The sequence below is a fragment of the Furipterus horrens genome, unplaced genomic scaffold, assembly GCF_987537825.1.
Source record: "Furipterus horrens unplaced genomic scaffold, mFurHor1.1.pri manual_scaffold_1, whole genome shotgun sequence".
In the NCBI taxonomy this organism is placed as follows: Eukaryota; Metazoa; Chordata; class Mammalia; order Chiroptera; family Furipteridae; genus Furipterus; species Furipterus horrens.
The window spans coordinates 213,347,166-213,487,348 of NW_028327171.1; the positions used below are offsets into that span (position 1 = coordinate 213,347,166).

The 140,183-nt window shown below is 49.1% G+C and overlaps 4 protein-coding genes, 1 long non-coding RNA gene, 1 other non-coding gene and 1 pseudogene across 14 annotated transcripts; 3 read left to right on the top strand and 4 right to left on the bottom strand.

Moving 5' to 3' along the window:
- Nucleotides 1–7,440: 7,440 nt before the first annotated feature.
- Nucleotides 7,441–12,129, top strand: PTMA (prothymosin alpha). Of its 2 annotated transcripts, none has more exons than XM_090284969.1 (5): nt 7,441–7,686; nt 10,286–10,357; nt 10,587–10,683; nt 11,122–11,195; nt 11,422–12,129. In XM_090284969.1, exons 1-5 carry the CDS (start codon nt 7,642–7,644, stop codon nt 11,467–11,469), a joined length of 336 nt encoding a protein of 111 aa, XP_090141095.1. In that variant the 5' UTR covers nt 7,441–7,641; the 3' UTR covers nt 11,470–12,129. The 2 variants fall into 2 exon arrangements, with proteins under 2 accessions (XP_090141095.1, XP_090141100.1); XM_090284974.1 differs by having other exon boundaries at nt 7,442–7,686; nt 10,590–10,683.
- An 8,477-nt stretch (nt 12,130–20,606) lies between these two features.
- On the bottom strand, nt 20,607–60,123 carry PDE6D (phosphodiesterase 6D). The gene is made up of 5 exons (XM_090284976.1): nt 59,892–60,123; nt 24,496–24,584; nt 23,792–23,917; nt 22,989–23,094; nt 20,607–21,202 (listed from the first exon to the last, which is right to left on the bottom strand). Exons 1-5 carry the CDS (start codon nt 59,939–59,941, stop codon nt 21,121–21,123), a joined length of 453 nt encoding a protein of 150 aa, XP_090141102.1. The 5' UTR covers nt 59,942–60,123; the 3' UTR covers nt 20,607–21,120.
- LOC150022789 (uncharacterized) lies at nt 24,593–33,520 on the bottom strand. Its single transcript, XR_016512491.1, has 3 exons — nt 33,167–33,520; nt 29,620–29,859; nt 24,593–25,013 (listed from the first exon to the last, which is right to left on the bottom strand). It is a non-coding gene; the product is annotated as an uncharacterized LOC150022789 (long non-coding RNA).
- Nucleotides 60,124–60,503: 380 nt separating the features above from the next.
- On the top strand, nt 60,504–89,502 carry COPS7B (COP9 signalosome subunit 7B). 6 transcript variants are annotated; one of them, XM_090284979.1, is made up of 7 exons: nt 60,506–60,670; nt 66,941–67,118; nt 71,874–71,949; nt 74,061–74,149; nt 76,056–76,258; nt 78,033–78,138; nt 87,831–89,502. In XM_090284979.1, the coding sequence occupies exons 2-7, from the start codon at nt 66,957–66,959 to the stop codon at nt 87,987–87,989; spliced, it is 795 nt and encodes a 264-aa protein (XP_090141105.1). In that variant the 5' UTR covers nt 60,506–60,670; nt 66,941–66,956; the 3' UTR covers nt 87,990–89,502. The 6 variants fall into 6 exon arrangements, with proteins under 6 accessions (XP_090141107.1, XP_090141105.1, XP_090141108.1 ...); XM_090284978.1 differs by having other exon boundaries at nt 60,652–60,715; XM_090284980.1 differs by lacking the exon at nt 60,506–60,670 and adding an exon at nt 63,661–63,685.
- On the bottom strand, nt 62,781–63,059 carry LOC150022791 (ATP synthase F(0) complex subunit f, mitochondrial pseudogene; annotated as a pseudogene).
- Nucleotides 89,503–91,292: 1,790 nt separating the features above from the next.
- Nucleotides 91,293–91,442, top strand: LOC150022792 (U12 minor spliceosomal RNA). The gene has a single exon (XR_016513902.1). It is a non-coding gene; the product is annotated as a U12 minor spliceosomal RNA (small nuclear RNA).
- A 37,972-nt stretch (nt 91,443–129,414) lies between these two features.
- On the bottom strand, nt 129,415–137,081 carry NPPC (natriuretic peptide C). Of its 3 annotated transcripts, none has more exons than XM_090284984.1 (3): nt 136,860–137,081; nt 136,114–136,418; nt 129,415–129,873 (listed from the first exon to the last, which is right to left on the bottom strand). In XM_090284984.1, the coding sequence occupies exons 1-2, from the start codon at nt 136,944–136,946 to the stop codon at nt 136,134–136,136; spliced, it is 372 nt and encodes a 123-aa protein (XP_090141110.1). In that variant the 5' UTR covers nt 136,947–137,081; the 3' UTR covers nt 129,415–129,873; nt 136,114–136,133. The 3 variants fall into 3 exon arrangements, with proteins under 3 accessions (XP_090141110.1, XP_090141111.1, XP_090141109.1); XM_090284985.1 differs by lacking the exon at nt 129,415–129,873 and adding an exon at nt 132,738–132,917; XM_090284983.1 differs by lacking the exon at nt 129,415–129,873 and adding an exon at nt 135,357–135,495.
- Nucleotides 137,082–140,183: the final 3,102 nt, after the last annotated feature.

The window sequence follows — 140,183 nt, forward strand, 5'->3', positions numbered from 1 at the left end:
CCCCAAGGTCCTGACCAGGACTTCCTGGGGAGCGGGCTGGGCAGAGGCAGCGGGCTGTCATTCTACTGCCATACGGTGTTCCTCCTGCCTGGGAAGCCTACTTTTCGGCTTAGAAGACCCCTACCCAAACTGCGCTGGGCTGCGGCTGTGGCACCAATGCCACCAACGGGCGGGCCTTCGGCGTTCTAGCCTGGGGCTGTGCACCCAGGTAGGAGGGCTCACTTGGAATGTCTCTGCATGATTGAGCAAGCCAGGCTTCAGAAGGGCGCCTCTTCCCTCTGACCCTCCTGCCTGCTCACACACACACCTGGCTTGCTCCCCTGCCAGAGCTGCCCAGGCTCTCATCCCGACTCTCGCCCTCACATCTCCCCCTGACTCTCAGCCCTTGCTGGGCCCTATTTGCTCCAGGAAGTGCCCCAACCTCTTTGGTGTGCTCCCGTCTGGCAAGCTGGGGTCTGCTAGGGCTCCAGTCATTCAGTGAGAGGGAGCGTGGGAGGCATGGAGCCGCCACGGCAGCCGGGGCCAAAGGGGCTCTATTCCTGGCCAGGGGCCAGTCTGCTGGCAAGTCAGGCTCCCATGTTGGGTCCCAGCATCTCCATCTGTGGAATAAGGCTCTTGCCTGTCCTCTCCATCTGCAGGGGGGAAGCCATAACCGTTTGAAGTGTGTTCAATTTTCCTCCGCGCCTCTGGCGTGGAGCAGGCGTCCGCACCCTGGGTAGGGGCTCAGTGGAATGTCAGGCCCCATTCCATCTGATTCAGAGCAACTGAACTGTCATTTGTACGAGGCACAGGGCCACGCCGAGTGGGGAGAGAGCCAGACCTGCCCCTGTCACCCCCTACTCACAGTGTCTGCAGGGAGGTGGGCGCTTACACAACTGTCCGTGCCCAGAAGCCCCTCGTTTCAGCCCAGATGACAGGAACAGAGTGGGGAAAGTGAAGGGACTTGCTTAGAATCAGTGCCGATCAAGCCTAGGACCGGAGTCTCTAGTCCTTCAAGTGCCCCCGTCCTGCTGGTGGCCCCATGGGGAAGAGAGAAAGCATGGAGAGCCCCTGTATGGCCAGGTGACAGCCTTCCACAAAACTGAAAGCTTAAAGTCTCCAGGGAAGCTGGGGTTCTCAGCTAAGGATGCTTCTTAGCGCTCGGCCCTCCCTGGTTTGAGAGCGGTTGCATGTCTGCGCACTTATTAACATTAATCATTCATTTCTCATTTCCCTTTTATCTGTTTCTGCAGGTATTCAGAACACATCTCTCTTTCCATCATGAATGCCCCTGAATCCAGACTCAACCTTATTTAATAGTAGTCTTGACTTCTGAAGAACATTCCGGAATGCATTTTGGTATTCTGACAATCTTTTTAAAAAACTTTTTAAAATTTATTGATTTGAGAGAGAGAGGAAGAGAGAAAAAATATATCAGTTTGTTGTTCTACTTACTTATGCATTTATTGGTAGACTCTTCTATGTGCCCTGACCACGAATTGAACCCTCAACCGTGGTGTATCGGGACGACACTCTAACCAGCTGAGCTACCTGGCCAGGGCTCCTGACAATCTTCATTGAGGAAACCTCCAGCATATCACATATGGCCCAAGAGGAGGTCTCCAATGTCATGTCTTGGCCAAGGGCTTTGCACCTCAGAGCGCTGTGGCCCTGCGAACAGCCCGGGACAGAACAGGGACAGCCCGGCTGTCCTCTCCCTGCGAGCGGAACCATAGCCTTCTCTCCTCGCCGGCAGCCAAGCGGACGGGGAGGCGTGTGGCCGACGCTCGGAGGTAGTGCTCTCAACGCGCTTAAGCGGCAAGAGGGAGCGCGGCCTGGAGAAGAAGCTGCCGAGAGCCCGTAACGGTCACCACTCAAGGCCTGGCTGGCCACAGGCAGCACCCGGGGACACCTGACATCCTCTAAGGCTTTCAATGCCCCTCCCCTCCCCAGGGGGTTTGAGTTCTGGGGTAATTACTATATCCCGTTTTGAGATTTTCCTATAAAATCACCCAAGTGGGAGCTTCACTACCCCCCCCCCCCGAGAGTCTCAGAAAACGTCTTGGAGAGAATATTTTTGAAAGGAGCCTGAGGGATCTCCCTCCCCAGTTCTAGAGACTTTTGGTTCCACGTGGATCTAGAAGCTAAGAGTCCGGGGCTCACACGGGCACTGGGCACCGCGCGTGGCAGCTGACAGCCCGCTGGGAGGGGGTGGAGCTGCGTGTCCCCGCACCTACCGCTGCAGCTCGCCCCGTGATTTCGCTGAGCCCTTCCCTCCTGCTCTGCATGCGCAGACTGAATGCTCCAGGCGTGAGCCTGGGTTCCCCGGGGCAAAGAGAAGCAGATTCCAAGTGAGAGGCTGTTTGGGGACCGAGGATCACAGGACCCTTCCTTGGCGGTGGTTATAGATTTCTTCAGAAGTGCCATTCTTACCAGCATGTGAACAAGGACTGGAGAGTGTGACCAAAGTGTCCCACTGTGTCTGGGAGTTACCTGGTTGTGGCCCTGGGAGCTCTGCACCCCAAAACAGTGTGGACAGTTGTCACCCTGTCTGTACTCCCCTTTGGTGTGAGAGAGTGAGCAAATCCTGGCTGGGTGTGTGTCCACTAGCCCTTACACCTTCTCCCCCAAACAAGACTGGGGGTGGCTTCTCTGCTGGGATGACGGGAAGGTAGAAAAGACCCGTTTGAGATGAACAGAGGAGAGGAACGAGGAAGCTTCGAGATGTCAAAGAACCTGCCTCACCTCAAATTCAAGCTTACCTGGGCACACAGACCCTCAGCTGGGGCCCCCTCGAGGCTCCTGTCTGCTGGGTTGCTCTGTACGGCCGGGCGGCAGGGAGTGACAGGTGTGGAGGTGCCCAGTTAAATGCCGCCTGACAGAGCAAACAGGTGTTTAACATTTCCCGGGGCACACCGCTCCCTCGGGCAAGGCGACTGGGCAGGTGCCTGACTGCACACAGGCTCCCCCAGCCGGCACCTTCCCGGTCGCTGAGCTGCTGGGCCCACGCACCCCCAATCGTTACCTGAGCTGAAGCAAAGCACCCACAGAGCTAGAGCTATGCAAATAGGTGCGCGCACACTGGGGTGGCTGCAGGGAATGGGGGGCCTGGAAGTGGCACAGGAGGCAGAAGATTCCTGGGGACACCGAAGGGGGCATGGGTGCAGGGAGTCCAGACTGGCACCCCTGCATGGGTGTCCTCAGGGGTGGCGGTGGCGGCATATATGCAGTACACACACCTCCCCCAGGCTCCTCAACTTGTCAACAATTAGGGCTCCAGTTTGGCACCAGTTTAGGGGCAGGCCCCGAATATCAGATGCTCCCCGCCCTCTCCCTGCCAGGCAGGAGCCTCTCGGGGCAGCCAGACCTGTGTGGGTACCAGGGCCTCTGGCACAGCTCTCCGGGAGAATGGGCAGGCCCGGGCGTGCTCACAGGGAGCAGGCGTGGGGGGGTGGGTTTGGCTCCGCCACAGCCGGGCCCAGCTCGGCAGGGTGGGAGAGTGGAAGGGCCCCTGGCAGCTCCCCAGGCCCTGTGCCCGGGCAAGGAAACCACAGCCTGAAACTCCTGGTTTCTGAAGAGCGGGAAGGCAGGATTTTGTGAGGCCTGCTCCATCCGGGCTGCCTCCCAGACTCTGTCGTTCCTCTGAGGCCAGAGGGGCTGCCAAGGGTGTCGGGCGCCGAATCACAGACTTCCAGAAACTCAGCTAGGCCGGTGTCCTCATTTCCCACCTAATATGGGAAGGATTTGCTGAAAACACATTGTTCCTTTGCCCAGGGTCCTACAGACGCTGGGAAACCGACCCACTTAGGTACAGGCAGCAGCTGGTAAGCAGGGTCCTAAGAACACTGATGGTTTTCCTGGAGGTGCCAGACACTATTTTAAGCACTTTCTGAATATTAACCCCTTCAGCCCCCCTCCCCCGAAAGCAGGAACTGTTACTGCCGTCTCCACGTTTTAAAGGTGAGGGAGTAACTCGCCCAAATTCATACAGCTAGCACGTGGCAAGGCTGGGATTTGAATCCAGGAAGCTTTTTGGTCATTTGGGAATCAAGCAGAATTGTGAGACAACCATTTATGAATAGGATGGAAAGGACTTGGGAGTAAGTGTTGTGAACTTGAGTGCCTATAGGGCCAGGCAGCTGAAATAAGTGTGTGACCCAGGTTGGGCGGGGAGAGGCCTGCGCTCCAACTGGAGAGCATGTAGGCAACCCATAGGTGCCCCTTTGAAAATCCCCTAAGAGCAAAACCTGCCTGAAGGCCATTTGGGAACCAGCTTAGAACAGCTGTAACCTAAGCTCAGTGCACCTGGGGCTGTAAGCAGACCCAGGCCAGGAAAATGCAGCTCTGCAGCCTCCCAGGGCATGCCGGCTTGTTCTGGGGAATGGTTTGAAAGGCCACAGAAGCAGCAAAGGGCAGAGATGGCTCAGGGAGCGAGTGGGGAGTTTGCCTGTCACTGGAGGGACACCGCTCATGAGAGCCTAAGTCAAATGCCATAGTCCTAGGGCCAGGAGGAGGAGGTCCAAGGAGGCCACTCCAGCTCCGGGGCTCATCTAACTATGTACTCCCATCCCTCCATTCTAGGATTTTAGCTCCAGCCTAGTTACTCCAAGTTCCTTGCTATGATCCCTCGGTCTGCTTTCCTGACTTGGAGAGTCATATCATATTAGAGGCCGAACCTATACATATGCTGATTTTCAATTGGTTTTGACCCCAAAGCCTCAATTTCATATGATTCAATCCTATAACTGTCCTACCTACTTCGTGAGGTGCAGAGAATAAACAAACATGCTTGAAGCCAAAGGCTCACTGCCATGTAAATAGCAGGCACTCAGTGAGTGCTTGGAGAATGTAAACACTGGTTCCACAACCCGGTGACCCTGAGCCTTCCTTACTCACTTCTAGCCAAAGCCAGCTGCATGGAGACAGGGTCAGGCAAAGCAGTTCTTTGAGGGAAATTCACATTCACCCAGATCCTCCTGGATGCACTGTCACCACCCCCATCCCCTCACACACACATAATGGCCAGAGTCCCGAACAGTCATGCCCAGTTTTTAGCTGTGGACACAGAGACGGCTGCCCAAGGCCACCGCCCAGACAGGGAAGATGATTCAATTGCTTAGATGTGGCACAGATCAAGCTCACGCTGCATCAGGTTTTGTGGACTTCATAGTCCGCCGAGTGTAACCAGAGCCTAACACGCGCCACAAGTAGAAGGCGCTCTCCCGCGCTGTTTGCAATGCGGAGAACGAGGCACAAAGGAGGAGGTGGCGGCGGCTGCGCCCACGCAGCCCTGTTCTTTTCTGAGGCGAAGGGCGGCCCTGGGCCCGCGCCTCAATAAAGACAGCTGGAGAGGGTAGGGAGTGGACCGAACAAAGAGTTGGGACGCGCGGTCCTCAGGGACACCATTGTGAGTCCCTTGGATTGGCGCGCGCCCCCTCCGGGGATAATCCCTCCTCCAGCCATCGGGGCTCCTTGGGGGGGGGGGGGCGGAGACCCTGCGGGCGCCCCCTCTGCCACCGCTTACACAGGCCGGGATGGCAACCGCCGGCCAGCCAGAGGTGGCGCGGAGCCCCGACCCTGTTCAGCACCTGCCCAAGTTTATATCGGCCAGAGGGCGTGTGGGCTTCGCTCCCCGCAAAAGGCGATTCTATCCGTAAAGCCCCACAGGCTTGCGAGCGCGCTGACAGATGTGACTGGGGATGCGGGACTGACGTGTGCGGGACAGGGATGGGTGGGGGCCCCGACCCGGCTGGCGCCCTGGTACTCCAAGCCTCTTCCCGTTCGGGCAGCGGAGGCGGAGGCCCGGGGAAGCAGCCGGGATGGTGAGTGGTAAGCTCAGTAAAGGGGGTCTCGCGGTTGGAATGGGTCCAGCTGGCCCCTGACCTAAGAAAACCAAGAAAGGGACACTGAGTCTCTCCTCTCGCCCCAGATTTCCAGTCCTACTGAACTTGGCAACCGTCCCTCCTCCATAATCCCAGACTCCGGGTTTTCTCCATTCCCATATCGGCGGCCCCAAGAGACAGACAACTAAACCTGCCAATGGCACGACGCAAAGCGTCAACTTTGTGTTCGCCCGCCACTCTCAGCCAGTGTGCGCTCGTTTCTCCGGAGTCCCGCCTTCCGTGTCGGGCGCCCCCTTCTGGCAGCACAGGGATGAACCCGATCTGTCGCCATGTTGTGTGTGGCACAGCTATTTTTCTGGAACATATTTACACCTCTTCTAATTCTTCCTTCTACACTGCTGGTCCCTTAATTCGACATCCAAGTGCAGTGGCAATAAGGAGGATGTAGCCTACGGTTTTCCGACCGTCTGCGTAGGTTGGAGGGACACGTCACGCCACACTCGCCGCGTCTAACGCCATCTTGAGTGTGGCGGCTTGATAGTTCCCTATCGGGGCTCCGCGTGGTCCCCTACATCGCGCCCCAAACGTCAAGGAGCCCCCAAGGACTAGCCCAACTGGTTGAAGGGACGATTAGTGCACCCCAGTAACCCTCGCAGTTCATGTGACCCTCGCAGCCCCTTAAGTGGGATGCGAGACGGGTAGAATAGATGGCCGGGCGCTGGAAAGTCTCCCTGAGGCTGCCGCGACGGCAGTGACCGCCCGGGGCAGGCGCTATCTAGAAGCCTGGAGTGCGGGGCCCGCGTGCTGTCCAGCTTGGGAGCAGTAGGTCCGCACCGGCCCTCGAGGCCCCTCGAGCTATTAATCACCTAGCGTGTGTGTGTGCTTGGCACCGAGCCTGCTCGTCGGCTGGCTTAGGGGACGCACGCAGGAGATCGTGGTCGGCAAAGGTGTGACACCTCCAAAGACTCGGGGTGCCCGAGCTGTGTAGAGGGGGTAAACATGTTAAGGAGACGGTGCAGCCCAGGGGCGCGGGACTCGGCCTCGCACCCTCACTGCTCGTCGTGGGGCCTACGCCCACTTGCGCTGGGGCAATTCTTTGTCGAAGGTGCCCAGGTACGGGGGCAGGCATCTCCGCGGGCACTAAGAAGGGCACCGCCCGGGGCAAGCGCAGCCCAGCACCCGGCCTTCCCCTCCCCCTCGCTGGCAGCCGTCGTGCGCACCGGCCTCCACCTCCTCTTCCCTCCTCCTCCTTCCGAGGAACCGCGGGGAGGGGTGAAGGGGAGGGTGCTGGGCAAGCAGCTTTGCCGCGCTTTGGATTTTTGCGTCAGCAGCCCCAGCAAAACAGCAGCGGGCGCGCGCGCCCTGGGTTCGCGCGCGCGCGCCCATCCCCCCCCTCGGCTTCGGAGCCGCTGAGACCCGGCAAACTCAGGCTCTGAATGACAGCGCGGCCCGCGACTGCGCAGCGCTGAACTCACCAAGGCGCTGCCGCTTTAAGCACGCTTGCCCATTGTTCAGATTGGAGCCAATGAACGAGCACCCGCTCCCACAGCTTAGCCAATAGGGTTTGGGTAAGAGATCTAGGGCACCGCCCACTAATCTATATTAAAGGTTCTGGCGCCGCGTGAGTTCCCCACTGGCTGCTCTGAAAAGCCATCTTTGCATTGTTCCTGTGTTTGCCTCGCCACTCGCTGCATCCACCTCCGCCGCGCGCCTCCTCCTCAGTCACTGCGGACTCCGGCAGCTTCTTCGCCAGAGTCCTCGAACTCCCGTTTTTTTTTTTTTTTAAAGTCCGCTGCATAGGATCACCGGCGTGCCCACCATGTCAGACGCGGCCGTGGATACCAGCTCCGAGATCACCACCAAGGTGAGTTGGACGCCACCCGCCCCTTCGGGGTCCGCGAGCTGTTGTCGCCGCAGTGGTGTTTGGCGCGCGGCGGCTGGACTTCCCTGAGCCCGCGGTTGGTCTCTCCCGCGGGGAGCCCGGCCTAGGATCTCCAGGCAGCCCACTCTTTGTGTATATGCGGGGGAGGGGGCGGGAAGCGCCGCCGGCAGACGTGATGCCCGTAGTGGAATGGGCCGGGCACCCTCGGAGGCCGGGGGGGAGGGCGGGTGCGGAGGCCGAGGGGCTCAGGGGAAGACTGTCCTCGGCTCCGGAAACTTGTTTGTGACTCGTCTGAGCTGCGGCGGGAGGAGAGGGGCCCGACTAGGGGGTCGTCGGCCCGCGGGGCGCACGGAAATAACTTTGAAACTCTAGCGCGTTTAGGGTCGGAAGTGTTGGGGGGGCGCGTATGCGGGCCGGCTGCGGTAAGTGGCAGCTCCGCGGCGAGCGCCAGCCGGCGGTGCTGCTCTTTGTTTGGCGCCGGGCTGCCCCGTTTCGCGCCTTGCACTGGGTTCGAGATTTATCTGCACGGAGAGCTGATAAGGTGGGAAGGGCGGCGGGCCGGCCGCGACGTCGATTGTCTCCGCGGAGGTGTGAAGGTCTCCTCCCTGGGTGCTTGGGGAGACTGGGGTGGCCGTCCTTCCGGGGGGACTACGCCGGGAGCAGCCCTGCTTAAGTAATTCACCAGCGCAGCGGGCTTGGCTGAGCAGAAAGCCCACGCGCCGGAGCGGAGGAAACAGAAAGTGAAGGAGCGGCGCGCCGGGGCGACGATGGGCGCCCCCCGCGGCTGCCCGGGAGCACAGTGCGCGCGGCCCCTCCGGAGGCGACGCAGGCGAACAAAAGCTGCGACCGCGGCTGGCCCGTTGTGGGGTCGTGCCCGGGAGCCGGCGGTGGTCGGGGTCCTGTGCTGGGACTCACTGCTGCCCTAGGTCTGGCGCAGCTCGGTTCTGCGCGTCGCGTCTGTCCCGCTGCCCGCCTAGGAGCATCTCCGCCCGCGGCGGGAGCTCGACACTTTAAATCGGACCTGGACCTGCTTTCTTACCCGAAGGCCCTCGTCTGCGTCTCTGACGGGCACGAGTCGCCGCGGTGTCTCCTTAATCCCAGTGCCCCCTGGCGTCACCTCTGGCTCTCTACCAGTGTCGACCCCCCCACCCCCGCGGACCGGAGCTTGTGACCCAGGTTTCCGAAGAGGCTGCCGTCGACTCCCACTCGGTCAGCCGGGGACTAGTTTGGGTGGGAAGATCAGCCCCCTCCCCGGTGCGGGCGTCCGCCTCCTTTTTCACCAAGGTGATTTTCCGCTAGGGGCAATAACTAGCCGCGTGGAGGGCTTCTCCGAGGGCCTCGGGTTACTACACCGAAAAAGCCCTGTGGAATTCGGGGCGGCCTCCCGCGGGACTTTGCCCGCCAAATCAGACGCAAAGCCCGCGCTTCTAGACCTGCGGGGTAATGGTGGGTTGCGGGCCCTTTCGCGGCGAGGAAAGACGGGTGCGCACCTCGCGTAATCGGCGTGGCCAACGCAGCCCGCGGGCTACGGTCTCCAGGGTCAGGGGCGCACTCGGCGGCCCCGGGCCACGTGCTCCGCGCGCGCGGTGCGTGCGGAGGCCCGCGCGCAAAGCTCGCCGGGCGGGGGCTGCGCGCCTGCGCGTTGAGACCTCCCCGCCCCCACCCGCTCCCTGGGGCTTCGGCCGCCAGGGGGCGGGAGCGGGCGGCGCCGGGGTCCGCGTTGGGCGGGTCGGTGCAAACCGGGTCGACAGGTGCCCGGAGGCTGCTTTCTGGACAGCGCCTGGGGCCCTCTCGTTGCTTGTCTGTTGGCGGCAGGCCCAGCCGCAGCAGGCGGACAAAGTTACCGGGCTTCGGGGCGCCCGCAGCGGCACTGCCCATGGAATGCCTGCCCCGTGCGGCGTGCGGGAGGGAGACGAGGCATTTCGGGCCGAGGCCCGCGTTACCTGAGCCCGCACCCATTCCCAGGCGGCGGTCTGCGGCGCCCTGGAGCAGTTGTCAGATTTGGGGAGATCGGGGGGAATCTGGGTTTTTTCCAAAGGCCCAAGTTCGCTAGATCCTAGGCTGCTGTTGGCTTGGGGCCGGCGCTCAGCTGCGAGGGCTCCGGCTGGTGAGCCGGCCTCCCCAGTTCTGCCTGCCGCCTCCCTCCTTTCCCCGCCGGCTGGCCCACCCACGGGAGTTCTCCCGCAGTTCAGCTCAGGGTCCTCCCTCCTCCGCCTCATTTATGGCACAGATGTGCCGCCTTCCCAGAAGGACTTGGGAGAGGCGGGGCTCCCTCCGCTGGAAACCAGTCTGATGGGCGTGTGCTGGAGCGGAGTGTTCCCGGGCTCGTCGGCCCAGTCGGACGGGTTTGGGGCCGAGGTGCCACATGGCCTTTTTCCCTAACGGCCGAGAAATCAAACGATAACCTGCCTACAGACACACAGCGTATCTGCGGGCTTTCCTTCCACCAGTTCCGCGGGGGACGTGCGGCGCTTTTCACTTTGGACATTCAGGGGCACTGCGTACATACCTGTAGTTCGGGGCCCCTTCGCCAGTCCTGGGTTGCTTAAGAGACTTACTGGTTCCTCCTTCCGTTTTGAAGGACTTAAAGGAGAAGAAGGAAGTTGTGGAGGAGGCAGAGAATGGAAGAGATGCACCTGCTAATGGCAACGCTGTGAGTGTCAACCTTGCTCATGAACCCCGGGCAGCTCCTGGCCAGGAAGTTCTCTTCCGGGGATGAAGTGGGGCTCGCTCAGGCCAGGGTGGGGGAGGAGGCTGGGCAGCTTCTGTGTCAAGGTCTTCTGGTGGAGCCTCTGGGGTCTGAGGCAGGGCTTGGGGCAAGGGGTGGGGGGCAGGAGTCACGCTCTGTCCTTGATAATAACCTGGCAATGCTTTCTGTCGAGGAGAATGAGGAAAATGGGGAGCAGGAGGCTGACAATGAGGTAGATGAAGAAGAGGAAGAAGGAGGGGAGGAGGAGGAGGAGGAGGAGGAAGGTGATGGTGAGTAGCCCTGTCTGTCGCCCCCTGGGAAGGGTGCCTTTCCCTGGCCTCCCACACAGAGGGAAGAGGTGGGGGCCCGCAGACCGCCTGCCGCTAACTGGGCTTGCACCTGCGGGGCCGCAGTCTCCCAAGTTCGGGGCTAGTGGTGGGGAGCTGTGCCACACACACTCCCGCCGATCCTTGGTCTGGCCTCCGGGTGTGGCTGCCTGGGCCCCTGGGTCCTCTTCTCCCATCTGAGGGCGGGTGCCCCAGTTGGCCTTCATCAGGCAGCAGAGGTAGACCCACTGACATTCCACCCCGGCAAGTCTTGTTGCTGGGGGATCTCTAAGGAACTGCAGCCCCAGTTTCCTTGTTACCCGCTCCTTCTCCCCCAAGTTCCAGCTGCCACCGGGTGGGCTGAGGATGGCAGGGTGGTTTACCTGGGGTCTGATCCTCCAGGTGAGGAAGAGGATGGAGATGAAGATGAGGAGGCTGAGGCAGCTACGGTCAAACGGGCAGCTGAAGACGATGAGGTGGGTTCTGGGTCTGGCTTGAGCGGGGGGCTTGGAGCCTGAGCGAGGCTCTGCTGCTGGAGGGGCTGACACAGGGCAGGGCGCGGCTGTGTTTGGCGTGCTGGGTATTTGGGTTGCTCTAGGGGCCTCTGGAGCTGCCGGGAAACTGCCAGCTGGGGCCGAGGCAGTGGGTGGGTGAGCCCCACGGGTCGGGGGAGGGCGTCTTGACAGTCTTTTCCCTGCCCAGGATGACGATGTTGACACCAAGAAGCAGAAGACAGATGAGGATGACTAGACAGCAAAAAAGGAAAAGTTAAACTTAAAAAAAGGCCGCCGTGACCTATTCACCCTCCACTTCCCGTCTCAGAATCTAAACATGGTCACCTTCGAGTAGAGAGTCCCGCCCGCCCGCCGCGATGACACGCGCTCTCCACCACCCACCCCAAACCACACGTGAATTTGCAACAGGGGAGGAAAAAAACCAAAACTTCCAAGGCCCTGCTTTTTTTCTTAAAAGTACTTTAAAAAGGAAAATTTGTTTGTATTTTTTATTTACATTTTATATTTTTGTACATATTGTTAGGGGTCAGCCATTTTTAATGATCTCGGGATGACCAAACCAGCCTTTGGAGCGTTCTCTGTCCTACTTCCGACTTTACTTGTGGTGTGACCATGTTCATTATAATCTCAAAGGAGAAAAAAAACCTTGTAAAAAAAGCAAAAACAACAACAAAAAACAATCTTATTCCGAGCATTCCAGTAACTTTCTGTGTATGTACTTAGCTGTACTATAAGTAGTTGGTTTGTATGAGATGGTTAAAAAGGCCAAAGATAAAAGGTTGCTTTTTTTTTCCTTTTTTTGTCTATGAAGTTGCTGTTTATTTTTTTTGGCCTGTTTGATGTATGTGTGAAACAATGTTGTTCCCACCAATAAACCGGAATTTTATTTTGCTGAGTTGTTCTAATGAAGCTGTCTCAAGCCTGTTTTTTTTTTTTTTTTTTTTTTTTTTCCCCCCTCGGTTTCTTGAAACTTGGGGAGGGGGCAGTGACATAGGGGATGGTCTTGAACTTAGCGCCAGCTCTTTCCTGGTCAGGAACCGGGTGGAAGACACCAGTTTGGGGGGAGATGGGTGAGCCCTCTGAGCAGCTAGATCAGGTTAGGGGCTGTCTGGGGAGCCAGCCACGAGCCAGGTTGGCCTTGATACTGTTGTATCAAAAAACCTTTTCCTGGGGTCACATCACTGAACGCCAAGTAAACCCGGGTGCCCTGGAAGGTAGGAGTCTGCAGCCTCCGGCACCGGAGCAACGGGTCAGGTGTGGCTCCGTTCTGGATGCAGCCTGCCGGTGGGACTTTCCCCGCACGGGTCTCCGTGGATTAGCTCGGCTGTGGAGTGGCTCCCCCTGGTGGTGGAAGGAGGCACCTCGCCCCTTAGGAGTTATATTCCGGGGCGGTGATGCAGCCTTTTCCCGGGTCTCCGGCCTCCTGGAGAAGCCAGTACCTTGGTTAGCCTGGCAGGGGTCCCTGCCCCTTGAGCATAGTTAGCGGCGATGGGCGGGCCGTTTGGACCAAGTGGAGGAAGTGTGACCTCAAGCTCCAGCCCTCAAGGAGGGGTGATGGTTAGAGCCCACTAAGAACTTTGGGGTCTCCCCTGGCTGGGGTGGTCTGGGGCCTGAAAGGTTTGCTGGTTTGACTCCAGTCCGGGCACGTGGCCTGGTTGCAGGCCAGGTCCCCAGTTGAGGGCATGAGAGGCAACAGATTGATGTCTGTCTTCTTCCTTCCCCCTCTTAAAAACAACACAACTTTAGGGTTTTTCCTAGGCTGGAGTCCACTGTAGCCATCCATGGGGAAGGGAAACAGCCCAGCTGGAGGTTTGGGGAGTGGGCTGGCTTCAAGGTGGAGAGTTGACAGGGCCTACTGCTGGAGAGGAGGGTCCAGCTCCCACCTGGTGTCACCCCCTGGGTGACCCTGGCCTTCCCTTGTGTCCTGAATAGTCAGATAACATCTCTGGTGTCCTGGGGTCCAAGTGATATACATGGATGGAAGGAAAGGGGGTTGAGAGGACTCAGACACTCATCCTGGAACGCTGGCTTTGTAGGGTTGGTTGTGGGCAAAGAAGTGGGTAAAAAGCCATGCACCCTTCCTACCATCCTGCCCCCAACACTGGCCATGGCGGGGTCCTTTTTCTCACCTTGGAGCTGAGTGCAGTGGGGCACATGGCTTTATTACAAAGAGCCCCTGGGACCCCAGCCCTTCTTGAGAGGAGACATTGTGGGGGATCTCATCCCCATCTCAACCCTCTGGGGCAATGTTACCAATGGGAGGCATCCGTCTGCAGCTCATTAGGGACAATACTATCTTGGACCACTGACCGGGGAGACTGACAGCAGGAAAGGCTTCCCTGGGGATCCGGCATTGAGGCCGAGTCTGGAAGGGCTGGGAGGATGAAAGGAGGTGGGAGGGGCTGTGGGGGGGAGCCGGAGTGGGCAGGGTGGCTGTGGGAGGGAGCAGAGGGCTCCCAGGGCACGTGGGCAAAGGCAGTGGATGGGGACAGGCACAGTTGTAGGCCAGTCACCATGGTAGGATTAGGGGAAGCCAGGGAAACAGTTTTAATCAGGAAAACTCCCTGGGAAGCACTACAGTGACATCTGCAGAGGCCAGGATGCTGGGAGGGAGAGAGGCAGGCACATTTAAGACACTACAAAGGGTAGCACTTCCTGGTGGATTGAGTGCCGGCCTGTGAACCCAAAGATCGCCAGTTCGATTCCCGGTCAGGGCACATGCCTGCATTGCAGGCCCGGTCCCCAGTTGGGGGTGTGTGAGAGGCAACTGATCCACGTTTCTCTCACACACCAATCTCCCTCCCTTCCCTCTCTCTGAATATAAATAAAATCCTACCAAAAAAAAAAGACACTGCATAGGGTAAAGTATGGAGACTCAGGGATGGACTGGGGTGTTGGAGGCAGTTCCCATGGAGGATCCCCAGGCTCTGGCCTGAGCCCTTGGGCACGAGAAGGAGCCGTTCACTACATGGATGGGACTGAAGATGAAGGTCTGGAGCCACATGGCGGCCTTGCTGCGTTTGCGGTGAACTATAAAAGGCTGTTGGGTGCCCAGGCCTGGAGGGCAGGAGAGAGCCTCTGCTGCACCAGAGTAACTGAGGCCGCAGCGTGGATAAGGGGGGCCAGGGCGAGGGCGAAGCTGGGCAGGTGCCTCCCAGGAAATGGAAGCTCTGAGACCAGAGCCCCTTCTCACTCTGCCTACCCTGTGCCTTGCCTCCCTCCCTCACCCGCCACATTGGCCTCCTTGCGTCCACGGCAAGCGTGGTCCTCCCTCAGGGCCTTTGCACTTGCTGTTTCTGCCACAGGAATGTCTGACCCTTAGACTTCGCACGGCTCGCTCCACGTTAGGTCTCAGTGCCAACATTACCTTCCCAGACGCCTTCCCTGGGACACCAGTCTAAGAAGGCCCTCCCTGTGCTCACCCTGGGCCAAGAACAATTCTCACAGTGTGAGCTTACATATATATTCACCTGCTTGTGTGTTTTTTGGCTGTCCCCCTACTGAGGTCAGGGGCCACTTATTCACCACGTTTCCCTGCACATGCTAAGTATTCTGTTCGTTTCATTCACAGGTTCATGTATGTACTGAATGCTCTTTCTATGTCAGATGCTGTTATAGGCTCCAGAGATACAGAAAAGAGCCAGACAGACAAGGTCCCTTGTCCTGACATGGCTGGTGGGACACCATGCACGGCCCGTTCCACACCTGTCTGCACCAAATTTGTGATTTCCGCCGGATGCCGGCATTCTGGGAAGGCCTCGCCCTTCACACAGACTAAAGCCTAGCTGTTCTCAGTGGGCTGCTCAGGCCCCAGGATGCCTGTCCCCGAGTGAGCTGTCCCCAAACTGCTGCCAGGGTCAGGCTTAGATCAAGGCTTTGGTAGGAGGTCCCCTCTGACCCCGTGTGCCCACCTTACACCTCTGCATAGAAGCAGCCCCATCCAGACACAGACATGGCAGTTAATATGGGGCAAGTAACTATACCTCGCTGAGCCTCAGTTTCTTCCTCTGCACAGTAAGAACAATAGCATGAGGCAAGGGTCAGGGCTGGGGCTACCTCTCTTGGGGTCCCACATCTGCACTGAGCTCCCTGCACCCTTCGTCCCAGCTACACCCCTGTCATTCCACCAAAAGTTTGGCCTGAAACAGCCCTTGCTGACTTCAGCAGAACCTACTTTCCTCTAGTCCTGAGCCTGGCGCACAATTAACCACTGCCCGGGGGCCTGTCCTCAAGTTCTAGGGTCACCTCCATCCTATCTACTCCCAAAGTCCCCACCAAGTGCAAGGACAGCACCCAAGAAGCCCAAGTTGGGAAATTCATGAGAGATGGGCGCCCTCTGGTGGCCATAGAGGAGCTGCGGGGGGCTCTCCTGGGTTCTGCTCAGTCCAGGAAAGAGCCGTTCAGTGGGCCCCCTGCCCAGGGGGCGCCTCGGCCACCGCCACTCCCCACAGCAAGACCTTCCTCTCTGTTGCTGGAACCTCAGTCAGACACGACAATCAGTGGTCATTTCCCACGCCTTCCCTCTTGAGAAGCTGATGGCCCAATCCAGGGACCTGGTCCTTCTTTCCTCGGGAGAGTCGAGGCCTCCCCAGAGCTGAGGCCAGGGTGGGCTCCTCCAAGGTCACGGGCCATCCCTGGGTCTTGCCCCCCAGGCTCCTCTTGCTCGGCTCCATTCAGTTGCCTGGTGAGCACTGCGTCCTCCTTGGGCAGGCCCACCTCTTCGTCATCTCTGGGCCCTGTCCTGGGACTCCTCACAGTGGCTGCTGCCCCGGGTACAGCCCCAGGCTTCTTGGACTTGGGGCCTGGGGGGTCACAGGCACCCAGCTGTGTCCCTGACACTCTGAGCTGCCTGCTGGCTACCACAAGCCTGAGAGCCGGGATCTGGTGCTGCCCCTCCTCTGCCGTCAGGGTGGTACAGGATACAAGGGCCTCCTAGATCCCACGCCCCCCAGGGCCCTGATGCCCAGCCTGCTCTGCCAGGCATCCGCTGTGGCCTCCTCGCGTCCTGGATGCAGGCCAGCCCTACCTGTCTCACGCCCCTGGCCACACTGCATGATCCCTTCCTTGTGCACGCTGCTTAATGGGGATGGAAACCTTGGTCCCAGCTGTCCTTGTGGTAGCCCAGTTTTGCAGGGTGTAAATGGGTACAAATCTTTCTGAAACGACCCTTATATCAAGATCCAAAAAATACGCACATACTTTTTTTGACCTAGAAATTCATCTGTAACTCCGTTCTAGGAAAGCGTCTACCCTTCCCACAGAATTATCCTCTGGGTCCTTTTCTCCAGTCTCCCCAAAAGATCCCGAGTCTGACTCCTGTGGGTTCCACTGGGGCCCAGGGCCATTGCCTGCTGGGCAGTGATGCTGGGTGGTCCTCTAGTCTTGAAGATGCTGGGGAAGGAGGGGTTCCAGTCCCTTGGCGGAGGTGACAGTGGGTTCTACAATTCTGATCCTTTCGTCAGCATTGTCCCTGTGGCCCCTCTACCAGTCAGCCTCTCAGTGCTTCTCTCCCGTGAGCCACTCATTCCTTTCCCTGGAGATGATATGACCTCAATCAACCCATTTCATAAAGAGGACATTTCCTGACCTTGTCATCAAATGGGTCCCCGTAGAAGGTGGATGGGTTTTTTATTAATTTTCATTTCTGCTTTGGGGCCTACCAAAATCACAAACATGGGTGTTTTTTTGGGGGGGGGGGTTTGATTTTAAATTTTTAAAGATTTTATTTACTTTGGGGTGGTGGAGAAGGGAGGGAGAGGGAGAGAAACATCAATGTGTGAGAGATACATGGATCAGTGGCTTCTTGGTCATCCCCAACTTGGGGAGCATGTGCCCTGACTGGGAATAGAACCGGCAACCTCTTGGTTTGCGGGCCAGTGCTCAATCCACTGAGCCACACCGCCAGGGCAAACATGGGCATTTTTTAGATATGGCATTCCCAGTGGCTACTTGCCTCCCAGAAAGGCCAAGGAGGTGCCTGTGGGCTGAGGCAAGGTCTTCCTCAGCACGTGATTGTTCACCTCCTCCCAAATCCACAACTGAGGTCCCAGAATTCTGTGCCACAGCGATACCATTTGGGCCTGGGAAGGTTTGAGTGTCACTGTGGTCATGACGCCATTTCAATATCATAAGATGTCTACTTTTAAGTGAATGTGAAGCCTCCAAGAAAAACTGGCTGTGATCTTAGCCCAATCGTACCAAATCAATTGTAGCTTGTGGCGGAATATGAGCCAATTAAAAACTGGCAGACATCTGCAGGAAGAGACGATTTGCATTCCAGTCCTTACCCAGGGCTGGACCCTGAGTGAACGGTATGTATAGCCAACACTGTACCGTGAAAGGAAAGGAATGATATCACCCACCTCTGTAATAACACAAAACAGTAGAATAAAACCCCACGTTCTCTGCGGTGTGAGAACCGATTGATCATGTAACAGCAACATCATATAGGGCTGCCCTGTGCACCGTAAGATACTCAGATAGCACACTGTTCAGCTCAAAGGCATCCACGTTAGCCCAAAATGAAAGTAATAATTATGATACGAATTGGAAATTCAAGTGACCATGATTTTGCTTATTGTTTTATGATTGAGAAGAGCTACTTGGGAGATGATTTGAATAAATCAAGTCACTTAAAAAGTCATTCAAAGAAATCTGAGTCGATGTCTTTTTCCTTTGAATGTATTTCCTTTAATAAGTACAGGAATTCAGAAGTATTCCGTGGAGCCAACAGCTGCTGAGTTCAGAAGTGGGAGTTCGCTATGGCCAGAGGTGGTGGATGTTTCTAACCCCCTGAAAGGCGTACTTTAAACTAAGGGCTTCCTGGAGGGCCCTAAACATTCCCTGTTCACCACATTCTTCGTGTCTCAGTCACGTTTTCAGTTGCTCATTATTTAGGCCAAAATAACTAATAATTCCCTCTATTAACTAATTAGGCCCGAGTGACTTACTAAGTACTTATATCCTAACAGACGCAGTCATGTTATTTTTTGGGAGAAAAAAACCCGATATAAATTGAGAGAAAATATTTTTATTTCACTTATAATTACAGTGACCTCCTACTGGGGTGTGTGCCTGTTGGGCGCAACACAGCTTCTCAAACCTTGGGATCAGACTGAACACCACCCTCGTTTCCTGTTCACACTGATTTTTGAAGGGTACTTGCTTCTTATCACCAAGACCATCAGAAACCTGGTTTCCCAAAGATACGTCACCAAAAAGAATGCAGTGCACTCTACTGCTGAAATTGAACTATCCTGAGCTAACAGTCCGGAAGTGTGTGACAGCTGTCCTGAGCCACAGTATTTCCTTTGAAAACTAAAAGACCCCGCAGCACCCTTGTGAGTTTGCTGCTGAGCCTTAGGGTGCCTTGGCATACAGTTTGGGAACCAGATGAACTCACCAGATCTCTGCTTCTCCCTCCACTCCATTCCACTCTTCAGTTTATTCAAAGCTAGAGTCACAGCTGCTCAGAGTCAGACCAGGTAAAAGCACCAAAAAGAACCAAGCCAGATAATGTCTTCACTCTGAGGACCCCTATTTAATGGGGCATTGTGAAAGCCACAGAACAATTACCAGGTCACTAAGCCAGAAGTTCTGAAAATAAACTTGAGCCCTGGCTGGTGTGGCTCAGTGAATTGAGTGCCAGCCTGCGAACCAAAAGGTTGCCAAGTTGCTGGTTCAATTCCCAGTCAGGGCACATGCCTAGGCTGCAGGCCAGGTCCCCAGTTGGGGGCAACAGAGGCAACCACACATTGGTGTTTCTCTCCCTCTTTCTCCCTCCTTCCCCTCTAAAAATAAACTTGATAATACAGAGGTCTTGGCCATCGAATATGCACCTCAGGGCTCTGTCCGGTTGTGAAGGACAAATTGGAAGCGGAGGAGCTGCGGAGGGGGCAGTGGGATGGAGGGCAATGGGGGAGGTGTTTACAAAGCAAAGTCAATACTAAGTCAGTACTGCATTGTGGGGCCCATCCTTCTCCCCTTTCTGAAGTTCTCATCTTTCCTCCACACCTGGGCAGGTGTTTCTATCCACCCCTCCCACCCAAGGCTGAGGGGTGAAGAACAGCAAGGACCTCACCTCTTTGTCCTGGTTCCTTCTCCCCATTTCTCCTCTCCATCCACCAGGCAGGAAGGGGCAGGCTTCCCTTCCTCCCGCAAGGCAGGTTCCTATCATACCCTGAGTTCTCTGTGGAAAACTAGACAGTCAAATGTACGCACCTGGTCCTTGCTTTTTTTGAATTATTTTATTTATTGATTTGAGGGTTTGGGGGGAGAGAGAGAGAGAGGGAGGGAGGGAGACAGAGAGATCTGTTGTTCCACTTACTTCTGTGTTCATCAGTTGATTCTTGTGTGTGTCCTGACAGAAGATCGAACCTGCAACTTTGGTGGATCGGGACAACGGTCCAACCAACTGAGCTACTGGGCCAGAGCCTGGTTCTTGATTTCTTGATGATAGTTTAAAAGATTTAAAACATCTTTTCTTTCTAGCAGAGCCTGATTTCTAGGCTGTTGGCTTGCGGGGCACTGGTCAACCCGGTTTTGAGGGCCAACAGCTGAGCGCTGACATCTCTCTGTACCTTCACCCGCTCACGCCAGGCGGATGCTCCCACTGCCCTGCCCTGTTTTCTTCAGAGCGCTGTTTTCTGTCTCCTCTCATTAGAATCTAATGGTAGGGACTTCACTCTAATGGTATGTCCTTTCCTCTGGCCTCAGGCCTTACTACTGTGGGAACCCCAAAACTTTTAAATGTTGGTATTTTATAAAGGACAGTGAAGGCTACTTGTAGCTCAGAGGCAAGTTCCTAAAAAAAGAACCCTTTAAAAGTTTCTCTCTTACATCAGACTTGAAAGCACTGCAGATATAATAATTGCTTCTCTCCCAAACTGGCTTCCACTGGTCGTGGTTTCTAAAGCCTCCCAGCATCCCACCCCCTCCCAGGCACTTTCCCAGGTTCTCCAGTCAACTTCTGGGAGATCTCTTCTTCATTTTTGAATTTATTCTCTTAGGAATATGAGTCTCTACCAATTTAGAATGTCTACAATTTCTGGGAACTTCTTAAACAAATGAACATTATATAGGAATGGAAAAAGTTAAAAGCAACAATAAACCAACAAATAAAGGATGTGTGTATGTTGTGAAAGAGACCATTAAGTATCATGTCTGAAAGACGAGTGTTAAGGTCATTGGTTTGTTCAGGTGCATTGTATGTTCTTGGAAAGCAGGAACGGAAGCGCTCAGGAACCCCGAGATCTACCGGCTGACCTCTGGAGTAAAACAGAGTTGTGGGCCTTCGGTCTGATAAATGTGTTTTTCTCATCATGGAGCCAGGTTCGTGGTCCAGAGAAAGGAGGGAGGAAAGCAGTGCCAAGCTAAAGACTGTAGGAATATTTTAATTCATATGTTTCAATTCATTACATAATAATATCACAGTCTATTTTACAAGTTAAATGTATGAGAGTGTATGAAATAGAAACGGGAGGGAAAAGACTAAACATGGGTCAAGAACATGAGTTTCCCAGAGCCAGGGGCCACAGGAAGCCGTGTCTCCTGCAGGACCCGAGGAGGCGGCGGGGCGGGTGGCAGGAACAGTGTCGCCCCCGGTGTGTGTTCGCAGGGGTTACCCTGGGAAGGAGCCAAGGCCCCGCCCTCTGCCCTGGCCCGAGGTGGGGAGTTAGGTCTGGTCAGCGGAAGATGGCGGCTCGAGGGAAGGAAGCCGTCTGGTTACCTACACAGAGCTGGTCCCCTGGTGGCCGCGGGTAGGTTTTGTCGTAGAGGAAATTGGGGGTGGAAGTGTCAAAATTAAACGTGTGGAGGAAAAACGTAAACAGTTTCCTCCTTCCCCCCGAAAAAACCCAAATTCTTGAAATGCACATACATTCTTCTCTCAGATGTAGAAAAGTCTCACTCTGGATGTGCTTACAAGAAGATCGTCGTCAAAAAACTTTGTCTCTATGATAACATTCCCACTATAAGTAAGAAGAGAAGGCAAAAGAGCGATGCATTAGGTGACAGAGTTCATTTCCATCCAGTGCTTTCCATCTGGGTCTGCCGGGCCCAGGGACACACCCACCCACCTAGAACCTTGGCTTAGGGACGTTAAAATCTGTGTCTATGTGGTTAGAAGCCTACTATGGCACTTAGCTTATGTGACTAGGTTTGTCTTCCTTGAGTCCAGCAATCTGTCTTAAGCCTTGGTACATTTAAGGCCCTTGCTAGAGTGTTCTGCACACAGGGGTGCTCATAAATATGACCGACCTTCTGACACACATGAAAACCTACAGACCGCAGGGGTGGTCTTTCCCCCACAACACCGCTGTTCTCCTCACTTTGGGTAATAGCACTCTGCTCTTCTTTTGGGGGAATCACCCATCTCCAGTCCATGGGTCAATCAAGTGGCCCTTACCTCACCTGGCGAAGGGGCGGACAGAGGATGTAATCGGGGCCAATCAGACTCTCCTCCCTAAGCAGGACCCTTCCCTATGGCTGCTCCGTGAGGAAACCATCCACAGATTCCTGCCAACTGCATCTTTCAAGCTGCCCAGAGCTCAGCCCTTTCAACTCGGTCATGTTGGCCAGGGTCAGTTTCTGTGGCATGTATTGGGCAGAGTAGAATTTCGTTTTGCTTCGTAGATACCTCAGTGTTTCAAAACCAAACCACTTTGACTGGTCAAGTTAAGGGCACCAGAGATACTGTTTTGGGGTTCTAAAAAGTAATATATGACTTCAATAACCTAAATTATGTTATCATAGACTTACTGGTTTTAATACCTAAAAGAAATCAGGCCTGGCTAAGAAGTCAAATTAAGCTTAATAAAATATAAAAAATGCCTTCTACATATTAAACCGAACTTTCCCAGGCTAATTAATAGCCAGCAGATACATTTTTGCTGGTAATTAATTTAAAAATAGGTAAATAAGGAATTCAAGATCTGAATGGTTTACAGAATATAAAACACCTACTATTGTAATTAAAAATCAACTAAAAATTTATAATCTCTATTTAGAAATTCAATGTGGCTTTCATAAAGGAACTGTTTAGAGAGATGACCCAACATTACACAATTATCTTTGTGAATAAGTCATTACTGGGCATTATTACTAAAACCTCTGAAAGACTAGTATCTTCTCCTGAGAGAAAATGGTGGATAGGCAGCTATTGACAGTGGTTTTGGACAAACGACAAACTAATAATTCTTTGAGCTGGAAGCACTGCGTTAAAATGGTAGGCTAACCTCTGAAAAATTATAACCAGACATTATCCTCTCAAACAGAATTAGGACTTTGCCAGATTCTGTGAAAGGCCATGTAAACAAAGTAGAGTCCCAGCAGGTTGGCGACTGGGAAAGGAAGTCAGCAGGGATTTAGTATCACATGTACTGTATAGCAGTTTCCTTCATGCCGCCTCACTTCACCCTCACTACACCTCTGTGAAAGAATGACTGATTCTATGTTTAGAGAGAAGAATAAGGCCCAGAGAGGTAAAGTAGATTATCTGAGATTACACAGCTAGTCAGGGTTAATCAGGAATTTATTCTAAAGGCCTAATCTAAAGTTGTCTATCCTTTCCATTCTATCACACTGTCTTTTTCATATGACAAAAACCAGTCCCCTATAAACTTGGATGCCCCTGGATATTCTTTTACCCTCATTTTCAACATAGGCTGCCCGCTCGCTGAACAGGACCACAAGCCCCGTTGCCCGGAATGCCTGCTTCTAGACACAGCCCACAACTCCTGCGGCCTGCTCACTCACGTTAGCACGCTGGCGGGCATCATCTGGGACTCGGGCGCTGCCTCTATCAGGGACTGCCAGGTGTTTGTGGAATTGGGGATCACAAAGCCAAACTCGAAGAACCATTCTGAGGGGAGAAGGGAAAGCAGGTCAGTGGGCATCCCAGACAGTGTCTCAAGGCTCCTCCTCCCCCTCCTTTAAAGCGAGCCTCTTTTTACCCCGAGAACCACCAATGAGCCATCAGAAACCTCCCAGGGCAGAGGCATGCACGAGGACCCCAGGGGCTTGTCCTCTGAGCCACACCGGAGGCCTGTTCCCTAAGCCCTGGGGTCTAACGGACTAAGGCTGGCGGGCTAGCACAGTGTAAGCAGTTTGCTTAGAAGTAGGCTGGGTGTAAATTATAAACAGAAATCCAGAATAGGACTTTTCACTTGGAATTTCAGCCCTAAGACACATATGTGCACGCTTACACTTCATGGCAAAAACTCAGTGTGGAGTGGCCTTGCCAGTCAAACCAGTATGAGACTACGGAGAGCACTGTGCCAGGCCCTGGTCAGCAGCTCCCTTGTGACCATGTTACAATACCAAGCCAGTGACAAAGCAGGCACCAGCCCCAGGCCCAGTGTCAGAAACCCTTTTGTTGGGCTCAAAGCCCCTTGTAGTGACAACTTTGTTCTCACTGGGGGTCCCTGATCTTGCAGGGTAGAGGAATCTTGTCACAAACTGAGCTGCAAAATGAATGTTATCAAAGAAGTGCTTTATAGTTCACTGGGTCTGGCCTTTTGTCCCTGTCACCCTAAACCTGCATTTCAGGCATGGAATACCTTCTAGGCATTGCCCTTTGAAGTAAACTTTCTGTTCCAGGCGGAATTTTTCCATTTGCTCTGCTGAAGAGAAGTTCAATTCTCGAGATACTGCCTTGCACTTGAGAATTTTCTTGGGAACACGGGCTGGTAAAGAAAAAGAAATATTGAAGCCAGTCTAAATGAAAAACGTCACATGACTATGGTGTTTTAGGTTTCTGGGAGCTGATTTAGGGAGCCCATTATTTATGTGAAACTTTAGCGAATGCCTTAGTAACAGAATTACACGTTTTAATTGGTCAAGTACATGTGACTGAAAGATCTTCACGACACCTGAGAGGCAGTGCATTTAAGGGCCTTACTCAGCTGCTCTCAACAGGAGAGGGGCACCTTCCCTCTGCTCTGTTCTGTTGGTTTCAACCTCTTAGTTTTTCTTTTAGTTCAGGGAGACAAAAATGCGACTTTTATTTTGGAAAAAGGAAAATTGAGATTTTAGTTTATATCTTTGGGTATATTCTAATGCTACCATTTCAAGACAAAGTGCGTTTTGGGAAGTGGGAGACAGAACCCTAATAAGGAAACTAGAAATCTCAGTCACATGCGAATTAATGTGCTGTGCCGCCAGGGCTCACCCTCTTGGTAGGTCTGCATTAACCTTCTTCCCTGTTGCTTAGGCCCTGTCCCCAGTCATCACAGCCCTGGACAGACACAGGGTTGGAGAGTACCTTCATGTTCCACTCCAGGGACGGACAGGTCTTCTGTTCCTTGCCAGAGTATCTTCCCTGTCTCAGCATCCCGAAGGTTCATCCAATTTCTGATCAGATATGTTGAGGAAAGGAAGACACTAAAAGGGACTCCTACTTTGTCCTTGACCTAATGGCTAAGAGCCACGTAAGCAAGTAGAAATGTAGGAGAGTCCACATGACATCGAAAGAAAGGTGCATACAACCCAGAGGAGATGTTTTTATCTACAACTTAAGAACCCAAGGACTGTACACATCTAGAAAGAGGTAGAAAATGGACAGTGCAGATTTAAATTTTCCAATGGAATCTGACCGGCCAAGATAAAAGACCTAAAGCGACAGGCATGAGAAGCCCCAGAAAATGACTCGGGCTGATCTCTGTACAGTGCAGACCACACTGTAAGTTCCACTCCCAAGTCCAGGGCTCTCAAGCAGCTTTGCAGTGTGGCCTGCTCTTGGGGAGATGGCCAAGGATCACCAGAAACGCAAGAAAGCATTTACTATGAAAGACAGGCCCAAAACAAAGAGAAAAAAACAACGCAAAGGGAAAAAGAGACAGAGGAAGATACAAATGTTTAAAAAGGAGCATTAAAAACAAACAAAACAACAGACAACATAACCCTTATAGACACTAAAAATTATATACAGTTGAATTTTGTTTATTTTAGGTGATGTTCTCTGACTCAAGATACAAGTTTTGAGGCTGGTCAACTGATAATTTCTTTCAGTCAGAAAACACCTTCTAACAGAAGTAATTATATTTTCTAGCTTATGTATTGTTCATTATACAATAAATGAGTCAATAATATCAATTAAAAAGAAAGAACACCCAGGGAACAAAAAAGACGACTAGAAAGTATACCTTTGATAGCAGACCCAAACAACTCAAGGCAAAGGCTGGAAAACAAAGTCCAAGAACTCTTTCAGAAGGAAAGGCCAGCAAGGATAGGAAGCAGGAGATTAAAGATCCAAAAACTGGACATCAGTCCAGGAGGCTGACATCTCACTAACAGAAGTTTGAGAAGGAACAGAAAAAAACCAAAGAAGTCATCAATGAATTAATTCAAGAAAATCCCCCAGATTAAAAGGGTTGAGCAAGTGCCCAAGTCACACTGTTGTGAACTTGCAGAATGTCAAGGTTAAAGAGCAGCTTCCAGAGAGTAAACAAATGGTCACATAAACAGTCAAAATCAGAATGGGGAAAAAAAAATTTTCAACAGGAACTCTGGAGGACAGAAAAAAATGGGGCAATGCCTTTGAAATTCTCGGGGAAATGATTCCCAAAACTAAAACTAAAAAAAAGAAAATAAAATAAAATATACTTTCTCAAGAAACCAACGATAATATGCTCCTTCAAAATGACAGGGAACACCAAGGAAGGGATGACACCGGATCCAGAAAACAAGGGACCTAAAACCAGAGACAGGTGACAGTGTCTTCAGAGTGACGGTGACGAAGACCCCAGAGTAATAGCTCTTTAGCAGGCCTGGACGGTGACTGGGGACCCAGACACAAGCAGGTCAGAATGATCAAGGAGAGATTTTCTTTTCAGAAGATGAAATTCATAGACTGTGTTTATATGGAAAGTAGAATTATACAATTAGGGGAGATGTGAGGATTAAATCAGTGAGAAGTACAGAAAACCTAAGCAAATGAATAAAAACGCAAGACAACTATTAACATCAGGGGAAAATATCAAAGGTGGTGCTGGAAGCAAGCAGTGGTCACAGCAGGCTGCATGGCCTCCCTGCAAAGGGCGCGCACAGAGTCGTCACAACGAAACCCGGACTCCGCGCCACCGCCCCGGGAGCCCGGGGAAGAAGAGTGTGCGCGCGTGCTCAGGTGTACGGCGTTGAGAAGAAACAGAACTGTTTTCCACAGTGGCAGGTCAATAAATGACGCCTAAAACAAAAAACATGAAGACAGGGTCACAGTGTGCTATTTAGAAATATCAAGATAAATACCAAGTAAATCAGCTGGAAAGAACTGAAAATAACCTTCTCTGGGGAGGAGAAAACAGCAGTGGGAGGACATGCTCTTCATCAGAAACTGGGTAGACAATGTACACATCCAACTTTGATAAAAATGAAGACTGAATTGAAAATGACCCAAGATTTTTTTGGCTTATTTTTAAAGAAACAATGGATAAAGCATTAAAGGGAAATTAATATTAACTCTGCGTGGAGGCTTAGCGCGAGAAAGACGGTTAATACCTGTGAAGAGACTGAGCTGCAGAGAGCTGATACAGCCACGTCTTTTCTTTTCCTACCTAGCAAACAAACCCTCTTTCCAACGGCACTCTGCGGCCTCCCTTCCCCAACGGGAGGCAGTGACTACTTTGACTATAGCAGCAAAAGATCCAGAACCTTCTTTCCCGGTCCTGGGGCAGTGGAGGCAGGCACGCGCCCTGGGCTCGGACACCGGGGCCCCTAGCTGTGGACCCTGAAGCTGTAGTCAGACCACGGCGCTCCAGTGCCGGGCGGGAGCTCGCGCGTCCCTGGCCTCTCCCGCAGTGCGGCCCCCGCTGCAGGCCCCGGTGCCCCGCTGCAGGTCGGCCTTCACCGCCCCGGAGAGCCTTCAGCCTTGCCCACTGTCTGGGCAGCGTGCAGTGCAGAGCCCCAAACGACAGCTTTTTATAACACAGGCGCTCTGTATGCAACGGCCCTGCACCCAACCCTCTGGGGAGAGGCCTTCTGCATTTTGCTGCTAGATAGGAAAAGCCACGGCAGACAATCCAAGGCGACCCAGGAGAAGGCCGTGAACGTGACGGGCGCCCCAGCTCCCCGTGCCCCCGGCCTGCCCGCGTGCCCCTGCACGAACCCGCCCCCGCCCCTCTCGGCCCGGTGTGCGCCGTCCTAACAAACCTCCCTCTGTGCTCGGAGACCGCCAGGGGCCGCTGCTCTTCGGCCCCTCCGCGGTTTTCTCTCCTCGGCTTCATATTTCTAAACTCCACTTTTTTTTTTTTTTTAACAACTAATTTCCAAAGCAAGTCAAAAGTATACATACTTGCTTAGGTCATACCTCACAGCTCTGATCACTGCAAGTGTGCGTGCCCGCCCTGGGGTCTCCGTGTTAAGGGAAACCTTCCCCACCTGGAGAACTGAAACACCAGACACCACCGCTCTGGCAAGTCTGTCTACTCTGGGCTTGGATCTAAACGGAACAGCCTCAGACACTTAAGCCCAGGCTTTTCAGAAGACACAATTCTCATTCAGCCTCCTCTGTCCATGCCTTCCGTGCTCTCTACAGGTGTCTCTAATGTACGAATACAGCCACAGTGGACGCCAGACTTTCTTAAACAAAAAAACTAAACAAACCTGAAACTACTTCTGGAGTTCCAGGCTCACATTCCAGTGAGGCATTCTAGCAACACCTCCGCGACAAAAGCCTTGAAGGAGCTCCCTCCCAAAGCAACAGCAGGGTCAGACCCAGCAGCTTCTAGAAGAGCATCACTGCCACTAGCCCAAGGCCGAAAGAGAAGCCTCGATAAATAATTCAGAGTCACAGAACTGAAAACACAGCTCCAGCCAACGAGGGTGGGACAGAGGCTACTGAGAATCCGTCCAAGCTCTGTAATTTTAGGGGTGAAAAGAAAAGCTCTTAGCTCGTGGTAGAAATGCAGCCATTTGGGAACAGCTTTATAAATCACAAAAATACAAATCCGTGATAGCTTATGAGGAAAAAGAAATAAACATTATTGAAGTAGGTGTCTTAAAATAGAAAAGCTCATTCTCTAAAGAGGAAGCAAATTTGGCTAAAAATGTTGGAAACAAATGGTAAGCTTTGATGGCTGGTAATCATCTGGCTGAAAACATTTTTGTTTTAACAGCTTTTTGCCAACCAGATTTTTCAGAGGAAAAGAGCCTGAGTTTTGAGACTCAAAGGTCAAGTCCCTTCCAATCTTGAGAGAGGAGAGGATTAGGTGGACAAGCTTTAAGGAGGGGGTGCTGGAGGACTATTTATAAATACCACCTTCTGGGTCAGCCAGGTCTTACAGGACCAGAATACCTGGCATCCATCCTCCAGACCACCTGACATTCAATTGATCAGCATACCGGTCAAAAGCAGAACTGATTAGCCTCGAGGATATGACTTCAGGGTAAGAGCTCACAACTCCTTCCTTCTTAGAACACGTCTGGATTTTTGCCTATTTGTGTTTCCAAACTCTAAGACCCCTGAATAAACCTGTCATTTATTTCCTAAACAACAACCACAACAAAACCTCCGTGTAATTTATGCACAGGACAAGCACAAAGGAACGCTCCTTTACCAAGGGAAGCCTTGGCTCAGCGGAGAGCTGTCCTTGGTAGCCTCTTATTGGCAGCCGGGCAGACAAAAGAAGCACTTTCCTATGTAAAAGTAAGAGCATCTTAAAAATAAGCTTCCGATCTGAAACCATAAACTTCAGAGCAAAATCAGTAGTCTGTAAGTGTCAAGCCTCAGGAAAGATTAAGAGAGGAAAGTAAGTGTAGGTAAACATGGAAGAAGGAGAGACACTGGGCTCACCACGGAAGGTTACATAAGTCCTCTTGTTTTAAAGAATACACGTGGTCTGGCATGATTTAGGTTCCGCGCAAGGCAGGAGCTAGGGACAGGCCTGAGGAGGAGGAGGCACGTGTGGAGGGGAGGGAAGGCGTGGGTTTGGAAGAAACCAGTTAGGTGAATGGGGCATTAGGTAAATTTCCTCAAGAGATGTGAATGCAGGAACTGAGATAAAGGATTTACAATATTTTGTAACAACCATCTAGAAGCATTTTGGAGTGAGTACACTGGCTCTTGGAGTCTTAATTCGTTTTAAATGGAGACGGTCACCATCCATATTTATATATTAGACAGAACAGCTCCACTGCACATGCCAGTACCTCACTGGCTAGGGAGGAGGAGGGAGATTAGGGGCGGGGAAGAGAGTAGGAAGAGGGAAGAGGGAGGACAAAGATGGGGCAGAGGAAAGAAACAGAACACATGCAAATAGAGGGAGAGGAAGACCCAGGGAGGGAGTAAAAGAAGAAAAGGTACCAGAAAAAGAGACAGAACCCAGAGCCAGAGCCGAAGGGAACACAAAGGCAGAGCTCAGGAAGTTCAGGGGTGAGAGTCCCGGTTTCCTACTTCATTCAGCACTGGGTTACAGGAGCTGTGCTGATCCCCGGCTTCCACGGAATGGGCCGGAACTGATGGGCGGAGGGGAAGGCTGCGCTGGACTGTTCAGCTCCTCTGGACGTGGTAACTGGCTGATGCATCGTTCCCTGTCACGTGTCATCCAAACGGCGGTGCTTGGGAGAGTGAGAGGGTGCTACCTGGACTGCACACTTAAACGCGCTGCTTCCTGCGAAGTGTCTAGATCAGTGGCTGGGTATTGAGTAAGCGGTGTGTTAATTATTATTATTATTATTAATTCTTTATCATCTTTCTATCAGCCTCCTGATGGATTTCCTTGCTTCTATTCTTGCCTCCTCCTCCCCATTCTCCTCATAGAAGGAAGTGGTTTCTTAAAACTGTAAATTAACTGTCAATCCGTTTTCCTTTGTACTTAAATAACAACACACTCACAGGCCCCCCACTCAAAAGGCCCTGGCCACCACGGACTCCTCTCTGTTTCTCCAGCCCACTATCATCTCTCCTGCCTGAGAACCCGCCCAAGTGCTCTTGCTCCCCGCACCCTCCGCCCTGGCTTGTGGCACCTTCTCAGAGACTCTTGGGACCACTTCGTCTGCAGTGGTCTCTGAATCCAGATCTGCCTGACTCCTAAGAAAATCACTAGAAAACAACAGCTTTTCCCCCTACTATTGGCACTTGCTGTTAAGCTATATCTCCTAAGGTATTTTCTCTTTTTTATATTGTTGATGTAATAGTCTCCCAATTAATTTCTCTCCTTCAATCTCTAGTCCATTGTTTCACAAAGTGTGGTTTGATGATCTTGTTAAAGATGTTTCTAAGGCCTCGGTTCAGACCTACTTAATCAGAATCTCTCCAGGGGCCCAGGAATGCTCATTTCGAAAAGCAATTCTTTTTTATTTTTAATCCTCACCTGAGGATATGCTTATTGATTTTAGAGAAAGGGGAAGAGACGGAGAGAAACATCGACCGGTTGCCTGCCATACATGCCCCGAACAGGGACTAAACCTGTAACCCAGGCATGTGCCCTGACTTGGACTTGAACCTCTGACCTTTTGGTTTACAGGATGATGCTCCAACCAACTGAGCCACACCAGCCAGGGCCTGAGCAGCTTTGTGAAACACAGGGGCAGAATTACCAGGCCACATATTTGTACCTCCTGGCTAAAACAGACTTTATAACCCTACCTCCCTAAACTAATCAACATTTAAAAATCAGCTTCCACTTGCCAGACGGCCTCTCCCCAATCCCTACTTCCTGTCTGATTTTCTAATACTGCTCTCCATAACATTTCCCTTTATTCTGAACTCTCGCAGTGCTTTGAGCAGGCATTTTGTGTATTAGTTACTGACTTCCTAATTGGATTCTGGGAGTCTTGAGGGCAGAGGTGTTTCCTCTCATTAAATTGACTGCAAAAGCTGGGAAATCTTTGGCTGAGAGATCCTGGCATTTGGTCACTTCCATCAGTAACTTTTCCATTGTACTGAAGGTACTAAGCAAAGATTTTTCTTTTTCTTTTGGGTTATATGACTAAGAAGAATGAACAATTATTAGAAATTACTAGGTTTAGGGTACTCTATATAAAGAGAGCCAATATTAATTTTTTATAGGGTATATTTTCTTAGGAAGAATTTTCATTTAGAACTGTTTGAATTAAGGCAAAAAAGGACTAATATTTTAAAAATCTTTTTTATTTTTACTTTTAAAATATTTTACTTACTTATTTTTAGAGAGAGGGGAAGGGGAGGGAAATATCGATCTGTTGCATCTCTCATGCCCCCAACCAGGGGCACCTGGCCTGTAGCCCAGGCATGTGCCCTGACTGGGAATCGAACCGATGATCTTTCAGTTTGCAGGCCAGCACCCAAGCCACTGAGCCACACCAGTCAGGGCATGAAAAGGACTAATTTTTAAAATCAGTGTTTTATTTTTATTCTACATTGTAAAGTTCAAACTAATTTATCTCTTTTTCATGGCACTTATAACAGGTATTAGAGCAGTGATTTTCAACCCGTATACTACAAGAATTTTTAAAACATGCAGTACCTGACTATTTAGTCTGGGGCAGTGACCTCTTCTCCTTTAGGTTGTCAAATAATAAAAAGACAACAGCTAACACAGCAATAGCCATGAATCAAAATTATACCTTTTTTCTTGGTGTGTCAGATTGGCAAAAAATAGTTTTTTGGTGTGTTCCAGAATTGAGTAATTAGTTTATGTGTTCTATGAGATGAAAAAGGTTGAAAATTGCTGTCTTAAGAGTTACAGTACAGTTCTTATTTATCTAGCTCTTGAATCTTATTTTTAATCTACTTAAAAAAATAATCGGATTCTAGAAATAATCCTTTCCTGCCATTTTAAGAACAGTTTAGAATTATAAACTTTGCAAAATGGATATCACTTAAAGATGCTACAAATTCAAAATGGGGGCACATTCCTAAAGCTGTGCCAAAGAAGCAAAGATCATTAGCTTTATCATCATGAAACTTGACCAAATGCCAAGAAATAATTTTTAAGTGGGATATTATTAGAAAGAGATAGCACAGCCAGTCTCCTTTATATTTTCATACTACTTTTTAGAGCCTTCCTAGCTTTTAAAAATAAATGAGTATATCTGTTTGCTGGTTATCTGAATGCACACATTTAGCTGGAAGAAGGTAACACATCTAAGTTTCTGTGACATGCCTTAATATAAGAGCTCAGAGAGAATTTTTTATTTTTTTAATGCAGGTGAACTTAGTTTTTGCAATTTAAAACAGTCATGTTAAAATAAAGATTTTTTTTTGGTAAATTAAGTGATTTACGAAGCTCTGTAGCAATTTACTGTTTTAAAGGTACCAAATGAGTTATCTTATAAACGAGTAACTTTTCTCTAATATTAATACTTAAAGCTCTAATTTGAGTTGTATGTGAATTTCTGTTACTGTGCTTTCTTAAGGCAGGACACAGCCATGGTAAGTCTTCAATGTGATAGGGAAGAATTCCAGTCATGCAGATGACACCAGCTTCTAAAGATTATACACCATTTAGACGTACTCACATTTCAGATACTGAACCCCCTAAAAAGCCAGAATCCGTCATGTCACTGTAATATATCTTTCCCTACTGCACAAGACCTCTCTCTTAAAAGAATTCCTTTGATGTCTTCATAAAGTTACCTTTTTTCCTTTTTTAAAGCAGAAGACCCTGAAATGCATCACTGTCATATCAATGGCACCTTATAATAAGTATACACTTTTAATATTGCCTCAAGCAAGGTCCGACATCAAACTATGGGAAACAACTTCTAAGGCAGCACTAGCTTGGTCTGACAAAGAGAACCTCAAGTTCTATGCTATATTAGTAACTGTTGGCAGAAATGGCTGCTGTCAGTTTGCTCCTTCACATTATTTCCTTTGTCCCAGTCAGAAGCCACAGGGGAGGGTGACAGGGTTTGCTTCTGACTTGTAACAACAGCAGAGGCTATGGATTCCCTCCCCTGCCTGACTTGACTCCTGGCTCCTCCCCTGGAAACAGGGTAAAACTGGAGACAGAACATACCAAACAGGACAAGCGATCCGCTATTCCGTGAAACTTCCAGTTGGCTACTTGGGGACCATGGAAATATCTGTCAGAAGGAACAAAAGGACATTTTGTAGAGCTGGCTTTGACGAGAGAGTTCACTAGTTTCCTTGTTACCCTTTGTTCTTTGCTCAACATCTCATTGCTCTTAACACACATTGACGGAATCAGACTGTAAATAAAATAACTGAAAAGCAGCTGGCTGACCGTAAACAAGACAGCTGAAAAGCAGCTGGTGGCTTACATGGCTGTTTTGCATGGTTATTCCCTAAATTAACCCTCAGGGCAATTCTAGAACATTATCCAGGTGAAACAGTAGTTAATGGTGTTGTAATCTACGTCCACTTCTGATTTTGATAATATACTATGGCTATGTAATGTTATCACTGAGGAACACTGGATGAAGAATACATAGGAGCTCACTGTACCATTTTATAGTTTTTTATGGGTGACAGTTATTTCAAAATGAAGTTTAAAAATAGAGAAACAGACAAAAATACCCATAGGTACATCTACACTACTAGTTTCTAAGACAACATTTAAGATATAAAGTTCTGCTTTTTATGGCCTTCGGTATCCCACTGTTGTTTTACTTATGTTTCTATTTTATCCATGAGGTTTTTTTTCTTAGTCATATCAGAGTAGCCCTGGCCGGGTAGTTAAGTAGGTTGGCGCATCGTCATCCAATACAGCAAGGTTGCAGGTTCAACTGCAGGTCAGGGCACATACAAGAATCAACCAATGGAACAACAAATTGATGTTTTTCTCTTTCTCCTTTCCTCTCTCTAAAATCAATAAATAAAAATTAAAAAAAATTAAAAATCGGAGTAAATGATATTCCAGTAACATAAAAATTTCAACAGGGAAATAAGGAAAAGAGTGGGCAAGAGGTTTCTTGTCCTCCTTTGACTGGGAGTTTACTTCTCACCCTGAGAACTACAGGTTTCAAGATGGGGAGAAGATACAAAAGAGTTAATAGTTGTGGAGAGAGCTGCTGTGTTATAAATAACTGGTGGTGGTTTTGAACCAGAGGAACTAGAAGAATAATGATACCTTATAGACATTAAGGAATTTAAGAGAGAAAATTTATTTTAGAGAGAAGAGAAAAAGAGTTGGTAGTAGTCTGGTGAAGGAGGATGCTTACTGAGAGGCCCTTGAACTTCAAGGATGAAATGGAAAAAAAAAAGTTAATATAGAACATGTCTGTGGCAGAGGTGGTAAATACACTAAAGTATATTTCCGGCCACAATAATTCGTGTGGTGTCAGCACAAAAACTGGCAGATTGATATACTAGAAAACCTAGCTGTGGCTCCAGCATGTCAGGCCTGTCCAGAAGGTATCCAGCTATGTAATATAAAAAATAAGAGACATTTATTGAAGAAGAGATACAAGAAACATTGTACATAGGACAATGAGACCTCAGTTCCCTTAAAGGTAGGCACTTGGGACCTCACACAGTTCTTCCAATCGCTATCAGCTGTCCCATTGTATTTTCCTAAATCCCACTGATGGTCTGAAATCTCTTCCCTTTCAAAAGTGATTTTAGTTTTGGGAAAAGCCAGAAGTCGCAGGGTGCCAAATCTGGGCTGTAGAGGGGCTGAGTCACCTGGGTTATTTGATGTTTTGCCAATATACTCTGCACAAGATGTGATGAATGAGCTGGCGCATTGTTGTCATGAAGATGCCAGTCACCAGGTGCCCATAGCTGCGGCCTTCTGAGTCATCTGAATAATTTCTGCAGAGGAGTGTTCAAGCTTAACACAAAATTTGATGCAGATGCATTGCTCTACTCGGTCAGTCATTTTGAATGAAATGGCCAGAGTACACGTGATCACTCAACAGTGTCTACCGCCCCCACTGACTAGTACAGTGAAGTCATCATTGTTCACACATGCGCATTCCAGTCCACTTTCCTTGGCTGCCACGTGACATCAATGTCATGCAAACTGTTATATTAACAATGGCTGGACTTTTTCTCGACAGACCTTGTATATTAAGACTAGAAAATGGTTACTTATCTCACATTTCTTACTCTCATATACTCCAATTGGCCTCAAGATTTAGAATATAAAGAAAATATAGGTGAATAATTATATGACCTAAGGATGAGGAAGGTCTCTAAGCAGAAAAGAAAAGGCGAACTCATAAAAAGACTAAAGCAGATATAATTCCACAGAAGAAGTTCAGAACCTGAGTGGTTTCAGCAGGAGAGGGAGGACATTAGGGTTGGGAAAAGAGACCAAGAGACTAGTTCAGGCCCTGGCCAGTGTGGCTAGTTGGTAGGAGTGTCGTCCCATACATCGAAAGGTTGAGGGTTTAATTCCCAGTGAGGGCACATGCTTGGGTTGTGGGTTTGGCCCCCCGCTGGGTGTGTATGACAGGCAATGCTTCTCTCCCTCTCTGTCCCTCCCTTCCCCTCTCTCTCAACATGAGCTTGGGGGAGATTAACAGAAAGGGACGAGTTTATTCAAATTGTTTTAAATTTTTACAAGAAGACCATTTTTGTGTATTACCTGATTTACATTTAACTTTAAAAAATTTTCAGAAATTAAAAATAAAGAACATTTTCTATATTTCAAAGTTGTCATCAAGTTAAGCAAATGAAAAACTAGAAAATTACTTATAATACTACAAGCAAAGGGATGAGGTCTTTACTATATAAGCAGCACTTATACGAGGGGTGACCCCCAAAAACCAGATCTATCTTCTGCAGGGCGGGCCCCTTGCAGTCCAGACACCCCCCGCTGGGTGAGCTCTAGGAACCCTCTGGATCAGGGCCCGGCTGGCGGTGTGAGAGGCTGCGTTGGCTCCAGTGAATCTTTTTTGATTCACTTTCAACACCTTCACCCATCTCATGACGGGTGACTTACGAGGGCGCCTGCCCACACGGTGCTGAGTGTTCAGCAGCTTTTGACCAAAAACAGCACGAACTCCCTACCCCACCCTCCCTACTCACCAGATCTCCCCAGAGCAACGTTTTTTGTTTCCCTGATGAAAAAGGTCCTCAAAGGGACACGTGTTGCCCACGTGGAAGAGGTGAAGCAAAACACGGCAGAAAGCACTGAAAGGCATCAAAATTGACGAGATCAAAACTGTCCTGAGCAGTGGGTAAAATCTCTCTGTAGGTGTATGGCATCCAATGGAGAGCACTTTGAGGGGACTGCAGTTCAAACATGTAAGAATACACAAATTTTTATAGATCTGGGTCGCCCCAGTATAAGAGAAAGATAAACTGGCTCGAAAGAACACCAGGAAAAACACAGGGGAAATGCAACCTTTCACCTGTCATGCTGGCCCCCTGAGCCTGGAGCTTAGAGAGAGAAAGACCTGCTCTCCTCGGGGTTCCTAGGGAGCCCGCCCCCTTGGGGGCAGATCAGGCGCCAGAGAGGGAGGCAGGGGGAGGGCGGCTCAGGGAGAGCCCAGGGGGAGGGGCTTCCTGGCAGGCGGGGCCGGGAGGACCTGGGTGAGTGTAAAGCAAGGGGGGGAGACCACCAGAAAGGACCGGCGCCCGGAGGAGGTGCTGGAAGTTTACAGCAGTGAGAGTCACGGAGTCATTTACAGCCTGTTCTCAGGGTTTCCAGCTCTGACACAATTATCTTCGTGCCAAAATTGCTGGAGGGCTTTGTCTCTTTGGGCGTTGGTCTTCAGGACTGCCAAGCCCCTCCTGCCCAGTCGGTCACCAAGCCCTGCTATTTCTTCCACTGAAAGGCATTTTTATGTTTTTTTCCCTCAATCCAATCTGCACGCTACTGCCAGACTATTGTTTCTAAAATATCACTGGGATCTTGTCATCTTCTTGCTCAAAAACCTCACAGGTCTTTCTACTGTCACAGGGTCAAGTGCAGACACATGCCATTGTCTGGCACCCTTCCTTAACCATGAGGTGCCTCCAATTTACCTCAAACACCATCCGCTCCAGCCCACGTGGTTCAGTCACTGAACTGTCCCTCCTTGACACCTTGTCTCATGCTTTTCCCAAGCCCGACTGCCCACCTGAAACCCCCTTTGCTTTTCACTTCGCCACATTCTAGCAGTCTTTCACATTCAGTTTCAGTCCCTCTCCTCCTACTGGTCTGCAACGCGGCGAACGCACAGGCCTGGGCTCTGCCATTTAATAGTTCCGCAACCTTGGTCTTGGTTTAAGGCTTAGCTTGCCACTCCAAAACGTGATAAATGCTCAATGATCTTTGTGAAGACTCCACAAGAATTAATGCATGTGAAACCATACAGAACCTGGAACATAGGAAGTACGTACTAGATTAGTATTAATATTATTGTCAAAAGCACTCTTACCTCTGAGTATAAAGTCTTCCTTGTTTGCACTGTTATTTTGTCTCTTAACACTGAAACTTTTTATAGTTACGTCTTGTTTCTTTATACTTCATATACTCCATCCCATCAGCACTCGGCGTGCGAAAGCCTTGTATAAGGTGTTTTATGGACACAAAACCCTGCAAGTTAGCAATTGTGACCTCTATTATGTCACTTTCTGGGTGGGAAAATTAAGTTTTAAAGATACTGAAAACTTTACCTAATGTTAAACAGCTAGTAAACAGTGGGCTGAAGATGCAGGTGATTTTCTGACTGACTGACAGCTCTCAGGCTGAAACCTGCCTCGCATGTCTATGAAAGATCACTGAGCAGTCGCCAGGAGCCAGCTCTCACACTCTCCTGCACCTGGGGGGCTCCCTCAGGGAGAACTGTCGCTGTCACCAGATCTGGCTTAAACAGCTAGAGCCTGCGCCTACTCCAGGGACTGCCGGGGCCCTCTGACTCTCGGACAGAGAGCGCACTCGAAGCCCCACGTTCTGTTATACGAGAGAAGAGCCTTTCCAGAGTGAGGGACCATGCCATCGGGCATCAGAACAAAAATCATGTTTCCCTCTGCAAAAAGCATTCTTTATCTCCCTTTCACTTTCTGAGGGAAAGGAAGAGAGGCTCTTTCTTCACAGAAGGAGCCAAGCCTTCTGAGCTCAAAAGGGGCCAACCTTTCCCAAAGGTAACATTTAAAAGAGGGCGAGGACAAAACCCTAAAAGGGCATGGGAAGGACAGACCCCACAACCACTTCTTCTTTTCTCTTGTCTATCACGTGAGAATACTACAACTACATACAACTAAATTAGTTTTTGGAAACTTGAACCCCAAATTAAGCTATTATTAAATTAACTGCTATTGCAATGTGTTTGTTTACAAATGGATTTCCAGTGGAATCACCACACATTAGGCCTCTTTAGGAGCCTACAGTTTACAGACTGAAAAATCATGGCCTCTGAGCTAAACCTGCACATTTTATTTTGCTAACTCTCAAACTGTTTTGGCAGATAAAAGTTTAAAGAACTCCTCCCAAACAGCCAAACAAAAGAAGCCAACAGCCATAAAACAAAACAACAACAAAAAGCAAACTTCTCAGGTCCAGGAAAGTTAGAGGCCCACAGGGTAAAAAGGCAACAAGTTCATCCGCTTAGGAAATAAACCCCCTGCTCTATTGTCTCTGACCACCTAGGACACTTCAGAGGTCAGGAGCGGAACACCCATCCCATCAGGAGGGGATAGACAGCCCCTCAGTCGGCTCAGTATACGGAACTCCCTAAGTTGGGAGGCTGGAATTGATGGATAACTAACAGGCAATCTGAGATTTTCCTTTTATTCATCCACTTGTCAAATTCTCCCCAGAGCCTCTTTACTTGTGGAAGGAGGGCAAAAAACTTAAAAATTTTATTTATTTACTTATTTATTTTTTATGGAAAGAGAGGGAGGGAGGGAGGGAGTTGGGGGCAGAGAGAGAAAGAGAGAGAGAAACATTGATTTGTTGGTCCACCGATTTATGCTCTCATTGGTTGCTCCCGTCTGTGCCCTGACTGGGGATGGAACCTGCAACCCTGGTGCTCTGGGATGGAGCTCTAACCAAATGAGCTACCCAGTCAGGGCGAGGGCAAAGAACTTTTTTCTTTATAATGCTTTTTGTTATTTTCTCCTACAGGTCAAAAAAGGATTATATGAATCGGACTAGTTAATATTGTTTAGATGGCAATACTTCCCAAATTAATCTACAGATTCTACTTAATCCTTATCAAAATCCCAGCTGGCTTTTTTGCAGAAATTGACCAACTGATCGTAAAATTCGTATGGAAATTAAGGGTCTCAGAATAGCCAATGCTAAGAGAACAAAGTTGGATGACACCTACATTCTGCTTTCAAAACTTACTACTGTACAAAGCTATGGTAATCAAGATAGTGGTCCCTCTCTATATCGTGGTTCACTTATCATGGCCTCACTGTATCTCAGGATTTTAAAAAATATTACATTTAATTATTTATCGCGGACTTTTCGCTATATTGCGGGATTTTGCGGTACTGTATACGTATGCTGTTAAAGTTACATAGGTTTAAGTGTAGAATATGTTTAAGAACATAAGTAGTGTTTATAATAAAGTGTGGAAAAGGTTAATAAGGGAGTAGGAAAGGTTAATAAGGGACTGGGAATGGTTTATAAGTGTGTGGGAAGGGTTTATAAAGCCTTAAATATATACAAATACTAAAATAAATGTAAGGTTCCTACTCCACAGATTTTCACCTATCGCAGGGGGGGTCTAGAACGTGATACCCGCGATAAGTGAGGGAATACTGTAGTGTGGTACTGGCATAAGGACAGACAGATAAGTCTATGGAATAGAACTGAGAGCCCATAAATAAACCTCACATTTACGGTCAATTGATTTTTTTTTTTTTAAATCCTCACCCGAGGACATCTTTTCATGGCTTTTAGAGAGAAAGGATGGGGGAGAGAGAAAAACACTGATGTGAGAGAGAAACATTGATTGGTTGTCTCCTGCACATGCCCAAACCAGGGATCATACGCACCTGGACCTGGGACTGAACCCTCAACCTTTTGGTTATGGGACAATGCTCCAACCACCAAGCCACACCAGCCAGGGCTATGGTCAATTAATTTTTGACAAGGGTACCAAGACAATTCAACAGGAGAAAGAATAGTCTTTTTTGAACAAATGATGCTGGAACAACTGATATCTACATGCAAAAAAATATAATTGGATGCCCAACTCTCACACCATACACAAAAATTAACTCAAATTGGATCATAAATACAAATGTAGTAGCAACAATTATAAAACTCTTAGGAAAAAATAGGAGTAACTGCGAGTTATGCAAAGACCTCATAGATATGACAGACAACGGAAACAGAGATGGCAAAAGAAAAAATAAATTGGACTTCATCAAAATTAAAAACTTTTTATGCTTCAAAGGACACCATCAAGAAAGTGGAAAGGCAACCCACAGAATGGAGATATTCTGTAAGTCATAGACCTGATATGGGAATTGTGTGCAGACTGTACAAAGAACTTACAACTCAATAATAAGACAACCCAATTAAAAAAACGGGCAAGAATCTGAACAGACATTTCTCCAAAGATATACAAATGGCCAATAAGCACATGAAAAGAGGCTCAAATCACTGATCACCAGGGAAGTGCAAAACCAGAAGAAGACACCACTTTACACCCTCTGGAATGGCTGTTACATAAAAGACAGTAAAACGTGTGGATGAAGATGTAGAGAAACTGGAGCCCGCATACACTGCCGGTGGAGAGGTAAAGTGGTGCAGCCACTTGGGAGGACGTCCTCAAAAGGTTAAACACAGAGTGACCATATGGCCCCGCTATTTCGCTCCAGGTATACGTCCAAGAGAAATGAAAACATATGTTCCCACAAAAACTTGTACATAAATGTACATGTCAGCATTACTCATAATAGCCCTGAAAAGTGGAAACAACCCAAATGCTCATTAACTGATGAATGAATAAATATGGTATATCCACACTATTATTTGGAATTAAAAAGGAATTAGGTACGGAGACATGCTACAACATAGATAAACCTTGAAAATACTATCTTAAGTGTAAGGAGCCAGGCACAAAAGGCCATGTAGTCTATGATTCCATTTGTATGAAATCTCCAGAAAGACAAATCTACAGAGACAGAAAGTAGATGAACGGCTTCCCAGGGCTGGGGTGGGTACAGGGTTTATTGTGCGCTGATGAAATGTTCTAAAAGACTGTGTTGATGCTAGCACAACACTGTGAATACATTGAAAACCACTGAAGTGTATGTTTTAAATGGGTGAACTGTATGGTACGGTGGTTTATATCTCAATAAAACTGTTATATATATTTAAAAAATTATAGAAATCTCAAGAAAAGGTCTTCAAAATTAATTAAAGGGTCACAAAATATTTCAAAAGGCAAAAATATAGTAAGGAACCAGAGGGACACTTACTAAGCATGTAAAAAAGGAGTATGTGGGCCCTGGCTGATGTGGCTCAGTGGACTGAATGTCGGCCTGCGAACCAAAAGGTCACAGGTTCGATTCCCAGCCAGGGCACAAGCCTGGGTTGCGGGCCAGGTCCCCAGTTGGGGGCATACCAGTGGCAACCAATCGATGTATCTCTCACACAACAATGTTTCTCTCCCTCTTCCTCTCTCTTAAAAAATTAAGTAATTAATTTTAAAAAGAACTACATTTATTATTAAAAAAAAAAAAAAGAAACTTTGCAAACCATTTTTGGCATGTTTGATTATTCACAGCATCTTCTCCATACACTGCACAAATCCTTTTTTTGTGTTTTGTGTTTCAGTTGTGTTTTTACTGTTTTTGAAATAATAAAGCATAATATGCCAGAAATGTTGCATATTTTGTTCCATCTTCAATATTAAAATGGCAACGCAAAAATTCACCAATTTTGAATTTTTTTTAACGCATGCTGATAAGACAGCTGTCACAATACAGCTAACAAAATTGTTTCAAATGAAGCTAAAGACAACTAAGCGCTACTACAGCCATCTTATGGAAAAAACCAAATGAACTTTTTGGCCAATCCAGTAATTATTTCTCATGCCCAAATACACCTTCCATTCTAATGTTTTCTAAACCACTGCTTTAATAATATTTTTTAAAAATACAGAATTAGGCTATTAAACTTACCAAAACTATCAGTGAAATTCATCATACATTTGCACAGCACCTTAGAGTTTATAAATCACCTTTACACATATTATCTCAGCTGACCCTTTTGAAGCAGATATCATTCCCCCTTTTAAAAATGAAGAAACACCCTCAGAGGTATTAACAGACTTATTTAAAACCTCATAGCTAGTGAGAGGTAGAGACAGATTAGAATCCAGGTCTTGCTCCACTAAGCCACTTTGTAACTTTATGAAGAAATCACTTGTTTTTCTAGAATATTCCTTTATTTTACTATAATTTTTTCTTGGTGAATTTTCTTTTACAAATATTTTCTGAAACTAACTTTATATAGTAATTTGGTATATACTGAAACATAGTTTAATATACAGCATAACATATTATACACTAATCTCAGTCATATATATATTTTTAAAATAAAAAAACCGTTACTCAGGATAAACAAGCTCTAGACTGCTTACAAGGAGTTTCTGAGTAATAGTTAAGAAGTCAAAATAATGCTTTAGGGCTATTCTGGGCATCCAAAACTCAAACATGTGTCTCGTCTATTTAATTTACTTAGTATATCAGTGGTCAGAGAAATATTCTTTCTTAATTGTATTTTCATATCTTATTTAAGAGTTAAGACACTGTGATGTTTTCACTATTGTCTAAAACATAATATCACTGTGAACATAAATAAATGTGCTCTAAAAATTCAATCTCCAAATTTTGATGTAATTTTAAATAGTCTTCATAATTATGTTCCCTCTAGAATGTGCAGAATAGTCGTCTACTTTATAATTGTTAAACACTGGTGTTTAGTAGTGATCAATTTTCAACTGGTTAAAAAAAAGAAAAAAGAAAGAAAAACAATCAAGTTAACCTAGATTTGAATATGACCAAAGAGTTTTGGATTATAACGAGGCTGAATTAAACATTTCATTTGTCCAATATTTACTGAACATTTAGGAGGGTTAGGCTTAGGGCTAGGATACACTATAATTAATAAGACATGATCTCTATGCATGTTCCCTGGAGTTCTCCTCCAGGTAGAGAAAACCACCAGGTAAAAGAATAATTACAATGCAACGTGAGAAGGACTATCTATAACGGAGTCTTGTACAAAGTAGCATCTTTGGCTTGCTTGTGATCTGGTCTTGTGAGATAAGATAAGTATCAGTGTCTAAAACATGCCTCTAAAGCTGAATATACACTCAAGAACCTGTATCACCTTTCAATACTGTGCCATACCCAGGTGTCTGGTCTCTTCCTGATTTGCATATCCTGACAAGATAGCCAAGGGCGATAGCACTACCTTCTCAAGTTAAGGCACAAACTCCGATCAAACACTACTCCGAGGGAACACAGTTCCAGCCAACACTGCAGGTTTTTAGGTTGTGAAGTGCCCTGGGATCTTTCTCCTCAGAAGAAATGATAAGTGTAAAAGCTCTGTTGGTCAGAACTACAATCCTCTGAATGAAGTATTAAGCCTATTTCTCTGAAACTAAAGACTGCATATTTCTGAACCTTTTATATACAGATTCTGGTAGAGAAAACGTTAAATGAGGCAAAAAGGTGACAAACAGAACTTTTCTCCTGCAGAGTAAGCTACTATACATATTTAAAAAGGTTCTCCAACTGCAGAATGTATCTCCTTTCATCTGATTTTAAAGAGATCATCAGGAAAATTATTCTCTTCCCATAGAATGCAACTTAACTGGGTTAAGGACAGAAGAGTTTTATAGGCAGATGTTCTTTTTTTTTTTTTTTTTTTTTTCTTTTTTAAATTGTAGGTCTGGTATTTATTCCCAAGGTTTGAGAAAGAGGATTACTTAACTTTCTTTGATTACCACATAGCTTGGCCAACTACATACCATGGAAGTTCTCTAAGGATTTTCCAGCTTTCCGCATCATAATGTGCATATTAACGCAGAGGAAACCGTAAGAGATACTTACTGGGTGTCGTGAAACACAATTCCAACTAAACCAAAAAGGATTTGAAGGGAAGTTTAGAAACATAATCTCCCCCACAGGACACACAGGTTGTAATCTAAACATCATCAGAACTCCTTGTGGTGCAGCACCTTCTGGGATGATGACGTGAAGGTCTGTGTTGGGCTGAAGAGCTCCAACAGATGCTGGTACTCAGCTTGGCCTCAGGGAAGGTCTGGCCTGACCTCACTGCAGTTTTGACCTCTCCCTCTAAGGACAAGGAAAACTTCCAAACACGGAAGGCTTCCAAGCGTTAGTCAGTCAGTCTCCTGAAGACCTCAGCCAGTATGTAAACATACTTTTTAAGGTAAAAATCCAGTCATCCGGGGTCAGGGTTCACTTTAAGCAATATAAAAGCCTATGTAATGACATTCAATGGTATGAAAAAACATTTGTAATAAGCTTATATGTGAAAAGTATAAAAATGTAAAAAAACTAAAAAGCAGTTCACAAAACACATAGAATGTGATTACATTTGCTTAAAAGTATATACACACATATGAAGATTCATAACCAGAAGAATTCATGGCTATCATAGAAAGTGTGGAAAATAGAAGACAAAAAACAATAGCTGTAATCCTATTACCTGGATTACCATATATACACCCTCCCAATAAGTGTCAATGTAAAAATAGTTTTTTCATCATTAGTCTTGCATTGATTGATACATAGTAATATTCTAAGAAACTAGGGCAAATTATAAATTTATGCACACGAGTGGTTCTCAGCCTTGGCTGCACATTAGAATGACCTGGGGAACGTGTAACTCCCAGTGCCTGGCCCGCCCCCCAGACCAATTAAATGCAGAGTCTCTGGAAGGTCCCCAGATGATTACGCTGAACAGCCAGAGTTGAGACCCACTACTTGACATAGTTTCCCCTCCATTGAGCAAACTGTGATTTACGGCAGAGCTTTAAAAAAAGTTATTGATTTGAGAGAGAGTGGAAGGGAGGGGGAGTAGAGAGACATCGATTTGTTGTCCTACTTATTTACGCACCCATTGGTTGCCTCTTGTATGTGCCTGACCGGAGACTGTACCCGCCACCTTGGCATTTGGGGACATTCCCTAACCAACTGAGCCACCCACCAGGGAGGGCTGCTGCAGTGCCCTCTCAAACCTTTATGTGCATACAAATCAAATTTGGATCTTGTTAAAATATAGATTCCGGGTCAGTGGGGCTGGGGTGGAACCTGAGACTCTGCATTTCTAATCAGCTCTCAGGTGAGGCTCATGCTACTGGTCCAGGGACCTGACTTTGAGTAGCTTTAGGGTTCTGGGAAAGAAACCCCTTTAAAGAATGGAAAGAGAATATTACAGACAATGACGTGCATATTCTATACTACCAGACAGGAGGGGTAGTCTACAGTGGATAAACAAAGACTTGATACTGGGAGTTAAAAGGTTTCTAGAAAATAAGATTTTATAAAACAAAGAAAGTTTCAAATAACAACACATTTTTGGGGGGGGAAACAAGTCATTGGATCTAAAATATTTTCTGTGCACAAAGGAGGACAGGCAAGCATGGGGGAGAAGAGAGGTGGGCAGAGGGAGAAAAAGATCAAATGTCTAAAAAATTGTGGAAAAATAAAATAACACTTGGCTACAGTGCTGAAAAGGGATAGAGAAACTCTATAAAGGGACCTGTAGAATTTCTCTGTCAAAAACATGTTTGGGTATAGTACAGCTAATAAACTGAAGTTGGTCCAGATTAATAATCACCTTTCATCAACTCCCTCCTGGGGACATCTGAGACCCCAGGAGTATACGTCTCTCCTGGCAGCGCTTTAGGAACCAACAACAAACAATGGACTGTTTGCCCACATGCTTCTCTCTGCGTGCAGAAAGAACAAGCAGCAGCTAAAAAATGGGGTCTCTTTGCAGTTTCTTGGCAATACCATTCTCCAAATTTCTAAACTTCACTAGAGATATAACCAAAAAGAAAAAAAAAAAAAGAGGAAAAGATGTACTTTCCCTGAGGGCTTTCCCACGGAAACTGAAAATGTTTAGCATATTTTTAGACTGACATAGTAAATATTTAAAAATATTCATAAGTCCTCACCAGATCATTATTCCTCCAAAATAATTTCTAAAAACAATAAAATAGGAAAACTTTCATATAAAATTACCTGGAGCAATTATATGAATCAGATATTCCTCATCAAAGTAAATTTCTGTGTAAACAAACAAAAGAAATTAAAGGGGAAGGCTTTACTAAGAAATGGAAAGAATTCTGTTGTCAGATGATTCACGTTACACATCTCTTGTGTGTAAGAATCTTTGGCAATAACATGCACAATAATAACAGTACCACTGACCTTTATGTCCAGCATTTATTTACTGTATAATGATGGCTAGCATGTACTGAGGGCAAGATATTGGCTAAGTGCTTTATACAGATCAAAATTAATCCTCACAACCCTCTGAAATAGGCATTATTATTATAGCCCTTACACGGATGAGGAATCTGTGGTGTAGGGAGGGCAAGTAACTTGCTCAAAGGTCACAAGGCCAATAACTCACACACACACACACATACACACACACTTTTTTTTGCTAGAGAGAGGAAAGAGGGAAAGGGGGAGGGGGGAGAGAGAAAGAGGAGGGGGGGAGAGAGAGAGAGAGAGAGAGAGAGAGAGAGAGAGAGAGAGAGACACCGATGTGAGAGAAACATCAGTTGGCTGCCTCCTGCACACTCCTGACCAGGGATTGAACCTGCAACCTTTAGGTGCTCGGGATGATCCTCCAACAAACTGAGCCACACCAGCAAGGGCCATAAAGTTGGTTTTTGACCACCTAATTTCAACATCCACTTTCTTAACATTCATATGACACAATGAGCTATCCTGGATGCCCAGTCTGTACTAGGGAGAGAGACTACACTCAAGACCCGAGGATAAAAATGAATAAATCGTGATCCCTGAGCTCATGGTATAGGACAAGCAGTCCTTCTAGGCTAGAAAGGCAGTCACAAATATGCAGGGTACAAGATGCCTTTTGGTGCTGTGGGATGGCAGCTCAGATTATGCTGCTAGTGTACTCCACAGGTCAGAAATTTTCCCTCTCAGGGTCCCTGATTCCTGGTCTTTTATTATATATCTTTGATGGGCAAAAGACATATTTACAAAGAGGACACATTGCATGACTAGAGCCACTATTTTCTAGCTTAGGCAAGCATTCCAGAAGTTACTAAATCATATCAAAAATCAATAAATCCACAATAATGTTCAGGTAACAGATCTATTACCAGCTGAGGAATTAAGTCTCGTCCACATTCAAATGGTAAGGGATGTGGCCAATCAGTCCAGCCAGGACTAGGAGAATAGATATTAGTCTAAGACTCAGGTTCTGGTATCTCTTCTGAGTTTCTTTAAAATCTCCAAAGGCTACTGTATTAGCCAGTGTGTTAGTCTAACAATGGCTATGAAGTTCACCAACTCTTGCACTTCTCAGAGCTGGCTTCCTTACAGTCTTGTTTAACTTGATAATTGTAGATAGTATAAGGCCAGGAAAAAGGTAAACAATATTTCCAGCCTTATCTGGCACCTGACTACAGTCATCGCTTAAAGCTAGTACTCAAAGAAAGAGGAGGCAAAGTAAAAGAGCTAATATTGGGGTACTTGAATTCAATACATATGCCAAGCACTATACTAAGAGCCCCTGTTTTCTATTTTTCAATTGTATGTCATTTAATACTGACACCCACATGAAACAGGGGTGTTCCCGCAAGTTGAATGCCTTTCTCAGGAACGCACAGCCAGTAAGTAAGATAGCATTCAGACAGAGGTCTGTTCATACTACATACTCTTGGAAAGAAGTGACTAGAGGCAGTTCTAGGGTCCTGAGTGTCTTTGCAAGGACAGGCCTCCAGAGCTGGAAGAGCTGAGGGAACTGATGAGAGGGTGAGAAAAGCAGGCAGGCCCTCAAATACACCGTGAAAATGGTTCTTTTGCCCTTCCTAACGTGTTCTTGGATATGGTTAGTATGGGATGAGGATGATGTACTGAGTTACTGACACTGTACTGATCTGCAGTGGGCATGGAATTCTATTTATAATATATGGAAACTTCCATATTATAAGTTGCATTCAAATAGGAAGTTTATGTATTTCAAAATAATGATTTCCTTTGAATGCAGTTATGTGCCTGAATGTTAAAAATAGACATGCTGCTTTTCTATCCCCTGAATGACACCATGAATACCTCTTACTTGAAGGGGATTCAAGACCTTACACTTTGCTTTTAGGAACTGAAAATTTGCAGTGTTCTAAGTAATATGAAATCACCTTAATCGACATAGAAGGCTTCTTTTGTTTGTTATAAAGTTTTTGATAAAAAGACTTCTTACCCTATTCAGCTAGTCTTCTAAGAAGACTCAGAAGGAAATGAGAAAAATTTCAGGCAGGAAAAGCATCTGGTAGTTCGGTCCCTATTACAACAGGTAGATGCTTTGATTTGAAGAACAGGCATTAGAAATCAAGCCTAGCCAACTGCAGACCTGCTCGTGAAAGCCAGATTAGGTAACTGAGTTGACATTTTTCTGCAGATATTTAGAGTAGGTTTTACATATTTGGCAAGATCAAAATGGAATGTTTTTCAGAAATTCACATGGGTGATTTGCTAGTACACACACATTTGCTTCCCTAGAGAGCCAAAGGATCGACCTTCTGAGAGAGTGAGAACAAGCTTGTTTTACACGGAGGGTAACATTATGACAGTGCTCTTTACTTGCTCAGTCATTTCCCTCCAGCTCTTCAGAGACAGCCGCTCCCGTCACTTTCCCCTTCCTACCACCGTGATCACGCTAACCATCTCATTCACATATTTATTCCTGAAACATGCACTGAAGTTCCACTGTGTCTCAGGCACAAGTTATATCAGGGATTCTACAGCTGTGCTCCTCAAAATGTGGTCCACACACTGGTGCTGGTTTGTGGATCCATTTGGTACCAGTCTGTGAGAAGGTAAGTGTTTAAAATTTCTAATTGCAATTTAGCAGAGTCATTTGTTTATTGATTTTAATAATAAAATGTCTTGACTTTTATTTTGTATGTCATTTTTTTCTCATTTTCCTTTAATTACTAAAAGTATCAGTCTGTGAGTGATTAGAAGTTAAAATCTGGTTCTGTACCAGTGATAATGTAGGAATCGTTGTTTTAGAGGACAGGACAAGACCTCTGCTCTTGACACTGTCCCAGTTTAACCCTATGCGAGTGTACAATAAAAGTCCTTCCATCCCCAGACATACACACTTCTGAGGAATATATACAGGTTAAGCTTTGTAAATAGGTTTGAGAACGCTGAATTTTTTAAAAAAGGGTTATAAGTTAATAAATAGAGAAGAGTGAGATAGGAAGGTAGTGTCAAGTCAAAAGGCTAATTTGATACAGAACCGAAAATCAACAGTAACCAGGAGGGCAGCAGGTATAATCTATTACTACACACCTGGGGTAAAGAAGCAAAGAGGTTAAATCAAGGTGTATTGGAGGGAGGAAGACAATCGGTCTAGTCTCTGCTCTTCAGTCTACTTTTCAGCCCCCTCTTACCCAGCCACGCCAAACTGCTGCACTTCCTAAGGACATTATATTCTTGTACTTCAGTGCTTAGCACACGTTCCTCCACTCCACTTAGAACAAGCATTCTACTCTCCAGTACGCTCCTTAATGCCCAGTGCTAAGTCAACCACCTCTCTGACTGTGGTCCTCGATCCACTCTGAGGCAAAACTATCTTATCCTTCCTCCGTGCACTTGTACACTATTTACACCTGCATCACGGTACTTATCAGAATGTACTGCACATGTAAATTTGCAAATCAAATTCCACTGGCACTGTATTATTTATCCTTCCTTGTTGGTACTCAGCACAAAATCAGCATTCAAATTTGTGTTGAACCACACTGAGTATCAGAGGGCAAGCCAGAGGGGTTAATTAGAATCCTCTCTTTCAGACTGAGCAACCAGAAAGCAAGGCTCACTAAAGAGTGTCTGGAAGCCCAACCAGGAGAGCATCTCATTCAGGGTTCAGCAGGCTGTAGACAGGGCAACTTAGAGCTGCAGCTCAGCAAAACACAAGAACAGACCAACCAATGGAAAAAACCCCATGTTCTCTAAGGAGAACAGCTTAGTCAGCCAGTCAAGTTGCAGGTAAAAACAGAATTTAAAAGCTCATTCTGCATTAAGTTGAATTCACGACTTGGCAGACTACCTATAACTTATGTACAGGCACGTGGTTCATTACCTCTGGTCTGAGGAGCTTCGAGGTAAGTAGAATTTTTCAGGCAAAGTGGCTGACGAAGCACAGAATGGTGTATGCTAACACCTGCCATGGCAGCCCAGAGCCACACGTGGCAGGGCTTCAGCCCAGGGTTATGGGCATGAAGGGAAACCTCTCCCTTCTTGCACTTCTGGGGTTGAAGCAGCTATGACCAGCAGTAAACCAAGAGAGTTTCTATTTAGTGGCATCCCGAGCATTTTCATCACGGGAAGGCCTTTCTTTGCTCTACTTTCCTAGATTTTTTGTTGTCTTTCTTCTTCTTGGTCTGTCTTTTAACACTCTGCCTTCATGATCTCTCTTCTCCAAACTTCTCCTTGCTCACTTTCTGAACTCTTTTCCTTTTATTATTACCATTAAATTTTTTTTTTTTTTTTTTTTTTTTGATGAGAGGAGAAGGGAGGGAGAAAGAGAGGGAGAGAAACATTGATGTGAGACAGAAACATTGACTGGTTGTCTCTCGCACGTGCCCCAACCAACACAGTATTGAACCCACAACCTAGGCATGTGCCTTGATCAGGAATCGAACCAGTGACCTTTCGCTTTGCGGGATGACACCCAATCAACGGAGTCACACTGGTCAGGGCACCTTCATTAATTTTTAAATATCACTTCTTTAAAAGCTCTTCTAGGCTTCTACTGCACAAACATTGGTTATATACAGCCCCCTGTCTTTTGGAACATTCTTAAGAACCAATTCTAATTCATGGACATTTAAATATCTGTCTTCACCAAAAATTTCCCAGTGATTTTTCTTGTGGCGTTTTTCCTATTTATGGAGGACAAGGTGAGAAAAAAGAAATGGTTTCCCTGAGAAACCCGGTTTCAGTATCCTTGAAACTTAATAGGCAGCACTGTAATCAGTGGTGAGATCCCTGTGAAATAATACTCTGGCCCTGGCAAAGGTACTGTGCTTGGAAAGCATACAATCAAAATTCAAATTGGCCTGGGAATCAGGGGAGGTAAGTAATTTAGTAATGAGAAAAAGATCACTATTTGAAACACAACACAGTGTTCTCACTAGCGAAGTCAAACAATGACACAAACCTTTCTTTCTCTACTAGGTCTAGTATTCTACTGATAATGTGTGTTCCGTTATGTGCCTGAAAATGGTCAGAAACAAGCTGTAAGAGACATATCCAAAGAGAGTCCTAGAGACTCCCTTTGCATTTTTATTTGCTTTCCAGAACCTCCCGATTAAAGAAGAGATAATACAAGGTCCTTTCCCAGGGGCATGCCCCCAAAAGGATCAGCCAGTTTCTTATGCTGTTTGTAGGCATAGGGATATTCCCTTGAATTCTATCAAAATCCACAGTCAGGGATCCCTGAGTTTTACTTAGTTTTAAAAAATGCTACAGTATTGAGAGGGAGATCAACTTCCTCAAGTTATAACCCTCGTAATAAAAGCAAAGCCAAAGATGACTTTGGCTTTCAAATGGGACGTATGTGTCGTGTTGGGGGCTTCCTTTGCTATAACCCCAGCAGCCATAGTGACGTCCCAGAATGCTGAAAAAAGGCTTCAGATGTTTAAGCTGGAATAAAAAAAACAATCACCAAGACTCTAGCTTTAACAACATGCTGAAACATGACAGCTATAACCTTGAACCTCACTTACTTATTTTTTAATCCTGACCTGAAGATATGTTTTTATTAATTTGAGAGAGAGAGGAAGAAAGGAAAAGAGAGAGAGAGAGAGAGAGAGAGAGAGAGAGAGAGAGAGAGAGAGAGAGAGAGAGAGAGAGAGAGAAACATCAATCAGTACTTTCTGTACGTGTCCCAGCTGGGGATGAAACTCGCAACCTAGGTATATGCCCTGAATGGGACCTGGACCCACAACTTTTTGGTGTGCGGGACAAATGCTCCAACAAACTGAGCCACTTGGCCAGGGCAGAAAGCTACCCCGAACTGTAAAGCAAAGATAAGTAATTGCTAACAATGTAATAGTAAGCACACTGCATTTAGAGCTATGGTTTTTAAATTGAGTTGGCATATATTATTCACTTATTTCATCACATCTCTATAAGGCCTGTGGAAGAACCATCATCCTTCTTGCACAAAGCTGGGTATCTTAAATAAGTGACTTCCATTCTGTAATAAAATCTCTCTCGCTGTTCAAGCTACTCCCCGAATCTCTTTCCTAAATCACCAGATTTCTTCAAAGAGTAACCTATTCTTGGTGACTTTATTTCATTTATTATCCATTTTCTAATCTTGGCAGGTTATACTTTGTTCCCTCAAATATCTACTATTTTCAGAAAGACCGCCGGTGACCTATAAGGTATCACGGGACTCTCAGTGGAATCTCAAATATGCTTTGAATGATTGAAATTTCAGGCAATTCCATAGACTTATTTTTGATCCTCATTCTTGATGCCAACTCTCCTCTGAAACACTCTCCTCATTTTTCATGCCTTCTCTTTCCTTCCTCTGTTACTCTTCAGTACAGGAGTCCCTCTCTATATCGCGGTTCCCCTATCGTGGCCTCACTGTGTCGTGGGATTTTTAAAAATATTACATTTAATTATTTATCGCGGATTTTTTGCTATATCGCGGGATTTTGCAGTACTGTATACGTATGTTGTTAAAGTGACGTATGTTTAAGAGTGTAGAATATGTTTAAGAACATAAGTAGTGTCTATAAAAGTGTAGAAAAGGTTAATAAGGGACTGGGAAAGGTTAATAAGGGACTGGGAACAGTTTATAAGTGTGTGGGGTTTATAGAGCCTTAAAATATATATAAATACTAAAGTACATGTCAGGTTCCTACTTCGTGGATTTTCACCTATCGTGGGGGCGTCTAGAATGTAATACCCGTGATAAGAGAGGGAATACCGTATCAGAAAAGTTAAACTGCTCAACACCTACTCATCTTTCAAGGTCCCACTGAAACGACAACTCTGACATTGTCCACAATGCCTCCACAGTAGTCCCTCTTTCTCGGAGCTTCCATAGTACTTTACACCGCTAGGCACGTATCCCATTGTATCCTGATCGTTAATTTCTCTTTCTCTCTCCCTTATACAATATTACTTGACTATGAAAGCTGGCTTATCATTTTGTATCCGTGTTCAGCAGATTACCTGGCACTTATGGACCCTGAACACAAATGTGTGAATGACCTGCCAGAAAAGTGGTATTGCTATAGCCACAGCTCTGTGCCTTGGTTCTTCACACAGAAGACGGCTCAGAAGCAAAGGCTTCCAGTTAAATTTCCCACCTCTTATTCCATGATAGTTATCAGGGTATATTCTCAGAGCTAGTCCATTGGTAAAAGTGTTTCATTTAGCAGCGACCTGTCCATGAACCATCATTTCCAAACGGAACTGTCACCCAGATAGCACTGCCACAGCTGGTATAGTTACGACTCTCCTGTGATTTGCCCATCCACTTTTTCTCCACCGTTTGAGGACAAAGGGAGAAGGTGGCCATCTGTAACTGAGCCCCTGCTGAAAACCAAATCAACTAGCACCTTGATCTTGGCCTTTCCAGCCTCCGGACCTGTTAGAAACGTCTGTTGTTCAAGCCACACAGTGTACGGTATTTTGTTTTAGCAACTCTAGCTGACTAATACATGTTTAAATACTTTCTGGAAAGTGTCTTTTTTTTCCAGGTAACTTATTGTTATAAAATTCTTCCTTATCCCACACTAAATCTTGCCCCCTATATCTGAGAGTTGAGGGTAAACAAAGAAAATAGGGAATACGAACACCAACAGAAGGGAATAATTTTCAAGTAAAAAAAATAAACTTGTGACTTAAAACACTGAGGAAAAAATTTAAACTCAAAAGCAATGATACAGCAAAAAATTAATTTTCCTAAGTCATTATGGTATATTACAGAAAATAAGTTTACAGAAAGACAAACCAATGTTTAAATTAAGGTTCTGCCTTTATCTGAGTGATAACTTCACCAATCCTTAATTTTCTATCTATAAAGAGAGGATAATAATGTATAGAGTTGTGTGATAATAAGTGCTTTGAAAAACTGAAAAAGACTGTAGGAATAAAAGATATTGTTAGGCCATCCTCTTTCTTCTTGCAGCTATATCTAAATTATTATTTATAGTAGAGCTATTTATGATTTTTCTTTTTTTAATTAATTTATTGTTGTTCTACTACAGTTGTCCCATTTTCCCCCCATTGCTCTCCCCTGCCCTGCCCACCAATTCCCTCTCCCACAGTCAGTCCTCACCCTGTTGTTCATAGAGCTATTTGTTTAGTTCTATACACTTTATCTAAATTTGGAGGCAATAATTGCTCTCTGTGACTCTACCAATAGTACCTAAGCCCTGGCTGGTGTGGCTCAGTGGAATGAGCATCGGTCTGCGAACCAAAAGGTCACCAGTTCAATTCCCAGACAAGGCACATGCCGAGGTTGCGGGCCCGGTGCCCAGCTAGGGACGGGCGAGAGGCAACCAATTGGTCGATGCCTCTGATATTTTTCTCGCACGTCGATGCTTCTCTCCCTCTCTTTCTCCCTCCCTTCCCCTCGCTCTAAAAATAAATAAATCTTTAAAAACAAAATAATAATATGTATCTAAAAGTGGTCTGAAAACCAGCAGGGAAAGCTTGCTTTAATTACATCAAATCACAGAAAAATGTCTTGCCTATTTTTTAGGTGTAGTACAGTAGTCCCTCTATATCGCGGTTCACTTATTGCGGTTCACTTATCGCGGCCTCACTGTACCACAGGATTTTAAAAAATATTATATTTAATTATCTATCGCGGATTTTTTACTATATCGTGGGATTTTGTGGTCCTGTATACGTATGTTGTTAAAGTGACGTAGGTTTAAGAGTGTAGAATAAATGTAAGGTTCCTACTTCGCGGGGGGGTCTGGAACATAATATCTGCGATAAGTGAGGGAACACTGTACATATCTCAACAGAAATACTTAAAAGAATTCTTGTTAACCAAGAAAGGTTGTTGTCTAAGCAAAGAACTGCAGTGCTGGAAAAGGATTTGAGTCCTCTGAAGATCACCCACTCTACTACATTATCTGATGAATACACAACTTCCCTCTGCAATACTCTTGAAACAGGCATCCATCTGCTGCTTAAAATAACTTTCTGGAAAACGTAGATTTTTTGCAGGTAACTCTAATGATTAGAAATTTGGCTAAATAAACTCTGTCCCTGTAACTGATGTCTTGTATTTCTCTGAGAGCCACACAGAACACATTTAATTCTTCTTTAGAATAGTTACTTTAAAGTTTAGAAGAGAACACTTATGTCCCTTGCTCAGCTCTTCATCTTCAGGTTAAAATTTCTCAGTTCTCCAATTACTGAACGTATGTCAATTTCAAGTCCCCCTCCTCTGGGCCAGGGCCACTTAGCTGTACACTACACAAGTTCCTCATGTGTGTTCTTACAGTGGGGCTGTTACCTTCTTTGCCATGAACAGTGTTTCTTTAGTCCAGTCCACTGAGATCTTTATGGATAATGGACTGTAAAAAAATATATATATGCTTTTCCTCTCAGTTTCAAATTTACCAGCAGATCAAAAATAAAAGAAGAATGCTGCTCTTAAAATCTTGACAATTTGAGATTTAAGCAATGGTTGGAACAGTCAGATTACTAGATAAGATGGCTGTTAAAATACCTTCAGGAATAAGGACAGATCTATACATTCCGAAGTCAAGTCTTTCTCTACCATGGCGACTTGTGGGTGCAGAGTAATGGCAAAGGAGGCCTGTGAGGCAAAAGGGAGGTCACGGCTAATAATAACCTAGAGCTGCCAAACCTCAGCACCACTGCTAGCCCTTTATCAAATACAGTGATGAGATAACCAGAATTTTCCATTAAAGTCTCGCCATGGAAAATTTCCCCAGAAGTTACTATAATGTTTCACTATAAACCAGATACACAACCCTGGAAAGAAATTTAGAAGGTCTGAAGAAGACTATAAGTAATTATACACCAAGTTCCTCCCAAAAATGCGAAAGCAGGCATGCCTGTTTAAAAATCCTACACAACACGATCAATAGGACATTATATTCACTTAATCCGTTCAGGGTAACAGTGACAGCTTCTCAGAGTCCAGGCACAAGTGTCCTGGAAAATAAACTACCAATCACAATCTGCATGAAGTACATGACCAGACAATCTGTGATCAACAATGCTCATTGGCTGTATGGATGGTATGTTTTGGTTGCTTTCCCAGACCTTGGGTTGATAGAAAACTGTGTTTTAGGAGATCACAGACCTCAAACTCCTTTATAACACTGGGCCAAGGCATGTATTAGGCATTACGGACATTCAAGAAAAGTTCAACAGTCTACTATTCTTAATAAGGAAATCTAAATGAATAGAAGATGTAAAGCCAACTATTTTTGACTGCAAGTAAAGTCAAAGGTCAAGGTGCTATGACAAAGAGGCTATTGGGGATCCAGGGGCAAACCATAGAGAGGAAATGCAAGAACGCAAACGAAAGGTCCTTTCAGAAACCTTCTTCTCTTTTGGCCACACATTAAAATGTGATTCATTCCTAGAAAGCAAGATAAACACTAGATATACATCAATGCTTATTAACTGAACCATTTCTTCAAAGAGGCAAAACAAATATTAGTTTTTTTCAGTAAGAGAAGAGAATAATATCAAGGACATTGGTTATATCTCAGAAAAATAAGTGGCTTTATAATATTATCTCTACTGCTATTATTAATAAAACAAAGCAGTTAACATTTATTACTTACTATGTGCCAGACACTGTACTAGGCATTTTGTATGCAGTCTCATGTAATCCTCACAATGATCCCTGGAGGGAATGATATGGATACTGAGTTTCATAATTCGGTGCTCTGCCCAGGGTCACAACAGCTCTATGAGATAGGTACTATCTTTATCCCCATTTACAGATGAGGAAATTGAGGCAGCAAAGAAGTTGCCCAGGGACACAAAGCCAGGAGAGCAGGGCTGGGATTGCAAAGCAGGCAGCGGAGTGCGACAGTCCAGTATGGCTCTTAACCACTGCGCTGTATTACCTCTCCAGGGACCCAGGGACCCAGGGAAATACAAACTAAAACAAGGTATCATTTGTTGTCCAAACTGGTCAAAATGAAAAAGACCAACAGAGCCAATGTGGAAGGTGAATACTGTTAGCGCTGTTGGTAGGAGAATATAAAGGCAAATTTTGGGGGGTAGTAAAAACAATTCCTATAGAAACAGACACTCTAAAAGAAAGTTCAGAAAAAAGTTTACCAAAATTTACCCCATAAAAGGTGGACAATAGTTTCTTAGTAAGACACTAACTTTCTTTTTCCTGAATGTAGTAGCAAGTCCCAGAACTCTTTTCCTTTTCTCTCTTAATTCTCAGATGCCAATAAAGGCTACTGGAGGATGAGACTTCCATGACTCGCTCCTATTGCTAACTTTTTTCTTTCTTTTATTTTTTTTTAAGATTTTATTTATTTTTTTAAGGCGGGGAAGGGAAAGAGAAAGAGAGAGAGAGAAACATCCCTGTACGGTTGCCTCCCGCAGGCCCCCAGCTGGGGACCTGGCCCGCAACCCAGGCAGGTGCCCTGACCGGGAATCGAACCCGTGACTTTTCGGTTCGCAGGCCGGCGCTCAGTTCACTGAGCCGCACCAGCCAGGGCCCATTGCTAACTTTTTTAATGTGGCTGCTCCCTTTGTGACTTAATCAGCCCCGATCAAACGTTCTCCGAGTGTTTCCTGGCCCGCTAACGTCATCACTGACTCGGTTAGTTCACCTTCCCTTCCCGTGGGCGGACAGAAGTTCTGCTTTCCTGTTTTCCACAGTTGCCCCTTAGCCCCTTTCTGCACAGGCTCAAGAACCAAGACCGAAGGCGAAAAGCTCGAACTTCCCCTTTCCTGCTCTGCTCAAAAGCCGTGAAGAAGACCCCTCCTCGCGTCCAGCAACATGTTAATTCCAACCCCGCAAAAACATGGCTTCTGAAATCTCCCAATGCCCTGTGGCCCCTGGTGTGCTCTCTCCAGCACACGCGTTGAGCAATAACATAAATTACTTCGGGAAAAGCCAGAACCATCGCGTTTCTAACACGTCGGCCACTCTATTCTACTCACAGGGGCCGTGGTGAAGAGACACTCGGGAAGGCACGCGGGGCCGAACCGGAGGCTGCGACTGAACTTCACGGGAAGCTCCGAAGCTGACCGCGCACGGTGGTAGGCGAAGGGGCCGAGCCTTGCGTGGGAAACCTCCATGTCTACACGCAAACCGTCCTGTGGCTCGTTTGCATGCGTGTGCTGACACTCACTGCCAACTCGGTGTCGGGGTGTGCCAGAGCCATGAAACCCTGAATGGCCGCACTGGGCGCTGTGAAAACCCACGGCGCGCGCGCTCCCGCCGGGGGAGCCCCGCGGGGGAGCCTCGGTCTTCAGTGGGCGGCATTTAGGCCGTTCCCCACCGCACGCACGGGGTGGAAGACGCGCCCACGGCCCGCAGGAAAATGAACTCGGAAGGTGCGACGTCGCACGCTTTCCCTCCGCCCGGCACGGTCACAGGTGCCCGCGCCGCCGAAACGCAATAAAACGCAGCTTCCGCACTGCACGAAGCGGGGCGACGGGGGGCGGGGGTCGCCGCAGCCGCGCCGCAACACGCCGGAGGCAGTTCTTCCTGCATCCCCGCCGGACGGCCCAGCGTGTCCCCCACGCCACCCAGGAACTGCTGGACAGCTCCGCCACGTCTCCGCGTCCCCGGCCCGCAGGTGCGGCCGCGCCCAGACACCTGCGCCCGGGGTCCCGCGCAGGACCCAGCCTCCCGCAGGCATCCCACGCGCAAGCTTCCGGTTCTCGTTTCGCTTCGACGGGGACCGAGGGGCTGCGGGAGAAGCGGCCCCGGGCAACGCCTCCAGAGGCCGCGACGGAGCTACGAGGAGGGCGGTCCCGGGCCTCCCTCCCCGGGCTCCTCTGCTCCGTCGCTGGAAGGAGCCACAAGTGAGGAAGAGAAGTTGTGGAAACAAGGCGGGGGTGGCGTGGGACGCGGGGACCCAGGAGACTTGGGCAGAAACGTCTGCATGTGTCCCACACAAGGTCCCTCGCTCCGAGTCACGCTCCCCTGCTCCCCCGGCGGGCTTCCCGCCAAAGCGGCCGCGGCGCTTCGAGGCCAGCCCGCCGCGCCCCCTCGGCCCCCGCCTGCGGGCTGCAGCGCCTCCGCGGCCTCTGGGGGCGGGCCGGAGCTCGCACCCAGGCTGGCTTCCCCGACACCCGCTTCCGACGTCCGGCGTCTCTCCCAGGGCAAGGCTGGGGCTCCTCCGCCTCCACGCCCCCGGGGCTCCCGTCAACGTCCCTGTCCTCCCTCAAGGCGCCCCCTTCCCCGCCTCCGGCGCCAGGTCCCGTCAGGGGCGCGGGATGCCGCCTCTTCCCTCCCCGCCGCCGCCTCTCCTCAGGTGCCCACCTGGCGCGGCCCCCGGCCCCGGCCCGTCTCCTCAGCGAGCCACCACCTCCCAAGTCCTCCCGGCCCCGCCCCGCTCCCGGGCGGATACAGTTTGAAGCCCCTCAGGATCTCCCTGGCACGCTCGTCCTTGGCTGACATGATGCGGCAGCCGCCGCCCGCGACTCTCCCACGCTGGCCCGGCGGAGCCTCGCAGACGATGCCCCGGAGCCGACTACTGAGCCGCAGCCCGGCCTGGAGACCTCGGGCGAGCAGCGGCAACGGCCAGACCCGGACCGGTTTCTCCCTCCCCTCAGCTCCCGCTCCTGATCCCTTCTCCTTCCCCCTAGCCTCGGAGAGCCCGCCCAGAAGCCAATAGAAAGCTCGTTTCGACGATTGGCATCCTCATCAGCCAATAGAAACACTTAGCGGCTTCGCAGGGGGACGAAGAGAGCCGATGAGAAAGGCCCTCCCCGGGAAGTCCCGTAGGACAAATTTTTCATTCGTTGTTGTTGCCTAGAGTTTGCCCCCGCGGAGGGTTGGCTTTAAATCTGCAGAGGCTCCATGGGCCCGCTCCCGCTGCCGGGCATACTAGGGCTCGGAGATGACTGCAGGTTGCTCTGTGCGATGTGGCCGAGACTACATTTCCCAGCATTCCAGGGGGGGGCACGGTAGAACCACAGATCCCAGCGCTCAACAAAGAGGCCCAGGAACTACAAATCCCAGCATTCCACAAACACTGTTCCTCTCTAACTTAGACTCCAGTGTGCCGCGCAGTGTGCGCAGATTCTTAAACCCTTCTTCAGGTTGGGTGGTTTCTGAATCCCGAGAGTTGAAACCAGGCGGGAAGACCCTCTTCACTTTCAAAGAAGATGACAGCCCAACAGAGAGGTAACTTCTGTTTACATGGAACTCAGAAATCTCCTGCAAATCATGGTAAGGCTGCAAACGAACAAAAACACTGATTAAACCATGAAAGATAATATAACAAAATGACTCCTTCACATCATGGTGGTTTGTTGGTCAGGGGCGCCTTTTACGTGTTTTGCGGGGGTTTCTGTTGTTCTGCTTCGCTGGACTGAGAGAGAGCGATTGTATACCCAGAATATCAATACAGGAAGGGATTTGAGAGAATTTGCTAATCCGTCTCCTGTTTTACATATGAGGAAACTGAGGCCCACAGAGGCGAAGAGATTGTCCACCGGTCACGGCAAGTTGAGGCAGAGTTAGTAAATTAGGCCCAAAGGCTTCTGACCCGCAGTCTGGGCTCTGCACACTAGGCTGGCGATATTTTTAGCAGCATGGCTGGGTGATTATTATTCTCCCTGGTGAAATTTCCCCATCCAGGTTGAAACACCCAGCTTAGGTAAGCATTTATTTGGTGGATTTCCTGTAAATGTGATGTTCGTTTATCGTCTCTCTATGTAGGACGTGGTGTTTTGATTCATTCTTTGTTGCTCAAGGTGACATTTAATGTGATTTCAGGAAGTAGGTAAAATTGGAGCGTAAGCTCAGGTTTCCTTGGAGATCTCCTGTTTGTTTTCCTAGCCTTCCTTACTCTTTTTGTCCCCCCCTTTCACCCAGATGGGCACCCACCCGGTTTTTCCTTTCGTGTAATTCAACAAACAGTTTTCTCAGCTTTCCTCGTTTGCCAGGCTGTCAGTAAAAGGTGAAAGACGTTGTCACTGCCACCAGGAAGATAGTCATCTAATTAGGGAGATAAGGACAATCCCCTGAGATTCAAGATGGACGGTGCTAAATGGCATAAAAGAAAGGGCATCGGAATGCTACAGAGGCTCTAAGGAAGAGATGTATTCCAGCTGCAAAACTTGACAGAGGAGATGGCATTTGAACTTGAAGGATTGGTAGGATCTTTTGTTTCTCTGTTAAAAAATTTTATCTTTAGACTTCTAACATACAGTAAGGGCACAAGTTTTACATTTGTGTACACCTGTGTCACCACCCCTCAAATTAAGGTACAGAACTATTCCAGCACCCCCTGTGCCTCTTCCCGATTAGAACTGCATCCTCCCATCCTGGTAACCATGGTTTTGACTTCTGTTACCATAGATCAGTTTTGTCTGTTTATGAATTTTATTTCAGTGTAATCATACAGTATGTACAGTATGAGTCTGGTTTTTTTCATTCATCAGTATTTTTGTGAGATTCATCCATATGTCTGTAGCAGTAGCTTGTTTTATTTAAATTCCTGAGTAGTATTCCACTGTATGTACACAGCACTATTTATCCGATCTACTGTTGATGAACATTTAGGTTATCATCAATTTTGGCTTTTATTAAGAAATCTGCAACGAGTATTCTTATGTTTCTTTAGGTGGACTTGTGCATTCATTTCTAGGAGAGGTGTTGCTGGCTTGTGCAGATGTGCACATGATCAGCGATAGTAGATATTGTAAGTCTGGCAAGTGTTTGTACCAGTTTTCACCTTCACCAGCAATGTAAGAGTTCTAGTTGACTCTTATCCTTATCAATACCAAGTGTTGTCGGTCTTATTTTTAGCCATTTTTGCTAAATGTAGTTTCTCATAACATCGTTCTTATTTACATTGTCTGGTATTGAAGGCCTTTCCCTGTGCTTATTGGTCCTTTGGATGTCCTCTTCTGTGAAATTCTTGTTCAAGTCTTCTGTTTATTTTTTATTTTTTACTGGGCTGTTTGTCTTCTTATTGATTTATAGTTCTTTTTGTAGTCTGGATATGGAGTTCTTTGTCTGATATATACTTGCAAATACCTTTCCCAAGTCTGTGGCTTGTGTTTTCACTCTCCTTACTGGTGTCTTTTGACACTCAGAAATTCTTAATTCTTAATTCCAATGCAATAGCTCAGTGTTTTCTTTTACGATTAGTGCTTTTTTGCGTAGAGTTTAAGAAATCTTTGTGTACAGGTTGGTAGAATTTTGTTTATTTATTTACTTGTTTAACCAGTTGTCTTTTATTCAGTACTGTATGAAAGGATTCTGAGTTTCTGGGTAAAGGTCATGGTCAGGAATGTGAAGTCCACACGGGGCCCTCTTCAGCGGTACTTGCATCATACTCATGTTTGAGTTCCTTGTAAGAATGGCAGTCGTTGAAAAGCACATGGAAACCTCAGCAACGCTCCCTTTCTTCACATTGACATAGTTGTTGTAATATCGGTAGTAACTTCTTTGAAATGATTCCGCAATGCTTTTAGGGGGTGAAATCCTGCATCAGTCTCCAGCTTGACAGCTCCCCTATTTTGACATCCATGAGTTTCTCCTTCAGTCGTACTACTGATGCCATCTTGGAGTCTGGCCTGTTGTGGGTAGGATTTTAACAGAGAAATATGAAGGAAGAGATTTACAAAGAAGATGGAGCGAAGTTGAGGACCTGCTGTGAGTGAGGGAGACTGTAAATTGTGTTGCACATGGGAAGGCCTGGAGTTCGGGCTGTAAAGAGGGTGAGGCAAGACAAAGCCACATGGGTAGGCAGGAGGCAAACTACAAAGGCCTTTAGCTGCAGCCTCGGAGTCTGGACATTGTTCTGGAGGAAGTGGAGGCACTGTCGGAATATTTACGAACTCAAACAAAATTCGGTTGTCCTTTTTTCACCACCAGGTTTGCCCCTCCCCTCCGCAGCCCTGTTCACTGAACGCCACCTCCAGACAGCTGTGTCTTCCTCGGGGAGAATCCTGGGTCACACCCTCCTTCCCTTTCTCTCCTTTCGACTGGTCCTAAGTCCAGCAGCTTCTATGGTCTAAATGTCTCCAACAACATTTCTTCTTTTGCGTGCCCAGCTGCCACTACCTGTGTTCAAGACCTCCCAGTCTCTTACCTGGAATATATCAAGGTGCCTCCAGGGTTTCCCTGCTCCAGTTCTCTCCACGTCCAGGCCGTTCCTGCAGTAGCCTGTGTGATCAATCTAAAATGGTGATTATTCATACCTCTCCACTGCTTAAAAACCCTAACTAGCTCCCCAGTGCCCTTAAGATAAAAGAAAAACTCCTTTCTGTGGCTTATACTCTTTGTGATTGGCTTGCTTATTCTTCCAGGCTCAACTCAAGCCTAGTCTCCTTCAGAAACCTGCCTTAAATCACCTCTCCCCAGGGAGAGCCTTAACCTGTACTCCTAGGTGCCTGGGGCAACCATCTGTCATAGCCAGATAGACCTGTCTCTGGGGGCGCGGGGTGGGGTGGAGGGCAGTGAGCTCTCCTAAGTAGGAACTTTGCTGTGTTTAGGTATTTACAGGGTACAGTGCCAAGCTCGTGGTTTCCAAGACCCTGGATGATCTGACCCCAGCTCTGTGTCCCTCATTTCCGTTACCTTGATTCCAGCCATTCTAGGTATCTTTTCTGCATCAGTAGGTGTTGCACAGTGCAAGCCTCTGTGATCAGTGCCCCCATTCCTTCCTCCTTTTGCCTGGCAGATGCCTGTTTTTTTTCCTCCCCCGAGATACTCTCCTGTGTTTCCAGAGTATTGTTTCTCATAGCACTTAACACTTTCAAGCTTTTTGAGGGCAAGAACCTTGTTCTTTCTTCATATCACCTTCTAGAACATAATAGGTGCTCAAGGCATTTTTGGAATAAATGAACGGGTTGGTGTTAGGCTCCTTTGTATCTGTGCTGACTTCTGCACTCCAAAGCGCAAAAGGCAAATACAGGTCTTTTTCTCATCCCCAGGACTGGAAAGTCTGCGGTGTGCACTGTACTTCAAAGGAATGAGCTTAAGTGTTCAGTTATGTAGTGATTCCTTAGCCATCTATCTTAATGGGAGAGTTGGTAAGTCCCAAATGCAGCCACGAATGTCATTTTGGTCAAAGAGGCATTGTTAGCTCCACCATTCTCTTCTTTAAAATATTTTTCTAAAAAGAGGTCAAGAACATGATCTTGGGCTTCAGATAGCCTAGGTTGCAAAGGGGACTTTATTACTTACTGGCTTTTGGATTTTTATGCCTAGTTAATTCACCTGAAAAATGGGGATAATATTGCAGGCCATAGAGTTATGAGAATTCAGTGTAAAGCACTTGGCACATGGAAAACGTTTAATAAACAGTAGTTGTTATTAGGCTTGCTATGTGTCTTCATACCGCGGGGTAGGCACAGTCGCCATGGGGAGCTCCCGGGGGGTAAAGCTCTGCCAAAAGAGTGGGTTTCAGGTTCAGGATGGTGATGGTTTGGACCCCAGTGCCGCCTAGGCTGTATTCCCTCTCTCAGGCCTCTGCGCACCCCGATTCCTGGGCGACAGTCAGGCAGGGACCCCTTCCCCCGGTCGGGCCCCGCACTGGCGGTGGGAGGCTGTGAACAGCGAGGGGAACCTAGTGTGGGCGGAACTCGAATGCAGCAGTGGGAGGCTTCCGGGGAGCAGTAAGGGTGCTGGGTCGGCGGAGCTAGAAAAGCGTCGGACGCCGGGCAGATCATGGACGCTTGACAATCTGCGGGCAGGCGCCGAGAGGCCGAGACCGCGACCCGGAGGACGGAGAGGCTGCGGGGACAGGTAGGAGCCAGCGGGAGGGCGGGACCCGGCCAGCCATGTCCGTCCGGACTGCCCGGTCTCGCGCCCGCCGCCTGGACGGCCCGCGGCCACCCTGCCCCGCCCCCGCCTCGGGGATCGCGCCCCGCGGCGCCCCGCTCCGCACCCGCCGTCCCGCCCGGAGCACGCCACCGGCCGCCCTCCCCGGAGTGCTTCCCAGCCTGAGACCCCCGCTCCCGCACTGCGGCTGCTCTCGCGTCCGCACCCCCAGAGGCTGCCTCTTTGCCTCTCTGCTGGCCATCGACATAGCGCCCCTCACGACGGGAATTCATAACCCCGGGGCTGCAGCCTCCTCCTCGGCGCTCCCCCTCCAGAAGAAAGCGGTTATCAGCGCCTCCTTATCTCCGTGCTCCCGCGGGCTTTACTCCTTAGAGATCTTCTTTTCTTTTCTTTCTTTCTCCGCCTCCCCCGGACCGAAATATGTGTCCATTTGTCTAATCCTGCTCCGCCCCCAGGCCCTTCCATTCAATCTGTTCACACGTGTCCATTTGGAAGGGAGGTTTTGGTTTCACCTCCCCGTTTTCCCCCCATCCTCTCCTCTCTCCTCTCACCCCGTCCCTTCTCAGTACCCGTTATTCCCTGGCGCTTCGCTGGATCTGTTTCTGACGAGACCTTAGTAACCCTAAGCGAGACGACACACTTGTTTCTGCAGCCCGATAAGGGCTGTCGCCCTGCGTGTCTGCCCCCGCAGGAAAACTTAGTTTCTCTGGCACCAAACCACCCTTGTTTGAGTTTTTCTGTGTTTCAGCTTGCTGTGATTTTCCTCCCTCATTTTGTTTTACTGCCCCAATATGCATCGTTCTTGCAGGAGTAATGTTTTCTTCCGCAGCGTTCCTCTTCGGTGGGTTTGCAGTGTTGATTCGGCACGCACTCAGCCCGGATTACATATGCAGTTGAGGGACTCTTGTCCCTAATGTCGTCAGGATGGCGATACAGTATCCTCATTGTTTTCGCAGATCTTTTTATTGTTTTCTTGAGGGTTTATATAAATTCTGAACACGTTTGGTAAAATGTCACTTCTCAGTAGGAGGCCGGATTGAGGGATATTTTTCATGGACTTACACTCCGTGTGTTTTCTTAGTTTTGATACATTGCTGCTTATCTTTTAAGATGACTCCCCCCCTTTTTTTTCTATCCTTAAATGACTTCTTTGATTAAATGAGACATCTTTTCTCATCTGTTTTTTTGTCTTTTTCTTATCTGTACCTGGCTGTAGGTGGGAGTCTTAAGACACCCTGGGAGCTGTAATTGATTGCTATTGCTTACATCTGCCACCTCTGCATGGGCAAGATTCTCTTTTTCTTAACTAGGGTCTGTAAATGAGGTGGATATAAAATAGCTACTGAGAAACTCCTGTGTGTTTCTTTAGGTCCTGGTTAACTTTAAGGGCTTACAACCTGCTGCCTTTGGGAGAGGGTCACGTGGGGATCAAGTGGGTTTTACTAAGTATGTTTCAAACCTCAGAATAAGGACAAAATTTTATTAACTCCAGGTTGAATCCCACCCATCTCACGAAGTAGTCACAGTATCTGGATCCAGGAACTGTTTTTTTCTTTTTTAATACTATAAAGTCATTCTGGTAGCTGACTCAGCATTAAATGAGTGCAGACTGCAAAGGAGAAGGGAAAATGATGGGAACACTTTTCTTTTGGACAGATCTTAAGGCCAGAGAATGGCAGGTGAACAGAAACCCTCCAGTAACCTCCTGGAACAGTTTATTTTACTAGCCAAAGGCACTAGTGGCTCGGCCCTCACCGCTCTCATAAGCCAAGTCTTGGAGGCGCCCGGAGTGTATGTCTTTGGAGAACTGCTGGAGCTGGCCAATGTGCAGGAGGTAAGGGCAGTTTCTAAACCGTTTCTCTGTCTTCCTTGTTCTAAGCCTTCCTTTGAGTCTGCAGATTTCCCAGGAATTTCAGTGCCACAGTGTTGCAGACCTGTGAGGCCCCCTGTTGAGGGAGGGATGAGAACTGGGGGGACAGGGAAGAGAGCAGGGATGGTGTCCTGGACTCCTAGTCAGCACTTTCATCTGAGCTGGAGGTAAAAGTAGATGGGGTTGCTAATAATTTGAAAGCTAGGGAGAAAATGTAATTGAAGCTAGCAAGGTAGAAACTTAGAGTATAAGCACGGACTGAGGTTTAACGGGTAGTTTCGGCATTTTTAGGGACCAAAGCCTCCAGTGCAAAAATTGTCAAGGAGGACTGGTCAGGGACATAGATGACAGAAGTGGTTGCTATTGAACCGGAGAGAGGCGTGAATAAGGAATGTATTGTTGCTGGGGAAGAGAGCAGCGCTGTGTGGGTGTGTAAAAAGGATATGGCTGACGCGGGGGAGAGTGGGCCCTTTGGCTCTGTTTCCTTTGTTGGATTGTAGTTGTTAAAACCTTGGGTATCCAGTTTCGGTGGCTGTGCCTTAAAAATGAGATGATGCAGCGAAGAGTGACCAGGCGGAATAAAGAGATATAAAGCAACCTATACTTTTCAGTCTCTGCTTCCTACTTTGGATACTTCTATATGGTTGTCCCTTGTCCGTGGGGGCTTGGTTCCAGGACCCCCCTCTGATGCTCAAGTCTCCTACATAAAATAGCACAGTGTTTGCATAAATGGCAGGGTGTACCTACACATCACGGCACTTCATTCACAGGAACTCAGTATCGAGTTTGCGTGTGGCTTAATTCAGGATTTGCTTGTTGGCACCTCCTGGGATTTTTCTTCCAAATGTTTTTGATTCATGGTTGGTTGAATCACTAATGTGAAATCTGGATACGCAGGATGACTGTATTTTACTTATTGATTGATACTTTTGTACTTATTGATTGAGATAGATAGAGGTCTGGGGACATTTTTATTACGTTGGTGGTGGCGGGGTGGGTTGGCGTCCTTTTTACCGTCACAGCCCCTTTCTGGCCAGCAGGCTGGGGCTGCCTCTGCGAATGGCTTTCATCCGCACATCTGGGTGGCGCTTGCTCTTGTGCATCGCGTGTGTGATACTGCTGAGCGCGGCCCGGCATTCCCGCTGATGGCGGCCCACACATAGGAGGCAGTTGGCTTTGGCTGGCTGGCTCTTCACTTCACGGCTGCCAGGACATCTTTGCTGTTGGCTGCTGGCTCCATGGCCACAGCTTTGTGGTAATTGTCCTGTCCTGTCGTAGTAGGAGTTGCAGGCCTCCTGAGGACTCGGCTTGCGGCTGCACACTGCTTATTCCTCTTGGTCAGGAAACTGGAGCAGGTCCCCGTGACCATCCATGGCAGATGCGAGGGCATGGTGTCAGCTCTTCTCCCTGCAACAGCTGGGGACCAGAAGAGCTGCTTTTATTTTTTAATTGTTAATTTTTGTTTATTCTCAGTCTTGTTTGCCAGACTGTCTGCCCTGCTGTGCTCACCGCTGTTTCCTTGGAGCTTAACATGCAGACTGACACAGTAGAAATTTAACATGTCAGAGATGGCGAAGGGGTGCTCCGAGAAAAATTGAAGAGAGCTGCGTTCTCTTTAAAACAGACTTCATTTTTTAGAGCAGTTTTAGAGTCACGGCAAACTGGAAAGGAAAGTCGGGATCGACCATGTACCCCGTGCCCTCACATGCACAGCTTCCCTCATCACCAGTGTCCCTCGCCAGCACGGAACTTGCTTTGACACACTGTCACCCAAAGTCCATCATTTACTTTGGGTTCACTCTTGGTGTTGCGCACCCTATGGGTTTGAACAAATGCATAACGCCAGGTGCTCCCTAGGACAGTGTCATACGGCGTAGTTTCACGGCCGCAGAAATCCTCTGTTCTGCCTGTTTGTCACTCCCCTCTCACCCATGGCAGCCACTGATCTACTGTCTTTGTAAGTTTTGATGGAATCATGCAGTATGTAGCTTTAAAAAAAAAAAAAGATTTTATTATTTATTTTTAGAGAGAGGAGAAGGGAGGGAGAGAAGGAGGGAAACCTCAGTGTGTAATTGCCTCTCGCAACCCAGGCATGTGTCCTGACTGGGAACTGAACCGGTGACCCTTTGGTTTGCAGGCCGGCATTCAATCCACTGAGTCCCACCAGCCGGGGTAGCTTTCTTAGATTGGCTTCCTTCACTTAGTAATATGCATTTAAACTTCCTCTGTGTCTTTTCATGGCTCCATAGCTAATCATTTAAACAGAAGAGATGGCTAAGGGGTAATATGTTCCCTCAGGTTCATGAGAAGCCTGAATGAATGTGCCAACTGGTTGTGTTGTAATGACGAGACTGGCTAAGAGGAGACAGATGAAAATGAAAGCCAGAAAGACACTTACTGATCTGGGCCAGTGGGAGAGGTTTTGGAGTATCTGCTTTAGAGAAAACAGTCTGTTACAGCTAGTTTTGGCATCATCCGTCTGAAAAACGGGGGCTAGATTCGATGGTCTCTTCTATTTCTGTTTCAGGACTTCAGGAGGCTGCTGATGAGCCTGAAAAGGTAGACTGGCGTGTTAGGGTGCCTGCCCTCACTGCGTTGTTTAGCAGATCAGCCATATCTCCCCACAGTTTGTTATTTCCATGTATAAGTTGGGAATAAGCTAGTTGCCTTTCTGTGGTCTGAAATTACAGATGTAGTTCTTGGAACCTGTTTTAAAAAGATAGTTAAAATTGAGTAGTATTACCGTTGATGTCCACAGAAGAACTTGGCTATTCCTGTTTAGTTTTTACTGAGTTTGGTAAATTGGCAGAGTAACGGGTCCATGTTTGTGAATAAAAGAAACACCTAGTTAAGGTCATTGTTAGCAGAGCAGGCAGAACAAGTATCTGTTTTGTTTTTCTTCCACAGATAGCTCTGACACCAGTGTGAGTGAGGAGTAGGACGTTTTTTTTTCCTTTTTTTGTTGTTCTGTTACAGTTGTCCTGTTTTCTCCCTGTTGCTCTCCCTGCCCCGCCCACCTGCCCCCTCTCCCGAAGTCAGTCCCCACCCTGTTGTCCATGACCCTGGGTCATTCATACATGTTCCTTGAGGAGACCCTTTCCTTTCTTTCCGCCCTTCTCCCTCTTCCCCCTCCTCTCTGGTCCCTGTCAGCCTGTTCCTTCTTTCCGTGCCCCTGGTTCTATTTTGCTCATTTGTTTGTTTTGTTCATTGGGTTCCTGTATTAGGTGAGATCATTTGGCATTTGTCTTTCATTGCCTGGCTTATTTCACTAAGCATAATACCTTCCATGTTGTTGCGAAAGGTAGGAGTTCCTTCTTTCTCTCTGCTGCATAGTATTCCACTGTGTAAATGTACCACAGTTTTTTGGTCCACTCATCCACTGATGGGCGCTTAGGCTGTTTCCAGCACTTGGCTATTGTAAATAGTGCTGCTATGAACATAGGGGTGCATACGTTCTTCTGAATTGGTGTGTCAGGATTCATTGGGTATAATCCTAGCAATGGAATTGCTGGTTCAAAAGGCAGTTCCATTTTTAGTTTTTTGAGGTAATTCCATACTGTTTTCCACAGTGGCCGCACCAGTCTGCATTCCCACCAGCAGTGCACTGGGGTCCCGTTTCTCCACATCCTCGCTGGCATTTGTCTATTGATTTGTTGATGATGGCCATTCTGACCGGTGTGAGGTGGTATCTCATTGTGGTGTTTATTTGCATCTCTCTGATGGCTAGTGATGCTGAGCATTCTTTCATATGCCTATGGCCCCTCTGTGTATCCTCCTTGGAGAAGTGTTCGTTCAGGTCCTTTGCCCATTTTTAAATTGGGTTGTCTGTCTTCCTGATATTGACTCATATAAGTTCTTTATATATTTCGGAGATCAAACCCTTGTCTGAGGTATCAATGGCAGATAAGTTTTCCCATATGGTTGGTTCCCTTTTCATCTTGCTGATGTTTTGAGATAGGTAATTTTTAAAAAAGATTTTATTTTCAGAGAGAGGGGAAGGGAGGAAGAGAGAAGGAGAGAAACATTGATGTATGAGAGAGACATCGATCAGTTGTTTGCCTCTTGCACACCCCCAACTGGGGCCCCGCAACCCAGGCATGTGCCCTGACAGGGATCGAACCAGTGACCCTTCAATTGGCAGGCAGTGCTGAATCCACTGAGCCACACCAGCCAGGGCAGCAATAGGTAATTTTAATGAGAAGTTTTATTTGGGTAGCCCGATATCCTGGTTTTCTGTCCCAGCGTGGCTGTTCTGCCGCACTTCATGCTGTGCTGATGTCTCCCAGCGTCACAGTCCACTTACAATAGGCCTGAGACTGGGAACCAGCTCTCCACTCTGTTCAATCTGAATTGAGAGTGGTCTGTGCCGTACTGGCCAGGCTGGTGTGTGGGTGGGGCTGCCCCGGTGTTCATTTTCATGGCAAGGGCATCTGGGAAAAACTTGAACTGCGTCAGTACTTACTGCTTTGTGTGCACGTGTGGGAGCAAAAGCCGTTGCTTGGGCGTGCTGTATGCAGCGTGAAACACGTATTCCTGAGAGGGAAAAGTGTAATTGGGGGTTTTAATAATTTTACTTATGTTTTCCCAAAGAATGAAAGCGTTGGAAGGGAACAGCTAATAAAACAGTACAGCACTGTGGCACATGGCCCCCCGCTCTGCTTGGACACCGCGGAGACTGGTAGACGGCTTGGTGTGTGAACTCTTTCTTTTCCTCCTCAGCTGGCAGAAGGAGCCAATGCTGCCTACTTGCAGTTGCTGAACCTCTTTGCGTATGGGACATACCCGGATTACTTAGGTGAGTTGGGTACGAGCTTCCAAAGGCTTTTCTTAAACGCGTCCCTCTGTTCAGGTGGGCGGCCTCCACGCGGGTCGCTGAGGTTTCGGGTCTAAAGCGTGGGGTACGACCCTCTTGACCTGGCTGTTCCCCATTGTACTGAGCTCTGTGGGTCACCTTCCATGAGGACTCTCCCTTCCCACCTTTTACTTCCCAGTGGGTAGAATGGGGACCGTGTTTGTGCTCTTCCGTAAACATGGCCCTTGTCTGTTTCCCAGATGAGATTCTTGAGAACCGGTGTTTGTAGAACACTTGGAGTGTTGGGAAGTGTCAGAATACCCATTTGTAAAGTATTTAAGCATTTTAAATAGTGTCAAAATAGTATTGCTATACTGTATTGAAGAGACTTTGGAAAATAGGGGGAAATGCCTCTCATCATTGTACCAGCGTTACACTGCTGTCAGCATTGTGATGTGGGTTTCCCCCCTTTCTTGGGTTCTTCATTGTGTAGGTATAATTAGATTATGTGTACAATTTCATATCTTGCTTTTTCCCACTCATTTCATAGGCATTTGTCCATGTTTTAAGTCTGTGTATTTGTTTTTAGTATTCTATAATCCAGTACTCCATAATCTACTCAGCGCGTTCTCTTTGGTAGGTCATTTGAGTCATTTAAAATTAGAGCCATAAGTAGCATATCTACGCGCTAACTTACCTTCCACCCAAGACTTGTTTCCTTGGCCTCCCTGGTTTCTTTTAGTGGCCTGAGAACAGCTTGGTAGTTTACTTTAGTGGTGTGACCCAGGGCCTTCCCTACCGCATTCCTGGGTTCCCCTCTGTCTCACTGTCTTGCCTGCTGGTCACCTCTACTTTTTGCTGCTGTCAGACTGGACAGTGTGCCACTCGCCCGTTTTTTCTGACCTCCGCTTATCCCAGTGCGTGTGTCCTCTGCTTCTGTCCCCATGGAAGAGGCGGCGTTGCGCCGACTCTGGACGCAGAGGCCGCGCTGTGGTCTGGCCCCGCTTCCCCGAGCCGTGTCCTGCGGCGTGTTCAGTGCTTGTTCGTAATCTCCGGTGCCTCAGCCTCTGTCTCGGCAATAATCCAGGGCCACAGCCCTCTGCCCGCATGCCTCGGGCCAGGTGAGTTAGGGTTTGCAGGGGTCTAAAAAGGCAGTAGGATGCATATGCCTTTTATGTAACACCCGTGAGAGTGTGGGTAGCACCTGTAGTCAAACACAGTCATAATTTTGCAGCAAAAACAAGTGAATATTCACAACAAGTGGAATAAAAAGCCTGCCTCAATTCAGGCCAAGAATTGCTACCAGATGAATTTTGGCACCATATCGAGGAAAGAAAATCAGCTTGGATTCATCTTTTTGGAACCCAGGATTATGGATAAGGAATTGAAAGCATTTAGGATCTACCTTGTGGGGCTGCGTGAGGACTCACTGGATGTGTGTACGCGCGTCTGGATCTGTGTGTGGGACTCTGTTAAAGCTCGCTGCGCGTGTCACCTGCAGCCGCTGCTGTCCCTGCTGCTGGCGTCACTGTTGTTACTGAGGTCTTGCTGGGCCTTCAAGGCTCATTTCAAACTCCGTGACTTTTCCCCTCTCCTGCACCTTCCCGATACGATTGGGCTCCCTTGTTCTCCCTCACCCCTTCTCCCCCTCTTTCCCTAGCTCGCTCACTCTCCCTCCCACCTCCCCCTTTCCTTCCACCCTTTTACCCTCTCCTGGTAGTTTGTAGCTTTCTTCTGTCGGTTCTGTGTTGCATTCGTGAGACGGTGCCGCGCACATAACAGGTGCTCAGTGAAGGTGTATTGAACTTGATTGAATGTCAAAAAGGCCACAAATAATATTCCATTAAGACGATTGTCAAGTCATATTGTGTGTTCACGCCTGGGTTTTCAGGAGATTAAGCCCCTTGCGTGTAGAGACCGAGTCTGGTCTTGGAAGCACATGGTCTTCCAAGGAAGACAGGAGGTACTCATGGGGCGTTTGCCTTGGGAAGAAGTGCAGAGTTGTGACAGCGGTGCGGTTGCTGGTTTGGTGTGGGGGGACGGTATGCTTATTCCATAAGGGAACCCTCATTTTGTTTTGTGTCTTGCTTTCTGTGGTGGGCGGGACTGAGCAGCCCACAAGGAGAGCCTGCCGGAGCTGAGCACGGCGCAACGGAGCAAGCTGAAGCACCTCACCATCGTGAGCTTGGCGTCGAGGATGAAGGTACGGTCCCGCCCCGCTCCCCGTCTCCCTCCTCACCTCGGGGCGGGCCCCTCGTTGGCATCATTGCAGGAACTCCCGGTCACACACAGTAGAGTCCAGCATAAGTGCACAAAGTTTGCTTGGCGAAGGACAAAAGAGCAAAAGGTAATTAAAATAGTGTTGACAGTTACTCAGGCTCCCATTGGGAACAATGTGCCCAGGGGTGATTGGGCAGCGGCAGGTCTCGCTCTGGCCTGCCGCGGGGCCTCACATGGGGTGTGCGTTTTGCCCTTCGAAAGGGAGGCTGCTGTCTAGGAGTGGGGGTTTCTCACACTGCAGGGCATCTCAAGGCAAGTGAACCACTTCCTCTGTTGCTCGGTGCACAGTGAACTGTGCTGATGCCGGAGGTGAAACTTGCTTTGTTGTACTTACTGAGAATTAGGTTTTTAAAGATTTTATTTATTTACTTTTAGAGAGAGGGGGAGGGAATGAGAAAGAGAGGGAGAGAAACACGTGAGAGAAACATTGACCGGTTGCCCAGACACACCCCCAGACGGGGACCGCAACCCAGACTTGTGCCCTGACTGGGAATCAAATTCGATTTGCAGGCCAGCACTCAATCCCCTGAGCCACACCAGCCAGGAAGAGAAGTAGATTTTTTATATGCTGCCGTCCTTCGGGGATTTTCAAGGTTACTTATACTCATGGGAATTTTTGCCTTACGTGCTAGCTTTAGACCCAAACCTTCTGTGAGATGTCGCTCCTCTGCATCTGACGTCTCTGCCCCACTCAGTGTAGACGCAGCCGTGCAAACATCTGCTCACAGCCATTCACAGAGAAGATCCAGATTCGGTTAACTGAGAGTTGGTTTGGCTCTCTGCCTAGTCCCAGCCTAAGTGTCTAAGCTTTGGTGGGGCTGTGTGATGAAAACGCTGCCTTTTGCATTTCTCCACTGTGACTGAGCTTGAGAGGGGTGTGTGTGTTCTTGCCTTGCCATTTCAGTGGCTGAAGTCACGTCACCTGACCTAATCCCAAAGTTCTGATTCTCAGCCTGACATTTCAGAGGGGAGGCCTATTTTTGTCCTGATCATGGACTTCTTAAGTTTAGCAAAGAGCAGGAGTATGTTTTTCCTTTATTTCTACAACCTGGCACTGTGAGCGCAACTGTTGCCTCTGGATTTCAGACCTTCAGTCATAGAAAGCCCCTCTAGGTGTGTTTGCTGTTACTCTCTTCTCTGTATGCATTTTCCTCCTGTTGAGTTTTGCAGATCCGATCACCATGTTAATTTCTAGACTAAAAGTAATGTGTCGGGATTTGCAGAAAACTGGTTGTTTAGATATCCAGTGTCTTGGAGTCAGGCAGAACGATGGTACAGCCCAATAAAGGACTGTTGTTGGGAACTGACGTTGTTTGCAGAGTCTGAGAAAACAGGCTATGCTCCTGGCCACCTGTAGGTGGGTGTGTTAGGTTGCATGTGTGTTCTCTTGTACTCTGCCAGGTAAGCCCCCAGTTCTCCTTGCTAGCATCTGAGAGTGTTTGGTGTTTTGTGATGACCTGGCATTTTATGCGAAGTCTGCAGGCTTCCAGAAGGTGGCAGGGTGGAGTATACCAAGTGTTTCCCTTTCTCTTCTGGAAAGAGTTTTTAGGGGCTCAAAGAGTTTATTTCATAGCATGAAAGCTGAAGGTGGGGCCAAGTCTGGGAGGCAGAGAATCTTGGAGTATGCTTGCCTAGATGCCGTGGGTCTTGTTTGGATCCCACAGACCTTGCAGCTCATTTGTCCATCTGTTGTTGCCATAAATGTTAATAATTATCCCTGCACTGCATTTCCCAAAGCCCCGAGGCAGCTGTTGGCTATGTCAGTAATTCGTGCATTTCTTTAATGTTTGCCAGTGGTTTTTGTAAATATCACATGGCCTTATCTGCAGTGTATCCCCTACTCCGTGCTGCTGAAGGACCTGGAGATGCGGAATCTCCGGGAACTGGAAGACCTCATCATCGAGGCTGTCTACACCGACATCATCCAGGGCAAGCTGGACCAGCGAAACCAGCTGCTGGAGGTGGATTTCTGCATTGGCCGTGACATCCAAAAGAAGGACATCAATAATATCGTCAAGACTTTGCACGAGTGGTGAGGCTGAAAGGTGGAGGGGTCTCTTCTCTGTAGGGAGGGGGATGTCTGGTCCCTGCTTGGGGAAATACGGCCTCCAGGTATTAGCTGGGGCTCCCTGTGGGAAGTCTGCCAGAGAGTGGGGGCCCCATTTGTGAGCACAGCTGTGTGGCAATAGAATCCTGTGCTTGGCTGTAAAAGAGGTCTTGTCCGGGCGCAGCTGGGGGCCGTGTAACGCTGGGCTGTGAAATGCTCAGGCTGGGCGGATGGAGCCTCGGAAGCCTGGCCGCGTGACACCTGGCCTGTGCTTTGCAAACCAGCCTCCGAGTTTGACCAAGCTCAGGAGGTTGGTGTTCGTAGGATTCTTCGGGTAAGGGAACCCACGTTCAGCGTCAGTAACATCGGGCTCGTGTTTGTAAGACATTGGGAGGGACAGTGAAGACAAGGAATGGGTCCTTCACAGTTGGGGTGCAGGCTCCCACTCTATTAGGGTAACTGTATTCTGTTACAGAAGAAGAAGCGGGATATTGGCTGGGCTCTGTTTTAATAGAGTTTGATGTAAGAGCTGTTCCTGGTTCTGTAAGGGTTTGTTACAAGGTTATTTAAGTTATTTGAGTCTCATAAAGCGAGATGGGCTTAGTCCGAGGGGAGGCTGTAGCTGAGTTCTGAAGGAGGGTGGGCGTGACAGCGTGGTGGGGGCTGCGGAGGGCGTTCCCAGGCAGGCTCACAGAGCCTTGGAGGCCAGGAAGTGGAGGAGGTGAGCTTTGTGCCAGGGCGAGGGAAGCTATTTTCTGTAAAACAGATGGAATCTCTGGCTGATCGCCAAGAGGAGGAGATCCAGATGTGACCCCCTGCCCCCCACTTAGTGCCCTAATGTCCCTTACTTCAGCTACTATTGGACCCCCCCCTCACCCCAAGTTCTAGTCCAGGTGTGACCCCGGACACCTTCCCTTTACACCCTCTGACTAAAGCAGGAACTTCCAAAAGATCGTGGAACTGTTAAAGCAAAATAAGCGGGAAATAAACTTAGAAAATAACCTAACGTGGAAGTGGTCTGGCGCCCAGCAGCTAGCTTTCCAGTCCACTCAGCGTGGCTGTCTTACGCCCTTTTTGATATGGCTGACACGTTTTTCCACATCCGTGGTCTGGCTTCCTGTTTTTAGCCCCTGACAAGTTTCCACCCAGAGGTGTCGTCCTAACCCCCTGTCCCAGGATGTTTATTAGTACAGATTTGTTCACATTGAAACAAAACTGGAATGTAGAGCGGCCCCACAAATAGGGCAAAGTATTCACAACCACTGAATCTTAAGTGAAGGGTATGTGGGTTTTCATGGTATGATTTCAACATTTTCTTGGTTTAATATTTTCAAAATAAAAAGTAGGGAGAAGAAAATGAGGGGAGTGACAGGAAGTAACAAACTTCTGAGGGGGGGCAATCTTCAAAATAGGATGCTTTTAGAAAATAATTTTTTCTTTCGAGAAAAGTGTAAGGTCTCTCGTAATTCCTCTTACCTCACAATGTGTAAAGCTCTCCCATGGGCTACCTAGCTTGGAGATTAAAGCTGCGTTCTCAGAAACTACCCCACACACGCCCCGTGCGTCTCCGTGTGCCCTGTGCGGGGTACCCTGTGCTCAGAAAGGCTTCTCTTTTGGAAGGAGCGCAGGGGTAAGAGCCCTGGCAGGGTGGGCGTTGCAGAAAGAGCCGCCCTCTAAGGAGCGGGGAAGGGAGATTTTGGAGCCCGGAGGAGAGGTCCCCGGCCTTCTGGTGGCTCAGGACTGGTTGCGCCCCTTGCAGGTGTGACGGCTGTGAAGCAGTCCTGCTGGGCATCGAGCAGCAGGTCCTGAGAGCCAACCAGTACAAGGAGAGCCACAGCCGGACCCAGCAGCAGGTGGAGGCCGAGGTAAGGCGGGGGGCTCGGTGCCCCGCTCCCAGGGCTCCCTGTGTGCGCCTCCGTCCGTGAGCCTTGTTCTAGGTGGAATCAGCAGTCGCCCACAGACAGGCGCGGGCACGGTGCGGGGGTCGGGGCGCGTGTGACTTGGCCTCTGGCCTCGGTGCTCTCCGTCTGCTTCCTGCTTGCGGGTCAGCAGAGGGCGAGCAGGCTTGGGGGGCCGAGAACGTTGTGATTCCTCAGGACATATGCACTTGGCAGCTGAAGAGCGGAAGACCTGGGGTGGGGGGTGCACCTTAAAGACGGAGAGAAGGAGGTGCCAGTCTAAACCTTCTTAGTTCTGCTCTAGCGCGTGCAGCAAGGTACCAGCTTCCCGGGTTAAACTGGCCTTGGGCAGCACTGGGGAGCAGACCTGACAGGCCACGTGAATTGATAAAAAGTCAATGGGGTGCCTGAAGTGGAGCCGCTAAGTACAAGGAGATCTCAGACCTCTACAGCCAGGTTGTGGTTATAGCAAGAAACATAGCCAGGGAAAACTTTCAGCTGTCTCTTCTTTGGCTTCGTGCATATCAGCTGTTGTCATATTAGACTAGAAGAACAAGAAAGTTCACATTCAGAGATCGACACCATCAATGTTTAATTTTTTTTGAAAACTATTAAAGGACTGTGAAAAAGTTTTCTATGAGGGGGTAAAATATTTTCATATTACTTTATTATTTTAGAAATAGATTTAGAATTATTGACGGTGCTATAGACCTTTGTAAAATTTTTATTTTACTTTATTATTTATTGATTTTAGAGAATGGAAGGGAGAGAGAGAGAGAAACATCAATGTGTTGTTCCACTTATTCATGCATCATTGGTTGATTCTTGTATGTGCCCTGACTGGGGATCAGACCTGCAACTTTGGGCTATCAGGATGACACTCTGACTAACTGAGCTATCTGGCCAGGGTCTACTGTAGATCTTTTTTTGGAGATTTATTATATATTTGCAGGTACATAGAAAATGATACTTAAAACAACTTCTTTAAAATTGCAGCCATCTTAAGAAGTCAGTAAAATTTATCATTGACATAAAAAGGGACAACTTTTCCTTTCACTTCATTTTAATTTTTAGTATTAATAGAATGTCATAAAGCTATGTACGTTTCTTCTCAATTAAAACATTTCTTGCTAAGAAATAATATGAGTTATAAAAAACAGCAAAAAGATGGCTATCAATTCCCATCAGGGCACACGCCTGGGTTGCTGGCCAGGTCCCCAGTTGGGGGTGCACCAGAGGCAACAACACACTGATGTTTCTCTCCCCCTCTTTCTCCCTCCCTTCCCCTCTCTCTTAAAAAAAAAGCTAGAGGGACAGTGGTTACCAGGTGCGGCGGAGGGAGTGGTGTGGCTGGACAGGGCACATGGGGCTTCAGCGCCCCGGTACTGCTCTGCTTCTTGAACTGTGTGGTAGGTTCAGTGTTCATTTTATTCTTCTCTAAACGACATATATGTTACAACCTTTTAAAATGCGTGATGTATTTCATACTAAAGAAAGAAGGGGAAAGACTTGGTGGATGAAGTGCAAGTAAAGAGAAGAGTGTGTGATTGTGGTTTTAGTGACACCTGGTTGTTCAGGACACTTGTAGCCTCTCAGAGGGACACAGGCTCCTGCCTTTGGGTCAGTGGGCATTTGTTTGTGTGCCAGTAGCCCGGACTCTGGCGTGACCTCAGAATTTGTTTGGAGCCCTTTAGGTCAGAGTGTTGGCATTGGAAGTCTTTCTGATGTGATAGGGCTTCAAGTGTTGACGGTATTTAATGAGCTTTATAAAGCAGGTGTCCGGGAGTGGGGCAGAGAGGGGCCCAGAGTTACAGCTAAGGAACGATAAGTGGATGTGCCCTTCGAAGGGGGATTTGTGGACTTTGAAGATTTCCCACACTCTGTCACACGTATCCTTGAAAATAAAGCCTGGGCCTGGTGTCTGTGTAAGATCAGCTCCTAGTCCCATGCATACACCATGATGGCTGCTCACGTGTTTACTGAACTGAATGTTTCTGACACAGCCTGTAAGCACACTGCTGAACGCCGCTTCTCAGGAGCTAGAGTGAATTTATTTTGGATACACAGACACTCCCCTGTGTGCTGTACATACCCACTCCGTGGATGTTCAGTCCATCATTAATTTTGCCCCCTACTTTTAGCCAAAGAAGTATGAACTGCTTTTAATTTAGCTTTAGCCAAAGATAAAGTCAGCTATGGAAATAAGCCTGCTGCCTCTCTAATAGGCTGCGTTACCACCTTCGTGACTGTTGTGGTCTCTTCTCTGACCTGAGAGTGATGTCTGAATAAAGTAGGGAGGGCTGACCACTCTGTTCTCCGCGCTGGTCCTGACCTGTGAACCAAGCCCTGGACACACATGAGGAGTAGAGGTGAAATGTGCCCCCCCGGCTGGGGGAGCCTGCGTGGGCAGAGCCGTCTCGATCCGGGTTGGAAGCGCCTGAGCGTGGCCGGCTGCCCCGCCGTGGCTGGGCTGTTGTCGGTTGTGTTGCGGTAGGTGGTGGGCTTGGATTCCGAGGGGAATGAATGATACTAGTTCTAGAATTTAGAACAGTTCAAATGTACTCCCATGACGAGTGGCATCTGATGACAGAAGGTACATGTGAACAGAGGTGCTTTAGGTGCTTGACTGATGTTGAGGCGCGATCAGTATTTAGCAGTGTGGGTGAAACCTTTAAATTAGGATTACGAAAAAAAACAGAAAAAAAGATAAAAGATCCAGGACGTGGATTTGTGGTCCGTGGCTCCCTGAAAGCAAACCTGGCTGTGGATCCCCCGGCTGGCGGAGTCTGGCGCTGCCACCGGGCGGCAGTAAGGAGCAGGTTGAGTTCCAGAGAAAGAGGTGTGAGGAGAAGGCCGACTGAAGACCACCTTCGGTACCAGCGAAAACGACCTACTGATGTAATAATCTTCTAGAAAATCTGGAAGAGCCCAGTATGAGAAGAGGGGGCGCACGGTGAAAGCCAGAGCCTTGTCAGTTTTCCGTCCAGGGAATGACGATCAGACTACGGAGGCAGGGTGCGGAGAGGCCCTCCGCAGAGGCTTTCTAAATAGTTTTTTGCCGCCTGGAAAAGAAACTAAATCTACAAAGGACAAAGGTATAATTCTGTCACATCCTGCTGGTATTTCTGCTTCTGTTACACCTGCCCTAACTTTTTTAGCCATTCTCTCCACCGAGTTGATGACCTTTTCTTACTTGTCCTTAAATTGAATTGCTTTTTCTCAGAGGGAGAAAGGTGATGTTTCCCCCCTAAATCCTGAAATAGCAGCTTCCTTTTAGTGAGTTGTAGCTTCAGGAGCCAGCTCTACCTTCTTAACAAGAAGATTCTTTCCTTTTCTCCTTTCATGGAAATAACACACATTAATTAGTTACAAGTCCAGGACGCCTGGGGAGGTAGAGCAGTACCATTCTGAGCTGTTCCATTATCTCTGAGCAAGCCCTCCAAAGGGGGGGCAGTGACTGGTTGAAGCATCCCAAAGCATCTCCTTGTTCGTATTTGACTTTGGAGCGTGTTTTACTTCTTATTCAGATGCACTTGTGTCTGTTCTGTGGGATGTTACCATATAGCTGTCGCTACATCTACAAAGCCGGCTTTGTGTGAGTCATGTAGGCACTAAAGCACAGCCGCACAAAGCGAGCCCTGTTTCCCACGACTGAGCCAGTCCCCCGGGATTAAGTCCGTGACAGCCCGGAGGCCTGTTGGTGGTGGCAGTGCAGGGCGCCCAAGGCAGCCCTCCGGGCCCTCCCGGCCAGTGTTCTCTCCGTCTCCCTGCTCGTTCCCGCCGTGGCCTCGGCTCTGCTGCGCGCTGTCCACCTTCGCTTTGCCTCGCAACCGAGAGTCTGCCTGCCCGGGAAGCTCTCCTCTGCCCTTTCGCCTGAACATTTAAGGTCTGGTAAGCAAGGCTGCCGTTTTGTCGGCAGGTGCAGTCCCACCGGAAAGTTCTGGGATCCAGGCTTTGGAGGGCCTGATAAGCTCCGGGTCGTCTCGGGTAATGGGACAGGGATGGCCTGCAAGGCGGGCCACTCGAGGAAGAGAATTAGAAGGGACTGCGGGGGAGTATTTGTCCTCATTTGAAGGGTGGCTCTGTGAGAGAGGAATTCATTGGACTTCTCAAGATCGTTTCGTGAGGCCCCGACAGGTTTCGTTGGTGGGCCCCCCTGGGCAGCCACTCCTGGGCCCCAGAAGGCACTGCCTGCAGGTGGAGCTGCCCAGCTACTGCACGAAGCTGGCGACGCTTAACTCCCCTTCAGCTGTGGGAGTGCGTGGCTCAGCGACGTCCTCCGTGAGTTCTGCGTGTTTAAGAGCTAACGATCCAGCTGACTTGAGCAAGGCGTGTTCTGTAATAGAACCCAGTGTGAGGTCACGTGGCTGCTCCTGGCCAGGCTGAGACTTCGTGGAGGATAAAGGGTCTCATTTCTTAGGCCGAGAGACACCTGCCCAGGAAGCCCTGTTCCTCTGTGGAGGGCTTCCTTACATTCCGTTCTGCGGGAGCTGGACATGAACATCGAAGCCCGGAGGAGACGGGGCCATGGGCGGCCATGGGAGGGGGAGGGGCTGCCAGGCACGGCCAGGCTGAGGGCAGGGGGCCGGTGTGGGCTAGCGCGGTGCGGGCAGGCTTGTGGGAAGGTGCCTGGCTGCACAGGGAGGGTCCGACGTCTGGCCCAGGATGAGGCTGGCGCGGGCTAGGAGGACGGCGTGGGGAAGGCAGAGATGAATGCCAGCTCCCCGCCGTGGGCAGTGGACGCGCGGCTTCCTGTAGAGCCTGTGTTGGGGAGGAGGGAAGGAAGACGCAGGCTTCTGAGTGGTGTTTCAGAAATGGAGAAAGAACCGCGTTGTCCCTTGGGGAGAAGTCTTGTTTGTTTTCCTTGCATGTGACCAGGGTCACTGAGCACCCCAAATGAGGGCTTATTGGGAGGGTACTGCCTGAGGAGGTAAATGGGCATTTGAATGACAAGGGTAGTGGTGTGCTTGTGTCTTTTTACTTGGTGAAAAGCTTTGGACAGGATCCTGAATCAAAGGTTTTTAAGTGGAATTGAGTTAAGAAGAGCCAGGGAGTGTGCATTACCCTGGTGGGGAGTGATGGTTGGGGCAGGAGGAGAGCACAAGGGGGGCCCTCCGCGAGTGCGGCGGGGGAGAACCGCTGATTTTAGGTCACGTTGCAGGATGTGGAGCTGGGAGTGCTGAGCTCTGGGGAAGAAGAATGTCCACAGCAAAAGAGGCACACAGCACAGCGCCGGGGTCAGCTGAGCTGGGGGCTGTGGGGAGGCTGGTGGGGAGCTGCTGTGCCGGGGGGTGGGGGGCGTGGGCTGAGTCTGTGTGGGGGCTCGCAGGGCAGGAACTGGTCTCTCAGCCAGCCATGGACACTGACTCCAAAGCCCCCCCAAATCACCCAAGGTCACTGTAGAAAGAGAAACTCTAGTTAATTTCTGATAGGCTTGTAACGACATATTCTACAGAAACACAGTGCAGAAGATCAAAAATAGAACCATTATTTGGGGATTTATTAAATACCTTTTCCTTATTCATGTATGGATTATGAGACTGTCATTAAATGTAAGATGCTGTTGAACAAACGCAAAAAGAGCCTGGAGGCTTTGGCTAGAAATAAATGATACAGATTTTATTCAAGGGTCTTTGTCTTGTAAACTGGGAGCACAGCTAGGCAATAACCAGAGTGTTCCAAAGCAGAAAGGAGGCTGAGGGCACTTAGGTAAGAAGTACGTTCTGGAGAAGAATCAGTCCTGCATTCTCAGCCTCTGAGTTGGTCAGAGATGATAATCCTGTCGGTGACCTATGGCCTCTGGTCTGCATGCTGGGTGTCAGGTGGTCAGGATACGTGAGCATTCTTCCCCAGCCCTTCGGAGGGTAAGCAGGGTTATCTGGAGTTCTGATGTGTATCCAGGCACTGACGCAGGACCAGAACGTTCAAGAATTTAAGATCCCAGACTAGTTAAAGCAAGGACAGAATCAGTTCCTCAGGCCTCAACCTACTTGATTTTAGTAATTTAGCAACTTCACTATGGTGACTCCATTATATTTCTTCCCTCTGTTTCTCAATATATTAAATGAAAGACTTGATATAGAAAACTATTTGTAGTATAAGTTGATTGTTTAGTAAAAATTATTGCATAAAGAACTTGAAATAAGGTCAAATGGTGTTTCTCAGTCAAGATGAAATTGAGGAGACTTTAAATAAGCTATTTTGCTTGGAAAGATACCAATTTTGGAAAAACAGGTTTTGTATGTCTTTTTTTAAAATTTGTATTTTTAAGTTATATTTTATTGATTTGGGACAGCTGTTCCAATTTTTCGTCTTTGCCCCCTCCACCCAGCACCCCCCACTCCCTCAGGCAGTCCCCACACCACTGTTCATGTCCGTGGGTCGTGCGTATAAGCTCTTTGGCTACTCCATTTCCTACGCTGTACTTTCTGTCCCATGGCTGTTCTGTAACTGCCTATTTGTGCTTCTTAATCCCCTCACCTCACCTCTTCACCCATCCCCCACACCCCCTCCCATCTGGCAGCCATCAAAACGTTCTCCATATCCATGAATCTGTCTCTGTTCTTCTTGTTTGCTTGTTTGTTTTTTAGATTCAGTCATTGATAGATATGTATTTGTTGTCATTTTATTGTTCATAGGTTTGATCTTATGATCTTCAAAAAGTCCCTTTAACATTTTATATAATAATGGTTTGGTGATGATAAACTACTTTAGATTTTTCTTGTGTGGGAAGTTCTTTATCTGCCCTTCCATTCTAAATGATAGCTTTGCTGGGTAGAGCGATCTGGGCTGTAGGTCCCTGCTTTTCATGACTTTGAATATTTCCTGCTAGCCCCTTCTAGCCTGCAAAGTTTCTTTTGAGAAATTAGCTGACAGTCTTATGGAAACTCCCCTATAGGTAACCAACTGCTTCTCTCTTGCTGCTTTTAAGATTCTCTCTTTATCTTTAACCTTTGACATTTTAATTATGATATGTCTTGGAGTGGGCCTCTTTACATCCATCTTGTTTGGGACTCTCTGTTTCCTGGACTTGCATGTCTATTTCCTTCACTAAATAAGGAAGTTTTCTTTCATTATTTTTTTCACTATAGATTTCCAATTTCTTGCTCTTTCTCTTCTCCTTCTGGCACCCCTATGATATGAGTGTTGCAACTCTTGAAGTTGTCCCAGAGGCTGCTTATACTTTCCTCATTTTCTGGATTCTTTTTTCTTCTTCTTGTTCTGACTGGTGATTCTTTTTCTTCCTTATGTTCCAAATCATTGATTTGATTCTTGGCTTCATCCACTCTACTGTTGTTCCCCTGTAAATTGTTCTTTATTTCAATTAGTGTATCCTTGATTTCTGACTGGATCTTATTTATGCTGTTGAAGTCCTCACTAAGTTCCTCGAGCATCCTTATAACCAGTGTTTTGAACTCTGCATCTGTAGATTGCTTATCTCCATTTTGTTTAGTTCTTTTTCTGGAGTTTTCTTTGGAAAAACCACTGTTAACTGCTGTAAGTTGGGTGGGTGGAGCCTTAGGGGATCTCCAGGGCAGGGCAAACAGGTTAGCCAGGTTGGTGGAGTCTCAGTTATGGCACCAGCCTGCCAGCTCTGTGGGTCTGTGGAAACTTTAAAACATATCACTCAGGCAGTGCAACCCAGGCGCTGAAGGTATGGGCGTGAATCTTTTCTTTCATTGTCTTTATGCATATTTTTAAGTTGCAGTATCTTTTAACACATTGGAAGTCAGAGGTAAATGACATGCAGAGAAATAAACTTGTTGTGCCGTGAGCTCTTGTTAAGATCCTAATTATTAGTCTCCCTCAGAATGCTTAGAAAGCATCAGAGTGGAGAGGCCTTGGAATGTTTTATACTGAGAAGTCACATTTCTTAATCTCTCCTCCAAGGGTATCAATATATGTGGTAACAGAGAAATCACATTTCTTAATCTCTCCCAAGGATATCAAAATATGCCTTGGAATAAAGCACGCAAAAACAAATGTCTCTTACAAGAGAAAGCGTGGCAAGCCGTCCACTTTCTCCAGCCTTTCCACCCCGTGTCTCACCAAGTCACTGCTGAACAAGGCATAGCAGGCTGCTGTGAGCCACCGGGGGTGGGGGTGGGTTTGAGATGGCACTTCCCGGCCCCGTAGGACTTGACCTAGGCAGCCCTTCGTTTTCACTGCCTCAGCCCACAGTCCCCTCTGCTCCTTCCGGAAAGGTTACAGTGTTGATGACGGCGACAGCACTTTCGGGCATGGCTGTTCCTGTATCTCAAAACAGCAACCAAATTAAACATGACCTCCAATCTAGTTGAGGTTCGTTCTGTAGGTGATCGATCTCCTCCAGGAATGTCACCTTTGGTCCCACTCTCAGGGTGGCGTTTCAGCTCTGTCTCTGCTCAGGCTCCTGGTACTCTGTTGAGTACTCTGTTGAGAACTTTGACCCTGACAATCCCCTTCTCCATCTGTGGAAAACCAAACCTGCTTCCTGAGAGAACAGAATCCCCCTTCCTTTCTCTCCAGCAGACCTAACACTGCCTTACTCCGTACCAGCTTTCTCTTTCTTTAATCTTCTGATGACTAAAAAAAGAAACACTAATGCTTCCCACTGGGCTTTTCTTCCTCTCAGCCAGCTAGAGGGCAAGGGTGTCAGAGATGCGTTAGAACTGGCGCTGGGGAATGTGCAGATAAGCAGGCATGAAGTTGGTACAGTCACTTTCCAGAAGGCAGTGTGGCAGTAGCTATTAAAACTGTACAGTGTGCAGACCCTTTGATTGGAAAGCGCACTTCTAGGAACATGCCCCCCACAGGTGTTCACAGAAGGGTGCAAAGGTAAGCACAGAGGTTGTCGTCGGGGCTGTGCGCGGGGCGGGACCGACAAGCCGGGCGCAGATCCGGAGACTGTAGGGCGTGTTACAGAGGATGTGCGTTCTGTTGTGGGAAGAGGTTCAGGAGTCGCTTAAACAGAGCCGAGCCCCCCCTTTGTTAAGTGAGGAGGGGTATTCCGAAAACAGTTGTGTGCTGGCGCTGTGCGACTTTTTACAGCATTTCCATCCTTTATTACGTAGTTGGCTGAGGTTCATCTGTTTAGTCAGGAAGGGCTCGTGGGGCTTGTGAAGATGCTCGGTTTTGTACATGAACAATAGCAGTCACCTGAGCCTAGAGTCCTTGGTCACTCTTTAAAAAAATTTTTTTTTGTTGATTTGAGAGAGGGAGGGAAACAGCGATTTGTTGTTCTGTTTATGTATGTATTCATGGGTTCTTGTGTGGGCCCCGACCACGGATAGAACCTGCAGCCTTGGCGTATTAGGACAGCGCTCTAACCCACTGAGCTGCCCGGCCAGGCCCCCTTTTTTGTTCTGAGGCCATTTTAGTCGCTGCTTTCTTGCACCGTTGGTGCCGTACCTCTTTGCCAAGTGGTCCATGGCCACGTGACTCTCCCTCCCTTCCAGCCAAGCACGCATGGCTCCGCTTCTCTGCTTGATTCATTCCCACGTGTCTTCCGTGAGTAGCCCCTGCGTGCTTCTCCTCATCTGGGTATCTGAAGATAAGTTAATATTGTCTTGCAGAGGATTCTGGCTGCTTCCCTCGTGGCCCCCATCGTGATGAGAAAGCATTTCGGTGGGTTTCTGGTGCGTACAGACCGAGCATACAAACTCCGTGTTTCCCCCCAGGTTACCAACATCAAGAAGACTCTCAAAGCTACCGCGTCCTCCTCAGCTCAGGAGATGGAGCAGCAGTTGGCCGAACGGGAGTGTCCCCCTCACGCCGAGCAGAGGCAGCCCACCAAGAAGATGTCCAAAGTGAAGGGTCTGGTCTCCAGCCGCCACTAGGGCCGGCGGGGGCAGCTGGCACTCGCCAGGCCTGGGCCAGGTGGGGAGGGGACACCAAGGGCCTGTGGCCTCCTCTCTCCACCTTCAGTGAGTTCCAGACCTGCCCAGCCCCTCGCCAGCGCCTCCCCGCCCCCTTGGTGCTGTCCCAGAACCGTTCGCTCCGCTCCCTCGCCCACTCCCGCCTTCCCCCGTTGCTCCCTTCAGACTCAGGGGCCCCACTGACGCCACCCCAGCAGGGTCAGACACTGCCCAGCTTCCCTCCCAGAGGGTCTGTCTCTGTCCAAGGGCTTGTCTCCCGCCCAGTTTTTTGTTTGTTTTTTGCTCCATGTCATTTTGTCAGGCTGGTCATAGCCAGAGGCAGCTTTAATCGGCCCCCCACGGGTGATCGCGAAGGAGCCCCCTCTCTGAGCGAGGAGGGAGCCCCTCCTGCCCCGCCTGCCCCAGCACCCACACTGGCAGGCCCTCTGTCACCCGGTATCCAAACGCTTTGTATCCGCTCCCGCCTGGCCCCTCCCGGCAGTCCCGTCAGACCGGCCCCTGGAGGGAGGTGGTGCTGGGCTGTGTTTACTAAACCCGCGGGTTGCCAGCCTCTAAGCCCAGCTCTGGCCTCTCGTTAGCGGGGAGCGCTGCAGTTTCTGAGCACCAGTGGCGGGTGCTGTGCGTGTGCTCGGTGGCAGGAGCTCCTTCCAGCTGGGCGTCCTCTGCTGCATCTGACCGCTCACACTGGCTTCGGTGGGGAGGCCGGCTGCGCACTGGGCTGTCTGCCGGCGCTTGCTGTCCGAGACCTTTGATCACTCCCGGCTGCGTCCGTGCTGGGGACGGTGGTGCGAGGCCCCTCTCCCTGGGGACGGACCTGTTGCTGCTCCTGTCCCTTCCGTTCCACCCTCCTTGGCTGATGACACGGAGCCATCTGACGATGGCATTCTCCTGGCAAGAGAAAAGGACTGGACTAGCCTTTCTGAACTTGAACAGTTTCAGGTTATGTTTTAATTTTTTTTGTACAGGTTCTGATTCTAATACATTTCAACATGCCTTTTCCCCCTTGTGTCAATATTTGTTGTAGACTAATCGCCGGGGATTTTTCACCTGGTTGGAGGGTGGCATGTGTGTGTGTGGTTTTTTTTAAGGGGAAGTGGAAGTCTGGATGGACACTGAAGTTCACTGAGGGACAAAGCACATTCTAGAACAAAAAATAAAGGTGCAGATTTCCTGTGTATGACTGGCAGGCGGGCTTGCGTAGCTGGTGGGTGTGGAGGGCCTGGGGGTCGGGCAGTGTCATGCTGGCCCAGCGCCTGGAGAAAACGCTGCCCTCCCTTCCCACCGTGCCCAGCACCTGCCTCCCGCGGACCTGACGTTAACACGTTATCCTCGTTTCCCCTTCAGGCTCGTCTGTGTGCGCATATAACAAGCCCCCCGGGAGGGTTTAGTTCCCAAAGTATGTTTCATGAAACCCCTTGACAGATGCTCTGTGGGAAAGGGGTTCTTCTGTGAAATAAATTTGGCACGTCCTGCATCCTATGCCCTCACTGGAAGTTCATTCTTACGGTCTCGGAGACGGCCTGGCTGAGGAGGCCTGTCCCCGTGCCGATGGCAGCGCCGAGTCCTTTCTGGTGATACCCAGTGGAGCACATTGTGGGGGCATTTTTGGAAATATTATATTTCTCAGAAATACCCCCAGCCTTATAGGTTTTTCTTTACACTCATGTGTTGCTTCCTGATGGAACGTGCCCTGAGAAGGGCATCATCAGGGGATTTTGTCGCCGTGCGAATATCCCAGAGAGCGCTTATGCAGCCCAGGTGGCCTGGCCTGCTGCTCACCGGGGCTGTGCAGACGGCCCGTGCCGCACGTTACTGTGCTGAGCCCTGCAGGCGCTGGAAAGGGACAGCAGCATCGGGAAGAAGGCACGGCGGAGCGCCTGTCCGGGACGCGCGCCTCGGGTGGAGCCTGCAGGCTGGCGGCTGCTTGGAGCGCGTCCGGGGGTGTTGGGGGTGGCTGCCGGCGCTCCCCCACCCCCCCGTCCGCAACCGCACGCCCGGCGGCGCTAGGCGTCTACACGCTGTTCTTTAATAACCAGTTATCCTTAGCTGGCTGCGACTTTCTTACTTGACAAACTCCGACATTTTTAAAAGCTTTTTGGCTCTTTTGCAATAACACTTAGCTTAGAACACACGTTGTACAACTGTACTAAAATATTTTCTCAATTCTACGGTATAAGCTTTTTCTCTGTTTAAAACATTTTTCTTTTTCTTTTACTTTTTAAACTTTTTTGTTAGAAACTAAGACACAAACACACAAATGAGCCCATCAGTATCACCGTCTCCCACCTCCACATCTCGTCCCACTGGAAGGACTCGGGGGCAGTGACGGGCGTGAGCTGTCATCTCTATGACAACTGTGGCTCTTCCTGAACACCACCTGAAGGACCTGCCTCAGGCTCTTCTAGAGGGGTCACTCTTCAGAACGCTGGCAGGTGGGTGACAGCTCCATCGCCACCAGGCAGTAGGAGTTTTCAGCTCCATCAGAGGTTTAGGGCACCACTGCCCTGTAGGCCGTCCGACGGTGACCAAAGCGTCACTGTGCGGTTCGTGACCAGATGAGGGACACTCAGCAGGTCTCTCATCCTTGTCTGTCCCCCTCGTGGGTGGGTTGGGCATGTGTGGCTCTTTGCTGTTTCACAGCCCCAAGGAGCTTGAAGGTTCATCTTCCCCACGGTCCTTAAACATAGGGGGACGCCCCTAAGTAACGTGCTCTACAAAGTGACCTCGTGGAGAGGAAGTCAGGGAGTCCCTCCCGCCCGGCCCACCTCCCAGGGCGGTAAGGGAGCGCATCGTGGCCACCCTCCTCGCTGACCATGTGAGAAGGTGGAGACGCAGAGACTCAGTGTCCCCTGGCAAGTGGCAGAGCGGCCGCCTGCCTCTGCTGACCCACACGGGCTGCCACCCTCTCTGTTCCGTTCTGACGCGGCCTCTGCTCCCCGCACTGACCCTTGGCGCCCTGCTTGTGCCTCTGTGCTCCTAACTGACACCCAATGCGCCCTGGTCTCTGCTTCCCACAGCCACCCAGCCAATTTACAGGGAGTGGGGAGTCCAGGGTGGGGCTCCAGGAATTGTGGGAACAGCCAGAATGTTCTTTGCTCTCTGGGACTTGGGTGGGAGGCCTGGCCCCGGGCTCTGCGGTTTCCCACCTGGCTGGCGGCGACAGCGGGTTGACATCTGAAACGTGCACACAGATGTTTTGTACGTCAACACGGTGTTCAGGAGAGGTGTCCTCATAACAGACCAAATAGAACTAAACTATTAAATACGCCTTAAACTTATGAGTAAAGAAAGTAACAATTCGGGCTGATGGCTGAATCCTCACTGCTAATGTGGGACAAATTTCTGAGTGGGTGAAGATCACCCTTAACGCGACCCGCCTACTTTGCAGGATGCCTGGGAATCATGATCTGCCTATTTAAAAAAATAATAATTAGAAAAAAAAATATATATAGTATTAAATACAGTTAACTTGGTGGTAGTGCCTGTGGGCTGGCTGTAGCCACCTTGAACCCTGAGCTACCCGCTTCCTGAAGTCCTCTTTGGTCTTTACTGTTCGTCCAGGTGAGAGAGGCGTTATGGGTACTACTCGGGTAGCTTTAGGGAGGTGGTCAAAGCCCTCAGAACAGGCCATTCCTGTGTTCCAAAATGATGACCCCATTGAGAGAAGAATGCTTTCTGGAAACTTCTGAGTCATAGGAAAGGGGGTGAGAACCAAAGAAGCTCAGGTGATGAACAGCTGGCGATGATTTTATGTATTTGCTGTTTTCTTCATCTCTGATGTGCTGGGTTGCCTGTAATCAAACCACACTCCAGTTCTTGTACTTACAGTCATTATTCTAACAGCTTGAAATGTCAAATATATGTTTTTAAAGATTTTATTTATTTGCGGCATACCTCTTCAGGGGAAAGGCTAAGGGAGTAAACCCCGACAGAAAATCCGGAGCCGGAGTCCCTAAGGCGGTTTGACGTTGTAGTCAACACCGGCAACTCCTGCGGCGCACCTGAAGCCAAGCTGTATTGACTCCGTCTTTCCCTTGGACCCTTCAGCTGCGAAGAGAGGGGGAGTCTGCTGCATGGGCAACAGCAGACCCTCCATATCACCCTGCCCAGGCTCTGTAGCTTCAGCTTCACTGGAGAGGACACTCCAGCGTCATCGCAAGATGTCGATTCAACACGGGAGGAGACAGATACCGTGTCACTCCCGAGTCGGACTGCACAGCCATTCTCGGCGGTGCAGATAGACTTTTAAGAAGCTACACCATCGTCTCTTGAGACGGACGGCTGCCGACAACGACGACGGATTTATTTTTAGAGAGAGAGGAAGGGAGGAAGAAAGGAAGAGAAACATCAATGTGTGGTTGCCTCTTGGGTGCCCCCAACTGGGGACCTGCTCCGCTACCCAGGCATGTGCCCTGACTGGGCATCGAACTGGCGACCCTTTGGTTCACAGACCAGCATTCAATCCACTGAGCCACACCGGCCAGGGCAAAACTTCAGATATTTTTTAATGCAGCACTTAGTTGATTTTTACTGGACCTGGAGGACTGTCACACTGCTTAGGTATTTGAGTCTCCACTCTAACCTACTCCGATTAGTCTACGATTGTACCTGTGTCTTTCCAGGGAATCTGTACAGCCGTGAGCATCTGACTGCTTCATTAACTCTTTCCTTTTTTTATTTTTGAGAGAGGGGAAGGGAGGGAAAGAGGGAGAGAAACCTCGAAGCGAAAGAAATGTCGATTGGTTGCTTCTCATATGCACCCTGACTGGGGACCAAACCCACAACTTAGGTGTGTGCCCTGTCTGGGAATTGAACGGGCGACTTTCTGGTTTATGTGACAATGCTCCAACTAACTGAGCCACACTGGCCAGGGCTGAATCTCTTCTTGTAGTTATGCTTGAGATCTACAGATTGAAATATACTTTTTATTATATATAAATTTCACTTTACGTCTCATTTACATTACCTTGGAGGCATTAAGCTGACTTTTTAAACTTACGTCTGTTAGCTTGGTGATCTGTGACTTCACCCTGGGACAGTGTAGGTGGTGGTAACATGCTGTGGTCAGTACAGACGGGGGACGTTGGGCATGTCAGGGATGAGGACCGTTGTCCTGGGTTAAGGATGAAACCCACAAGGAGGTAAGGGATGGGGAAGCAAAGGTAAGAAGAGGCCACTCCACTCTTGGGGCCGTTCATGCCCGTCCTCGCATCGTGGATTCGTCTAGTTCACCTTTCCAAACTTTTGAGTCATAAGAAATGGGTGGAACCATGGGAGTGACTCATAAAACCTGTGGAGAATATATAGAAGGTCACAGTGGAACCCAGCAAACACCTCCACCTGTACCCTGAAGGAAGAGACCCCCTGAAGGAATTTTAGAATCCGCAGAGAAGCATATGGGAAATCTAAAGAGACCTCATCTGGCTGCTGGCGAGGTCACACAGCCAGCGCGGTGCCGCGGCACGTGTGTTGTCTGTCACCTTCCCTGGGTCCTCAGCTGCCGGGCCATCCATCAGGTGTCACTAGTCAGCTTGCACTCATTCCCTGCAGCCACCACAAACTCTAACCATTCTCTTAAAATAGAAAACACTAGGTGGGAAAACCCTCAGCGTCTTCCACGTGCAGAATCACCCACATCCGTCCTTACCTCCGTGGTTCTCGCCGTGGGGAAGGGCGTCCCTCCTCCCTGGTGAGTGAGTTGCCCACCTGGGCGGCATCGGCCCGCCTCACCTCTTCTCCCCAGCATTCCGCCTGGACACCTTGGCCCTCTCACGGCTGTGTGTGAGCCTGATCCTCATGTCCCTTTCCAGCCACCTTTTTTCTTCAACCAACAAGCTTCTTGAGAGCTGCCCATCCTTTCTGTCTCTCCTTCCTCATTCACACCTAAATTCTTTGTCTCTGAGCCAGGCAATGAAAGACAAATACCATATGATATCACCTAATACAGGAGACTAATGAACAACACAGACAAGCAAACAAGCAAAATAGAACCAGAGGCATGGAAACAAGGAACAGATTAATAGTCACCAGGGGGGAGGCAGGGAGGGAGCGAAGGGGGGTAAGTAGGGGAAGGGTTTAGTAAAGGAACCAGTATCAATGACCCATGGACGTGGACAACAGGGTGGGGATCGACTGTGGGAGAAGGGGTGGGCTGGGTGGCGGGGAGCAATGGGGGAAAAAGTGCGACAAGTGTAATAGAAAAACAATAAATCAAAAATTAAAAACAAAAATTCTTTGTCTCACAGCTTCGACTGCCAACCATGAGCTCACGATTTTCTTGTCAAGGAGACCATCGAGCGAACCTCTGCAGTGCTTACCTGGCTTGACCTTGATGTTACACTTGGCACTGCTGAGCGGCACTTCAAGTGTTCTCTTAGTTTTCATGGCCCCAGTCTCCAGATTTCCGTGTGTTTCTCTGCCTGTCCTAAAATTCCTCCAGGGGCGTCTCTTCCTCCAGAGTCCAGCCAGAGGTGTTTGCTGGGTTCCAGAGCGACCTCGTTGTACTTCCACACATTCTGCCCAGGTTGTATGGTTCCCTGCCACGGTTCCACTTGGTGTCTGTAACACCCACATCTCTCTCTGGTTCATTCTGCCGGGAGGTGTCGTCAGCCAATGGGCATCCCCACTTCCCGTCATCCCTCAGCTCTGCTCACACGCCGTCAGCGGAGGGTGCCCGCTGTTCCCTGGGGGCTATCTTGTAGGACTGCCGAGATCAAATGCCACAGGGCAGGGGCTTAAATCTCTCCTTCAGTTCTGGAGGCTGGAAGTCCAGGCTCAAGGCGTAGGCAGATTTGGGGTCCTCAGGCTTCTCTGCTAGGCTTGCAGATGGCCCTGCGTCCTCGCTTCTCACATGGCCTTTCCTACAGGCATGTGCTTCCGTGGTGCCTCTTACACGGACGCCCGGCGGGTGCGCTGGGTGAGGGCTGTGCCTTTATGACTTCATTTAACCTTAATTGCCTATTCAAAGGCCTCGGCCCAAATACTGTGAGTGTGGAAGGGAGGAAGGGGGAAGGGTTTCAGGCAACAAAGACGGCCTCCTGGGGGTCCGCTTCAAAGGAACCAGCCGCTTGGTTCTCAGTTTTGAAATGCCTGCCCCGCTGGCTTCTGGGGGAACAATGGGGGCACTTCCCCTGAGAATGTGACTGTGCAAAGATTGGTTCTTCCGGTTATAATTCCGTCATTTAGTTGTCTGATACCGTCATTAGGAAAAACCGAAAGTGGAGTGTTTGAGATTCAGAGTGGTTGGAATTTTTAAGGCCACGAGTAAATGGAACCAAACGACGCCACCTGGAAGGCCTTGGTGACTTGCTCTCCCCCAGCTGTGCAAGGCAGAGCTTCACAACGGGGTGCCTGGGTGCCAGAGCCCGAGCGGGTCACAGAGGGTGGCCTGCTGAGATGATCGCTTTCTGTGTGTGCCTTGTGACAAGCCCTGCGTCCCAGCCCCCCACCGCCTACAGATGACTGCTCTTCTCCATGATCACCGATTCGATTGCGGGAATAGTAGCTCCTTGACCTTATAGTGTTCATGTCTTTAACGAGCAGTGTTTTTCACATGCTGGTTATTCCACTGCGTTTTTCTTTTGTGATTTTTTTTTTTTTCTTTTCCCCTTAACTCATTCTGTCGCTGGGGCTGTTGCTTTTTTAAATAAGGATTTCTAAGTACTACCGAGAAGCCGCCGGCAGAGGGCAGCAGAGCCCCAGCGTGCGGAGGGGCCGGTGCTGGAATCTGAACCTTGAAGGTGTGTTCTGCCCAAAGGAGAGCCTGAGCCCGGAGACTTTGACATCAGTGGACTCGGGGAACTTAGGACAAACACAGGCGAGGTGGTTAATTTCCTCTCCAAATTGAGTTGTTTGTCTGAAGATCCATGGGAGGACCAGGAACAAGAAGATGACTTTGAAAGGTCAAGACTAGGTCCCAGAGTGGTCACTGAATTCTGCCCTTAGATGGAGGGCACTTCCTGCGTTGTTGCGCCACTACAGGAGTCGCAGGTTGTTGCGCGCGCGCGCGCGCGTGTGTGTGTGTGTGTGTGTGAGTGTGTGAGTGCGTGCGCGCGCGCCACCCTCCAGACCCTCCAGAAAGGCAGCTGAGTAAGCTTTCACATCTGCTAGCCTGTCCCTTTGAGCTGGATTGTTCTCAGTTCATTGGGCAACTGAAGCAGCTTACTAGGGAGCACCTGGGTGGTGATACAGAAATGTGGTGTTGGGGACGGGGAGGAAGCCCCTGAAATCATATGCAAAATCGTCTATACGGTTATATCAGTTGATACTTTTTAATGGAAACAACTTGACCAGAAATCGGTCACAGAATTTTGAGACCCATTACAACAAAGTTTAATGAGAAAAAAAATTAATTTTGAAATAGATTCAGAAGTTGAAAAAAGGGTAGAGAGACCCCGTGTTCCTGTCTCCCAGTGCCCCCTAGTGGTAACATCTGCCATAACTTTAGTATAAGATCTAAACCAGGACTTTGACATTGGTACACATTAGGCCTCATTTGGATGTCATGAGTTTTACATGCAAATCATGTGTGTTCATGACATTGCGAAGCTGTGTGAGTGGTGTCCTGGGCTGTCATCTCTTGGACGTCTTGTTTTGTGCAAAAAGTATACCCGGTATTTGTTAAAGTTATCGCTAGAGGAGTTTTCTGTTACTTGCAGCCTTAACATTCCAAATAGACATACCATTGCAAGGTGCAGAAAATCCAATGCAAACTGGTTTAACAAAAAAAAAAAAAAAAAAAAAAAAGAAGGGGGGGACATTGGTTCATGTGATAAAATCCAGAGGAATAAGTGAATTGGCACCGGAGGTTCATGGAGACGGGAGGTGCCTGAAAATGGGAGGCTCTGGGGCTGGGGAGAGGGGATACAGGTGCTGACTAGTCACCACAGCTGCCCACTGCTGCTGGCAGAGGTGTTGCGTCTCTCCCCGGTCAAATCTGCCCTGACCAGGAGGTTAGGACCATGTGGTGCAGGCATGTCTACTGGGATGGGGGTGCAGTGTGGTATATGCCTCTAACACTTCCGCTGCAGGTCTCCACATGCCTCAGCATGCTGGGCTGGCCGTGGTGGCGCTGGGCTGGCCGTGGTGGCGCTGGGCTGGCCTTGGTGCCTCTCGCCGTCCCCGCTGGCCTGACGGAGGTCTGCAGGGCCCCAGTGGGCTGCAGAGGAGATGCTGTGGCTGAAGCAGGGCCATGGGTTTCAGCCGCATGTGTCGGGTAGGACTTGGGGCGTATTTAAAAAGGGCCCCTGCCCCCATCCACATCACGTCCACTCACTGGCCCTTGGACCCTCAGGCTGCCCGGTACAGACATCAGTTTTCTGCTCTGCTCTTCCCCACCCCCATGCAAAGTCCATCCATTCCAAGTGGACACAGAGGTCTTTAGAGAGAGACTTCCTGGGACAAGGGTGCTTCTAGTGCCCTGTGATACTCTGGTTTACGGTAAAAGTCAGCATTTCCCGAAGTGCGCTGTTTGTACCATTGTGGTATGTGACCAATTTTCAGAGGTACGCATCAAATTTTAAACATGTCTTTAAAAAAAATCATTTTACTGTAAAATAAAAGAGATATAGAAAAACACACAAAACAAAGGTAGAGTTTAATACATTATCGTAAGGCAAACACCCCAGATGCTCTTGTAATCCAAGAGATGGAATGTTGTAGCCAACCCGACAGCAACTCCCAGTTCCCTGTCCCAGTCCCCATCCCTCCCCCCGCTGCTGGAGGAACAGCCGACCAGCTCCTGCAGTAATCACATCCTTGTATTGCTTTATGTTGGGTTGGCCAAAAAGTTTGTTTAGTTATTTCTGTAAAGTAAACAACACATTTTTCTTCTTGCTTAAAAAAGTTTTTTTAGGGCTGTAAGTGGCCCCTGCACTTTCTATGGCTTCTCCTTACTCCATCTGCTCCTGAATCTTTATGTTTCTTGAACAGCCACGCCCTTCCCCCCTTGCTGTTCCCTCTACCTGGAACACCTCCCCCCTGCTCTCTCACCGACTGCCTTATCTCCATCCTTTCAGTCTCAGCTTAAATACCACCTCCTCAGAGAGCTCCTTCCTGTCCACCTTTCCCAGTGACTTCCTATCTTATTGCTTGTTAATCTCCCCCAGAGGATTTAATTACATTTGTGATGATATATTTTAGGCACTTGTTTATTTTCACTAGAATGTAAGTTGCTCACAAGGACCTTGACTGTCTGGTTTAAACTGTGCCCTGACTCATAATTAGGCTCAATAAATATTTTTTAAAAAAAATTTTAAGTATATTTTTTATTGATTATGCTGTTAGAGTTGTCTCAATTTATATCCCTTTGCCCCGTCTGCCCAGTACCCCCTTCCCTCCAGCAATCCCGCCCCCTTAGTTCATGTCCATGGGTCGTGCATGTAAGTTCTTTGGCTTCTCCCTTTCCTACACTGTTCTTAACTCCCTCCTGTCTATTTCGTACCAACCAGTTATGCTTCTTAAACCCTGCACCATTTCCCCATTTCTCCCCCTTCCCCCTCCCAGCTGATAACCCTCCAAATGATCCCCAACCTATGATTCTGTTCTTGTTCTGGTTGTTTGCTTAGTTTATTTTTGTTTGTTTTTGTTTTTTAGATTCAGTTGTTGATAGTTGTGAGTTTGCTGTCATTTTAGTGTTCAGAGTGAGGTGGGCTCTCTCCAACTCCCCAGCTCAGTGGAAACTCCCTGTCCATCAGAGGTTTCAAGATCACAGATGAGAGAGAACAGAATTGCCTGGACACTCTTTTGTCTGGGAGGAGGAGAGGTGGCAAATCTCTCTAGTGGAGAAGAGCCCTACTAGTCCTTTTTATTAAGAAGGGGATTTGGGAGATACAAGGTCAAGATTTATAAATCATCAATTAGCTTCAGACGCTTGGGTTACAGTTGACAGTTACTGATTACAGATACCAATGTAAAGAACACAGTGATCATTCTGTGTCAGGATCTGTTAAACATTCTGGCGCCATACTGACATCAGGTGCAAGACTTCATACAGTTTTTTCTATGCACTGCTTATAGTTAACTAAGAGATAGAAAAAGCAGAGCAAGCTTCAAAGCATAATATGCGTTCTTTAAATTTAATTCACATGGGAACCCTCTGAGTGGCCTTCAAGTCATGTCTGCCTCTGACCTTCCGGGTTTTCCAGTTGAGTCTTATAGGTCTAGGGGCCTGGCTTGTGAATTGGGCTACAGTTCTCGAAACCAGACAGAATGGTCCCCTACACATAGTTTTGACGTTTTTCTTAAATAAGTCCCTTTAACATTCCATAGCATAATGGCTTGGTGATGATGAACTCCTTTAGCTTTACCTTTATCTGGGAAGCACTTTATCTGCCTTTCCATTCTAAATGATAGCTTTGCTGGATAGAGTAATCTTGGTTGTAAATCCTTGCTTTTCATCGTCTTGAATACTTCTTGTCAGGCCCTTCTTGCCTACAAAGTTTCTTTTGAGATATCAGCTATAAGTCTTATAGGCACCCTTTGTAGGTAACTCTCTGCTTTTCTATTGCTGCTTTTAAGATTCTCTCTTTATCTTTAACCTCTGGTATTTTAATGATGATGTGTCTTGGTGTGGTCCTCTTTGGGTCTAGCTTGTTTGGGACTCTCTGTGCTTCTTGGACTTATATGTCTATTTCCTTTGCCAAATTTGGGGAGTTTTCCTTCATTATTTTTTCACATAAGGTTTCAATTTCTTTGTCTTCCTCTTCTCCTTCTGGCACCCCTATGGTTTGGATGTTGGCACATTTAAAGTTCTCCCAAAGGTTCGTAAGCCTCTCCTCATTTTTTTCAATTCTTGTTTCCTCCTTTTGTACTGGTTGACTGTTTTTATCTTCCTTATGTTCCAAATCATTGATTTGAACCCTGGTTTCCTTCCCTTCACCATTGGTTTTCCTTCGTTTCACTTAGCACAGCCTTCACTTCTTCTCTTATACATTTGCCATACTTAAGGGTATCTGTAAAGCCTGTGAGCATCTTTATCATCAGTGTTTTGAATTCTGCATCTGTTAGATTGTCTATCTCCTCATCTGTGAGGTTGGCTGTCTCCTCATCTGTGAGGTTGGCTGTCTCCTCATCGCTTAGTTCTCCCACTGGAACCTTGATCTGTTCCCCCTTTTGGGCCATACTTCTCTGCCTCCTCATTCTGACAGGCTCCTGTATTTGTTTGCCTCCACGTCCCAGGTAGAGCTGTCACACCTGTTACGTTTAAGAGGCGGAGCCTTAGGGATTCATCAGTACAAGGCGACCTGTTTCACCACCTTGTGGCGCTGTATGTAGGGGAGGGGTCCGAGAGAGAACAGTGCTTCTTGCTTTGCACTCGCCCCTTTTTCTAGGCACTTCTCCCACTTCCGTATGGGACTGGTGCCCCTCTAGTTGTTGCCCTGGCCATTGCTCCCAGAGTAGGTGGATCTGTGGATGTTCTAGGACCATGGAGGCCCTTTAAACAAGCAGACTCTGCTGAGAGACCTGCAGTTTCTTCCTCCACCCCAACCCCCTCTGGTTTGCACAGTCAGAAGCAATGAGGCCTGATTTTCCCCGACGCTGGAACAATGAGGTGTGCAGTCTGGTCCTGTGCTGGGAGCACTCCCCAGGTGTTCCTCCCAACCTTTCAAAATGTGTGACTGCACTTTCTGCTACCCTGCCACTGCCACCGCTGCTGCCGCCACCACACCACATCCCCTCTGCCCTGTTGCTGCCCCTCCTACCTGTCTGGGTAAGTATTTCTTCTTTAAATCTTTGTGTGTTGAACTTCCATGCAGCTCGATTTTCTGGAACTTCTGGTTGTGTCTAGTTTTGAGGTAGTTGTGTTCCTTCTTAGTTGTGGAGGGAGATGCAGCGTGTCTGTCTAGGCCTCCATCTTGGCCAGAAGTCCATGGTGGCTGTTCTTTCTGTTGGGGGTGGAGGTGGTCGGGCAGAGTCCTGACCGGGGTCATACACCAGGCCATGTGCTCTTGAGGACAGATTTACATAATCAGAGTGAGAGGGATGGGTCAACCCAGAAGCTCCAATTTAGTTCATTAGTTAGTTTGTTTGTTTTGAGAAATGTTGCTGCCAAGGGAGCTGGAAAACACCTGGTCCCAGAGCCATGAGTTGTTTCCTTCATGGCTGACCTACATTTGGAAAAGCAAACCTTAAAAAGAATATGGAAACCTGATGGGGCCAACAGCTAGTGGTGTGGTAGTCAGACACACCCACCTCTCGAAGACATGGTGTCGTCGGTGGGTCAAGACCTCTACAGGGCGTGGGCAGGCCATGCCCACCAAGTCTTTGCTTGGACTGGCCTCACTGTGGCTTCTTTGTGTGGTCGGTGACTTTCTGGAGAATGCAATCTTTTCTGAGATGCATTAATTCATTTGGGAGACCCCCCAGTGTTGTGTTAGAGGCCTGAGAGCCATTCTAGATCTTTCTGATGGGTTTACATTGCTCTGCCGTATTCTTTCTAGGCTTTTTGATAACTGTCGGGGGGCAGTCACTTCCCTTAGTCTTGTGCGTTCTTGGGGAGTTGGGAAAAGCCTTGTTGTAAGCTCCAAGGAGTGCTGTCAAATGCTAGTCTATAACTCAGCCCTACAGCAGGTCGGGGGCATGAAATGTGACTTCAGTCCTGCGGTCGATGAGTACGATCACTGTTTGGTCAGACATCCCAAAGGGACAAGGGGACGGTTATCAGACCCTGTGTCATGAGGAGTGAGCCCGTGGGCCTTTACTTTGGAAGCCAGGTTTCACCGTGTTCTGACACAGGACAGACTGGGGTGGCCGTCCGCCCCCCTGGGCTTTTCTTTAAGAGGCAACTGGGAGAAGATTAAATTCCAAGCATGAGCCACTCACTCAAAGAATTTAGTCAGCCCCAACGTCAGGTGATCTCATAAAAATGTAACACCCTTTTCCTCACCCCTGCTCCCTACCCCAGTGCCCCGGCTCTTCCCAAAGCCCCGTACCTGCCTTTCGCTCCCCGTTCTTCGGCTGGCAGGTTGGTCCAGCCTGCCCAGTGCCCTCTGCGCCTCACTCCCCGCCCCCTGCCACTCAGGGCGCCTTTACTCAAGGACTCCACTCAGCCCTGTGTCCTGTGTCAGATTCCTGGAAGGAGAACTGCCTGGCTGGCTGCCTCAGGCCAGGTGTCTCACTAAGCGGGGGTGGAGCCATATGCCTTCCAGGGCATGGGAGCTTCTGTAGAAAGGGAGTGCAGCTGGAGGAGGTGATGATCCCTGGGGTCCAACCTGGTCCCTCCCCTGCCCGGCACCTCCTCCTTCTTCCCATGGATCCACTTCCAGGGGCGCCCTCACCCCGCACCGTCCTGCAGCAACCATCCCTTCTACGCACGCTCCCCTGCCTGCTGTCTCTTGCCGACAGCTCTGCTTTGGTCCCTGCAGCACCTTGATGTGATAACACGAATTTTCTTGTCTATTTTCTGGCTCCCCAACTAATACCTGTTCCCGGGGCAGGGGCTTTGTCCGGTCCACTGCTCCATCCCTGGCTCCTACAATTGTGCCTGGTCCTCAGTGAATAGCTCTAGAATGATTGAAGCAAATTCTCCTCCTCTCCAGTAGGAAATGCCCGAGTCCTGTCTGGGAGTTGCCCTGGGACCTCTTTGAAAGCTCAGGGACCAAAAGACCCCCGGTGGTGGCCAGTGCCCTGTCCCTGCCTGCCTCCCATCCGGCCGTGGGTGCCCCTCACCCAGCCCAGAGCTGACCTCCCCAGGAGGAGAGGTGGGGAAAGTTACGTCTCCGGTTTTCCAGGTGGCCTTCAGAATCATTCGGGTCGTCTCCCAAAAACTTCCGTTGAGATTTTGGTGGACGTTACCTTATACATCCATTTGAAAAGAAACCACATCGGTACAACATTGAGTCTTACCACGAGCGAGCTATCTCTTTATTTTCTTGTCTTTTATAATGCAGTTTTCACAGTTTCTGCCTTTTTTATCATTAAACTAGTATTTGAGGTACTTGACTTCTGCAGGTGCTGTCTGGCATGGCCTCCCCCACCCTTTCATTTTCTAATTGTTGGTGTAGAGAAAAGGAATTGGTCTGTGGATGTTTATTTTGTACCCATTCACTTTAACTCAATTCTTATTAATCCTAAAAGCTTTTCATTTGATTATTTTTAGGAATAAAATCTCATTATCGATGAATGGCCATTTTCTCGCCTTCCTCTTCCTTCCTCTCTTTCAGCTGTTCCTTATTGTGTTCGGCAGAGCGGATCCTTTCTTAAATAAACCTTTTGTGAGGGAAAACGTTGAGGACTCCACAGAATAATTAAAGAACAAAACCAAGAAAGTGACGTATCTCAGTATCTGGGATGCTGCCAAGGCAGTACTTAGAGGAGATTTATTGCTCCCAGTGCTTATATTAAGGAGGGAAAAAAAAAGAGAAACAGTAAATCAAGTCGATACTTGATGAACTTTGTTCTCTTTGAGTTACAAACCAAGAGAAAGGAGAAAAAGGAAGTAATAAATTTAAACAAAATGGAGGAGGAAGAGAGAATTGATAAATGTAATCAATAGCACGTGGGAGGAAGTGGCCCCATCTGCGGAGCGGGACAGCTCAGACAGGATGGGGGAGGGGCCCGGTCCTGCTGGCAGCTGCCTCTTCCTTCCCATCAGACACCTGGGGGCAGGTGGGCTGGGGGCAGGGGGCTCCCAGTGGCCGTGGACCCTTGACTGGAGGTCCAGCCGCCACCAGCGCCCTGGGAGGACTTGAGGTGGGGTGAGAATGCTCCAGGTCTGGGGCGATCAAGGCAGGAAGCCCCAGGTGAGCAGTGAGAGACCCTGTGGTGGGACTCACACCAACTTTGCAACTCCGCCTAGTCTCACACCGCTTACAGCACCTTCCCTTGGCTGTCTTCCTGTCTTGCTTGTTTTGGTTAAAAAAAAAAATCTTTATCTATATCTATATCTATATGAATTTCACCTTCATGTAGAATAGAAACGGTCAGGTCCTTGGTTTTGCCTGACCCCAGGCCAGGGCATTAGGGATCCGCTACCCCAGGCTGCGTGGGCACAGGGACCAGCGTGGGCACAGAGAGGCCACGGGCTGTGCTGGGTCCACACGTTCTTTTCATGATGGTTCTTTAGAGGATTTACCATGACGTTTATTTGGAGGGAAAGTTCTCCTACAGTCAGTCTTAAAAAAATGAATAAGCCATTAGCTGAGTTCTAAAAGGGAACAAATGCAAATTAATGATGGACTCTGGAAAAAGGACTGAACTAAGACAAAGCATGTTTTACAAGCGAAATGCGGGGATCAGATTCTCAGCAGTCTGTATGTTTTTGTAACAAAATGGAAATTCCTATCTTCCCTGGGGCTCATCATCTGTTCTCCTCAACTCAAGGTAATATGCAGCAATTTTTTTTTTTAATAGAGAGGAGAAAGCTCCCAGCTGCTTCTTGGAACAAGCGGAGCCAGGAGGACATCTGGGGGTAGACTGGGTCTGCTGGGAGTCAGGGTGGCCCCTGTGTTTTGCGATGGAAAGAGGTGGGCTCCCATTTCCCAGGTCAGGGCTGCTGTGGGACAGGCTTAGTACGCACTGGCCTCCCTGGGGTGCCGGTTCTGGCACCAGCAAACCCAGGGCCTCTGGGGAGGAAAGAACGGAGACTCCTGCCCCTTCTCCCAGAGATCTGAAGGTGGGGAGGCCGGGGCGGGATGGTCATCTAGTGGGCTTGGCCAAGGTCGCAGGGCTGCTCCTAGCACCCTGAGGGCTGAGGCTGGGATCCTGGGGATCACCACCTGCTGGTGTAGAGGGCTGGGGACAGTCCTAGCCTTGTGAAGGTGATCTAAGGAAATGGAGGCCTTGGAGCCCGAGGGAGGGGTACCCCTGGGTCAGGATCAGCAGGGGCACCCCTGCAGTTGTCCATAGCATCCTGCAGGCTTCAGGACCTGTTTTCAGCAGTGACACTGGATGGCAGCCTCAGAGGCAAAGACAGCAACTCTCTGCATGCTGTGGGTGCATGCCGGAGTGCGGGGGTGCTCAAGATGGAAGTGCAGTCCTTCCTGCCAGCAGGAGCTGTGGACACTGTCGTGTGGGCAGGCTAAGTGCAGGTGCCCTCTTAGCTGTTCCGTCAGCAGGGTTCTTCTTCCGATCAGAAGTCTCTGTTTCTGCATTTGCTGCAGGCTGCACCCTGTGGCTGCGGTGGGGTGGTGCCGGCTCACGTGCGCGTGACAGCATGCATGGGCACCCATGCGGCCAGGCGCTGTGCTGGGCACCCGGGATGCGTTTCCCCAGCCCTGAGCCGCAGCAGGAGGCCCTGCGGCAGGCAGACTCCTGCCTCTAGGAGCGAGAGGTACGCTCCGCTGCCTCCGGTCTCATCGACCAGAACCCCCAGATGCTCTGTCGCCTGGGCTGCTTTATGGTAAATGGCAGCTTTGTACTATTTCACTGACGGTGGGGGTGGTGAGAAGGGCTTAGCTCCCTGGGCCCTCAGCTGCTTCACTGGGACTATCTTTACGGTGTGGAAACCCCCTAGGGCTCCATCACCAGGAACTTCCCTGTGTTCCTGTCTCCACAGCCTGCAGCTCCTGGAAGTCTGAGGTGTCCCCAGCAGGCTCTGACTCCATCTGGGGGGTCCTCCCTTCAAACTCAGCCTCCTCATTATGCCAAACAACTGCACTCTCCCCACACTGGGTTCTGGGTGCCCCTGGGTACCCCAACCCCATACTATTCTCTCCTAAACAGAGGCAGTCCCTTCCTGCTTGTTCTCCCTTCCCCACCGATGGGCATTCATTCCCCTCCCCGACCCCAAGCAGAAGTGGTCACAGTCCCTGGTTTTCTCCCACAGCAGGACAGAGAGGTGTCCTGAGCAACAACCCCCAGCACAGGGACCACGGTGCACGGCCCTTCGAGACGAGCTGCTGCATAGTCGAGGCAGCTCTGGGACCGGGTCTTCCGTCCTCTGTCCTGCTTCCCCGCCGGCTTTCGCTGCTGCTCCCAGTGCTGGTGCCAGCCCCCTGCCCCTAGCTGCGTGATCGGCTCCTCCTATTTCTCAGCTCTCATCTCTGAAAGGGAATGTGGCCTAGTTAATTCCCACTCTCCTTTCCTGCTGGCGCTCACAGGTCAGGTGTCCACCTGGTCCGTCAGCTGTGACCAGGGTGGCACAGAACATGGCCACACTTCCTGGGACTTGTGCCTTCAGAGGAGACAGGGCATGGCCTTGCCCATAGAGCAGAGCTCCTGGCTGCTCCTGGGAGTGACCAAGGACCACAGTCTCCTAGTTTCTGCGAAGTCGTACAGCTGTTTACTGTCAGAGGCAAGTTGCAAATCCAGGTCTGTTTCTGCCAGAGCCACGTGGCCATCAGCCCATAGTCCACACTGGCCTTTTGAAGGCCGGTGTGGAAGATACGAGAGTGTGGATGGGAAGTAATTCTTTGGCCAAGATTGAAATATGGCCAGAATGGTGGAAATAAGAAAGTGCTATTTTTCTATCACTTCTTTAGTTAGATACATTTACAATCTCCCATAAAGAACAGTCATCAAGCCCCCAAACAAATAAAAAACCACACACTGCAGGATAACGCAAGAAAAAAAGCCAATTAATCACTACCCGAATTTTTGAAAAGTGGCGAAAATTGCATATTAAAAAGTCAAGGGAATGGGGTGAGGTCATCTTAAAATGGCAGGACGGCCCTCAAACGAGAGCCAGCTGTGCTCAGGCCCCGCACCTGGCCCCGCTCTGCACCTGGCCCCGCTCACGGGCCAGTCCGCGTGAGAGAGGAGTCAGGAGTGGAATATAAACCATCCCGGAAACCACAGGAAACAAGTCTCTGGCCAGGTACGAGCTGAAGTGGGACCAGAATGACATGAGCGGTCCTTTCAGCTCCCCTCGGATCAGCACTTCAGAGGAGTCCTCCAGGGTTGGTAAAGCTTTCCACCCTTTTGTTTTATTTTGTGAATTTTAAAACTGCCTCCTCCCAATCTCTTCTTACTCCCCGGGTCTCAGGTTACTTCCTGTTCCAGGCACCTGCAAACAGTCCCAGTTTCCCCTGGGTGCTGTACCCAGGGCGACATCCTTGAAGGAGGACTGTTTGTGAAAGCATTGAGCCATTCCAACCAAGGCTGTCTGGGCTGGAGTCCCCACTCTGAGTCACCCCCAGCCTAGTGAGCTAGGTCTGTGCCTTGATCGTTTCATCTGTAAAATGGGGATAGCATAGTAATCACCCAGGAGGATTATTATGAGGACTCAGTGAGAGGGCTTATGTTAATTATTGGAGTCACAGGGCACGGCGTGTTGTGACTACTTCCTAAATATTAGCCAATTTCATTGTGAAGTAAGAGACAGGGAGAGCTGAATGACATTTTGTTGGGTAACAAACCCTGGCCATGTTGGTCATTCCAGGGAAAAGCACAGAAAGCGATGCCGGGGGCTGCCGGCTCTGGGACTCGGCGTCCCTCCCTGGGTCTGAGTCTCCTCCAAAGAACAGCATGGCTCAGAGTGATGAGCCACTGCCTGCCACCACTGCAATAGTCTGGCACTTGTCCACTCAATTGTCATGGACACTTGTCTATGTCCATCAGATATTCATTGCCTTTAAAAAAAAACAAAACAGCTCTTGATCTCTTTGAGGGGGACTTGATCCTGTCCCACTGAGTGCAGTCTTTGGGGAAGCTCCAAGCTTCATTGCCAAAGAAGCCAAAGGGGTCTTCAGAACCCATCACAGAACTCAGAACTGCCCATGAGTCCTTGGGGCACAGGGCCCATCAGACTCTGCTGGGACTCAGGTACAAGGACAAAGGGAGACACAGGACAGAAAAAGAAAAGGGTGGAGTTGGCTCATTGCAGGTGCCACCCCAGTTCCTGTGCTTTCTGAGCCTGTTCCTCCTGCCTTCCCATCGGCCTTCTGAGCTGCCCCAGAGCATTTCTGTGTGCTTCCAGCTGGCCAGAGTCGTCTCTCTCATTTGCCATCAAAGACCTTTAACTGAAATTCAAGGGTTGAATTCCATTCAGAGCTGTTCAGTGTCACAGTTCTGACAGATTAGAGTATGGAGACCCCTACGGGCGTTCAAACAGCTCCTGATCGTGAACGGGAACCCCATTGGAAGGCTGTAGAATAACGCGAAGGCCACAGAACTGGTGTTTGCATAATCATTCTTGTTCATCTGCGTAGAATACCAAGAGGTGGTCCCTCAGACCTGCTCTCTCTCTTAGAAAACTCCACATGTCCCATAATCTGGGCTAGGAATCGCTGGACCTGTCAGGAAATTGAAGGTCTACCAGACTCATTGACCCGCAGAGGTGGAGTTAGAACCCAGGACTGCAGACCTCGTCCAGCACTCCTTGTATTACACCACGCGGCCACCAGGAGCCAGGAGCTAACACCGTTGGGGTTAGCAGGTCATCGGGTCATTGTTTTCCCATCTCCCCCCATGCCCTTTGCGGCCAGGTACTGAGTGTGGCCTCCCCCTAGAGTAGGAAGAGTGCAATTCCCTGCTCCATGGATATTGGGCTTGGCCATGTGATTTGCTCTGATAACTGGCATCAGAGCAGAAGTGACAAATACGCCAGAGCATCTGTGTGGCCGCCCACCCCTCCTGCACTTTCTGCTTCTCACCATGGGAAGAAGATAGCCCAGGTGGCCACGAGCCCCAGAATGAAAGACACGGGGGTGGAAAACCAAATTCAATGCAGAGCCTGACGTAGGGCGGCCCCGGCCAGCCCGCAAATCTGTGGGTGTGAAATACGGGATCGCCGCCCCGAGCCACCGAGGCTTCTGAGTCTGTGTTACCCAGCGTGACTCGGCACGGGGCTGCGCAATGCAGCGTTCTCGAGCTCAAAGGGTGCCTGCTTCCGGGTCCTGGACGGGCCGCTGCAGAACCGCCTGCCTGACTCGCCCGTGGTTCCCCGGGGCCCTGCAGTCACGTTGGCCCTTACTGGCTTTGCGGGGAAGGCTTTTCTCTCTTGAACAGCACCCAGTTCTTCAACCTCAGCTCCCTCTTCTTCCCTCTAATCAGCTTCCATTCCAGCCACACATAAACCACATGCCCATTCCTACCCCTAACTCCTCTGCTCCCCAACTTCATGAAGACAACCAATCCAGTCCCACCCACCCCTCTGTTCCCCGAACACAGGTCATCTGAGCAGACAGAGGGCCCGGCGACGCTGCTTGCCTCTCGTGCCCCCTCACCCCGTTGTCCCCTGCATCTCTCTGGGCTAGAAAGAGTGTCTGGTGCAGCCTTGGCGGGTCCTCACCCAGATCCCTCTGGCGTGTGGCCCTGGTGCCCTTCGTCACCCCCACGCCTCCTCTGGGCGCCCTCCCTAGTGTGTCCACTGAGGTGACTCAGGATGGAGGAGAGGATATTGAACGCCAAGGGCAAATCCCCTCGAAGGAAGGAGGTCCAGCTGCTGCGGGGCTTTGACAAGACCAACCTGGATGTTGGTCAAATTTATCAACAACCCGAGAGCCTGGGAAAGCCCTGCCTCGACACTTGATGGCGGCTTGGAGTTCTTAAGGCCCTTCTGTCCCGGGCAGGTCCTCATCAGGAAGTCAAAGGAGGGGGACACAGAGGACCTGCCTGATCGCACCAAGGGACAGTGGCCGCCTGGCTTTTTGCCCAGTGGTTCTCTGAAAATACTTTACAGAATGAAACTTCTCCTAACTGGCAAGAGTGGTCTAGAAGCGGATCCGTCGAGTAAGAGAGGAAGGTCCCTTGGAGGTCAGCGCAGCTCTTGACGCCCTGACTCAGGAAAGCAAAACCACCACCGGAAAACCGAGCACGCAAGACCACGGGCTCCCACTCGGTCGGTAGAGCCTGCAGCCTCCGGGGCCCGAAGCCAGAGAATGTGTGGGAGCAGAGTTTCATGGCAGGCACCTAAATTTAACCAGCTGGAGCTCTTTTTAAACAATCGTCCTATTCATGTATTTCAAATAAATGGTGCATCTTTTAGCAGGCGGGCGGCATTTCATGATGAACACGGAAGATGGAACAGAGTGTTCTTGGCTGGGCCCGTCCCAGTGTTCCAGGCTCTTGTGGGATTTCTCAGCATGTGGTCAAGACATTTATTAGGACAAATGTGCTTCAGGCCTGACAGACTGAAGGCTCACATACCTCCAGAGCAAGCCACTGCCAGCCACTGAGTGGCACACGGGGAAACCTTCTCAAAATGATGTCATCACCTCCTGATGTCCCACCAGGCACCTGGAGGGAGTGAGGGAGTGAGCAGGAAGGGAGGTTTTAGGGCGCTCAGTGGATTTACCCAAACCTCTTGGTAAGAGATACTAAAATGCTTCTAGAGCTACAGTGGTTAAAACTGTGAAATGGTTCAAAAAGAGACAGTTCCAATATGTTAGTTTTTTTCAAAAGTAGACTTTAGGATACACAGGAAATCAAACATATAAAAGGGGGGGAGCTCATTCCTTGAAAAGATCAACAAACTATGAAATCTTCTAGCCAGTTTTACAAAGATGTCCACATAATTAGGAGTGAATACAGAGAAATAAGCCTGAGGCAGCTCCTGATAGCAAAACCTGACAAATCAGCATGAAACACTGATATGGATCAATGTTTCTTACTTGTGAATATTGATATAAAAGCCCTAAATAAAATATTAGCAAATTTGATTCATCTGTACATTAAGCCACAGTTTCGTGATAGGCCTGCAAGAGGAGTTTAAACATCTGGGAAGTTCAGTCTTGTAATTTATCACATTAATAGGAGAAAACTCACAAAACTATACGTAATTATCCCCCTTGCTTCTCAAACTTCGATGTGTGGAAGATCACCTGGCGGGGCTCCTAAAAATGCAGATGCTGACTTTGCAGGACTGGGAAGGGACTGAGTGTGCCTTTCTAGCAATTTCCTGGGTTAAATGCTGGCTTAAGGACCCCACTTCTCATGAAGAAATGTAGGCTCCCAAGCCCCCCCCGCCCCCAGACCACCTGAGTCACAATCTGCAGTGCAGCCAGATCCCCAGGTGACTCCAAGGCACGGGGAAGGTTCAGAAGGGAAGCTCTAGCTCAGCGACTTTCAACCTACGTGGCGCGGCGGGCATGCTGGTGTGCCGCAAGAATTTCTTTCTTTTCTTTTCATTGTTGACACTATTACAGATGTCCCTGTTTCACCCCCTCCTCCACCTGCCTCCCCCCAAGAACTTTTGAAACAAGCAATACCTGACTATTGATTGAGTCAGGGGCACTGCCCTCTTTCCCCTGAGATTGTCAAATAAGAAATGACCACAGCCGACACAACAGTAGCGGTTCAGTGTGGCTGAATCAAAATTATACCTATTTTTTTTTCTGTCAGATCGGCAAAAAATATATTTTTTGGTGTGCCACAGAATTTTAGCAATTAATTTATGTGTGCCACGAGATGAAAAAGGTAGGAAATCGCTGCTCTAGGTCAACAGGTTTTAAGCCTGGGTAGATGTTATAATTACCAGGAGAGGTTTAAAAAATGCCGATGTCTAGGCTCCACTCCAGACAAACTAAATCAGAATCTAGATGAGAACGCACCCAGGCAATGGTATTTTTCAAAGATTCTAGATGGATCTGACGTGAAGCCAGTATTGAAAGCCACTGACTAGGCCAATGCTGAAAAGACACTGGCTATAATTCAACATCCGTTACTGACCAAAATGTTCAGAACCCCCCAAATAAGAAGGTGATTCCTTAAAGTATTTACCAGAAACCAACAGCGAACATTGTATTTCATCAAGGAACAACAGAGGCGGCCGCATTAAATCAACAACAAAACAAATACCCACCAGCACAGCAAGTGTTCAAACTCTCTTGATGTTTCAGATGATGGAATTAGGTAAGAAAAAGGGAGTCAAGATATAAATTGGAGAAATAAAAGGTAAACCATGATGATTTCCAGATAGTATGATTATCCACCTAAAAAATAAAATCAACTTAATAGAGTATCAAAACAATAAGAAACATAGGCAGTGTGGCCAGATACAATGTAAATATAAATCAAGAGCCTTTTCGTATATCAGAAATTAGTTATAAAATATTCTTTAAAGACTCCTTGAACAATAGCGACCCTATATAATATAAAATATATCCTAAAGTCATTTCATAAGAAATGTGTATGGCACACATATGCCATACATGACAAACTTTTACCAAATGACAAAACTTTTACCAAAGAAATGAATAAATGAAGAGATTCATCCTCCTTGTGGCTGAAAAGCCTTAATAGTATAAAAGTGTCAGTCCCTCCCCAAATTAATAAAGAAATTAGTCCTGACCAGTGTGGCTTAGTTGGTTGAGGATCATCCTATAAACCAAAAGGTCAGGGCACATGCCTGGGTTGCAGGTTCAGTCCCTGGTCAGGGCACGTGCGAGAGGCAACTAATTAATATTTCTCTCCCCCTCTCCCTCCTTTCCCCTCTCTCTAAAAATAAATAAAATATTTTTAAAAAGCAATTAATAATTTTTATCAAGAGCCTGGTGTAATTTAAAAAATTTTAATAAATTATTTAAAAATCCATCTGGATGAATAATTTTAAAAGCATCGAAAAACAATGTTTGGACACAGCAATTAATTGAGGAGACTTCACTTATCAGATCTTTTTAAGTGAAGCACACTTTACATACAATATAATTAATACATTGTAAGTGTACCGTTTGAGGTTTTGATAAATGTATGCACTGTTGTCACCACTGACCCAGTTACCACCAACCCACAGAACATTTTCACCTTTCTGGAAGGTTTCCTGACGCCCCTTTACAGTCACCTTCCCCCCAACCCCCTGCCTCTCAACACGGGGCCTGACCCAGGCAACCACTGATCTGTTTTCTGTCTCTTCAGATTAGTTCCACCTGTTCCAGCGCTTCATCTAAGTGGAATCGTACAGAATGTTCTCGTTAGGGTCATCGCCTATCAGATATTAAAACAATTTATTGCGTCTATAGTAATCAAAATAGTGTCATGGCAGCACAAGAATAAACAGACTGGTCAATGGACTAGAACAGAGTCCAGGTCTGACTGCAAGTTCAAGTGGGAATTTGGTAGGTGAAAAAGGTGGCAATTAAGATCAGTCTGGAAAGTAGAGATGACCCAGTAAGTGGTTTGGGGACAACTGGCCAGTTCATCACGGGGGCGAAGATGAGGTTAGGTTCTCTACTGTTTATCTCATGCTGAAATAAAGGACAAATGGGTTAGATATAAAGATTAATCTATCAAAGAAGAAAAAATGGGTAAAAATATTTTATAATCTTGGAAGCTGGAGAGCTCTCTTTATGCATTAAACAAAGACCAATATGCATATAAAATAAAAGACTGGTAAACTTGACCTACATAAAAATCTAAAATGTTCATCTGGCAAGTAAAACCACCTGGGGAAAATACTTGTAATATGCGTAACAGACAAGGGGTGTAAATATGCTAAATAGATAAAAAGCTACTGAAAATCAATTACTAGGCAAATACCCAAGAGGAACATAGGAAAGAATTAAGAGCGGCTCATTCACTGAGGAAGAACTCCACGTGGCCGATAACCGGAAAAACGGGCTGTAAAATACAAATCATAACCATTGTTGAGCTGTCTGACGGACTATTGTTAACTGCCAGAGTGACTTCTTTAGAAACTAAGATAATCCATTTTCGGTGTGCAGAACAGGACACCCATTGCTATCCTGCAGAATGGCCGAGTTTTGGGTGGTGTTTCACAGAACGCTCTCGTGGGATTCCACGTGGCCTTCATAGCAGAGGGGCCGCTGGGAGTGTGAGTCCTAGGGCCGGCGAAGTTCCTTTCCCCAGGCCAGGTTGGGGTAACTTGTAGTTTCCCAAGTGTTTGCCACCCCGTGGCTTTCCCAGAGCCAAGGAGCTTAGCTTTTTGTCCAGTGAATTTTCATCAATTCAGACGTCTTAGAATTATTAATACTCATATATCATGCTCTCATTTCAGGGAAGATAAATTTCATGCCACAGGATTCTCCAATCTTGTTTCTTAATAAAACATTACAGCCATTTAAGGCGGGAAGGCACAATTGATAAATTAAATGTCTTAAAAAGAGTGAAAAATGACTGCATTATAGTACATCTTTGGTACTGCAAGGCAGCCCTGAGTTAGTGTCAAAAATATTTTCATGTATTTTTAAAATTTGTGAAATTGATTAGTTGGGTAACCCACTTCTTCAACGAATATGTGTTGCGTGCCGACTTCCGACGGGCTCTTTTCTCAGCGATGGGGATTCAGAGGTGAGCAAGCCAGGCCCCACCTCTACGTGGAGCTATGATTCAAAATTTATTTTTGACCTACGACAGAACCATGTTGGTGCTAGTTTAGGTATAAAATATATGACTGTGCTGCCAGGGTTTTCGATTATCCAAATAGTATAAAAAGCAGATAATAAATACACGTTGTGTTTAAAGTACACAGAGGTATTCATTATCTTTGCCTGAAAATTAAGCTTAAAATTATTGGAATGCAAGTTTATAGTTTGTTCCTCTTCTTAAATCGGTTTCAGAAAACCCCCTTGGTCTCATTCAGGGCAGCCCCCACCCACCTCAGGAGAGTTTGCATTGAGAAGCAGCAGAACAACGCAAGAGGACTCTGATTTGGGAGAACGGATGTGACAGTGGCCTGGGCAAAGGGGCGGTAATCAGACCCTCTTGTTTCAAAAGTTAGAAGAGAAACAGGAAGGAATTTCCACGGACCCTTCTGGGTGACCAGGAGTCTCCACCCCTTCCCCCTCCCCCCTTCCCCCTCCCCTCTCCCCCTTTCCCCTCCCCTCCCCCCTCCCCCTTCCCCCTCCCCTCTTCCCCTTTCCCCTCCCCCTCCCCTTCCCCCTTCCCCTCCCCCCTTTCCCCTCCCCCCTTTCCCCTCCCCTCTTCCCCTTTCCCCTCCCCCTCCCCTTCCCCCTCCCCCCTCCCCCTCCTCCCTTCCCCCTCCCCTCTCCCCCTTTCCCCTCCCCTCCCCTTCCCCCCTTCCCCTCCCTCTTTCCCTCCCCCCTTTTTCCTCCCCCCTTTCCCTTCCCTTGCTCCTACGGCCCCTGGAGGCAGACCGGGAGCTTCCTTCTTACTTGTAACCCCTTTTCCTCTCCTCCCTTTCCTCAATAAACCTGGTGTAAAATCCTAAAAGAAAAAAAAAAAAAAAAAAAAAATCTGACCAACCCCTTGGAGAATCCTAGAAAGAAACAGAGGACCTTGTTATTGTAGGGCTGCTGGGAAATCAGCCCCAGAACAACTCTGCCTGGGCCTGGGGTTAGGGGGGTGGGGGTGTAGTCAGGTGTGTGCCCCACAGGCACGGAGGCCTGGAGGGAGCAGGAGCCAGGCTCGCTCCTGTCCCTGTGCCCCATCAGGCCAGCAGGCTGTGCCTTTGAGCCCCTGGGGTTCCCGCAGGACATGGGGCCTCCACGCTCCCAGAGCAGGGTGGTCAACCCCGGTCTCACCTCAGCACTTGGGAGTCCCAGGGACCCCACAGACGGGGACCCCAACGCTTGTCTACTGAACCGGGACGTGAAAGGGAGCTGGAAGGGCACAGTTACTTGATGATAAAAGATTGTTCTGTTGAAATGGACATGAATTATTGGCTCAAGTCAGGCAAAAGTTGTGTGACCACCTAGGGTGTTAGAGACCTTTCCCTTCCTGTGTACAGGCTCACATGAGCTTGGTGTGTGTGTCAGGGGTGGTGGTGGGGTGGTTCTTGGCCCCTGGACTTCATAAAAGTTCAGCTTGGGGTCCTTCCACGCTCTAAGGAGTTTGAGTTCCGCACAAGGTTTCTGCAGCACCAGGTGGGGGTGGGGGTGTCCGTTCTGAGTGCTGCCCCTGTTCTGTAAGCAGGGGTCGAAGTGAGCGACTCAGGCCTCTCCTATGGCCCCGTCCACCCAAAGCCCACCCACGAGGGAGGAGGGTCTACGTCCCAGCAAGAACAGCTTCCCACTGACCCTTAGATCTGTCTCTCTCCATCTTGCTACCCCTGACCACCCACCACCCCCTGCCACTTCTCTGTCCTTCTTTTTTCATTTTCGCACCCTTTCTGGAGCAAAGCAAGCCCCTCTCCTGTCTCAGAACAACTCAGCCAACTGCGATGACTGGATGCCTGTCATGTTCGCTGTTCTCAAATGTCCCCGTTCCCCCAGCGCATCAAGGTGTGTTTCTATACAGAGGCAGCCCCTCTCCCGGGACGGTCTCTGCTGCCAGCTGCTAAGCTAATAACAAGTTCGCTTCCTTTCACCTGACACTGAACTTCTGACTCAGGAAGCACAACTGGACATGGACGGGCTATTTGATATCAGCCGCTTATTTAATAACCATGGATAAGATGCAAAAACATTTTAGATAAGCCTCTGGAGATGTACTTGGAGTTTGTTAATTGTGGATATTTCAGAGGTTAAAAGGTGGGGACCATTTCCAGCGGTTGTGAAAGAACCCCTTTAAATTATATGGTGAGGTGTCCACTTTCAGTGGTGAAATTGAATGATATGTGAATTGTATCTCGCCAAGACTGTTACAGAAAGTGTAAAAATTCTATGGCAGCTCTGAAATGTCCTCAGCTGGGCCCTCCGGGAACACTGGCTTCCTTCCGGGGGCTGCTATAACAATTTACCTAACTCAGCGGCTTAAACCTCACCCACTTTTCTCGGTTGGGTAGGTGAGAAGCCCCACGTGGCCTCGCTGGGCTCAGGGTGGCCCTCCCCTCTGGGGGCTCTAGGGGAAAATCTATTTCCTTGACTTTTCCAGCCCCCATTTCCCTTGACTCACAGTTGCCCCCTCCGTCTTCAAACCAGCGACATCAGGTCTCTGTGCCTTTCCTCTGTAGCCACATCTCCCTCTGACTTACCCTTCTGTCCCCCCTTTTCCACTCCGAAGGACCGGAGGATGCATTGGGCCCACCAGAGAATCCTGGGGCACTCCCCTATTTCAAGGAGCCACCCTGTTCTGGCGCTGCCCCTTCTCCAGTGCCCCCACCTGCAGCAGGAAGGGGCCGAGTGGCCCTGTGTGGAGCCCCGGCTTCTGCTGGCCACAGTGGGAGGGAGACCCAGCTCCAGAGGGAGCCTAAGCCCCTGCGTGGGCACTGCCTTTGGACTGGATTCAAGCTCCAAACCCTGGCAATGATGTCCCAGCCTCCACCCAGCTGCTGGGACACTCGCTGTGTCTGCCCTGCACCCCAGAGAGGGTGAGTCTTGCCTCTAGCCAATCAAGTGCATGTGGGCCTCATGGGAGGTGGTGTGCCCGTCACAGGGCCTCTGAACTCTGGTCACAGTCAGTTAGTTGGCCCAAGGTGAGTCCTGGACCCCAGCTAGGCCAGTTGGGGTCCATCCCTGGGATTTTTCCTTCCAGAGTGCCCCCCTCACCTGCAGTCCCTCCGATGGTAGTGTTGGGAGGGCAGAGGTGCGGGGACTGCCGAGCTCATGGTGCTAGCAGGTCTGAGAGAATTCGGCCGACTCTTAGCGGGAGCCATAGAATTAATGCCGGGTAAGTCCCTGTGGCCTTGGAGATGCTGATTCCAAGAACCAGACCCCCCCCCCCCATGCCCACTCCTGCCTGAACCTGACCATCAGCAGACAAGTAGGGTGAGGGCTGGGCCCAGGTCTCGAGAGCTCTTCTTGAGGGAGCAGGGGGAAGAACACGAGAGCCAGGGCAGGGGGCCAGCCAGAGGAGAGGCGTCTGGAGTCCCCAGGCAGAGGGGGCACCAGCCTGGAGGGAGAGGGGGCTCCTCCTGTGTTTGGGAAGCCAGCCCCACAGGGCTGGGGCCCAAGCCTCATCCGCTGGGGGGGCACGTGGCAAGAACAAGGCTTTTGATAGAAGGTTATTAAAAAGGCAAGGAAGGGCCCATGCGCTGAAGCGCCCAGTCCATCTTCGCAGAGCGGTGTCTGCCTCTTGGAAGGACATGTGGGAACAATCCTCCAACAAGAGTGATTTGCTTTGGGTCTTTGTGTTTTGCTTAAAAAAAAGAAAAAGAAAGTTATAACCCCATTGTAAAAATTTGGAAGATCAAACATCAACAGAAAGTCACCCATAAACTACTGTCGAGGGGTAGAAAAAAGCTGATTTTTATTAACTTCCCAGCATGTGGTCTCGTGTGACAGGGGCACGGTATTGGGGAGATCAACCTAACCCAGCGACTGTCGGTGTGGCCTCAGGAACTGCAGCCGCAGCGGCGTCACCTGGGAGCTTGTTATAAATGCTCACGCTCAGGCCCCCCCTCAAACCTTCCAGGGTGGAGGCTGGGGATGGGGCCCAGCCAAACCCGATGAGCCAGTCTGGGGGCCGCCATTTAAACCATTGTAACCCATGCAGTCCCGCCACTTGACCACCAGAGGGAGCAAGCGGGCTGTGGTGTCGCCTGCCAGACCTCCTTAGACCTTTTTTTCTTTTTGAATAAAGAACAACCGACGATTTGTTGAAAATTATTGGCTAACTTTAAATACCATCCTGCTGGACCAGCTTGTACGGCCATTCTAGTCCTTGCTGAAGCGCGGACCCACTGTGTTTGGTGGTGTTGGAACCTGGTTGACAGGGCTGGTTTTGTTTGGAACAAAGAAATATAAAAGCAACAAAGATCATCTAATACCTAACGCGAGTTTATATTCTAGAAAAACCGGGATACGGCTCCACTGTGACCTGTTCTCCCCCTTTTCCTTTCCTGCTGTCCCCGACTTCTCACCTCCAAGGGCAGGTCCCCTGGGCCGAGAGCCTGGCTCACCTTCTTCCCCTCTCTCTGGTTACTTCTTTGTTATTTTCCAACCATCTGTACTGAGATAGAATTTACGTATAAGAAGTGTACCCATTGGAGGTGTTCAATGTGTTTTAAGTTCACCAAATTTTGACAAATGTAGCCACCACCTCACTGAGTTTTTAAAGAGTGAAACATATAATAGACCCAGTTATTTGTGTCTCCTTCTGTCCCCACTCGAAACACAGACCTGAGGGCCTCTGAACTTACCCGTGGGACAGTGGGCTCCAGGCAGGGAAGGCTGTATTGGAGGTGCCCTGTGGCCGCTCTTGAGACCATCCCATAGAAGGACAGGGTCCAGGAAAGACTTGGTGAATATGTACAGCTTCCTGCCACCTCCTGGGGACTTCAACTTTCTCCTTCATGGCTCTGAGTCCGCTTTTCTGAGAATAAGTCAGACTTCAGTGATTTCTCTGAGTAATTTGCAAAGCCCTCACACACCTCTCCAATATACCCAGGCCTTGTGTGTCTTTTTGAAACTTGCTTATAACTGAGTGGTTACCCAGGACTTAGCTGTAAACGTGATTTATTTGTTTGACAAATATTTATTGAGCACTTATCGTGTTTTAGACTCTAGATGCTGGATTTTCGGTGAAAACAAGACAAAATCCTGCCCCAATTGAAATTTACTTTCTAGAGGGAAAGGCAAGCAATAATATAATATAATGGCAGAAGAAAAATAAAGCAGGGTAAGGGGGTAACCCGGGTGTGGGGTGGTAAGGTAGGAAGATATTCCTGCTAAGATGGTCAGGAAGGCCTGTCTGAGAAGTTGGCATTTGAGCAGAGATCTGAATAAGCGAATCCACCAGGAAGACATCTGGGAAAATGGCTGTCCAAGCAGAGAGAAGAGCAAGTGCAAAGGCCCTGGGGTGAGCATGGTCACGTGGGCTTCTGCGTGAAGAGAGGGGAGTGAGGCTGGAAGCACGGAGACCTACTAGGAGTCTCCTGTGATTCTTCAAGCACAAGACAGAGGTGGCTTGAACCGGGTGGGAGCAGGACAGGGGCCAGCCGTGGTCAGATCCAGGATGTTCTTGGAAGGTAGGGTTGGCCGCATTTGCTTCTGCACTAGTTGAGTTAGAACCCCTGTACTTCGGGAAATGGCTTCAGGTGTCCTCCTTAAATTCTGTTTCTGTGAAATCTGTTTTTACTTGAAGTAATTATAACCCAGGAAAGATGACAGCTTCATATTCATTCCTGTATTGAATACACTTTGCCAGCATAGCGCATGCCGTTTTATTGTTCTTCTGCTATTTATTATTAACTGTGCCAACAGCTGAGACCCTTAAGGGGGCATCCAGTCCTCACCGCGCCTCCTGCAGTAGGTTTCACCCCATTTCACAGATAAGAAACTGAAGCCCAGCGGGGCTAAGAGAGCTGGTAGCCACCCATACGCTAAAGTGTTTGCCTTCAGTGCAAAGGGCCAGAGAGACTTCCTCATCACAGGAAAAAGCACAGAGTGGGAACGTGGCCAGGACGCAGAGGGAAGCAGTGAGCCAGGGAACTGGACTTTGCAGAGCTCCAAGGGATGTCTGAAAACTCTGATGGTGGCAGGGACGCAGGGACGGAGATGGAGGAGCCGTTTCTATGGTTTCCGAGCCCTGAGACAGTCAGGGAGGAAGACCTGGGCCGGGAAGGAGGACTTCCTAGACTGGTGTCTCCTTGATTATATCCCTTAGGTGAGAGCCGCCCTGAGCAGTCCTGGTTGCTGAGACCATCTCTAGGGACAGAAGCCGATACCCCTAGGCCAGCCACTTAGGTGTCACATGCTGATAACAGAATATGACCTGCCCCTTTTGTGAGCGCCAACTTCAGGGTCACCCCAGGGTCTCACCCATGAGAGGCACCTAACAGTCCCTTCCACGGGAGACTTCAGTTTGCCCTTTGCTTCTAGAAACTTCTGATGAGCATCTAAGACATGCCACTAAATGGGCAGGATGCTGAACTTCAAAACAAGACAGACCCGTCCTAGCCCTTGAGGACTCGCAGAAACTATGGGGCTCGCAGAGCATCTTGGCTCTGCCCAGGCAGGCTTGCTCCTGTGGACTGGGCACTAATGGCCCTCTGGCCACCTCTTGGGAGACGTGCAAGCACAGAGGCCTTTGCGCTAGACCTCGGAGGAAGAAAGGGTGTGGGGAGGTGTTGGGTGGGGCATTAGGATGAACTAAAGGACAGAGACAGGGATATGATGCAGAAGCAGGGGCTGGCCTGTGGGCACCTTCGGGTGGCTTAGTTTGTTTTTTTAGATTCAGTTGTTGATAGTTGAGAGTTTGCTGCCCTTTTAATGTTCATAGTTTTGATTTTCTTTTTCTTAAATAAGCTCCTTTAACATTTCATATAATAATGGCTTAGTGATGATGAGCTCCTTTAGCTTTACCTGGTCTGGGAAGCACTTTATCAGCCCTTTCATCCTAAATGATAGCTTTGCTGGATAGAGTAATCCTGGTTGTAGGTCCTTGCTTTTCATCACTTTGAATACTTCTTACCAGTCCCTTCTTGCCTGAAAAGTTTCTTTTGAGAAATCAGCTGACAATCTTATGGGAATTCCTTTGTAGGTAACTCTCTGCTTTTCTCCTACTGCTTTTAAGATTCTCTCTTCAACTTAAACCTTTGGCATTTTAATGATGATGTGTCTTGGTGTGGTCCTCTTTGCATCCAACTTGTTTGGGACCCTCTGTACTTCCTGGATTAGTCTGTCTATTTCCTTCACCAAGTTAGGGAAGTTTTCTTTCATTATTTTTTTTCAAATAAGGTTTCAATTTCTTGCTCTTCCTCTTTTCCTTCTGGCATCCCTATGATTCGGATGTTGGAATGTTTGGAGATGTCCCAGAGACTTCTTATACTATCCTCGCTTTTTTGAATTCTTGTTTCTTCTTGCTGTTCTGGTTGAATGTTTATTTCTTCCTTGTGATCCAAATCGTTGATTTGAATCCCAGTTTCCTCCTGTTCTCTGTTGGTTCCCTGTAGATTTTTCTTTATTTCACTCAGTATAACCTTCATTCCTTCCTTTACGTTGTTGCCATACTCAGTGAGTTCTTTGAGCATCCTTGTCACCAGTGTTTTGAACTCTGCATCTGATAGGTTGACCATCTCTGTTTCATTTAGTTCTTTTTGTGAGGTTTTGAGCTGTTCTTTCATTTGGGTCATGTTTCTTTGTCTCCTCAATTTGGCAGCCTCCCTGTGTTTGTTTCTGTGTATTAGGTAGAGCTGCTTTGACTCCCTGTCTTAGTCAGCATGGCTTATCATAGAAAAGGCGCCTGTAAATTCTGTGGAGCAAAGCTTAGGTAACCACCAGGACAGGGCAACCTGCTTAACTGCTTTGTGGCTCCGTGTGGGGGACAGGCTCAGAGAGGGGACAGTGCCTCTGTCTGGCTTCTGGTGATGTGCCTGGCACTTGCGCCGTTTCTCGTTACTTCACTCACTCCCCTTATGTTACTGGTGCCCTTCTAGCTGTTGCTCACCCTGAGCACCCAAGCCTGCAGTCCGTGCCCCAGTGCTCATGCCTTGATGCCCCCAGCACCCTCAACTTTAGCTGTCTTTGTCCCAGGGGAACCCTTGATCCTTCCAGAGCTGTCGCACATATGCTAGTGTCCATCTAGGTGTGGAACACCTCCCCTGACCCTACTGGGCCATACCCATACAAACAGGACACCTGGGACATTGTTTCTGTCCTGCTCCCATCTGAAGCCTCCAGGTCATCACAGGGCTCTGCAGCAGATGAAACAAAGCGGGTGAAGGCCTTGGAGAGGTGCATTGGAGAGGCGACCAGCCCTGGAGATGACAGGTCTGTCCATTCTCCAGCTCTGCCTCTGTGGTACCTGGACCAGGGAGGCGTGTTCCCTGCAGGACACAGCACAGAGCTGCTGCTGCACTCCCATTGGTGAAATGAAAGGGCTGGCAAACTCCGGCATGATGCACAGCACCCAATCTGCCCCTACACACACACAACACACACATGCACACTCTCTCTCTCTCTCTCTCTCAGGCAGGAGGTGGAGAGGCCAGCCTAGGCCAGGAGGTAAGTATGCAGTGGGACCCCACCTGGGAAGATGGTTAGAATGGATAGTCCAAGTATCTGGTGGAAATGGGGCAACAAAAGGAAACCTGAAGAAACGTTGGAGAATGGGGGTTTCGTCGCTGTTAATAGTCTGGTTAAAGAGAGCGCCCTCAGATCGTGTGGAGGGAGACCCAGAGAGGGCAAGGGCAGCTGGGGAGGTGAGCAGGTGAAACTCTCCATCTTTCTTATGAAGGACCCCGAAGTTATTGTTTGTGGTGGTGAATTTCATAGCAATATATGTGAGGGTTTAATAATTTCCATGAACAACTCAATGGAACCACTAACAATTAAAAACAGGATGTCTAGCCCTGGCTACCATGGCTCAGTGGATTGAGTGTCAGCCTATGAGCCAAGTGTCGCTGGTTCGATTCCCAGTCAGGGCACATGACCAGTCTGCACGTCAGGTCCCCAGTTGGGGGCACAAGTGAGAGGCAACCACACAGTGATGTGTCTCTCCCTCTCTTTCTCCTCTCCCCTCTCTCTACAAATAAATAAATAAACAAACAAATAAGTTATTTTTAAAAATTAAAAAAACAAAACGGAATGCCTACTTTCCAACTCACTGCAGAAGATAAAAGTACGACACTCTACAGGGAAAAAAATTAAATAAAGAGGAGCAATAACAACAAAAAAGAACCTTAAAAAACACAAGGTCACAATTCAGATGACGTCAGCCTGAGCATAAGCAATAATGACAATAAATGTAAACAACCTAGGTTTCCTTATTAAGAGGCAAAATGTCTCAAATTTCTCATATTTTGATTCAGTACCTTATAAATACACCTAAATAAAAATATTCTCATAAAGAGAAATCATCAAAGCTTGGGCAAACATATTGAGCCCAGATAGAAATGAAGGAGGGCAGGTGACGTTCCCATCAGATGAAACGGAATTTGCCAGGAAGTGAGCAGCACACAGTGAAGGAGCCCTTCCGGTGCTGGCTGCACATTGGGCTGGGCAGGTGCACTCCTGTCCCCGGGCGAAGTAGGTCTCCTCCAATTCCGGGCACGAGAGAGGGACCCGGGCATGAGGCATGGCCATGTGACTTGCTTTGGTCAACTCAGAATGAATATGTCTCAGGTGTCACCTCTGGGTGGAGACCTCGGTTGCTTGACCTGCTGGCATGTTCTCTCTTGTGCCCCATGGATGCAGGGGGCATTCCTGATTTGGAGGAGCGGACCCAGGAGGCTGCCCAGAGCCACAGTGCATGCTGCAGCAGCCAGAAATATATCTTTATTTTAAATCACCGGGATTTGGGGGTTGTTACCGCTGCCAAATCTCACATATTGTATCTCATGCATATATTAATACTGCACCCTTATGTAATGAATAAATAACCACTATGTAACTATTAAACTATACAGATAAATAGGAAAAAACAAATGACTGCATTTTTACAACATCAATTATCAGTCTTCAGTGAATCAAATAGCGGGTCAGAAGATTTGGACGTGGTAATATAAAAGGTAAAATGGATTAAATGTTTATAGAATTTTGAACTGTGCAAACAGACATTCATCTTATTTCCAAAGTATCCATGAAACATTTATAAAATTGATTAAGACATAGGAATGAATAATTTAATAAGGCAGAAATTGTACAAGCACTGAACCTAACCTCAATAAAATTAAAATTAATAATATAAATTAAGCAACAATTAAACTCCACTTTGAATTGTTTGATTAAAAAAATTAATTCAATGGACTACTTAGAATATTAAAAAAGTGAGACCACAATATATCAGAACTTAGGGATATGAATATGCCATATTCAGAAATAAATGTTCAATTAAGAATTTAGAGGAGGTACAGAAAAATGTCAGGAAAATCAATATAAGCAGCAGTATTAAGTAAAAAAAAAACCACACACACACACAAAGATAAACAGATTAGTAAAAGGCAAAATAATGGAATTACTTTAAGAGCTTGTATCCTGGTATTTTGAACAAGTGAAAAAACATTAATGAAACAGGTGAACCTCTGCTCCTCATAAATCTAAATTAGTTTGTTAGCAAAACAGTTTCTGGCCCCAAAGCTGTTTTGGGAGAGAGCCACATATGCAGGAAGGTGTAGATGTGGGCCCAAACTCGAAGAAATGACCCTAATAAGGTGCCAGGGAGAGAAACACCCAACCCAGCCTCAGCTTAGGGCCCGTGGACCGAATGCCCAGGTCTAGACCCAGCAGATATCCAGCTACGCATGATCTTGTCTCCGCTTGGAGCCCCGGGCTCTGAGCCAGCCAGAAGCTGGTCCTCCCCTCAGGCTATTTTCCTGCCATTTCAGATATTCTGCCACTGTCCTAACATTTTTCTCATACGTTCAGGATTTGCAGGGGACAGGCCTCAGAAATGCATTTGCAGAAGGATCTAAAAGAAAGTTTCTGGCCCCTGGCTCCTGTGGCTCAGTGGATTGAGCCTTGGCCTGTGAGCCAAGTGTCTCTGGTTCGATTCCTGGTCAGGGCACATGACTAGGTTGCACGTCAGGTCCCCAGTTGGGGGCGCGAGTGAGAGGCAACCACACAGTGATGTTTCTCTCCCTCTCTCCTTTCCTCTCTCTCTAAAAATAAAAACAAGACAAATAAAAAATAAATTAAAAAAAAAAAAAACAAAGAAGGAAGTTTCTGGAAGTTGTGGTGTATTCTACATGGAATGCCGGGAGTCGTGGTTTCTAGGGTTGAGGAACTACATTGAAAAGGCAACAGAGTAAGAGAAAAAGGAAACAAGATGAGACAAGAGGGAAAAGAATGAGACATGAAAAACTTGCAAAGAAATGAAAAAATGAAGAAAACGCACCGGGAACCTCAAAGGCCACATGGGAGACTGTGAAGAACAGAACAGGTACAATGGAAGGTCAACTTTGTATTCACAAACTTGATTGCAAACTCAAGTTCTAGGACAGGACAAAGAGGAGACCAGGGGTGGGAGTGGGGGGTCCCCTGTGCTGGGGTCAGGCGGGCTACTTCATGTGGGTCTGCCCTGGGGGGACTGGTGGGGGCCGGCCAGGTACCCCTTCCGCTCCTGTGCCTTCCCTGTAGAAACGGAATCTGTCCAGGGCCTGGAGCAGGATAGGATAGAGGACACCAGGCAGGTGGCACTGTGGAGCGGCACTGCCGGTGGGGCATGGAGGGGGGGCGGTGACCCACCAGACCAGCTCAGGGAAGGCACGAGTGTGGCCTCACTCCCAGAACCCGAAGTGCTGGTCACACGGTGGCCACACTTCTGACCGAGTCAACCCTCTGTGTCCTGCCAGCAAGGCAAGGGGACTGGCTCTAGTGAGGAGCTATTAGCCCCCAACCTGCCAGAGGAGGGTGTCGCTGCCCTGCGGAAAGCAAGACCCTCTGGCGCTGTGGGGTCCGCTTGCCTCCCGCCCGCGGGGGCAGCCTGCTGCCGGCAGCCTCACGGGGCTCCCCTGCTGGCTGGGGTCTGAGAGGCTTAGGCAGCTGGAGGTACCAGTAAGGGACCGGTGGGGGCAGGGTTGGGGGCATTTCTCCCTCGTTCTGCCCAGCACCATGGCGCCGCCCCCTCGGGGTGATGTCTCCACCCCGCTCCCACTCAGGAAGAGTTTCCTGCCTTCACCCCAAAGAAGACGCGGGCTTCCCACGGGGCTTCTGCCTCACGCCTGCCCACGCCTCTGGGAGCCATCTGAGTCAAATTCCCGGGCTGTTGCTCCCTAACAAAGGGTGGGGGCCCTCAATGTACACCCCGCCGCCTGCGCTGACAGCTCTTCCTGCAGACCCGGCCGAGCCCCCCTTTGTGCAGCCCCATCCCGAGCAGCCCTAGGGGTTGTGGCAGCCGAGGGAGCCCCCCCCCCGTGCTGGGCAGTGGAGGGAAGGTGGAGGCCCTGGCTGCCCCGCACCCTCATCACCTCAGGGTAGGGGCTGGGGGTCTCCCTCTGACTAACGCCCTGGCCCGGGCCTGGGCTTGAGAGACTGGGTCGGTCTCTGCTCTGGGCGTGTTTGGGGGCTCAGGCGGGGGTCCTGGGCCCAGCTCTGCAGGGCCTGGGCTCCTGTGTCAGCAGTTATGGTGCCAGGGAGCCTTGACCAGGCAGGTTCTGACTCCCCTCCATTCTCCCCACCCCGAATCCCCACGAACTGAGCCCCTCAGAGAAGGCACTGGCTTCCCCTGGGACACCCCGAGGCCTGAGGCATCCCAGCACCCAAAACCCTCTTTCCCTCGTCCAGCCCAGCTGGTCCTTTGCGGGGAACCACGAAGGGCCAGCCCCATCCCGGGAGCCATTCCTTCAAGCGGTGCTGGCTCCCGTGGTCACCCGGTGTGGCAGAGAAGCTGCAGGCGCTCCAGGCAGCTTGGGGGGGTCACTCGGGGCCAGCGGGGGGGCCAGGGCCCTGGCCGGAGGACCGGAGCCTCTGGGGGAGAACCGCCTGGGCGATCTTGGGAAGTTTCAAAACTTTTCCTGTTACTTAGGGAACAGAAATTCCTGGCTGAGGTGGCAGGCCCGCGTCGCTGCCAAAGACGCAGCCCCGGGACTTCAGGCTGGGGTGTCAAAGGAGAGCCGGCCGTCCAGCAGCTGCCTGGCCTGGGCTGAAGCTGGCCAGAGAGCGTCGTGGGTGTCGTTCTGCTGTTCAAGGGTTAATTTATGGCAGGGGAGTCTTTTGGGAGCAGAGCAGGGGTAGCTTAGGCCTGAGGGTCCTCGTAGCCCCAGGTTACTGGCAGCCCAGACTCTGTCCACAGGGAAAACCTTTAGCTTCTGGAGGTGGCTCCCTGAACCCCAGATTCGCCACCCCTGTGTCTCTGGGCTTTGGGAAGATGAGCCTGACTGGCCACCCGTGAAGCCCACGGTGCACGTGCTGCCTCTTCCCACCTTCTCCTGCTTCCGTAGCGACCGCGGCCCAGGGTCCGCACGCGGCCCAGGGGCTGGCGCACTGCGGAGGCCTGCGGGCGGGATCCCCTCGCCCTGACCTACACAGGGACCCAAGTTCTGAGCCAAGAAGCAGGGCAAGACACGGGAAGATAGCCACACCCCCAACTCGTGATCTAGGCTCCCAGGAAGGGCACCCTGATGTCCACGGGGGCAGTGGCAGAAGCTGGGGGGCCGGGAAGGCCTAGAAGCTTCCCCAGTCACAATATGTCTTTTGGTTTTATATTTCAGAATTTATTTTATTTTTTAAGTATATTTTATTGATTATGCTATTACAGTAGTCCCAATTTTTTCCCCTTTGCCCCCCTCTGCCTGATACCCGCCTTCCCTCCAGCAATCCCTTCCCCTTAGTTCATGTCCATGGGTCGTGCAATAAGTTCTTTGGCTTCACCTTTTCCTATATTATTCTTAACTTCCCCCTTTCTATTTTTGTACCAACCAGTTATGCTTCTTAATCCCTGCACCATTTCCCCATTTCTCCCCCTCCCCCCTCCCTGCTGATAACCCTCCAAATGATCCCCACACCTATGATTCTGTTCCTATCCTGGTTTGCTTAGTTGGATTTTATTTTTATTTTTTTGATTCAGTTGTTGATAGTTGTGAGTTTGTTGTCATTTTAGTGTTCATAGTTTTGATCTTCTTTTTCTTAAGTAAGTCCCTTTGACATTTCATATAATAACGGCTTGGTGATGATGAGCTCCTTTAGCTTCACCTTGTCTGGGAAGCACTTCATCCGCCCTTCCATTCTAAATGATAGCTTTGCTGGATAGAGTCATCTTGGTTGTGGGTCCTTGCTTTTCATCACCTTGACTACTTCTTGCCAGTCCCTTCTTGCCTGCAGTTTCTTTTGAGAAATCAGCTGTCAGTCTCATGGGTGGAACATGTCTTAAAAGTGGTTTCCTCGCTTGGGTCAGGTCACTGTGTTGGCCTCCCACACACCTGACAACCTGCTGCTGGAGAGTGACTTGGGAACAAAGGTCATGGAGCTCAGATGCCAGCAGAAAGGCCAGGCCGCTGGCCACTTGATGTAACCAGCCGGAAAGGCTCTCAGTGTCCCCGCTGTCACCAAACAGGGGACAGAAGACATACATGGGAGACTGTACCAGAGCTGCTGTGCCGAGGACGTAGTGAGATTATCTTGGAATTACTTAGAAGTTTCCTGCTGGTTCTAGGAAAAGAGACTGTAAATATTTGTAATTTCACCTTTAAGGTTCCTTGGGGTACAGGAACCAAGTGAGAAGAAAAACCACACACAGCCCCTCGCACAGCACACCATACTGTGCAAATGTGAAACCTGATGTACGTCCTCTCTCTTGGGGTGGGGGGTGGGGGGAGTTGCCCTCCCAGTCGACCATGTCAGTCACTATGAGCTAAAACCCACCCACCCTGCGCTTCTGTGGGCAAGTCTGAATGGGACTGCTGGGATTCATAAGGTGACCTGAGCAATTCTGCAAGATACACGGAAACCTTCCGGATCTGCCCCTTCAGAGGGGCGTTTTCAGCTCTTCCTCTCCTTCGTAACAGAAGGTGCAAGAGAAGCAGAGGACCTCAGTCAGCTGAGTTCAATTTTAATTTAAGTCACGACTTCTGACGTCTGGGCTGTCAGGTGCTCTGGGCAGAGCCTCTTGACCTGGGCAAGCTGGTCAGAACCCCCTGGGACAAAACCCACAAGGCCAGCCCCTCTGGGGAGACTCAGGTTCAGGACATGAGGGGGATTCCGAACTGGGAACCCTGCTGAGAGATCTGTTTGGAGGCTGAGGGCTTTGTCTTCAACATCCTCCCTCTTCCTCACACTGCGTCCTAAGAAAGAAGTGCACTGAGCAAATAAAGACAGTTTTCAGGATGTTCATGGAGTGACTTTTTTTTTTACATTTTTCAACTAGTTAAGACAAAACATTACAATGATTGACTTCTTTCATTGTTACATAAATAAAATTTTTATAAATATCTCTTTATAAACAATATAAATAGCTTTACAACATAAATACATTTATGCATGACATGAATTTACAAACAGCAATGTTTATAGCTGGTTTTGTCAGTCTCTTAAAAACTGTCCCTTGTCATGTCGGTGTAGGTGTGTGTTTCATGTATATAATATATATATAATATATAACTTTTTATTTTTCATTTTCAAAATAAACAAACAATAAAATCAACCCCCCTCCCCAAATAATAATAAAACAGTTGGTGGTGTGTATTCCCAGTACCCCCAGGGGGAAAACAAGGAAAGAAATGTAAAAGCCACATTGCCTGGGAGGGGCTTCCAGATGACCAAGGATGACCTCAGCAAAACGGAGCGAGTTCCCAATCCTGAAACACAGAGGGGACAGGGGACACTTAGTGCTGGTCCCTCGGCTGACACAGGCCTTCCTGTAGAAGGAGAGGGCCCTCACCTCCCCCCTGCCAGGACGCTGGCACTTCCTGCCTGCCCAGCACGGGGAACCAGCGTGTAGGCCAGCCCACCTCCCCTCGGGTTCAGCGCCGGCCTTGCCCTGGGCACTCGGGGAGACGCGGGGCAGGGAGGGCATGGGAGACACTGCGCTCTCCCTTTCTCGCTGCAACACACACCTCCCGGCAGGCCAGGGGCTCGTCTTGGCTTTATGTGTCTGGATGGCAGAGGAGGGCAAAGGAACATCAGAGGAGCACGGATCCTGGGTTCAAACCCCAGCTCGGATAATTATTTCCTGGACGGCTCTGGAGTATGGCTTTCCTCACCCATGAAATGGGGTAATAGCCACCTCCCAGGGCTGGCTCTGAGATTCGGCAAAGGGCCACACACTGGGCGTCAGCAGAGCGCCTGGGACAGAGGGGCTGCTCAGTAAAGAGCACTTTCTTCCTCCGCTGGCTTCACCCCGAAAGGGCCTCCTTTGCAAGCAGAGGACTGGGGTCTCCCGGCCCTGAGGAATGAGCAGCCATGCTGGGTGTGCTGGTTTCAGAGCTATCAGTCATTTGCTGAGGGCTGTGCCCAGTCTTTGCTGGAGGGTCTGTGGGTGCTCCGGGGCCCGAGGAAGGCATCCTCCTGAGATGCTGCGGTGCCCCCCACGGAATAGTACGTGCAGAGGGACCCCCGGTGAGCTCTCCCACGACTCCTGTGTTTAAGCAGATGACAGATGTCTGTGAGGCCCTGGGGCCCACGGGCAAAGTGTTCATTCAGGCATCAACCTCACCCTGTCTCTGTCATTAACATTTTATAATCAAGACTTAACCATCAGCGACAGTCATTATGGTAGCTGCTTAGAGTCAAGGTCATGGGGGTGGGGGGTGAGGATGCGGTTGAGAAGGTTAAGGGTGTTGGAGGTGGGTGTTCAGCTAAAAGAGAACTTTCAGGAGGTGGCCCGATGTCCCCGGACAAAGGGGTTGATAAGTTTTCGTGACCTGGGTGGCTCCAGCACAGTCCCTGCCGGGCCATTGTCTGATACCCTCAGACAGCCACCTCCACGAACAAGGAGCCCGTGGGGACAGGCAGGCCAGCTGCTTCCCAGGCCCTCATCCCATTTCCTGCTCATCCACAGGATGACATTGGTTTAGATTCTGAAGTTTAAGCCTGGTGCTTAAGTCGCCAATGGAAAATCCGAGGCCTGTGTCCCCACCTCCTCGGTGTTCAGACAGGAGAAAAGAGAGCCATGCCACCTCAATGGTAGCTCCTGAAGTGTGGGTCCCACATGCGGGGACCCTCTCCCCCTGGGCAGGGGCGAGCCAGACAAACAAAGCCAGGTCTGGCTGCAGAGAGAGGAAGGGTGCCAGCTAAAACCTAGGAGGCAACTCCGAGCTCAGGTGGAAAAGTGTTCTGGCTGTGTGGGCAGAAGAGGGGCACCGGAATACATGGGACAGAAGGTAAGCTCCCAGGTGGCCTGACCATGAAGCCCTAACTGGGCAGGTGATGGGGGGCAGTCACACCCCAGGCCTATAACATCCCTAGTAAAACATTTATCTTTGCCCTAAACCAGCCCGGACTCTTTTTGTGCATCTAGATGAACACACCTTTGAAATGCCAGAATAATCCTCTTTTTCAGAACCCTCAGAAGGGGAGCTGCTCCGTGTGATCTTTAGTTCTCTCTTTAATTCCAAATGTATAAGAGAAGCTGCAAATTGTCATTCTCCGGAGCGCGGGAGACGCTGCTTCCCGGCAATGTCGTCAGTTTGGCTCAAATAAACTCATAAAAATGCTCTACAAATCTGGACGTTTCTTACATAGACACTGACTTGGTATTGCTGATAGGATTTTGAAGCAGCCGCCCAAGACCACCCGCGGACCCGGACAGGGTGCCAGGTACCAGCGTGGGACCACTTAGCCCCACTGGCTCCCCGCTGCAGAGCGGGTGAACTCGGCAGCGTTTTCTCTTGGGATCCCAGACCTCCTCGCTTTACGTGGCAGGGCTTGTCTTTATTTGAGCTGTTATTAGAAAACCCTTGAGGGAAACAAGGGTTGGGATAACCCAAGGAAAGGGTGAGAAAAATGGATCGCTACTTTTCGTTTCCGTTTAATTGGATTGCTTCCTGAGAGTCTGAACAAACCTTGGCTGGTTAAAGGAGAGACAGAATCTCTTCTGCTCCAAAAGAGAAAGGACGCGTGCTTCCCCCACCCCAATAGCCGATGGGGTAACGAGAGTCCTTGCAGATCCCCGAATCCAGACGGGCGGAGGGGGGCCCTGGGAGGGCTCTAGTGCGCTAATGCAACCGAGCTGGAGAAGCCCGCGGGGCCCCGGGGAGAGGCCGCTGCGGAGGGCAGGCGCCCTGGATGGGCTCACCCCAGAGCGGCCCTGGCCTTGGGGAGCGTCCTGGTTCCGGGGCATCAGTAAGCCCTTGCTGGCCCCGGCGCGGGTACTTTTAGATGACTAAGGATCTTTGAGCAATGGCCTGAGGAACATTTCCCCATAGGGCATGAAGCGGTCCTGTAGGGATTCCCACTGCATCTGGCTCATCCGGAGACGTGCATGTAAAGGCTGCTTTTCCCTAGAAGTTTGTTCAGACTCTACAGATCTGCCCATTAAGAGGGGACACGGGAAATCGTGCCTCGGGGCGACCAGCCCTGGGACTCGCAGCCCCCCATTGACGCTCCTGCAGGAAGATGCCTGACATGAGGAACCTTTTGATTCCTCTAAATGAATCTTTTGGGTGCACAGTGAGAAAAAGCTGATACAAAATTAGGTGCAATGAATGGAAAACCTCTTTTAATGGGTCTCTCAAAGCTTCAAAAAGAGACGTCAGGTAAACAGACCAACCTAGGAGGTTGTTTAGCTTGCAATCCAATTTTTTGAGGCATAAATACCCAGCTGTCCTTGTTTTTAAAGGGAGAAGGTCACTTGGAACTTGAGTTGTCAAGGACAGATACAAATGCTATCTTCTTATCCCAACTGCCAAAACAAAAGGTGGACCCACTGTTCATAAGCTAGCCAGTTTTTCTCATGGTTAAAAGGTCTATGTGTCTATATATGTATGTTGTAAATATGAGCTACTTTTCTACCTCTGGATAGTATTGCTAAAATTAATGTAATAAATTAAAATGAATTGATTTGAAGGCAAGCGCTTAGAAGGATTGGGTAGTCTAAAATTCTTAGAAATATAGAAACTAACCCAAATTCTTTTCAAGTTCATGTGATCTAAGATTAATCTTTAGTAAAGCTAAAGCTTGTTGGCTCAATCCATATGAATCACTGACTTTGATGTCTATGAAATATGTTTCTAGAGGTTATAAAATGTCTTTGAAAATGACTTCTTAGTTTCCATTAGAAATTGAGGTTTTTAAGGGTTACTATCTCAATAAACTTATGTAATTAAAACTACTAGAAGTAACTTTGCTGTAGTCCAGAAGTGCCCCGGAATACCTCAAAAGACGTGTTTCTATGTTACATCACATGGGAAGCTTTGTACAGTAAGGGACATGAACTTCTACAGTACATTGTGTGGGTAAAAAATGGTTGTAAGTTAAACTTACAGTCGGGGCTTTGGGAAACCCCTAACGGCCGCTTGGTTCTCCCAGGCTCCCTGGCAAAACCCATTCTCCAGTGTTTGCATTCCTTCACGCATCATAGTGCATTTAAGCTGAACTTAAATTCGATGAAGGAACTTATGTTCTGACATTAGTGAAAGGGGACATCGTACACTATTGAAAGTTTTGATAAAGTACTTCAAGAAAATGCCAAACTGGTTAAGACTTCCTTTCACAGCAAGCTCCTAGGAGACAGACTTAAGAGGCTGTTTTGTAGCATAGACATCAAATAAATACACCCGCCAGCCTCACAGGAAGGGACTTTATCAGGCACCTAACCATGCATGGTCACCTACACTTGCCTCCACCTATAGGGGATGTCAGAGACTCCTCTAGGGTGAGGGATGCTGACATCAAGACATGGATACGGTCTGTGCGCCTGTGGACTGATATTGAGCTCAGAAACCATTCTGTTTGATTGTCTTTACTTGTCTGCTAATGATATCAGTCATAGTCATAGTTATACTTGTTCTTTGGGTTTTTCTATAGAGTCTTCCTGTTAATGACTATGGAACATGTATAACTGTTAACACTCTTTAGGGCTCATGTAAATGTTACACTGGATGCAAAATATGGAAAAACGAGACAGACAGCAAAGCTAGGACCATGAGAGGTCACAGGATGGAAATGATGCAGGTGGTTTTTATGACCAAGGCTGTCCGACCTGACTGCCTTCCATTTACCTGCCCTGCCCTTTCTGGGAAAATTCGGCCTCAACGCACATCCCATAGTTACAGGATTGCTCTATCCCCAGTGGGCAACAAGAGGATGTTAATACTGAGACTTCCCAGTGCTGTGAGACCACACTCTCCGACCAAAAGATTGGTCATCAACAACACATTCTTCAGATTGATTTATGACCAAAAGGGGGAATTGTGAACAAAAAAGGGGCTCTATGGAAGGTAACTTCACAGGATGCTCTGATCATAAATTCCTAACTGGGCAGGTCATAGTGGTTAGTCACTCCCCAGGCTTATACCTTCCCCAGTAAAAGGTTACCTTGGCCCTAAGCAAGCCCTGCCCACTGTTTCTGGGCCTCTAGGTGAACACACCTTGGAAATGACTTTTTTTCAGACCTCTCAGAAGCCTAGCAATCCTCAAGAGGGCATATGCTCTTGTTAACTACCAGGTAATCCAATCCCTGCCTTGATTTTCCCACCTTCATGTAATCTTTCTTACATTCCCTCCGTAATTCCAAATGTATAAAATAAACTGCAAAACTGTTATTCTCTGGAGCAAGATTTGAGATCTTGCTTCCTGGCAATGTTGTCAGTTTGGCTCAGGTGAACTCTCATAAAAATTCTCTACAGATCTGGACATTTATTATATGGACAACTGTTAAAAAAAAGGCTTTAGCAATGTGCTGCAAAGTCTCAAAAAGGGTGTTCTCATTACCCTCTGGGGGGGACACAGGATATATACAATGATAAGGCATCTTGGGTGAGATAGCAGCTTGGCCTGGAGTGGAACAGACAGGCCGTGGGACAAGGAATGGCAGCAGCCAGGCTGTAGGAAAAAGCTGGGACCCAGTAGGGGTCAGATTCTAAAGTACCTAAGTGTCAGTTTCAAAGGCTGGGGCATGGTTTTCCCTTGGGCACTGATGGGCAGCAGGAACGGAGAGAAGGTAAGGAGAGGAAGTGAGGACCTTTGCATCCGGACTTCTCCAGGCTGCGGCACCTGGCAGGGGCTGAAGGGAGCACGGGGGTTTCTGGCCCTGGTGGAGAGTGGGGACGCTGTGCCAGAAGTAGGAGGCCCAGGTAGGACGGGCGCGGGGAGGTGGGTGAGGAGGTCAGTTTGGGACATGTTGAGTTTGAGATTTATAAGATTTATTTTAGTTTATTTTTCCTTGCCCTGAAACAGTGCCACAGACACTGAGGTTCGATCCTGGTCACACGGGCTGCGGCAGCATCAGGACCCTGGACAGACCAATTTGCCCACAGCCACTGTTTAGAGAAGGGACAAGAATCAGAATGTTCTGGGGACAGAAAAGCTCTCTGGTGATGCCAACAGAGGGTTATTCTCTCTGCAGCGAGGGAGCAGGTATTTCTCCAAGCCTGTCCCGTTTTAGGGACAGCAGATCTAGGAAGCATCCAGACCTCTATGCTGCCTACTGCCCGGCACCATGAGAAACTTACCCTGGGCTCGCGTGTATGCCCTTCCTTCTCTGCTCCCACAAACCCGTGATCGCCCCTCAAAGCTCCCACTTGGCATATGGGGGCCAGTGCTGCCGGTCTGCTTATGGTTCAGGGATAGGCGGGAGCCCTCTGAACTGTCTCTGCTTCTCCATCCTGAGCTATTTCTGACCTTTCCAAAGTTCCCTCGCCATCTCATCCCTCACTTTCTCCGTCTGTAAAATGGGATGATAAATAGGGTTGGGGGCCTAGCACACATGTGATCTCACGACCGTATCACCTCATTCCCCTGCAGAGGCCCTGGGAGGCGGACCGGTACCAGGGCTAGGGGACCGGCCTGCGGGTGGGGGTGCAGGCTAGGTTCCTGCGAGGCGCTGCGGGGCAGCTCGGTGCGCGCGAGCGCCGGGCGGCCGGGTTGGGGGTACTCACCGCCGCCAGGCGTCGCTGCACTAACATCCCAGGCCGCTGGTGGAGCCGATCCGGTCCAGCTTGAGGCCGAAGCAGCCCTTGGACGTACCCTTCTTGCTGCCCGCTTTAATTTTGCGTGCGTTGGGGTTCTCCTGCAGAAGGCGGGCCCACCGAGACTTGGTGTCCACGCGCAGGTCCCGGAGTAGTCGCGACTGGTCGCCCTTAAGGTTGGCGCCGCCTCCTCCGGGAGTCTTGTCGCGTTTCTTCTGACTGCCGCCCTCCGCGTGGGACACAGCTGGCGCTTCCCCCAGCTGAGATCGCGGGACCTGTCCGAGGAAAAGGGCGGGCAGGTGAGGGACGCACGGCGGCAGCAGGGGGAGCTTGGAGGGGCCCCTGAGGCTCCAGCCTGCCGCGCCCACCAGCGTGCGATCTGTCCCTTCCGAGCCCTGAGCGCGCCCCTACAGATGCCTGACGCCCGGCCCTGCATCCACCTGCCACGCCGCAGTGTCGTTCCCTCCGCGAGCCCCTGACTCCCCCTTCCTTTGCCCCTTGCCCGGCTGGCCACACTGGGGCAGGGACTGCGCATCTGTCCTCATTCTCCCGAGGCTGGGGACGTAGACCCCCGAAACCGAGCTTCAAGGGCTCCCCGGATTCTCACCCGCGCACATCTCAGGGGAATGGGCCGCCTTCCCGCCCTCTCCGCTCCCTTTTGTGGACGCATCGTCCCAAGCCCCGGCCCTCCCACACAGCCCCGCGACAGCACGCACCTTCGGCGGCCCGGGCTTGGCTTCGGAGGGCCGGAGCGAGAGCAGGGTGAGCAGCAGGACGCAGGCCAGCAGTTGGGAGAGGTGCATGGTGCCGGTGACGCGGAGGGGCTCACACCAGCACAAGCGAGGGCAGATGCGCAGGCAGGCGCGGAGCGGGCTGGCGGGGCTTCCGTGCGGACCCGGGTACCAGAGCTGCGCGGCGCCGGCTGGGTGCGCTCTGAGTCCGCGGCTCCGCTCGCGCCTTTATAATCCAACCTGCCGCTGATGTCATGCCCCCGCCCACCCGGCCGCCCGGGCCAATGGCACGCGCGCCCAGTGCTGGGAGGGGGCTGCGGGGGCTCTCCCTCTGCCCCCACCCTCATCTCACCCCCGAGGCATCCCGCGGTTAGGCAGGCGCTCTCCCCGAGTGCACTTAGAGCTGCAGAGCAGCGCGCAAAAAGGCACTTCATTTGCATGGAGCGCGTGTCCTGGTGTGCCAAGCGTCGGTGCTCTGGCTGCCCCGCACGCACGCGTGGACCTCCACACACGCTCTCCCTGGAAGGGATCAGTTTCCCTCTTTACAGGTGCAAAGACAGGATCAGAGGAATTAAGTCACTCGCCCAGTCACACAGCCAGAAAGTTGGCACACCCGAAATCCACGCAGATCTGACTTGTTGCCAAACTCTTTCCCGGGCACTGGACAGGCTCAGGCCTGTTGCTACGGCTTCACTTTTCACCTGCTTGTCGGGAGTTCAGGTCGCACTGACGCCTTTGGGATGGGGAGACAAAGAACGGGGTCGGAGGCCTGCGCTCAGGTACAACGGGGTTCGCCCGGGCCACAGGGGGGAGCGCAAGTCTTACACAGGAATGGACAAGTTTTTCGCCCGAGGGTGTGCTTGAAAGCGAAGAGCGAACAAGGTGGGCTAGGAGGGCAGGCCTGAGCCTCGGGTGCCTCTGCACGTGTGTGCTGGCATCCTGTCCGCCACAGTGGCTCTAAGTGCACACGCAGCCCGGCTCCACCGTGCAGAGCAACCCCGGGTCTGAACAGGTGGTGGCTTCCGTCTGCACCGACGGGCGGTCGGGGTGGGGCGTCTGACCTTGTCTACATCCGTGCGAGGATCCACAGGGTGGGGCTGTCCGTTCCAGTGTCCCAGGCCGCTGCACAAACCTAGCAGGCTCTTTAGCAAGCCCTGAGTCCAGTGTGACTATGGTGAGCGGTGACAGGTGGTTGCCTTTACGGTTTCCCCACAGAGAAGTCCCCATCGTAGCCGTGGGACACGGCCTGCTGCTCACAACTCCCTCTCCTTGGGCAAGGTGTTTGATCCCTCCGGCTCTGAGCAGTCCTTTCAGGATAAGCCACAGACGCGGGAGAGCCCACCATCAGAAGAATTGAGGGGTACAGGAAACGGCTTTCACTGCTTCCCAGCTGAGAGGGAAAACCTGGAAGAGGGAGGAAGCTTCAGGGGGGCAGTGGGAGTCCCTCTCCTCTTTGCCTACTGAACAAAGAAGAATGTAGCCAATCTGGAATTTCTCTGAGACTTGCTTTATTTACTCCATCTTAGGAGCCAGGCAGACTTACTGTAGAGCCAGGCACTGGGCTAGTTTCCAAGGGGCAACAGCCAGGGCAGAGTGGCAATTTCCAGTCACTAAGATGACCTTGACCTCACAGGTTGCAGTCTCAGAAATGAGTTTTTTCCCAGAGAAGCAGCTGCACCAGAGGTGGGAGGGCAGCTGGAATTAAGTATGTGAGAATCAGGTACTAACAGGTGGCTCCACAGCAGAGCCTGAGCCCTGAGCTGGGAGGCAAAAGCTTCCTATATTCCATCCTGGCACACTGAGTCAGAAACTGCTCACCAACCAACTGTGCCCTATGACCTCTTGTTTAAGAAATAACTTACACTTGAGGCCTGAGTTTGGATAGAAGGGTCTCCTGCTTTTGAAGAGGATCCGGACTTGAACAGAGCACCCTATGTGAGTTTTGGTGAGTTGACTCACCACCTCCATGCAGCCCCCATAGATTGCCTCTTCAAGGTAACATTCATAGAATGGCACCACTCTTTCATTTGAGAAGAAAAGAAGAGCAAGGAGGGGGATGAGGAAAGGATCTCCAGGTGGGTGATAAAAATCTCCTCTTCTCTTTCCCTATCGGACAAGAAGGAATGTAAGCAACCTGGAAATTCTCTGAGCATTGCTTTATTCACACCAATTATGTCTAGAGCCAGGCACTGGGCTGGTTTCTGAGGCAACAGCTACATCCTCTGAAAACCCCTATTAAGGACAGGTTGGGAGCTTCCAGTGCCCACAGTCACCTCCTCTGTCTGAATGTCTGCAGGCTGGTTCTTCCTGTGTTCTGTTTCCTGGATGTACTTGGGGACAGCAGGTAACTATCTAGGTATCTCTCTGTGAGCTCTGAGACTAAATTAGAGTGAACTGTGGAGCAAGGCTTCCCTGGGGCAGGCCGTACAGCAGCTCCTGCAGAGTTGGGGCCTGTGAGGTGGGGTGGGTGGGCATTCTAGGCCTGGACATTCAGGGTGGGAGGTGGTCAGCACATGACTGTCTTTGCAACAGAAGGTTTTGTCCTCCTTCCCTCTTGGTTTCATTGCACAGGAAGCTGTGGAGGAGACTCTGTGTCCCTCCAGGGCCCAGACTGGGCCCTCAGGTCCCTTCCTGCTTTTCCCTCATGGGGTCCACTTCTGTTCTGGCCCTAGGAGCCAAGCCTGGGAAAGTTGGACCCATTGAGCTGCTGAACACGAGCTGTTCATGGCACTTTATTGACTGCGCAGAGTGAAAAGTCCTGATGGCAAAGGAGAGAGAAAAGGCCTGGAGATTCTGTAGGAAACCTAATGCTGTCATTTGTCACTTTTCTACCCACGATTCCCCAAGTATCTATGGAGCATCCCTGCAGCCTGCAAAGTTCCATCAGGCTGGGAAGAACCCGCAGGAAAGACTAGCTCTGCAGGCTGAAGAGGAGACAGCAGGGAGGGAGGGTCGCTCCCCAGCCTGGACTAGAGGGTTGGCTTCCGGGGAAGGAAAGGCCTGTGCTGAGCAGGGAGAGGAGACCGGGCAGAAGGAAAGAAGGGAAAAAACTAGGTGGAAAACAGCAACTCCCCTTTGGCCTAAGGGGGAATGCACTCAGGCCTAGGCGGGCAGTAAAAGAAAAACTATCAAGTGAGAGATGGCCTCCCCTGAAGGCAACCCTGTGAACCGAGGGAAGTGGGAGGGCAATGGCAATGATGTTGCAGAACTAAGTGTGCCCAGACCTCGGGAAATGGTGGTGGTGGTGGGAATCCAGGTAGTGGGTGCCCAGAGGAGGCAGGCTGGGGAGAGAGGCAAGTCTGTGGGGGA

What these genes read in the sequence shown, in the direction of transcription:
- PDE6D (XM_090284976.1), bottom strand. Translation starts at nt 59,941, where the DNA reads ATGTCAGCCAAGGACGAGCGTGCCAGGGAGATCCTGAGGGGCTTCAAA. An exon ending in CAAAGGGCAATGCCTAGAAG is followed by an intron (nt 23,095 to 23,791) that starts GTATTCCATGCC and finishes TTCTCCCCTCAG; the next exon opens with AATGGTTCTTCGAGTTTGGC. An exon ending in ATGCCCGCCAGCGTGCTAAC is followed by an intron (nt 21,203 to 22,988) that starts GTGAGTGAGCAG and finishes TCTTACTTATAG; the next exon opens with TGGGAATGTTATCATAGAGA.
- COPS7B (XM_090284979.1), top strand. Translation starts at nt 66,957, where the DNA reads ATGGCAGGTGAACAGAAACCCTCCAGTAACCTCCTGGAACAGTTTATT. An exon ending in GACATACCCGGATTACTTAG is followed by an intron (nt 71,950 to 74,060) that starts GTGAGTTGGGTA and finishes GGGACTGAGCAG; the next exon opens with CCCACAAGGAGAGCCTGCCG. An exon ending in AGCAGCAGGTGGAGGCCGAG is followed by an intron (nt 78,139 to 87,830) that starts GTAAGGCGGGGG and finishes GTTTCCCCCCAG; the next exon opens with GTTACCAACATCAAGAAGAC.
- NPPC (XM_090284984.1), bottom strand. Translation starts at nt 136,946, where the DNA reads ATGCACCTCTCCCAACTGCTGGCCTGCGTCCTGCTGCTCACCCTGCTC. An exon ending in CCAAGCCCGGGCCGCCGAAG is followed by an intron (nt 136,419 to 136,859) that starts GTGCGTGCTGTC and finishes TTCCTCGGACAG; the next exon opens with GTCCCGCGATCTCAGCTGGG.
- PTMA (XM_090284969.1), top strand. Translation starts at nt 7,642, where the DNA reads ATGTCAGACGCGGCCGTGGATACCAGCTCCGAGATCACCACCAAG. An exon ending in GCTCCGAGATCACCACCAAG is followed by an intron (nt 7,687 to 10,285) that starts GTGAGTTGGACG and finishes TCCGTTTTGAAG; the next exon opens with GACTTAAAGGAGAAGAAGGA. An exon ending in GGGCAGCTGAAGACGATGAG is followed by an intron (nt 11,196 to 11,421) that starts GTGGGTTCTGGG and finishes TTCCCTGCCCAG; the next exon opens with GATGACGATGTTGACACCAA.